At 28.1% G+C, this 115,114-nt stretch overlaps 15 protein-coding genes across 15 annotated transcripts; 10 read left to right on the top strand and 5 right to left on the bottom strand.

Annotated features, from left to right (window-relative positions):
• Positions 1 to 17,965: 17,965 nt before the first annotated feature.
• On the top strand, positions 17,966 to 18,976 carry OCT59_018911 (uncharacterized protein; the record flags this gene model as incomplete). Its single annotated transcript, XM_025327076.1, has 2 exons — positions 17,966 to 18,467; positions 18,558 to 18,976. 2 exons carry the CDS (start codon positions 17,966 to 17,968, stop codon positions 18,974 to 18,976), a joined length of 921 nt encoding a protein of 306 aa, XP_025173039.1.
• Positions 18,977 to 24,712: 5,736 nt separating this feature from the next.
• OCT59_018910 (uncharacterized protein) lies at positions 24,713 to 25,802 on the bottom strand (the record flags this gene model as incomplete). Its single annotated transcript, XM_066135685.1, has 2 exons — positions 24,713 to 25,677; positions 25,745 to 25,802. 2 exons carry the CDS (start codon positions 25,800 to 25,802, stop codon positions 24,713 to 24,715), a joined length of 1,023 nt encoding a protein of 340 aa, XP_066004951.1.
• A 5,038-nt stretch (positions 25,803 to 30,840) lies between these two features.
• OCT59_018909 (uncharacterized protein) lies at positions 30,841 to 31,870 on the top strand (the record flags this gene model as incomplete). Its single annotated transcript, XM_025311308.2, has 2 exons — positions 30,841 to 31,393; positions 31,479 to 31,870. The coding sequence occupies 2 exons, from the start codon at positions 30,841 to 30,843 to the stop codon at positions 31,868 to 31,870; spliced, it is 945 nt and encodes a 314-aa protein (XP_025173041.2).
• A 2,895-nt stretch (positions 31,871 to 34,765) lies between these two features.
• Positions 34,766 to 35,745, top strand: OCT59_018908 (uncharacterized protein; the record flags this gene model as incomplete). The annotated part of the gene is made up of 2 exons (XM_025327077.1): positions 34,766 to 35,312; positions 35,396 to 35,745. The coding sequence occupies 2 exons, from the start codon at positions 34,766 to 34,768 to the stop codon at positions 35,743 to 35,745; spliced, it is 897 nt and encodes a 298-aa protein (XP_025173042.1).
• A 4,683-nt stretch (positions 35,746 to 40,428) lies between these two features.
• OCT59_018907 (uncharacterized protein) lies at positions 40,429 to 45,330 on the top strand (the record flags this gene model as incomplete). The annotated part of the gene is made up of 11 exons (XM_066135684.1): positions 40,429 to 40,463; positions 40,539 to 41,890; positions 41,957 to 42,262; positions 42,611 to 42,751; positions 42,839 to 43,060; positions 43,208 to 43,266; positions 43,343 to 43,801; positions 43,866 to 44,110; positions 44,175 to 44,674; positions 44,751 to 44,871; positions 44,937 to 45,330. The coding sequence occupies 11 exons, from the start codon at positions 40,429 to 40,431 to the stop codon at positions 45,328 to 45,330; spliced, it is 3,834 nt and encodes a 1,277-aa protein (XP_066004950.1).
• Positions 45,331 to 48,017: 2,687 nt separating this feature from the next.
• Positions 48,018 to 49,589, top strand: OCT59_018906 (uncharacterized protein; the record flags this gene model as incomplete). Its single annotated transcript, XM_066135683.1, has 13 exons — positions 48,018 to 48,029; positions 48,133 to 48,140; positions 48,235 to 48,272; positions 48,369 to 48,404; positions 48,497 to 48,531; positions 48,620 to 48,652; positions 48,758 to 48,785; positions 48,885 to 48,916; positions 49,131 to 49,165; positions 49,256 to 49,291; positions 49,367 to 49,374; positions 49,456 to 49,482; positions 49,570 to 49,589. 13 exons carry the CDS (start codon positions 48,018 to 48,020, stop codon positions 49,587 to 49,589), a joined length of 348 nt encoding a protein of 115 aa, XP_066004949.1.
• Positions 49,590 to 52,488: 2,899 nt separating this feature from the next.
• On the top strand, positions 52,489 to 53,862 carry OCT59_018905 (uncharacterized protein; the record flags this gene model as incomplete). The annotated part of the gene is made up of 9 exons (XM_066135682.1): positions 52,489 to 52,491; positions 52,782 to 52,852; positions 52,955 to 52,989; positions 53,053 to 53,128; positions 53,219 to 53,233; positions 53,363 to 53,457; positions 53,554 to 53,594; positions 53,703 to 53,738; positions 53,830 to 53,862. The coding sequence occupies 9 exons, from the start codon at positions 52,489 to 52,491 to the stop codon at positions 53,860 to 53,862; spliced, it is 405 nt and encodes a 134-aa protein (XP_066004948.1).
• A 6,272-nt stretch (positions 53,863 to 60,134) lies between these two features.
• OCT59_018904 (uncharacterized protein) lies at positions 60,135 to 62,190 on the top strand (the record flags this gene model as incomplete). The annotated part of the gene is made up of 2 exons (XM_025308891.2): positions 60,135 to 61,869; positions 61,955 to 62,190. The coding sequence occupies 2 exons, from the start codon at positions 60,135 to 60,137 to the stop codon at positions 62,188 to 62,190; spliced, it is 1,971 nt and encodes a 656-aa protein (XP_025173044.2).
• Positions 62,191 to 63,201: 1,011 nt separating this feature from the next.
• OCT59_018903 (uncharacterized protein) lies at positions 63,202 to 64,184 on the top strand (the record flags this gene model as incomplete). The annotated part of the gene is made up of 2 exons (XM_025319723.2): positions 63,202 to 63,751; positions 63,841 to 64,184. The coding sequence occupies 2 exons, from the start codon at positions 63,202 to 63,204 to the stop codon at positions 64,182 to 64,184; spliced, it is 894 nt and encodes a 297-aa protein (XP_025173045.1).
• A 9,471-nt stretch (positions 64,185 to 73,655) lies between these two features.
• Positions 73,656 to 73,946, bottom strand: OCT59_018902 (uncharacterized protein; the record flags this gene model as incomplete). Its single annotated transcript, XM_025327078.2, has 1 exon — positions 73,656 to 73,946. The coding sequence occupies one exon, from the start codon at positions 73,944 to 73,946 to the stop codon at positions 73,656 to 73,658; it is 291 nt and encodes a 96-aa protein (XP_025173046.2).
• A 12,427-nt stretch (positions 73,947 to 86,373) lies between these two features.
• On the bottom strand, positions 86,374 to 86,658 carry OCT59_018901 (uncharacterized protein; the record flags this gene model as incomplete). Its single annotated transcript, XM_025311309.2, has 1 exon — positions 86,374 to 86,658. The coding sequence occupies one exon, from the start codon at positions 86,656 to 86,658 to the stop codon at positions 86,374 to 86,376; it is 285 nt and encodes a 94-aa protein (XP_025173048.2).
• An 8,581-nt stretch (positions 86,659 to 95,239) lies between these two features.
• Positions 95,240 to 96,662, bottom strand: OCT59_018900 (uncharacterized protein; the record flags this gene model as incomplete). The annotated part of the gene is made up of 3 exons (XM_066135681.1): positions 95,240 to 95,256; positions 95,351 to 96,206; positions 96,282 to 96,662. The coding sequence occupies 3 exons, from the start codon at positions 96,660 to 96,662 to the stop codon at positions 95,240 to 95,242; spliced, it is 1,254 nt and encodes a 417-aa protein (XP_066004947.1).
• Positions 96,663 to 100,793: 4,131 nt separating this feature from the next.
• Positions 100,794 to 103,133, bottom strand: OCT59_018899 (uncharacterized protein; the record flags this gene model as incomplete). Its single annotated transcript, XM_025319724.2, has 3 exons — positions 100,794 to 100,831; positions 100,930 to 102,367; positions 102,618 to 103,133. 3 exons carry the CDS (start codon positions 103,131 to 103,133, stop codon positions 100,794 to 100,796), a joined length of 1,992 nt encoding a protein of 663 aa, XP_025173050.2.
• Positions 103,134 to 105,272: 2,139 nt separating this feature from the next.
• On the top strand, positions 105,273 to 107,076 carry OCT59_018898 (uncharacterized protein; the record flags this gene model as incomplete). The annotated part of the gene is made up of 3 exons (XM_025327080.2): positions 105,273 to 105,607; positions 105,690 to 105,822; positions 105,894 to 107,076. The coding sequence occupies 3 exons, from the start codon at positions 105,273 to 105,275 to the stop codon at positions 106,860 to 106,862; spliced, it is 1,437 nt and encodes a 478-aa protein (XP_025173051.1). The 3' UTR covers positions 106,863 to 107,076.
• A 3,724-nt stretch (positions 107,077 to 110,800) lies between these two features.
• Positions 110,801 to 112,897, top strand: OCT59_018897 (uncharacterized protein; the record flags this gene model as incomplete). Its single annotated transcript, XM_025319725.2, has 6 exons — positions 110,801 to 111,029; positions 111,126 to 111,332; positions 111,443 to 111,463; positions 111,544 to 112,039; positions 112,124 to 112,309; positions 112,399 to 112,897. The coding sequence occupies 6 exons, from the start codon at positions 110,801 to 110,803 to the stop codon at positions 112,895 to 112,897; spliced, it is 1,638 nt and encodes a 545-aa protein (XP_025173052.1).
• Positions 112,898 to 115,114: the final 2,217 nt, after the last annotated feature.

Raw genomic sequence — 115,114 nt, 5'->3', positions numbered from 1 at the left:
CGGCTTGAGTGGGCTTATGAACATGAAAATTGGACGGAAAGAAAATGGAAAAGAGTCCTATTTTCAGATGAAAGCACCTTTACTCAATTTCAACAGGGTCGGCAGGGGATGGTATGGCGTGAACCTGGAGAGGAGTTAAATCCTGATTGTATTTCAGTTACTGTGAAACACAGTCCTAGCAAAATGTTTTGGGGGTGTTTTTCCTGGAGCGGCCTTGGGCCAATTGTTCCATTAAATGGTTCAGTTACTGGCCAAATGCATGCTCAAGTTATTAATGATTTTGTTGTACCTACCTTGCACACACATTTTCCACAGGGTAATGGAATTTTTCAGGAGGATAATGCTGCGCCACACCGTTCAAGAGTTGCAACGGCCGCACGTGAAAATGCTGAGATTGTGACTCTTGACTGGCCAGCTCAGTCACCAGATATTAATCCTATAGAAAATATTTGGGCTGAAATGAAGATGATGATTCGACGTCATTCACCACCACCATCTAGCATTAGTGTGCTTATGGAATATGTTACAGATGCATGGAACGACATTCCTCCTGAATATTATAGAAAACTGATCAAAAGTATGCCTCAGAGGGTTGATGCAGTTATTTCCGCAAATGGAAATAGAATCAATTATTAAATTTTTGTAAAATTCAATAAAGGAAGGCATAATAAATATGTTAAACTTAAATTTTTATTTTCATCATATTTAACATATATAAGTTTTTCAAATTTGAAAAGTGGCCGGATAATTTTGGGCACCATCTGTACTACAGGTTTTCCTCTAATTCTGCCACCCTGGCGGCCACCCATAGTTGTTCCACAAAAAATAATCTAACCTAAAATGTATAGATTAAAATAATTAGCCTATTTACAGGATTTTTGATTTTTTTTAAAATAAATTTACCTGATTATAGTTTTTTTTTTTTGATACTTGAAGTGGAAAAAAACTGCAATTCCAAATTTTTTTCCTTTAAATTTCATATAAATTCTGGAATGTGCTGGGAAAAAACATGCATATAAGGAGTGATGTCTTCTTTCCTATATAAACCTGGTATTTGTGATGATGAATTAATTTGTCCTTGACTTGGTCGACAAAATAATTTAATCCATTGTTTTACCTTATTTTCAAAATTATCAATTTCAGAATTTGTTAGATTAGGACTTCTTAAAACTAAGTATAGATCGTAAAAATCATGCCATAACTTCTGAATATTTTTACCGCGTTTTTCTGGAATAAAATTAATAATAGGAAAATATTGTAAAACTTTTTTCTTATCAGGTCCCATTAACGAAGTCCAATCCCACTTGCCACCACTTGATCTTGACTTAAAAAATTCAAAATGAATTTTAATTGATTTCATGGTTTGTTCAATTTGATTTTTAATTTCTCGTTCAAATTCCCTTTTTTTGAATAGATCATTGAAAAAACATTCCATTAATACATCTGAAATACGCAATAATAGATGTAACTCATCTGGAATGTAATTTTTTTCTTTAATAACAGGAAATAGTGATGGTTTTTTTTTGACCTGTTAAATTTTAAAATTAGCATAAAATTAATTCAATAAAAATTATTTTGATAAATTTACACTTACTCTTTGTATTTTTATTAATTGTCCAGTGTAAATCCATATTCCAACGATCACTTGCTTCACAATCACAATATAGACAAAAATATTTTGAATTTGGTGTATTCAATCCCATTATATTGTACATAAATTTCCAGTCACCAGAAAAAAATAACTCAATTGGCCAATGTACATCATTAATGGTAATTCCATTTTTTTGAAGATCTTGAAGTTGATACTTGAATAGATTTCCAACTTTGGCTAATGTTTCATATTTTTCTTTGCCTATGTAAAGACAAATACTAATTCTTATTATTTAATAAATGTTCTAAAAAAATTTATAAAATTAATACTACCTATATTGATGATCTGGTTTTAATACTTCATCTCTTTCGTTTAACAAACAAATAGTTATTATCACATGATTCTACTTACGACCTACATTCCTTCTATCACCACCAAGTTTCAAATAAACTGTATTTTCTGGCTGAAGAGTTGGCGGGTTTGATTTATTCCAAATAGGAATAAATATTTAAAGAAGATTCCTAATAGATTGATAAATACCATTACCAATTTCCTGTTCATCAACCATGATTCCATCAGGATTACCTTGATGTTCTTCACCATCATCAACTGAAGTATAGGTTGTTGATTTAATTCTTTATCAAGATTAATTGTCCCAATTGGTATTTGCACATTAATTAATTTTGTAATTTCTATTCTCCTTTGTGCAACTTGATATTCACGTATCAGCCGTGCTTCTACAGCAGCAAGCTTTCGATATCCATCATGACCTAATAAAGCTTCATCACAGGCACGTACATAGGCATCTAATTTTAGATGATCTGATGAAAAATCGTATTTTATATTAATAATATGGTCTTCATATTCCAATTCCATATTACGCAAATGAATTGGCTTTCCAGAATCTGAAACCATCCGATGTTGTAAAATAAGTTGTTTAATTTTCTTGTGAGCATCTCTTCCAAATGATGCATATTGTCTATTTTGCTGTGATACTGATACTACTTCACTAAGTGCACAGGTCGAAAAGTGAAAAATCAGGCATCAATCAGTCACCAATCAGGCAGTTTGCTAACTTTTGATCCAGTGATCAGAAAAAGATGAAATATAACTCATTGGAATCGTCTCAACATGACGAATCTAATGGTAGTAAAATCGCATTTCTAGGATTAATATTTGACGAGAAATTAAGTAAAATATAAAAATGAAAATGTATCATTTATATTTTATTTAATTTTTTATTAACTATTAATCCTAGAGATGCGATTTTACTACCATTAGATTCGTCTTGTTGAGACGATTCCAATGAGCTATATTTCATCTTTTTCTGATCACTGGATCAAAAGTTAGCAAACTGCCTGATTGGTAACGGTATTTGGCGAAAATGCCAATCAGGCACCAATCAGTCACCAATCAGTCACCAATCAGTCACCAATCAGCTACCTGATTGGTGACCGATTGGTGCCTGATTTTTCACTTTTCGACCTGTGGTGGTCTCTTTCTTTTATCAATAACAGTAGTTTTTGCCATAGGTGATTCTTCAATTTCTCCTATTCGTTGTAAACGGCCGAATATCAAGCATGAAAAGATGATAAAATTCAACCACCAAATGTAATTTCCAAATACTAAGAATGAACAAATTGATTGCGAATTGGCGTAGATGGATAAATAATTAGCCGAAAAGGATAAACATTTAGGAAGAGTAATGGGAATCCCATAATTTTTATGAACTCAAATTCTTAGTGATATATAAACTAAGTGATATCTACAATGTTGATAAACATTTAGGAAGAGTAATGATCTACATGACGTAATATTCATCAAATAATTGACAAAGAACCAATAGGATAATTAGAGTCGATCAATTGCGGCTTAGCAATCTTTAACAATAAGAACGATAAGAAAGAATAATTATAAGCCACAAAAGATAGATTATAAGCAAAACACATAAAGCGAATTAAAAGAACATATAAAATAATGTCAGAAAGATTAAAGAACACAAAATAATGTAAAAGATAATATAAAAAGATAGTATAAAGATGGAACGTAAAAGATAATATATTAAAAAGAACATATATAAAAAGATAGCATATTAAAAGATAGCATATTAAAAGATAGCGTATTTAAAATATAGATAGTATATTAGAAAGATAGTTCAAAGATAATATGTAAAAAGAACATAAAAGATAGTATATAGATAGAATAGAAAGTAGCATAAAAATTGTATATATAGAGAGCGGAATTCAAGGTAATTCCTTAGTTCTCATCCACAGAACTCAATAAAAATATAAGTTTCATTTAATTATTTGTTAGTAAAGTTTAATATTAATTGAAGGTAATAGGTTCGCCCTAAACTTTAATTAATGTTCGCTTAATTAATTTTAATTAAATAAATGAAAATTTTAAGATGAATTAAATATATGTTTTGAAAAGTAATAATTCGTAGCGAGAGCTATCGAAGTTTGAAATTAAAGGTAAAAGTGGATATAATTTGGGGAAAATTTAGAGAAGTTAAATTTTATTTTATATCGTTCGACGTTTTATATTACTAACGCTATTTATTTTGTGAACCAAGAATGTTGTTGTTATATGTTGTTGTATGTTGTTCGTTGATTATGTTGTTTGATTATGTTGTTGATTAATTGTTCGCTCGTTTAATTGTTCGTTCGTTCGTTTATTCGTTCGTTCGACCATGAGAATGCCCGTTCGATGTGGCAACTCTGTAAATTGATGACAGAGGGAATTGGGGGATCTCATATGGTGCATGCTCGCAAGAAAGGAAATGATCATCATCACATGATTATTATTATTATAATGAATATGAAAATTTAATTTCGTTAGTAAGTCACTGATAGGTATTATTAATCAATATTTTATTTTAGAATTTATTTTTAGATTTCAGGTTTTAACGAGTTCAAAAGGAACCAATAAATCAATGAGGATTTAACGAGTTAAAAACTTGAAAAGGCGAAAGATTGAAGTTTGAAGTTGTGCAAGTAATCACTTAATCGATAGAAAGCACAAGAATATTTCTTTCGGGAATAAAGTACCTGAGAAATTTCATAAGGAGATGTGGAAGCAAAAGATGGATTTTGAAATAAAGATTAATAATGGGAAAACACCAATGTATTATCTGGGGTTCATCTGTGTGGTATGGGTTACCTCTGAGTTTGAATTTTGGATAAATGCTCGAGATTGGAAAATTTTTATTCTTCGACATTAAAGATTATAACGTATGGGTTACGTCAAATCTGGATACCCAGCTCAATAACGCGCGAATTGCTTTGGGGACGGGGAATGAAAATTGTAAAGACACCCACTATCAAGAAACATTGAATGGATAAAATGGGACAAACCTGTAAACTATCATACTTTTACCCAATGGGAAAAAGATAGAGATAAGCCCAGTATAGGTCCACTAATTTGAGGAAAGATGAGTTGGTTTAGATGAGTTTTATGGATAGCTGATGACTTTTGAAACTGGATTTTGGAAGGTTAGATTCACCCGTTAAGAGACAAGTCGGCCAACGAAGAAGGAAAAATGGATACGTTGTATTGTTACAGGTCCTAGGCTACATTTCAGATGAAGGTTCCTGGTGTAGTGTCTTAGTTCACGCTCTCATTACAATGGTCCGTTAAAAGAAGATAAAATAGAAGGATATTTACACATTAACGAGCCGTATAATGAACATTACGTGCAGTATTTAATAATAGAGTAAAATCCGAAAAGAAGGACGTTTATTTAAAAGAAGAACATTTATTTGAAAAAGAATATTTATCTGAAAAAGAACATTTATTTGAAAAGAAGGACATTTAGCTGAAAAGAATGACATTTTGCGTATTATAGATTAATTTATATAATACAGAATATATAGTAAGAAGGATTTATGTGGACGATAAGAAAGATTGGAAATTCGCAAACTTTAAAAGTTATGAAAATTTTGGAGTTTGTGATATGTGAAATTATGAATATCGGTGATAAAAGATAAACTTTGTGGCGCAGCAAAAACCTCCGCAGACTGAGAAGATCGTGGACTTAGAATAATTTTTGAAATTTTGAGGCGCAGCAAAAATTAATAGTAAAATATGGCGTAGTAAATATATAGAACCGAAAGATGGAATTTAAAGATTGAAAGAAGCAATCTATTTAAAGATAAAAGAATGTTTAGAAGATTGAAAATAGAAACATAGAAGATTGAAAATAGAAACGATGAGAGTGAAATATATATATATAAAAGGAGGTGAGATTTTAGTTAAGATTCTGGATGAACGACTACAACGATGGAATGGTATAAAACTTGGAGGGTTGATTACGAGAACCACAAATTAAGACATGACGAAAATATCGGAAATGTAGATATAGACGAATTAAGAGGAGAAAATATAACATGTGAAATATGTTATCCAATAAGAGATACACCAGAAGTTTTCAAGAAATTTTGGAAAATATTGCAAAAATTTGAATATACGATAAAAGATTATAATGCAGAAACTATAAGAGCGTTATTAAATTTATTGAGTATAGATAGTGAAGAAAGAAATAATTATACAAAAGGAAGAACTAGAGATGCATTAGATGTAATGGTCGAATCGATAAGATACTTGAAACAACCAATATTAAGAGAAAAAGGATTAAAGATAATAATAATAGTGATCGTGAGAGATTGTATAGAAAATGATAAAGAAGATGAAACAATGGACAGATTGATAGGGAATGAAGAATTAATAAGATATGGTTATATTTTGGAAGATTGGGACGTGAATATAAGATTTGGGGAATTTTATGAATGGTATAAAGAAGCTATAACAGATTTTGTAGAATATAAAGATAGCACTATTAGAAGGTACAAAAATATATTATATGAAGAAGCTGAATTAAAAGAAGACAAGTCAACAGAAAAGATAGAAGCGTTCAAACAAAAGATTAGATTAATGTTGCACACAATGCACATAAAAGTTCGTGAACATGGTTGGGGAATTAGCAAAGAAATAACTGAAAAAGTTTATGATAAGATTAGGGGGTTTAAACAATTAAATATAGATGAAACAGATAGTGATGACACACCAAGAAGCTATACTATAACAGAAACAGATGATGGGGAAGAAGAAAATTTACCGATTAGTAAAAATGAAGAAATGTCGGATGAGGAATCTAATGAATCTAATAATGTTGAAGAAACAGAAACAACAAAGATATTCGAAGAAATAATTAGAATGGATTTGAAAAGAATGGGATATGATGTAGAAATAACGGAAATTGAAAGAATAAGAAAATTTGGAGTAACCGCAAAGATAATAACAACATATGAATTTATGAAGAAATATTTAACAATATGGAATCTTGAAGATGAAGAATTAGATGAACAAATATTACAATGGAGAGTTGAAAACACAAAAGAATGTGAAAGATGTGAAATTGAAAGATTAAAGAAAGAATTCAAAATTGGAAAAGAAACTTGCATAGAATGTGAAAAAGATATTGAAAAAGAAAATCCAATAGATGATGAAGATGGAGTGGAAGAGGATATAAAAGGACCCGAAATTGGCTCAAGTAAAAAATCAAAAAGCAAAAAGGAAAACAAAGAATTGAAGAAAACACCTATAATACCAATAATACCAGTACCACCAATAAAACCAAAGATAACAATGGCAGCATCAAGAGATGAACTCAGAGCAGATCTAAGAGCACTAATGAATACTATGTATAATCATGATATTGGGGCAGATTGGAACAATTTAGCATTACCACCAGTAACATTGACAGGATTACAAGGAGAAGTTCAAGCGAATACTAATGCAATAGGAAATTTAAACGCAAATAGGGGAGCTATTGTGGAAATACCAGTATTTTATGGTACCAGTGGAGAAGATCCAGAAGAATGGGCAGATAAATTTGAGGAGACATTTACAGCGAATGGTTTAGGGAATGATGACGCATAGAGATTTAGATTAGCAAAAGCGAAATTAATGGGAGGAGCAGCAGATTGGTTAAAGACTGAAGGAGTAAATATTGTCGATTGGAATGTTAATAGAGATCATAATTTAAGATTAAGAGTAAGAATAATTGGAAAGTATGCAAGTGATGAAATTAAAGATAGATGGCTAGAACAATTAGAAAAGATTAGACAGGGAGACGAGAATGTAACTCAATACCTTACGAGATTTAAATATATGTTAAAGAGAGCGGGAGGTGATGCAGCAGTAGCAGCAAATCAGCAAAAGAGAATTTTTATTAGAGGATTAAAACCGGACTTTACTAAAGATGTAGTAATGGGAAATCCAGCAGATCTAAATGCAACATTTCAGATAGCAAAAAACGTAGAAAGAGGTTTAGAAGCATTAACAGATAAAGTACAACCAAAAGGAATTAATGATGAACAAAGAAGACAAGAACCTATTGTTCAAGGGAATGTAAGGAATAATAAAGGGGTAAGTGTAGATGAATTAGCAGACAGTTTTGCGAAGTTACAAATTAAGATGTTAGAAGATGAGAATGAAAGATTAAGAAATTTAGCGAGTCAGAGCTATAGGCGATTGCCACAAAGAAACCAACCAATGCAAAGAAACCAACCAATGCAAAGAAGTCAACCAATTCAAAGAAATCAGTCATTCCAAAAAAGGGTACCGACATGCTATACATGTGGTAGAGTTGGTCATTATTCAGGAGAGTGTCCAGAGAAAAGAAGGAATGCGAGAATAAATGTGATGGACGAATATGATGATCAAGAAGAATATGATTATGATGGATATGAATATGGGGAACCACAATACGGTGAAATGTATTATATACAAGGTTATTACGATGATTATGAAGATAGGGAATTAAATTACCATAATGAATTATACGCAAAAGATAACGCAGTAAAAACAAGAAGACAAACAAGAAGGTCGAATCCAATAATGGGATATAAAAATAATGGTGAAGAAGGAAATTTACAAGAAGAATTAAGAGAAGCGGGAAATAGAATGGATGATAGAGAAATACCAAGTGGAACAACAACACCAAGATATACGCCTGAAAGGATAGAACAAAATAATGTATACAAAGATAGTCAAAATTGGGATAGTCCAATAGGACCAGAAGATTATAATTATGGTCGGCGACCCATGACAAAAGATGGAAGATTTTATAAACCAATGTTCACAAAGGAAGGCAAAGCATTTTACCCTGGAATGCGGCAAGATGAATTTGGAAATTGGGTTAGAACAAAGCCATCAGGGACAGGAAAGCCCAGAGAATATGGACCGAGATTAACTGATGGAATACCACCTTACGATATTGTGGAAGACGTGAAAAATTGTAGAGCGAATATAACAATTGGACAAATGATAAATGAGAATACTAAGTATCATAAACAATTGAGAGAAGGAACATATAGACCAAGAAGCATAAATGAGAAAAATTGACTACACTCGGTGGGAACTATGAAAAATGAAGAGAAAAGAACTACAGCAATGAGAACAGAATTAGAAGTTGAAGATCAATTAGTGAATGTAATAATAGATACTGGAGCAGCAGTAAGTGTGATAACAGACAAATTAAGGAGGAGATTGAATATACCTATATTTGGAAAAAGTAAATTTAGATGTACAATAGCAAATGGGCAAAAGATAGCAGCGTTAGGAAAGGCAAATATAACTTTGAGATACAAAGATGAATTGGAAATACTAAAAGAAGTTGAGGTAATCGATTCAGAAGAAGAGGATCTAATTTTGGGAAATGATATATGGAAGCTGTATAATGCAAAAATAAATTTTGAAGATCATACCTTAAGAATAGAAGAACAAGGAGAAATAATAACGATTCCAGTAGGATATGAAAGAGAAGCAATATGTGAAAGTGAGGAGAGCGAGGATGACGAAGAATATGAAAGCAACGATGAAGGAGAGGTATTCAAAATGCACCAGAATTTTAAATAGAAAGTCTTGGCTCTGAAGAGAGAGAGACGGAAAAGATGCTCGAACCAAGTGGAAAATTTATGCAAAAACTAAGTATAGGGAAAGTAGAAGAACCAATTTGGGAAAATATGGTAAAATTACTATTAGAATACCAAGATATTTTGGAATATGACGAAGAGATAGAAGGAAGAATGAAAGCGGCGCAACATGAGATAAAAATAAAAGAGGGGGTAGAACCAATAAAGCAAAGAAGATACAAAGAAACAGATGAAAAGGCAAAATTTATAAGCGAAGAAGTGGATAAATTGTTAAAACAAGGAAGGATAAGGAAATCAAAAAGTCCATGGAGTTCACCGGTTACGTTAGCAGGAAAGAAAACGGGAAAATATAGATTCTGTATTGATTACAGAAAGCTAAACAAGATAACTATAATGGATAGTTTTCCTTTACCAAGAATGGATGAATTGTTAGACAAATACAGAAAAGCAAAATGGTTTTCAAGTATAGATTTAGCGGCAGGATTTAATCAAGTAGAAATGAAAGAAGAAGACAAAGAAAAAACAGCATTTGTATGTTCAAAGGGATTATTTGAGTATAATGTAATGCCATTCGGTTTAACTAATGCACCAGCAACATTTCAAAGATTAATGGATGAAATATTAGAAGAATACATAAACGATTTTGTAGTAGTATATATTGACGATATTATGATATATTCAGAAAATTTAAAAGACCATATGGAACATGTGGAAAAAGTATTGAAGAAGTTACAGGAGAATAATTTAATAATAAAATTAAAGAAATGCAGATTTTTGGAAAGAAATATAGAATTTTTAGGACATATAGTAGGAAATGATGGATTAAGGCCAGACGATAAAAAGATAGAAAAGATAAAAGAAATGAAGGCACCAACAACAGTGAAAGAAGTAAGATCATTTTTGGGACTTTGTTCATATTACAGAAAATTTGTGAAGAATTTTTCAAAGATAGCAAGACCAATAAGTGATTTGAGAAAGAAGGGAATACCTTTCATTTGGGGAAGAGAACAACAAGAAGCGTTTGAAAAATTGAAAGAAAAGTTAATACAATATCCAATATTGCGACATCCAGATTGGAAGAAAGAATTTTTATTAATAACAGATGCATCAGGAAAAGGATTAGGTGCAGTATTAAGTCAAAAAGATGAAAAAGGAAAAGAAGTAGTAATAGCATATGCAAGTAGAAGTTTATTACCAGCAGAAGAAAATTATCCGATAACAGAATTGGAATGTTTAGGAATAGTTTGGGGAATTCAACATTTTCATAAATATTTAATCGATAGAAAATTTAAAGTAATAACAGATCACAGTGCATTAAAAGGATTAATGAATGCAAAGATACCAAAAGGAAAAAGAGCAAGATGGGTGATGGAATTACAGCAATATAATTTTGAAGTAATACATAGGTCGGGAAAAGAAAATACGAACGCCGACGCATTAAGTAGGTTATTAAAGATAGTAGAGGATCAACCAGAAATAGTAATAATCGATGGAGTAGACGGATTAGGAAAGACAAGTATAGTACAAAATTTAATTGAAGAATGGGAAAAGCAAGGATTAAAAGTAAGATTCAACACTTATAAGAGAAGAAGAAAAGATAAAGATGAATTTTATGAATCAAAGATGGAGACAGAATGGAAATTCAGAAAAGAAGTAGTGGAACAAATAAACAGAAGAATGCTAGAATATGACGAAGATACAGATATAATAATTTTAGACAAATCACCATATTGTGAATATTATTATCAAAAGACGAAAAGTTTTGACAGAGGATTAATTACTCCACATGGAAATCATGAGATGGAAAAAGAAATATTCAGACTGAAAGAAACAATAGACAAATCAATAGTGATATTTTTAGAAAAGGATAGTGATGTATGTTGGAAAAATTACATTGGAAGAGAAACAAAGAAAACGGAAAAATCGTCATATCCAACATTAAAGAAGGATGAATATTTGGACATGGTTAGAATGTTTGAAGAAAATCAGGGCGTGTACAAAGATACTAAAAGATACAGTCGAGTAAAAGTTAAAAATGACAATAGTAGTTGGAGAAAAGTATTTAAAGAGGTGGAGAAATGGAGAAGAGCACAGAACTAAAAATACAGAACACATAACGAAAATAACAAATTTAGAAGCGAAATCAATTAAAGAGGTATTATGGAAGAAAATAATTACAAGAAAATAATTGACAATATCGAAAAGGAGAATAAATATGAATTGAAAGAAGGAATTCTATATAGAGTAAAAGGATAAAACAAATTTAGAGTAATCAGGGATTATGAATACGAAGGATTGATGTACATGATGCATGATAACGAATTATCAGGACATTTTGGAGTAGAAGCGACATTAGATAGAATAAAAGAAAATTATTGGTGGAAAAATATGAAAGAAGATGTAGAAGAATATGTAAAAACGTGTTGGAATTGTCAAATGAGAGGAAAACCAAGAGGAAAGAACGAATTAATGCCAATAAAGATAAATGAACCATTCGAGATGATTGGAATAGATATAGTTGGACCATTAAAAGAGACAGAAAAGGGAAATAAGTATATTGTAGTAGCAATGGATTATTTTACAAAATGGCCCGAGGCCGCACCACTAAAAGAAGCTACAGCAAAAGAAGTGGTAGAATTTATTTGGAGAGACATAATTTGTAGACATGGATGTCCAAAGAAAATAATTAGCGATAGAGGGACTCACTTTAACAATAAAATGATGGAAGAATTAGTAGAAAGATGTGGGATAAATCATAGATTAAGTACACCATATAGGCCACAAACAAATGGTTTGGTCGAAAGATTCAATAAAACTTTATGCGAAGGATTAGCCAAATTAGGGGAAGAAAACTGGGATAAACATATACCATCCGTATTATTTGCATACAGAACAAAGAAGCAATCGTCAACAAGAATTAAACCTTTTTATGCAACGTACGGAAGGAGAGCGAAATTACCATTAGACAAAGATGAAAACAAGATAACATTAGCTGATAGAGTAAAAATACTAATTGAGGAGCTACTAGTAATAAGAAGAAAAATGAAAGAGAACGTGGAAGAAGCTCAAGAAAAACAAAAACAACAACATGACAAAAGAGGAATTAGGAAACCTAAATTTGAAATAGGAGAAAAAGTATTATTATACGAAGCGTGGAGAGAAAAACAATGGTCTGGAAAATTACAGAACAAATGGAAAGGACCATATTTAATTCACGAAGAATTTGGAAATGGGGCATATAAACTCAAAGAATTGGATGGAAGAATACTAAAGACTCCGCAAAATGGAGAATGGTTAAAGAAATTTTATGATCGAGGGAGATTTACACCAAAAATAGTAATTAAAGGAAAAGAGGTATTCGATAGGACCCGAGTTCGATTCGAGTAAAATATTATGGATAAGACACGAGTTCGATTCTATCAAAGTTATTTGTGAGGTCACAAATAGCGAAGAGGGGGATAATGTAAACGGCCGAATATCAAGCATGAAAAGATGATAAAATTCAACCACCAAATGTAATTTCCAAATACTAAGAATGAACAAATTGATTGCGAATTGGCGTAGATGGATAAATAATTAGCCGAAAAGGATAAACATTTAGGAAGAGTAATGGGAATCCCATAATTTTTATGAACTCAAATTCTTAGTGATATATAAACTAAGTGATATCTACAATGTTGATAAACATTTAGGAAGAGTAATGATCTACATGACGTAATATTCATCAAATAATTGACAAAGAACCAATAGGATAATTAGAGTCGATCAATTGCGGCTTAGCAATCTTTAACAATAAGAACGATAAGAAAGAATAATTATAAGCCACAAAAGATAGATTATAAGCAAAACACATAAAGCGAATTAAAAGAACATATAAAATAATGTCAGAAAGATTAAAGAACACAAAATAATGTAAAAGATAATATAAAAAGATAGTATAAAGATGGAACGTAAAAGATAATATATTAAAAAGAACATATATAAAAAGATAGCATATTAAAAGATAGCATATTAAAAGATAGCGTATTTAAAATATAGATAGTATATTAGAAAGATAGTTCAAAGATAATATGTAAAAAGAACATAAAAGATAGTATATAGATAGAATAGAAAGTAGCATAAAAATTGTATATATAGAGAGCGGAATTCAAGGTAATTCCTTAGTTCTCATCCACAGAACTCAATAAAAATATAAGTTTCATTTAATTATTTGTTAGTAAAGTTTAATATTAATTGAAGGTAATAGGTTCGCCCTAAACTTTAATTAATGTTCGCTTAATTAATTTTAATTAAATAAATGAAAATTTTAAGATGAATTAAATATATGTTTTGAAAAGTAATAATTCGTAGCGAGAGCTATCGAAGTTTGAAATTAAAGGTAAAAGTGGATATAATTTGGGGAAAATTTAGAGAAGTTAAATTTTATTTTATATCGTTCGACGTTTTATATTACTAACGCTATTTATTTTGTGAACCAAGAATGTTGTTGTTATATGTTGTTGTATGTTGTTCGTTGATTATGTTGTTTGATTATGTTGTTGATTAATTGTTCGCTCGTTTAATTGTTCGTTCGTTCGTTTATTCGTTCGTTCGACCATGAGAATGCCCGTTCGATGTGGCAACTCTGTAAATTGATGACAGAGGGAATTGGGGGATCTCATCGTATTTGATGTAATACTTCAATATCAAATCCAAAAACATGTATTCCAGAAATTTTGGACTTCTCACATTAGTTCTCTATATTCATGTGTAATAATTAATAAAAAACGTGTAAAAACGCGTATTTAGTTTTCTCGGTATTATAAATTAAATTTTAATATTAATTTAATTTTTTGCAAATAATTAATTATAATACCTTTAAAAATGCATTTACAGCACCACTAGCAGACCGCTCACTAGATACTATTCATTCTGCTTGTCCCTCCTTTCATGTAATAGTATATAAAACTTTATTTTCCAAAGTATACTTTGTTTCACAATATAGCATTTGATCTGCAACTTCTGTCTTTACGATGTATCCATTAGGAATTTGATATTGAACAGCACTTCGACCACTTTTTTGTATATACTTGACATTTTGTGGATAATGTCCAAGTGCTATTATCTTATATTTTGAGCAAAAAATCTTTCCTCCAGTAAAATACTAAGCATATATGTAAGGATTATTAGGATAATCATGGTAAAAAATTCTTGTAGTCTATTTGTAAATATTTAATAATTAAGTTATTAAACATATATATTATTTGCAAAGAAAGTAAAGTTGCTTACCATAGGATAATTAGAGCGTTATCTATATAATTTTTGTTTTTTTTTTATTAAAAATTTTCAACTTAAAAGTAAAAATAAAAAAGCAACAAATATTACAAAAACAACTTCTTCCAATATTTTCTTGATTTCGCAATTAACCTTTTCAAACTAATCTACAACTAATCTGAAACTTGCGATTTCAATAGTAAAAAAAAAAAAAAATTTTCTCGTTAATCGAGATGGTAATTGGATTTAAATTCGAGTTATCACGTATTTTGGTAGTACAGATCAGGTTATATCACAAAATGTACTTAATGAAATGCGCCCATATGTTACAAAAATGGAATTTTGTGGAATGGCTATCACCAAAAAAGGAAATGATTGGCATAGCCGAATAAAATCACGTGATTTAATTCGACTCGACTCGATTTGGTTTGACGGGCCAACTCGACTCAAATCAAGTCGAGTTTATATTTTTTATAATTTTAACTCGACTTGACTCGACTCAATTTAATTCGAGTCAAATCGAGTTTACATATAACTTGACTCGACTCGACTCGTTCGAAGCTCTAGGCTCATTGTGATCATTATATTGATTGTCTGTTCTTTTACAACTATCAGCTAATACTTTTATCATTTTAACATATTTTTTTGTATAGTTAACATATTTTTTCATATGGTTAACATACTTTTTCGTATAGCTAACATACTTTTTCGTATAATTAACATACTTTTTCAAACAATATATATATCTGTTGTAAAATCATTAGATACCAAAGGTTACCAAATTTTGCAAAAGTCTTCTAAGCCATATACAATAGAGAGCCACAGTACAGAAGTTAAAGGCCTTCTTTCTTGAGTGGAAAATAACTCAAGAGACTTTAAAAGAGATGTGTTTTTTTTATTTGCAAAGTGGGTAACTTCCTAAGCTAAAATTAGAACGGATAACTCATTGAGTCGGGGAGTTCACAAATTTTACTTAGGAGGGTACTGGATTTGTTTGCTTGGGTTGGGTAAAGGTGAGCAAAGTGGGTAACTCCTAGGAAAATCTAGAATGGATTACTCAATTGAGTCGGGGAGTTCACAAGGTTGACTTAGGAGAATTACTACCTGCTTTTTTTTATTTTATTTTTATTTTATTTTTATTATTTTATTCCTTTTTTTCTTTTATTTCTTTTTTTTATTTCTTTTTTCTTTTCTTTGTTCACTTAATAACCAACTCAAGCAGACAACATCCTACTTTGTTATTGGTAAAGTCTGCTAATTCTAAAGGAGGAATTGGCTATGTCTTCTTTACCATTAAATAAAAATTTAGCACACTATTAACAATTTCTTCTTTTTTATAATAGGTAAATGCAGAGATTTACAATCACTGGTAAAATGAAGAAATTTTGCTGAGTTTATTCAAAAAGTAACAGATTATACAAAACTGGAAACCAATATTCGAAATTGAAAATTAATGATGTATCTTGAAAAGATTTTTGTGAAAAGATAATATTTATGGAATCTATAATTTCGATCAAGAATGAGTTACAATAGCCCTGTTCATTTCTAGATCGTATCGGATTGACCGAAAAAATGTATAACCAATCAGATCATAGTTACAATTTTTGATTGATCGGATTGGTTTATATATCCATAATAGCTTATAGGGCAAAAACACGTAGTTGTTGTTTATTATGTTTATTATAAAATCGATCAGGGAAAAACACCAATTTTTGTAGATCGGCTTGACTGACCACTGACCGCATCAGTAACCAATTATTTTGGGGTACAAATTTTTTGTGATCAATCCAGTACGATCTAGAAATGAACAGGGCTAATCTATTCTAAAAGATCTGAACGTATTTGATTGCAGATTTTATTAACCGCAGTATACTGCGGACATCAAGAAGAATAACTTTTCCACGATTTGGAGGGATCATAACGAGAATACAATGTTCTTAGAGTAGCTTCTTTATTAATAAAGCCTATCTAGTAATAATAGTATCTAATATACATCAATAAAAATATGTGTGCATTAAACTTGGTGTATTTTATTAATTATTTTAAAGTTGAAAAATAAAAATACAAATTTTTATCACGTGACCATAACTTTTGGTCAAAAAACTGACGTCTAAACTTTTTTTTTTTTATTTATTTTTTCAATAGATCAAAAATGGAAGGTGATTTTTTAAATGAATTTTCCATTCTTACGGGTGGCTCATTCTAAGCAATAACCAAGACCCTTTCTATGTATAACTCGGTGTCCTGTTCCATTTTTCGTTTTGTAAAATGATTTAAAAAATTTAGCTTCATCCAAAAACAATATATCATTCAAATTGGGAAATTATGGTTAGATCGATTTCAAAAAAAACGCCCCAATTTTTCATTTCAATTCATGGATATCTCGGGATAATAGCAATAGCAATCGCAATACGCTCTTTAAAAACATATTCCTATATGCAATATTGCATTTTCTGACATAATTAGAATAAAATCGTAGTGGCTGTGTCACCCTTATTAATTACATCATTAGACCCACTTTGGTAATACCGATTTGATTTTTTTCATTTTAGTTAAAAACATATTTCGTTCTTATTTTTAAGTTTTTTAAGTTTAATTTTTTTTTATTTTAAAACTATTTCTATTTTTAAAAAACTTTTTTCTTAAAAAGTTTTTTATTGTTCACATAAGCCTCAGATCAAACAAATTGTTTAAACTTGAACGCCACTCAGAAACTATACCTTAATCGGTTGATTATGGGTTAAATTTAACCGGTTCCAAAAAAAATTTCTTGTCGATCACTGAAGGCGAAGGATGAACTTAATTAAATTAAGCTTAATTTTTTTTTCTAAAAAAAAAAATAATAATGTAGTAATAGAATTCAAATACGTTCAATGGGTTAATCCAAAAAAAAATTCCTGTGTATTAAACCGTTATTCGATTATTCAGTGGCATATAACTTGTGTATAAGATTCACGGAAATGTTTAAAATATACAAAGTATACGCATTTTTATACGCTAAAAGGAGTTCTATTAATATATAGAAAACCTGACATATTATGCTATATTATGGGATCACGCGTAAAGGTTTAATAAATAAGTATAAAAAGGACCCAATTCTTCCATATTCAACATCTTCGTCGAGATACTTCCTCTAAATAATAAAAAGATCGAAATAATATGTATCTATAATTCAATAGGCAAAATGAAACTTCTCCTCTTTGCATTATTTGTAATTTTTATAATTCAAGTTCATGCCAATGAAAATTTTAAATGTCACAAACGGCCAAATCGTAAATCTCCCAAATCCTGTCAAGATCTTTTCAATACCGATCAATGTAACAAATGTCAATCATTAGTGTGGGATCATCTTAATGGTTCCGATCAATGTGGTACCATTATCAATTTTAGTCAGAGAATGTCTAAGATCGTTAATGATGCAAATTTGAAGTTTTATGATTTTAAATTACTTAAAAGAGGTTTGGACGATTATTGTCAAAAAGATTTTCAATGTGATCATCAAAAAGTTGAAAAAATCTATGGCGAAATTCAAAACGAATGTGAACGTGAATTATCGGTTAAATTAGATTGGAGTGATAATCCTAAAAATTTTGATAAAAATTCTTATGCCGCTTATCTTACTTTAATCGCCTATTACGGTGGAATTCCTGAACATAAAGCACTTTGCGCTAAGAATGATCGTGGTGGTAAGCTATAATTCTAAAGTATACACCTTAATTATAAATGCCTTTAATATATAAAATATATTAACTTTTTTTTTATTATTATTATTATAGATTACTACAGTTACGAATTCATTGAAAAATTCGTTAAATGGATGATGGAGAAAACTCAATGCGATCCAGATGCCAAAGTAAGTTACGATGCCCATAACGTTTTCAAAAGAAATGGCGAAAAAATTCGTGTACCAGGTTCGTTCTTTTGCGATCCAAACTGGAGAAAGATGGCTCAATTCTACGCTGATTACATCAAAGAACATGGAATGAAGGATTCTATTGGAAAGAAAATTTGGGGAACTTATCATGATTTTGAAAATTTATATCTTCCGGCTTGTACTTATCATAAACGTGGTTCGGGTGAAATATTTAAAGAAAGAAATAAATTAGATAAGCGTGTAATTGGTCCTATCTTGGGCTTTATAGCTACAGAAGCTGCTGCTGTAATTGGTGGAAATCTTGCAGATGAGTTTCTTTAAAAAATTATAAATTTATTAAATTTTACACTTTTCAATATATGTTATTATATCCGATATTCCATAGGATCATGTATAGTAAAATTTTATAGTTATCCGATAGTATTTTATATGCAATATCGAATATGAAATTTATTTTATTATTAATTATACATGCAATAAAATATATCTATATACATTATCAATTATATAAGCTAATTAATGTGGAAAATCAAAAGTACAGTTATTAAATGTAAAATTACCCTCCTTGAAAACAATAGTTAAATATATAATATATTTGCCTTATTTAATGTAGATTTATTTTTATTAAGGAGTTGCTTTTTGACTTTCATTAAGAAAATAATTATAAGAAAAAAAAATGGTAACGAAAGAAAAGAAAAAAAGGTGATAAAAATTATACTTTGTTAGACTATTTAGGCTATTGATAAACATGATCATAGAGGCATAAAATTTATCCGATGGAAAATGATTTACTTATTACAGGTAAATGATTGGCTGAATAAGCCACGAAGTGGCTTATTTTCAGCCAATCATTTACCTGTAATAACTTTTCCATCGGATAACTATATAATAACCTATGATTGATATCTAATAAAAATTAAAGATTGTCTTTATTATATTATTTAAAAATACGCCAGTGTTGGTATTTAGCTGTGCCAAAATCAGCGGCCAAAATTATTGTTGTTTTCAAATGGTTTAAATAGGGTTTCATCCGGATTGTTTTTTAAGAACTAAATCCGGATTAGGTAGGAATAAATCTGGGTTCCTTTGGTTAGAATAAATTCGGTTTCTTTCTGTTAATCCAGATAATAATAAATCAGCCAGTTTCTTTGAAGTAATCCATCGGGAAAGATACATCAAATTATTTTATTTTATTTTATTTATTTTTTAAAAATCGATTTTCTAGTTCCCTGCGCTTAAAGAATTTAACCCATAACTTACTTATGTTAAAGTACTTATTAAATTAATCAAGATCACGATTATCATTGTATAGATGAAGAATGATATTATCACCACGAAATTCCATCGCCTGCATGATGATTTTGTGTTGAACTTAGAAGCCCTATGCAAATTTGTGTTGCATACTAAAATACAATATTATATTTTTTATAGGGATTAGGCATATTTAAAAATCTGAATATTTATTTTAAGCGTGAACTCAAATAATTGTTCAAAACCGAATAATGGATGGATTCTGTAAATAATTTAAAACTTCTATGGTAATTCTGACAATTTGACGTGGTCTATTAAAATTTGATCAGATAACTTCTCGAAAAATCCTAAAACCTACCTTTTCAACTCGAATCTTATGAACTGTTGAATGTTTTATAAAAACAGAAAATAATATAAAAAATCTAAAAACAGCGTCACACTCGTTTCAGCCAAAATTTCACTTCAAAGTTTCTCATATGTTAAAATTCTGCTCAAGACTTTGTAGTTGATTTTGTAATTTATTAATTAATAAAATAAAAATAGAAGTAAAATAAATAAATGAGCCAAATAAATATATATGGTTTAATATAAAAAATGATTGAAGAACAAAAGGGTAAAAGTCACAAATTAAATCAAACCAATTTGGTAACATGATTGAAAATATGAAGTATGCGAAGTATGCAAAGTATAACCGACGGAAAAAAATAATTCAAGCACGTGTGAAAAATAAATTGTAATAATATGACGAAATATTTTGAAAAATTAAATAAGGAAAATTCAAGTGTGATTTCACAAATATGATTTGTACAATAAAAAAAATTTTAAAAAATTAAATCTTTTGCAGTATAACAACTTTATTACTTCACTACAAATTATTTATTTTAATCACTGAGTTACACAGTTACATAAAGAATCACAAATTAACAATACTACTAAACTACTATCGCTAAATAATCTACTCAAACCAGTGGATACATCCAGGAAGAAGGCCTTGTTGTGAAGAATACGTGCAACAAAGCAAAACTCACGGCACAAAAACCATAAGAAGACCACTACTACTGAAACGCCAAGTCAAAGACCCAGGTGAAATATAGCCCGTACCTATAGATTAACCAAAACCGAAACCGCCAGCCGAACAAAATGATTCTTATGTATGAGATAAAAAAAAAAAAATTCGAAAAATTTCAAGTTGGAAAAAGATAGATTAGATGTAATGATTATTGACCAGTTTGCGCTTTGCACAGGATTGAGTGTATTTAAAGGCCAAAATTTCGAACTAACGTTGTATATAATTTAATTCAGTAAGGAGAAGATTCGAATTTGAAAAATTATTGATATTAATAATTTTTTAGTTTTTCGCTTACGAGTAACGAACCATAGTTTTTTTTTTTTGCTTGAATTTATAGGAATTTTTGTGTTTCCATTTACATAAATTTTGTCATACATACTTCAATGGTTTCATGCAGACGCACGACATTTCAACAAAGGATTCGACTATAGAATTCTTTGAATGAATTCTTCCAAATTCAGATTCTAGAATTTTTTGATATTCACTGAAGAAAATGTAACAAAGTTAACCTTTATATATAAGTTTCATTTATTCAAGATAAATTGGTTCTTTTTATTAAGTTTGTGATTATCTTCAGTTTTTTTTGGATAAATAAACTTTCTTATTAGATTATGAGTGGATTAGAGACGAAATAGTTAGGCTTACAATTTGTATTTTGATTATATCTATTTCGTGTTCTAATAGAAACAAATCACTAGATTTCGCGATGAAGAGGTTTTTTTTTTTTTGGAGGAGTCTTTTTATTAAATTTTAATTTTAACTCAGTACGGAAAAATTATTTTTAGATTTTTTTTAGTAAAAAAATTAATAATTTATTTTTTAATACAGACAATTCGTTCAAAAGTACTAGATAATATTTTAATATTATTTAAATTCAGCAACCAAAAGAAACATCTAAATTTTTTTTCTTAATAATATTTGGCTTTAAGTCTTTAACTACGCAAAGTTCAAAATTATCTTCAATAAATTGTTTTGGAGGAACATATTTCAATGGACCACATTGCTGGATGGAATTGCTTGGAAGTGATAGTAATACCACTTTGCACCTCGTTTCGATTTTTTTTTTCTTTAAACCATTACGATATTTCATATCACGAAGTTTATGAAATTAATTAAATACAGATGATAATATAAAGTTTAAGATTTAATTGAGTCGCAACTTTATTGTTTGAAGTTATGAACTTATTTCCAAAGAGAATTAAAGTTTTTATCCGTGAATTAAAAATTTTTATCATGTGATTTATCAGATTTCAAAAAATAATTATTTATGTTTACGCATGATTCAGGGATATAAATTTGTCATAACGTGACGCTGCACAGTTGAAGAGTATATCGAGATTTTATTTTGAGTGATTTATTTTTTTTACATCCTTGCAATGCAATGATAAATTAATGAAAGAAACCAAAATCGTCTGCGGCATAATAATTTTATCACTATGTCATAAATTTAAAATTCTACGAATGGGTTTTCTTTGATAATTATAAAATGGATTAATTTTATATTCACCAGTGGTTAATTTAAAATTAATTCACCAGGGGTGAATTTACCTCTGGTGAAATTCACCAGTAATATGATAATTTTAGTTTTATATTAATTTTGTTTGTATTACGTTTTACAATTTTATACACGTAAATAAAAATTTTTTTATGAATTTTTTTAAACTGTAACTTTTTTTTCCAAACATACTATTAAACCCATACAACTCAATTTCATAAATTAGAAATGAAATTTATAGAGAAATTTGTGTTTTTATAACACTACTAACTGTTTAACTCCTAAAGTTTTATATTTTTTATTTAATAACTTTAGAGTGTAATTTCACTACTTGAGTCAAATGAAATCAATTTTTTTTATTAATTAAAAGTTGTTCAACAGAGCCAAAACTACTTGTATATTATTTTTTATAAGTGTAGGTATAATACATATAAAGAAACCCATATTTTTCATAATGGTACTAACTTTCAAAATTGTTTTTTCATTTATTAACTTCAGAGCGTAATTTTACTACTTTAGCCAAATGAAACCGACTTTCTAAATTAATTCAGCAAGGTCGAAACTACGTGTATATTAATTTTCATGGGTGTAGGTATAATATATATGGAGAAACCAACATTTTTCATAATGGTAATAACTTTCAAATTTTTCTTTTTTCCGTTTACTAACTTTAGAGCGTAATTTCACCACTTTAGTCAAATGAAATCGACTTTCTAAATTAATTGAAAATTGTTCAGCAAGGTCGAAACTACTTTTATATTAATTTTCATGGGTGTAGGTATAATACATATGGAGAAATCTACATTTTTCATAACGGTACTAACTTTTGAAATTTTTTTCTGTTTATTAACTTCCGCGCGTAATTTCACCACTTTAATCAAATGAAATCGACTTACTAAATTAATTGAAAATTGTTCAGCAAGGTCGAAAGCACTTGTATATTAATTTTCATGGGTGTAGATATAATACATATGGAGAAATCTACATTTTTCATAACGGTACTAACTTTCGAATTTTTTTTTTTCTGTTTATTAACTTCAGCGCGTAATTTCACCACTTTAGTCAAATGAAATCGACTTTCTAACTTAATTGAAAATTGTTCAGCAAGGTCGAAACTACTTATATATTAATTATTATGGGTATAGATATAATACATATGGAGAAATCTACGTTTTTCATCATGGTACTAACTTTCGAATTTTTCTTTTTTCCATTTACTAACTTTAGAGTGTAATTTCACCACTTTAGTCAAATGAAATTTACTTCCTTTATTAATTGAAAGTTGTTTAGCAGTATAAAATCTACTTAATACTTATAGGATTTATCTATTTTTTATAATAATACTAAATTATAAATTATTGTATAATATATTATTATATTTAAACTATATATTTTATATAAATATTTTTATTAATAAAATTATTATTTTTTTCAAAACAAAACAATTTAAATTTTAATAATTATGTAATATAGGTGAACTTTACCTTGGGTGAATTTCACCACTGGTGAATTTACCCCTGGTGAATTTCACCACTGGTGAGCGTTAAAATGATCCTTATAAAATTGTGTTGCAAAAAAATCATTGTTAGAAAAGTTTCTTTTCAATAATTTATTCATGCCATCAAGAATTTTTCTCTATCGAAAATTCTATTGTTTTAATCCTTTTGGAGACATCACATAATTGTATTTGCCGCCCAATCACGTATCTTCTTTGAATTTATATAAAATTACGAAATTTTTGGAATTAAATGTTCGTTATGGTTGGCGCTCAAAAGTATATATTGATAAATATTTACGATCATAGATTTAAATCTAGCACATTGAAAAATAATTTGACTACTTGTTAATCGTTTTATTTCTTTTGCAAAAATTTATCAGTATGTGATTTTCTTTAGAGATAATCGAGCTAATCTCAACTGTACATGATAAATGGCACAGAAATTTTGACACGCAAAATAGACTAAAAATTAGCCTGGAATATCTAGTTTTATTAATTACAATATTATTTCACAAAAGAAGAATTAAAAAATCGTGTAACGTTGAAAGTTTTAGATAACTAGGTAAATATTCATTATCGAATAAGGGAAGGAAACTATTCAAAAAATTTAAAAAAATTTACAAATAAAAAAGAAACTATTCACATTTTTTTCAAATAAAATCGTTTTTTTACAAATAATTTAAAATTAAAATTCTGGAAAAGGAAACTAAATTAATATTATGCAAAACCTATTCAAAAAACATTTTAATAGGATTTCTTTTTGTCATCATCATATTTATCGTCTTTGCCGCCATAGTAATCATCGTCTTTGCCGCCATAGTAATCATCATCTTTGCCGCCATAGTATTCATCATCTTTGTCGCCCGGGGAGGCTAAGGCAGATCGTCTGTAGTAGGATTTCTTTTTGTCATCATCATATTTATCGTCTTTGCCGCCATAGTAATCATCGTCTTTGCCGCCATAGTATTCATCATCTTTGTCGCCCGGGGAGGCTAAGGCAGATCGTCTGTAGTAGGATTTCTTTTTGTCATCATCATATTTATCGTCTTTGCCGCCATAGTAATCATCATCTTTACCGCCATAGTATTCATCATCTTTGTCGCCCGGGGAGGCTAAGGCAGATCGTCTGTAGTAGGATTTCTTTTTGTCATCATCATATTTATCGTCTTTGCCGCCATAGTAATCATCATCTTTGCCGCCATAGTATTCATCATCTTTATCGCCCGGGGAGGCTAAGGCAGATCGTCTGTAGTAAGATTTCTTTTTGTCATCATCATATTTATCGTCTTTGCCGCCATAGTAATCATCATCTTTTCCGCCATAGTAATCATCATCTTTGTCACCCGGGGAGGCTAAGGCAGATCGTCTGTAGTAGGATTTCTTTTTGTCATCATCATATTTATCGTCTTTGCCGCCATAGTAATCATCATCTTTGCCGCCATAGTAGTCATCATCTTTTCCGCCATAGTAATCATCATCTTTGTCGCCCGGGGAGGCTAAGGCAGATCGTCTGTAGTAGGATTTCTTTTTGTCATCATCATATTTATCGTCTTTGCCGCCGTAGTAGTCATCATCTTTGCCGCCATAGTATTCATCATCTTTGCCACCATAATAATCATCTTTTTTGTCCTTCTCGTCTTTATAATCATATGAAGGTGTTGAATCGCGTTTATTATTTAATCCGATCTCGGCAATAGGAGCAGCATTGACTATACATATAATATAAATGGAATTAGAAAAAATTTTATTTTCTTTATATCAAGCTAATATAATCACCTTCATTCAAGGTCGAAATCCCCAAGATTGCCAAACAAGCAAGAGTCGTGAACTTCATAATTGAATTTTAGACTTCTTATCTTTATTTTTTATTTTATTTTTTATTTTGTTTCGACTTCTAGATCGAACTGAAGATTTTTTCAAAGGAAAAAACTAAGGATTTATATAATTTTTGAAATTCGAAATATTTTATTTGAAGTTGTATATTCTTCATCGTTTTGAATTATAAACTTTCCTTAAATGGACATTTTCATTGTTATTATGATCTATCGTTTAACTAAATTTGATAAAAATATTATATTTTTTCTTCTCATACTATGCTATTCGAGATCTTCAATCTGCTCTTTATCTTTTGATCTTTGATCTAAATCTTTCGGAAATAGATTTTATCATTATTTGAAAAAAAAATTTCTTTTTTTAAATTATATAAAAAAAGGAAAATTCATAGATAACTTAAAATTTTTTAATAGATTCTTGATTATTTTTAATTTCTCTTTTTTTTTCTTTTAACAGTATGATTAATAGTATGATTTTAATAAATCTCAATTTTACATTGTCATGAGATTTTTAAATATTAAATAATAATATCCCTCTTTCATTATATTTTTCCTAAGTCAGTTAAAATATTGTAATAAAATAGAGAAATTTTGAGGCTTTCATTTGATTTCATTGTCATCATTAAAAAAATTTCATATTATTTTATAAAAAAATGGTAATATCATAGAGTAATCTTATTTTTTTCTTTATTAAATATTTATCACGAAAACTTGAACATGAATGAAAATTGAAAAGAGGTTTTTTTTTTTTCAAAAAAAATTTTCAGCCTTCAGCGCCGTTACATAACGAAGTTGGTGTTACAGTAAATAACCAGACCTTAATGGAAGGCAAATTGTTTTTGCAGATTCTACGTTGATCTTATCTAAATAAGTTACTTCCGGAATCCGGAGGCGTGATCACAATGGAAAGATGTTTCGCAGACATATGAATGACTGAACTAAATCGATCTAAGTTTACTTTTTTTTTCTCTGTGTTTATTAAATTTTTACAATTAGTAAAAAAAAATATAGATTTTAAATAAATATTTTTTATATAAGGGATGTTTAGAATCCCATGACAAAAATTTAAAAGTAGCTTATGCAAGTAGTATGTTTAATAGAATGCTTGCATCTTAATTTAACAAGAGGTGTATACTATAGTTATATCAAATTAATAAAAAAAAATTTTTTTTTTTTAATAACTCATTATAAAGCGAATGACAAAAAATTCAAATTTTATAATTGGACCTAAGCGAATCACTGGACTGCATGGTGACCCGAATTCATGTGCCCGACCATTATAAAGATACTGAAGTCTTATTTGTTATCTAATCTCCAAAATATAATGTATATATAGAAGATAATTACTATTGTTGTAGTAATGAAGTATTTAACTGAACTTATATCAAATTAACATCAAAAATGTATATTATATGATTATTTCCTAATCCCTGTGTGACAAATATATTTTTGTCGTATTAATCTATACATGCTTGCAAAAACATCCTCTCACTTTGTACTTCATTACTTTTTCCAGATGTATTCCAAGGTTTTAAAAAATATAAAATAGTTTTTTATAAATGATCGAAAATAGCTCATTGTTTACGTAGGTTTCACGTATCCGGAATTTAAATTAGCCTTTATTGTCTCCGTCACAGGACGAACATGTAATATTGTAATGATGTGATCATACGAGTTACTTTATATTTTGCGAAAAAAAAATATTTTTTTTTTTAAACGTGAGTTTAAGAGGAAATTTAAATATTTTAATATTTTTTCATTACTTTTCCGGAAAAATTAGTCTTCTAAAAAATATAAAATTATGATTACGTCATAAGTACAGTAATTGATAAAAAAAATTGATTATTAATAAATAAAATAATGAATGTGAATATATATTTTTTGACGTTCAGTGGAATAAATATTTTTATCTAATGAAATTTTATTTGCAAATATTAAAATTTAAGTCACACATTACGATTTTAAAGAAAAAAATCACCGTATTTTTAATGAAGTGATACAAATAAAAGAAATAATAGCAAATTACAATGATAAAGAAGAAAGATGCCAATAAAAAAAATGAAATAACAATGAAGTAATGGAAAGTAATAGAAGATGAAAGGGAGTAAAAAAGAAAGTGAAAAGTGATAGGAAACAATAAGGAGAAATATGGCATGATGGTAGATGAAGAGGAGTGATGGGAGACGAAAGGAGTGATGAGAAGATAAAGAGGAGTAATGGAAAGACAAAAATGAGTGATGGGAAGATGAAGAGGAGTGATTGGAGACGAAAAGGAGTGATGAGAAGATGAAGAGGAGTGATGGGAGACGATAAGGAATGGGAGATGATGAGAAGATGATGAGGAGTGATGAGAGATGAAAAGAAGTGATGGGAAGATGAAGAGGAGTGATGGGAGGCGAAAGGGAACGATGAGAGACAAAAAGAAATGATAGGAAATAAACAGGAGAGAAAAGAGATAATGGAAAATGAAAAGATGAATAGAAAATAATGGGAGACGAAAAGTATAGTGATGGAATAATGAGAAGTAATAGGAGATGGCTAAAAGAATTGACTGATTTTGGACTTCAAAAATCTGTAATTTGAGTCATAAACAGATGAAAAAGATCAATATTTTTAATAAAAATTTTTAAGAAAAAAAATATAAATATGTACCAGTAATTCTTTTAAAACAAAATTTCAATTTTTGTTTGGTAATGAAAATCCCCCTTCAAATTTTCGGTAATTTATATTTATATTTTTACTATAAACTTTCACAAAATACATTTCTTCTAACAGGATTTCAAATAGCGGAAGAAATATTAGGATACCTTAATGTAGTAGATTTAATATCCGTAAGTTTAACTTACAAACCATTCATAAATTTATTACAAAATCAGAGAAATTATGGCAAGAATTGTACAAAAAATCTATAATAAAAAGAAGAGGAAGATGCGGACGGTGATGCAAATGGTAGTACGAATTTCATTGAAAAATGGCGACAAATGGAAAAACTTATATACAAGATATAACCTCAGAAAGAGATCATTTGAAGATTCCATGCTAAAATACGTTTGTACAACATCTATGGCATCACTTAATATAGCGTGCACTCGTTATAATTTATAGCGTGTACCCGCTAACGAGTACCCGCTGTAACTTACGACAGGTACCTGTTATCTTTTGCTGCAAGTACCAGTTAATTTATACAGCGGGTTCTTTCAAATATTAGAAAGCTTGACATTTATAACCAGATTTATAGACTAATAAAATTTTATTAGAAAGTTTCTAAAGATTGTCGTTAACAAAAAAAAAATTAATGTCACACCTTCTAATATATTGATTTTGTGGGCCATTTTATATACCCGTCGCTAGTTATAGCAGGTACCGTTAGTTTATACGGCAGGCTGCCCTTGTATCCTGTTAATTTCAGAGGTATTCCGCCATAAAAAACAACGACATAATTTAACGTGTACTTTGAATTTTGACTATAATATACTTGAAACCTTTTTTTATAAAATCTAAAAATAATAATTATAACAATTAAAAAATTCTGTACTGTAATAAGCCTTATCCTGTCAAGTATAAAGCGTATTTAACTCAAATTACGCAGTGAAGACATACCGGAACTCGATATAACGGATCATAAGTAAAATCTTGATATATCCGGAACGGACGTATAATTATTTTACCCTCGATATAACGAAACTCTTGATATAACAGATTTTTGACAAATTTTACTAATGGAGCGGATGGTTCCATTATATCGAATTTCACTGCGTATAAGCGAAAATTTTTAATTTGAGTAGATAAAAATTTCAATTTGAAGAGAAATTCACTTTTCCTATAAAAAAAAAGTCATTAATAACATATCTGAGTAAAAACTAAAAATATGATCACGGATTTATGAAGTGCCTCAAAATTTGTCCGTCATGTCAAATTAAATAAATATTTGACAGTCTTTTAGTCACCAAATTTCTACCAATTTTTTCAGTGTTAAAGGTGCGTCATCATTTGACATTTTTTAGGAAAAAAGCTTAATGTTTCTGAAGTAAGTCAATTTTAATTCCCGAGGACGCAGCAGGGGTTTTGCCAAATTTCATAAATCCGCCGCAATGAGTTAGCTAAGAGAATACTCTATTAGTCTTTGAATATATTACTAAATATATTAACAGTTAACAATTAATATAAATAAATATTCTTTATTCTTCTTTTCAACAAGGAATGAAACAGTGAATGAAGTACAAAATTACGAGATCCAATGTTTGTGTCCATTTTTCAAACAAAGGTATTTTGTTAGAATTAGTACAACATAAACAATGAACTTTAAAAGGCAATTTCATCCCATTATTACCATTATTATCAGATTATGATAAGTTTTTATTTAATATTATTATTGTATTATTGTATTAAAAAAAAGGTAAACCAATTACCCAGTTTTTCATATGCCTAACCAGGAATGCGCAACATATAAATTTATCTGTATTTTATTTATTAAGCAGAAATACTTCAAAAATACTACATTGGCCAATAATTTTACATGTTTATTTAAACTTTAAACCTTCACAGTTTTATTCTTTCTTATCAAAAACTTTATGCATGCAAGAATTAAGAATTCCGTTAAAAAATGTACTAAAATGAAATTTAATTATTTTTATTTTTTTTTCTTTCTTTGTACAAAATTGAATAATCGCATCATAAAATTTAATATAACAAAGTCATAAACTGAAAATAGATCATAATTAATTAATAAAAAAACGAAAAGAAGATATATTCTTTCATTATCATTTTCATTTTGTTAATTGTTCTATTTTGATTTATTTTTTTTATTTTTATTTTTTTTCCTTTTTTTTTTTGTTCATCCTTTTTTGGATTGAAAAGCAAAAATTAAATTAAATTGATAATGAATCAAATTACAACATATGAAACTATAAAAGGATCGAATTTTTAGTTCGTCAGAAATTTTAAAGAAATCATTTTACAAAACATCATATTTACATTCTAAATAAAAATATTCCTTACTGTATTGATTTTCTTATAGACAATAAATAATAAATAAAAACAATGAAATCTTTTAGTTTTTTCGTATTTTTAAACGTATTGATACTTTTCGCTTACGCTCAGAATCAAACAGTTCCAGAAGCAGCTACTTGTGAACAAACTTTCTTTTTAACAGGCACGACATGTACACCATGTCAACAAGCAATTTTTAAAAATAATGCAAATCCGAGTTTTCTTGATATAACTGTACCTTCTGACAAATGTTTAGCTGATAAAATTTTCTTTTATTATCTTTTTCTTACTCCTTCTACTACTCCCGCTACTCCCGGTACTCCTGATACTCCTGATGAAAGAATATCCCAATTTACAAAAAAAGCAATAGAAGATTTAGATAAAACTTGTGCTGAAACTGCAAATAATGCATGTAATGAATCGAATGCTAAAAATTCTTATACCGAAGTTTCTAAAGCTTGTGATGCAGAATTGAATCAATATCTTTCTTCTAATAATAGAACTGGAACTGATGGAAGTGTCGGAAGTATTACTATTTCAACTATGCTTGGATATTATATGGCTATACCTATTAGAGAAAATTTGTGTTTGAAAGTAAATGGCGGTAAGTTAATAAGTATTTAAGTATATAATATCATTTACATATTTTTTTTTTTTAACAAATTATTCTCTCTTCTATTATTTTTTAGAATATTGTAAGGCTAGAATGATTAAAAATAATGCAATTCTTTTACAAGCGAATCAAACTCAATCTCAGCAACCGAATACTTTTTCTTTTTTATCATGTGATGATGAATGTACAATACAATCTTATAATAATATCAAAAGTTTTCTATCATCTCATCCTCCTGATATTCCTAATTTACAAAAGATTATTAATAGTACAAGCAACCCATTAAAAATATTTGAAAATAGTTGTCCTAATATTACTAATAGTATTGTTAATAATAGTATTGCTAGTAACGAATCAGAAATTAAATCTGATGGTCAAAAACTCACTAATCAATTTTATAATTATTCTGGAATTATTTTAATTGGTTTATTTATACAACATTTATGTAATAAATATATTAATATATAAATAGTTGGAACATTTTATTACGTTTCTATATTTAATTTTATATATCAAAAAATTTTTTTTCTTAGACTATCATCAAATAATTAGAAATAAACAAAAAGACTAGTACCAATAAATAAAAAAAAATAAACATTATTAAAATCACAAATTGTCGGGTAAATTTTCCGTTTAAAGAAATAACCATAATATTGTCCGGAATTTATATTTAATCACGAACAAATAATTTTAGGTTAAATTTGTTTCTGTTCTAGCATCAACTTTTTGATCGACAACTTTCCTGATTTCGGTGCGTTGCGTTAGGGTAAGTCACCTTTTTAACGCGGTTTATGTACCATAGGTGCATTTCTTTATGCTAAAAATGTGTGTAAATGATCCCATAATGGACTCCCTTGTTTTCTCTACTGAACAATTTAAAGTGTAAAGGAGAGAGAAAATAAAATACTAATAAACATTTACTTACTAGAGTAAAAACGAAAATTTGCCGTAACATAGTACGTCAAAGATTTTATGAATAAATCAAGCAGAATCACATTCAAAACTAACAACGAAGGATATATTAAGGATATATATTTATATTATATATTAACAAATAATATTTAACATTAAAATATGGATTCAACATCATTAAAATTAGGTCTGGTACGAAATCCCGACAGGTACGAAACTAATGCTGGTCAAACACATCACGTGACTCGGAATAATTTTGCATAACGCGGGCCATTTGTCGGGATTTTGTACGGATCCTTAAAATTGGGTCATGAATCATAATATTTGGAAATAAGATAGTATTATTACAATAAAATAAATAAAGTATTAGAATAATTTATGTGAAAAAAGACGGAATATCAAATCAAATTGAGGAAAATTTCATTCGAAAAAAAAATCCTTAACGAACCCAAACATATGAAAAAGTATAAAATACAATTAAATTTAGAAATTAAAGAATTTTAAAGAAATTTTTAATGATATTAAAAGTGAAGAATATAATAATTTAATATCCGAAAAAAATTATATGCTGTTAGAAAAATTGAGGAATGCATTTAAAGAAATACCGAGAAAAGACAAATAATAAACATTAGAAGGAAGTATCGGAGTAGAAAATCTTTTATAATTTAAAAGTTAATAAAAGAAGTATTTTTAAAGAAATGAAAAACGGTTAAAGTTTTACATGAACGACATGAACAATCGAAGAATAGAGAATTTACAAAGAACCATTAAAATATCAATATCGACTGGAAATTGAAATTATTAAATCAAGAAATAACCAGTTAAGATAGCAACATGTGCACAGTAGGCGTCTCTTTTTCTTTAGTGTATGGAACTGGAACTACTTGGAGACAGTGTTAGTAATATACTGAGATAAATGATATTAGAAATGACGGCAGAAGAGTGTTTAGAGAGAATAAATTAAGAGAAAGAAATGAAGAGAAGAATATATCTTTACTTCTTTAGACGAAAATTAAATAAAAAGTACATTTAATCCAAATTTATAAAGTAAATACCGATCAAATATTCGTTACAGAAAATGAGAGAGGAAAATTAGTCACGCTTGTTAATTACGTTCTAGATTAAATCATTCCATTATAATAATAAATAAGATGTTTGTAATTTGACTTTCATTTAGTTGGCGTCTATTGCTTCGTAATAAATAAGGTCAATAGATTAAAGTCAACGTTTGTACATCTTCTACTCGCAATTCCAATATTGTTATATTCTTTACTTTTTATTAAATATTTAAAACATTTGTGCGATATAGCACTTTTTGAATTGTTGTTTTCTTCAAAAAAAAGTTACTAATCTATGATCGCTTTCTCCAAACCAATCATATCAAAATTTTTTTATTCCATGTTATTTCCGTAAATGTATCACATCCACGGAGTTTTCATGAAAATTATGGATTAAATTTTCTACAAGGACCTAATCAGTTAATTGTTCAAATATCCAATTTAGGTCTAATATTATTGTTTAGCTTTTAATATTATTCGATACAATGTATCTTTAATGTAGTACATACATATCTTTTAATAATAAATGTAAAAAGTATAAACTGCACGTATAAAATAATTTTCTTTCGCTCGTAACCTTAATTTAAGCTAATTAATACAAAAGTTTCAATTTGAAAAAAAAAGTATATTAATTCATTCTTTATTAGTCTATGATTCTCTATTAGTCTATGAATATATTACTAAATATATTAACAATTATCCTTTATTAGGTTTAAGTTTATACCCCTTATTCTTTCTATTGGTTGATCATATGTAATGAAACACAAAATTACTCTATTAATAACCGAAATCCAATGTTTGTGGGATACAAATCCATTTTTCAAACAAAGGTTTTTTGTACAACATATAATAATAATCATTTATTAACAATTTTCATTAATATTATTTCGTTTCAATTTTCAAAATTAAGTAATTGATTATCATACTCATAAAAAAAAGTAAACCTCTCAGTTTTTTTCATAGGTAAAAATTGCGTAACATACATTTTTATGTAACAATGTACTAAAATGAAACTTTATTATTGTCTTTTTCTTTCTTTTGTACAAAAAAAATTGAGACAAACTTTATCATAAACTGAAACTAGATCACAATTAGAAAGAAGGTACACATTCTTTTAAGTTCTTTATGTTTAATAATTTTCTTGTCTTACTTTCATTTTGTTAATTTTCCTTGTTTTATTTTTTTATTTTTATTAATTCCTTTTTTTTTCAACAATCGTAATAATAATAATTCGTGTTACGTTAATATTATAAAAAGATCGAATTTTTTAGTCCGTCAGAATTAAAAAAAAACTCATTTACTAAAACATTTACAAAAAACATTTACAAAAAACATTTACAAAAAACATTTACATTCTGAATAAAAAATCCTTATTGATATAACAATAGAAACAATGAAATCTTTTAGTTTTTTCGTATTATTAAACGTATTAATCCTCTTCGCTTACGCTCAGGATCAAACACCTCCAGCAGCAGCTACTTGTGAACTAACTTTCGCTATACAACAAGGCTCAACATGTACACCATGTCAACAAGCCCTTTTTAAACATAATACAACGGATTCATCATTTATCGAGACTAAAAAACCACCTTCTGACAAATGCTTGTTTACTAGTATTCTCATTTATTATTTAACTGTAAATAATCCTCCTGATGATGATAAAAAGTTACAAAACCTAGATTCACAAAAAATAACAGCAGCTTTAAATCAAGCTTGCGCTGATACCGCAAATAATGCATGTAGTGTATCAGATTCTAAAAATGCTTATACCGAAGTTTCTAAAGCTTGTGATGTAGAAGTGAATAAATATATTTCTACTAATGGAACTGGAAATGGTGGAACTAATATTAGTAGTGACGGAGGTAGAGCTATATCAACTATGATTGAATATTATGTGGCTATACCTACAAGAGATAATTTTTGTTTGAAAGTAAATGACCGTAAGTTATTAAGTATTTAAGTATATAATATCATTTACATATATATAAAATTTTTTTAACAAATTATTTCTTTTTTTTTTTAGAATATTGTACGGTTAAAAGTTTTGAACAATCGGAAGCGAATCAAAATACAACCACTACAGATAAGAATACTTTTAATGCTTTATCATGTGAAGATGAATGTAACAAACAATCTTATAAGAATCTTTTAAGTTATCAATCATCTCATCCTCCTGATACTCGTAATTTACAAAAGGTTTTTATTGGTAAAAACAACCCATTACAAGAATATGAAGAACGTTGTCCTAGTATGACTAGTAATATTGCTAATAACTTTAAATCTGCCGGTCAGAAACTTACTCATCAATTTTATAATTATTCTGGAGTTATTTTAATTAGTCTTGTAGGATTTATTTATACAACTTTTATGTAATAATATATTAATATATAAATAGTTAGAACATTTTATTACGTTTCTATATTTAATTTTATATACATAAAAATTTTTTTCTTAAAATAATTAGAAATAAACAAAAAGACTAGTACCAATAAATAAAAAAAATAAACATTATTAAAATCACAAATTGTTAATTACTAATTTCGGGAAAATTTGCCGTTTAAAGAAATAACCATAAATAACCATAATATTGTCCGGAATTTATATTTAATCACGAACAAATAATTTTAGGTTGAATTTGTCTCTGTTCTAGTATCAACTTTTGATAATTTATGTACTATAGGTGTATTTTTTTATGCTAAAAATGTGTGTAAATGATCCCATAATGGACTCCCTTTTTTCTCTAAGTACTGAATAATTTAAAGTGTAAAGGGGAGAGTAAATAAAAATACTAATAAATATTTACTTACTAGAGAAAAACGAAAATTTACCGTAACATAGTACGTCAAAGATGTTATGAATAAATAAATAAATAAAGCAGAATCACTTTAAAAACTAACAACAAAGGATATATATTAAGGATATATATATATATCAACAAATAATATTTAACACTAAAATATGGATTCAACATAGGTCTGGGACAACCGAACTCTAATGCTGGTCAAACACATCACGTGACTCTGAATAATTCTGCATAACGCGGGCCATTTGTCGGGATTTTGTACGGATCCCTTAAAATTGGATCATGAATCATAATATTTTGGAAGTAAGATAGTATTATTATAGTAAAATAAATAAAGTATTAGAATAATTTATGTGAAAAAGACGGAATATCAAATCAAATTGAGGAAAATTCATTCAAAAAAAAAAATCCTTAACAAACCCAAACATATTATGAAAAAGTATAAAGTACAATTAAATTTAGAAATTAAAGAATTTTATTATATAGAGTTGTTATTTGGATTATTTTAATACATTTAAAGAAATTTTTAATGATATTAAAAGTGAAGAATATAATAATTTAATGCATTTTAAAGAACTTTCAAGATTGTAGCAATGGCTTAATGCGCAGTAACTGCGTTATAAATACATAGTAACCACATTATGTAATCGTAAAGAAATTACATATATGCAGTTACTGCACATTAAGCCATCACTATGATCTTGCAGTTTCTGTAAATAAATACTGAGAAAAGACAAATAATAACATTAGAAGGAAGTATCAGAGTAGAAAATCTTCTATAATTGAAAAGTTAATAAAAGATGTATTTTTAAAGAAATGAAAAACAGTTAAAGTTTTACATGAACAATCAAAGAATAGAGAATTTACAAAGAACCATTACAGTAGGCAATCAAAAGTATACGGACATTTTTTAACATAAAAATTTCATATAAAAAAATATAATAAAAATAAAAATTATTAAGTAAATATATTAATCTGATTGTCCTTTATTAATTATATGTAAAAAAAAATTATATATTAATAATTAATATTATATTTATTTGCAGCAATAACTGCTTCAATTCTACACGGCATGCTGTCAATTAATTTTTTAAAATATTCTGGAGGAATATCATCCCATGCATCTTTAACATACTTCTCAAGCATTTGAATATTAGATGGTGGTAGGTCATGATGACACACCATTGCTTTCATTTCTGCCCACATATTCTTAATAGGGTTTAAGCTGCTGGCCATTGAAGCACAACAATTTTTGCATCTTCATGGGCAGCCATAGCGACTCTTGAATGATGTGGTGGAGCATTATCCTCTTGGAAAATTCCATTACTAGGGATTGGAACCGTCAAAAAAAAGCTTAACCGGTTAATAACCAGTTAATTAGAGCATCTAACCGGTTAATAGTCAGTTAATTAATCGGTTAATTAACCGGTTAATTTGTAATGAGGCTAACCGGTTAATAACTGGTTAATATATAAATTTTATATTTTAACGTGTGTTTAGAGGCCTATTTTTTGTATTTTAACGCACGTTTAAAGATAAATTTTTGTGTTTTTAACTTAATAGTATTATTTAAGAGTAATTTCTGGTAAATATTTACATTAAAATGTATACATTAGTAAAAAATTACATACAATATATTGTAATTACTTACTACCCAGTCATGCAGTGGTCACCGGTATCAGCACTAAGTTGAAAAGTTTTTTAATTATATTTTTAGTTCTATCCGAAATTCCATTCCAATTCTGATGGCCACTGTAGTATTCAAATTTTTGCATTTTTTCTTATTTAAAATACTATATCCGATCATATGCTGATTTCTGCATAAATCAAGGTTATAACTTTAGAATATTTTAACATAAATAATGTTAAATTATAAATATCATATGCAATATATTATATTAAAATATAAGATTGCAGGTTTATCATCGAATCTATTAGGGTGGGCAAAATTAAAGTTAATGCTAGTAAAGTTAAAGTTAGAAGTTGGCTAGGAATGACTAATTTAGGATGATCTGTATTTTAACCGGTTAAGTTAGCCGGTTAATTAGTCGGTTAATTTAACCGGTTAAATTAACCGGTTAATTAGTCGGTTAATTTAACCGGTTAAATTAACCGGTTAACCGTTTTTTGAGAGGTCTTAACCGGTTAACCGCCTTAACTGGTTAATTAACCGGTTAACCTTAACCGGTTCCAATCCCTATCCATTACTATGTAGAAAATACTCATCCAAAGTAGATACGACATAATCTTGAATAATTTTGGTATGGGTTTTACCTGTAACTGAACCTTTTAACAGAACAATTGGTCCAAGTCCATGCTAGGAGAAACAACCCCAAAACATTCTGCTAGGGCTGTATTTTATGGTAACTGCAATACAATCAGGATTCAATATTTCTCATGGTTTACACCAAACCTTTCTCTAATGATCTTGTTGAAACTGTGTAAAAGTGCTTTCATCTGAAAAAGTACACTTCTCCATTTTAATTTCTGTAAGCAAAAGCCCATTCAAGGTAAGATGTGTTTCTGTCATTGCAGATTTGCGACAGGAAATACAGGCACGAAGTCCAACCTTTCTAAGGTTATAGTGTATGGTAATTGCAGAAACAGGTTGCTTTTTACGAGCTGTCCAAACATACAGTTGCAATCTTTTTTGAATAGAATCGACAATTTTCACCATTTACTTGAACAAAAAGCTTTGAGTTCTTGTCATGTTGGTGAATTAAAAAGTAGCAGATAACCTGATTTTTTTGGGTGTAAAAAAGCCAGTTTCATGAAAATGTTTAAGTACATCATAAATGGCAGTTTTACCACACCCCAATTTTTTTGCAATTATATGATCCGATTGACCACAATTATAACCATAAATAATCGCATATCAGATTTTTGGGATAAGTAGCCTCATATTTGGTGTGTTGTTAACCGATTCAGTACGTTGAATAGATTAACTATGATTTGCAGTCAGCAAGATTAAGTACGTTTAACTATGACTGAAATCCAATCAAACAAGACATGCTTAAAATAGGGAGTTCGTTTATAGTGTAAAGGGTTATACTTTATTATAGAACTTTATAATTACAAGAATAATAACTAATAGGAACTAAAAGAACTAAGGTGAACTAATTCGAACAGGATCCTGGATATCTCCAAAACAGGTCATAAGTCACACTTTCGGCAGATTGGCCCATTTTTTAGGGCTCAAAAAATCGTTTTTTGTAAATATCTCGGCATCTAGTGGTCCAATTTTGATGAACATTTTTTTTAAATTGTAGAGCTAAATGAGGGCTACAAAATAAAAAAAAAGTTCATTAAAATTGAATCACTGGATGCTAAGATATTTACAAAAAATGATTTTTTGAGTTTTAGCAAAAAGGGTGTTTTTGGCCAAAAGTCCATTATGACCTTTATATTAGATATCTGGGTCCTATTCGAACTTAACTTATAACGAAGGAAAATACCAACATTATTTATATAAAAGTTACTACATATATAAAGATATAATAAATATAATAGATATAATAGATATAAGAAATATAACTAATATAATAAATATAACTAATATAATAAATATAACTAATATAATAAATATAATAAATATAATAAATATAATAAATATAATAAATATAATAAATAAATTAAATATAATAAATAAAATAATGAAATAATTTATTTATCGCACGTGCGATGCAAATTTTTATGTTTATCATTGCCATTTTAAGGGGGGTGGCGATGTATAAGCAGGTTGATCAACATAAATAATTTACAAAAAAGGAAAGTGGCGATGCATCGCACGTGCGATGAATAAATTTACTCTAAAATAATTATATCATTTATATTAAATATAATTAATATAATAAAAATAATAGGCTAAGTTGGCTGCGGCTAGGTCAGTTGGGCACAGTAGATCCTAATTTTCCACATGATCTTCTGGCGTAGTAAGTTGCAACTCTACACGTGACTAGGGGTAACAGTGTGTTTACTAAAAAAAAAATACTGTGGCAGTTTTCATTATGATTTTAAGGGTAGAGTATTCGTTATAATTAATTTTTATTATAATAAATGTCCATTTGTTTTTAGTTCCAAAAACCCAGATTTGTTTATCTCCTTAAACACGAGGTGCAGATAAAAATATCGGCTAAATAAGTTACCGCATCTTGTACTAAAAATAGCTGGCTATACAAAATTAGAAATACCGGCTATATTAATTAACCGTGTCTTGTAACTCTTTTCTTGCAAAATAAAGTTTTTTAGTCACAATGACAACGTCAACTAAGGGTAAAAAGCAAGAAAAGTAATATTTATTATTAAGAAATTGAGAAATTCTTTAATGTTTTTCTATAGTTTTTCAATTATTAAAACATTTTAGACTTCCTAACTGGGTACAACATATGCAAACTTATAATCCTGCACTGAAAATATTCAGAAGAGCAAACGGTGGATATATGTTTTGTGATACATCCAGAACACTAGAAGTTCTTTCTATCCATGCTGAACTACAAACAAGTAAAGAGTATTGCTCTAATCCATATTACCGTGCCATTACTAAAAAAGAAAATATACCAACTCCTCCATGGGTTCCTCTACTCCCTGGTTATTGTGTAATTGGAAAACTTTGTGGTCAATATATACGTTTAGAAATTCAAAGTAATAATGGAGAACACCTTATATATAGTTGGGAAATTTATGAAAATGTGGAAATGTCTGAACTTATATATTCGGGAGCAAATTCTGATTTTTTTGTAAGCATGAAAAAATACATAAAACTATCAGGAGAAATCTCTATTCCTGACGTTCTTGGTTTGCGTGATCCTAATATAATTTATGATTTACAATTAAAAGTAAACTCAATTTATCCACATCTTTTTAACATTACTGCAACTAAATCTCAAAATAAAATTGCTAAATTAACTACTACTATGCAAAAGAAAGGAGAAAAACTACTAAAAAAAGTATCAGTAATCTCCCAACCGCCAATAATTTGTCATGGAATTGAAATCAAAGAACCAGGAATGCAATTAACTCCAGAAGCAACTTTAGCACTTGCAGTTGAATATGAAGCTTTGAAAAAATTAGAAGACACATCACGTAAACGGATCAAGCGAGCTAAGACCAATAATGAATATATGAAAAACTTGAAATATAAGCTACATGAAGAAAAAGATCAAGAATTATTAAATAATTGGATACAAAAAACATTGGAGGAAACGAATATTGGATCTACTATATTCGTTAGTACAGATCAGTATCTTACCAGCATATATACACAACCTTGTTTAACGTGGCACAACCTTGATTTGTCTAAAAAAAAACTGGATGTTCATAGAATCGGTCATAATCTTCAAATTAAAATTAAGTGTAAGATCTGTCAAGGAATTACGGAATATAGTAATGAATCACCTAATGCACAATTCTCTTCTCTTGCAGTAGGTGCAGGACTTGTTGGTGGCGTTAATAGGCAACAACTTCAAACTATATTTTCTATAATAGGTATAACAGCACAATTATCAAAAGGTCATTATCATAATAAACAAAATGAATATTTGGAAAAAATAAATGATGAAGTGGAGATAAGTGCACAAATTGCATTAACTAAAGCTATTGCACATATTAAAGCAAAAGGGGAAAGAATATTACCCACTAGTTTTGATTGCTCTTGGTCTCACTGTCGGAATGCAAACCAGGCTAGTGGAGAACTAATATATCAAGGAAATCTTGATGGTAAAAGAAAAAAGACTTTGTCAATATTTAATAAAATAAAAACAAATTCAATTTTTTTTATAATAGGATATGATCACAAACCTGTTATTGCTTTTGCTACTGCTGAAAAACCACGTAAATTAAAAAAAAGAAATGGCCAAGAATATGAAGTTTTTCATGGCAATCATGAAAAGACGTCACGGCAAATGGAACATGCAATATTATTACGAATTATTGAAAAAATTGTTCCAGTATTAGAAGCAGCTGAAGTACTTTTAGATATTGGAGTAGATGGTGATCTAAATTCAAATAAGACTTTAAATAATATTCCATGTGTGAGCAAAGTATATGCGGATTTAAAACATATTGGCAAAAATATTAGAGCAAAGATTGGTAAGTTATTGAAGGTAATTTAAGTATTTTTACCAATAACATAATATTAACGTAACAGTTTAACGTAACAAACAATCTTAAGTACTAACAATTTTAGATTATCTTTTTGTCATTAGTATGCAGCTAGCTGATCATTTAAGCTTTATTTTATTATAATTTTTTTTTGATAGAAAATTATTTTTTTTTGCAAATATTTTTTACTCATAATTGTAAATATTTTACATTAGTTATGTAATAGAATAGAATGTAAAAAGTTGTAATTATTTTCATTTTAATTATAAATAATTAATAAACTGCTAAATGTTTTATTTATTCTGATTCTCAATTATTAATTATTCTATGTTGCAGCAAAAAGTTCCATGTGGAAAGAATATGAAAATACGATAATGACCTATTACAATTCATGTGTCTATGCAGCAAGTGGACGAAAACTTGATGAAAATAAAATTACTGTATCCGATGCTGAATTAGAAAAAGTACAAATTGATGGTCTTGTTGCTCACCTTTCAGATGATCATAGTCTTTGTTGAGATGAAGTATGTTGGAGAAAAGAAAATCCTGATATTCAATTAAAAGCACCACATTTAAAAGAATATACATCTAATCAAAAAGAGAAGTTTCGTCAATTTCTCAAAGAATGCTTTTATATACCAACAAAACAGAGCTTAATTACTCACATTAGAACATCATATAATGAAGCATTCAACCGAGTTAAATTATGCTTTCAAGATAAAAAAATTGATTATTGGAAAACCTATAGTACTCGACATGCTCTAGCTGTTCTTCAATATAACAATGGTTTGTTAAATATGCTGAAAATTGCCCGATCAGCATGTAATATTCCATATTTTTCTGAAACTGATGAGAAAAATATTAGTAAAATAGCTGAAAAATGAAAAAAACAAAACCAAAGAAATTCTAATGATATTGCTAAACGAAATGAAGAACGAGGCAAAAAAATCAAAGAACAAAAAACTAACTTGGAAACATTTGATTGGGATAAGGTACAGTGAGCATCATATGCTAATTCAAAATTGAATAAATAAAATAAATAAATAATATAAAAAATATTTTCTTTAGGATTTCGTACCTTATGGACGTAATGTTCAAGAAAAAATCAAAGCTAAAGAATTTGAACCTACATTTGCCAAACATATACTTGATTTTGAAAAAATTCAGAAATGTTTGGCTTGCAAAGCATTTCCAAAGTATTCTCCATTAGGCTTATGTCGATACCATGAATTTTGTTTCAAATATGGATGGTATCAGGAATTTCCAAATAAACAATATATACCACCACCACAAAATTTAATAGCTAATCCACCTACATCATATGATATACTTGTAAAAATGTTTGGATATCAAGAGTTTCAAGATATGCAGGAAATAGCAATATCATCATATGTAAATGGAAAATATACCTTTATCTCAATGCGTACAGGTGCAGGAAAAACAATGTGTTATTGGATTTCTGCAATTTTATGCGGAGGTTTGACTGTTGTAATAAGTCCATTAGTATCTTTAATTGATGATCAAGTGGTAAGTTAAACTGATTATTTACTACAATTAATGAAAGAAAGATTATAATTTAATATTTCTATAGATCGAAACAATTGCTGCTGGAATTGGATGTGCTAGCATCTATACCGAAAAGCATCAACCTTCACAATATTTTGAAAAAGTCTTTTCTGAGATCGCTATTGGGTTGATTAAAATCTTATATATAACTGCAGAAAGCTTTATCAACAATAGTTCATTTACCAGAATGCTTTTAAATTTCGCAAAATATGCACCTGTATCATTTGTAATAGATGAAGTGCATTGCATTATAGAATGCAAGCATTTTAGGTAAGATATAATTCAAATATTAATTTAAAAATTTCATTTGATATATTAAACTTAACTTATATAGAGAATCCTGGAGTAAATTAAGAAAAATTTCAACATTCTTTCCAAGTAGTCCAATTATGATGCTTACGGGAACTTGCAAGGAATCTGATGCTTATCTAATTTTGGAGAATCTCGGACTTGCTTCAAATGATGTGGCTTTTGTTCGAGGGTTATCTTTTTCACGTCCAGAACTTACAATGAAAATGCACTCTAAAAGTACTAAGGAAAAAACCATTGGAGAAATTATTACCCTATTAAAAGAATTAAATGAAGGGAAATGCATTATTTACTGTCCAACAGTACGAATATGTGATGATGTTTATGAGCAACTTCAGGAAAAATCTGGCCTTGGATTACCAATGGCTGTGTATTATAGTTCCTTAGACAGTGAAGAAAAAAAAAAATTGAAATCATGGAAAGAGAATACAATCCAACTTATGATTGCAACTAATGCTTTTGGTATGGATCTTAATGATAAAAAAGTTCGTTTGGTAATACATTATTCATTTCCATTGAGTATAGGTAAGACACTACTATTATATCAAAGAAATAAATATAATAGCATTATTAATAAAACTAATCTTACCCTTTAAAATAGGCAATTTTGTACAAGAAACCAGAAGAGCGGGAAGAGACCATAATCCCGCGAAGTGTATAATTTTTTATACCCGCCATGATATTTGCACTAATTATACAATTATAACACAAAGTAGAGAATCGTAAGTATTAATTATGTAAAGAAATATAATTAATATTATGATTTAATTAAAAATATATTTTGTAGTATAACTGAAGATATGAATGATAGTTTTGAGGCAAATAAAAGAAAAGAATACCTGGCCAAAGCATGTGAAAAAATATTTGAAGTTGTTCATTTTTGTGAAGAACAATATATCTGTAAAAAGCAAATGCTTGCCGAATATTTTGCATGGAATGGTGATAATTTAAGTCCTCCATGTGCACATTGTGACAACTGCTTACGCGTACAAGCTGAGCTAGTACATGAAGTTGATGTAAAAACTGATGCTATCAAAATGGTAGAGGTGGTTGAAGAAATAATAAATAAGCTGCGTGAAAGTGGAAAATTAATTTCACCAAAAGATATCATACAGGTTTATTGTCAACTCAAGTGTGATAATGAAGAGCTTACCTCATTGAATATTTATCGTGAAACATGAAAAAAAATTGTCCGTACAAAAGCAGACGCTCAGCACTTGCTAGACTGGCTTATAATACGTGGAATGGTAAAAATAATGATAAACTTGTACCGGCCAAATCCAAATGGAAATACGTTGCAAAAAAATATTCACATAGTTGGTGTTATTGAAGGTGTAACTGCAATAGTAATGGAAAAGAATTGGAAAATGTGGCTTCGCCATTCTCGAAGATAAATATATGTATATTTTATAAAATAATGTATAAAATAATGTAATAAAATTTGTTTCTAAAATTAGAAAAGACTTATATGACGCGTCAACTCAAAAATGAACCAAAAATGTGGAACCCAATAATTTTCTTTATTTCACATTCGCCAAAAACATATAGACATTCGTGATCATTTTAAAACTTCATACGAAAGTTTTTCAAAAAAGTTTTTAAACAAATATATCTTTTTAAGTTAAAAAATAGTAGTTCAGACCTGTAGCTTTCTAACCATGTAAATTTTATCCTTTTTTGTTAAGTATTACCAAAAGTTGGTATTGCAATGAAAATCGTATTACAGAATTTTTTTTTTTTGGACATTTTACTATAATAAAAATTAATTATAGCGATTTCTCTACCCTTAAGTGTTAAATGACGTATTGTTTATATTACATCATCATGTGATGATTGGCGTAATTTTGGCAAATCAAAATGTTTATATACTTTTGATCACCTACTGTAAAATATCAATATAGAAATTATTAAATTAAAAAATAACCAGTTAAGATAGCAATATGTGCACAGTGGGTGTCTCTTTTTCTTTAGTGTATAGAACTGGAACTACTTGGAGACAGTTTTAGTAATAAATAATATTAGAAATGATGGCAGACTTTTGTGATTTATTTATTGTTACTTTTGTTATCATAATAAATCTATTTAGTTTTATTACTGATATATTAAAATTGATTATGCTGTTGTTAGATTTTTTCTTGGATTTCTTTACCAGAGCCTTTAAAATCAGTATTTCCTTAGGGTATACATATTTAATCAAAAACTTTAACGAATTGCCATTCTATCGAACTTCTGAGAATTTTTTGATTTCACAATTCAAACTAGATGCGTTTGTAGACATCAATGACAAGGAAAAAGCATAAGAATGGTTTAAGGTATTCGAATCACCATATCCGCCAACTCATGGAATTAGCCAAAATAGATTTTCATAAAGATTTGCACATTTTAACAAGAATTATGTTTCAAAGCTTAAATTATATGTGTTACATAATTAGATGATCTAAATCTATCAAAAAATAAAAAAAAAATTTTTTAACGTTTATTCAAAAATAACAATGGCAACTACTTTCTTTTTCAATCACTTTTCAATTACTTTTCAATCAGATTTTTGTTAAGTGACTTAGAAAAGTTTATAGGCATATATAGCAGGTTTTTTTTAATCAGTAAGTAAGAAAACAAATATTAATAATTTATATTAATAAGAAAAATCTTTTTTCATTTATTTTTAACCTTAGTTCCTTCATCAGCAAGTTTGAAAAGTGTTGATTCACACCAGTATACGCGTTGATTAACACCCGCTAGTTGTTCAACACGATTTACAATATTAATCAATACCCATATACTGGAGTATACCAACGCATAATGTTAATATATGTGTTGTTCAACTCTAATGTGTAGTTCAACACATTATGCGTTGTTGTTCAACAACCGTATATTAACATATATTATATATATATTTTAATTATATATTTTAAATTAAATTAAATTATAATTATTTTTACTCACCTTAGGAACCGAACCAAACACCTCAACTTATACTATTAATTATCTCACGATCTAACCACTGTACTATTTAATTTAAATATATATATATATATATTAAAATTAATATTTAAAAAAAAATTATTTCGGCAAATACTGGCAATACTAAGCATTGCATAATGTACTCTATATCACGTGTATCACGTGATACCGGATTAATAATTATCGCTGCGTGGCTGCGGCTGTGGTATGGCAAAAAAAAAATTAAGCTTTTTTTGGCAAAGCTTAATTTTTTTTTTCACGTTTTTTCTTTTCTCTTTCTTTCACTTTCATTCTATTTCCTCTTTCACTTTCGTCCCATTTTTCCCCTTTCACTATCCCCTTTCACTTTCCTCCCGTCTTCCTCTTTTATTTACCCCTTTCACTTTCGTCCCATTTTCCCTTTCCGTTTTCTCTTTTCTCACTCGTTTCGTTCTTTCCTTTCTCTCTCGTTTCATTCTCCCCTTCACTTTTTGTTCCATTCTTCCTATTTCCTTTTCTTTTTCCTTTTTATTCCTCCTTTTCTCTTTCGTTCTGCCCTTCCCAAACGTTTTATCTGTTATTTCTGTAAAAACTCCCATAAAATGAGCCTTTCACGGATTCATTTATGGAAAATGTAGATAATTTGATAAATTCCGTAATATAAGGTTATTAATTCCGGAGATATAAGCCTTTTACAGACAAAAAATGGAATATAAAAACGGGTTACAGGGTATTCTTCCATTTCCCTTTTGTCCCCCTTCCCCCTTTTCTTTCGTTTCGTTCCATTTTTCCATTTCTCAAACAGTAAGTATTGAAGCTAGTATCGAAGCTTTCGCTTTGATACTTTTTTTTAAAAAATTTTATTTTTTTTTTATTAGAAAACATTACTAACATTTCCTTCGTAGGACTTTCTTTGAAAAAAGGGGAAATGACGGAAAGGGTAAGTTTCAAAGCGTTCTGTTTCGAAACTTTTAGAAAAAATTTTTTTTTTCATTTTCTTTATATAAGGAAACGTTTCTAACGTTTCCTTTCTTTTTTTTTAGGTCTTTCGGTATTTGGCTTTTTGCTTTGAAACTTTTTAAAATTTTTTTTTTTCATTTTTTTTTATAAGGAAACGTTTTAACGTTTCCTTTCTTTTTTTATAGGTCTTTCGGTATTTTGGCTTTAGAAAACGGGGGAGAGGGTAAGTTTCGAAGCATTTTGCTTCAAAACTTTTTAAAATTTTTTTTTTCATTTTTTTTATAAGGAAACGTTTTTAATGTTTCCTTTTTTTTTGTAGGTCTTTTGGTATTTGGCTTTAGAAAACGGGGACAGGGTAAGTTTCAAAGCATTTTGTTTTGAAACTTTTTAAAATTTTTTTTTTCATTTTTTTATAAGAAAACGTTTCTAACGTTTCCTTTTTTATAGGTCTTTTCGGTTATTCAACTTGGGAAAACGAAACGGTAAGTTTTGAGGCGTTCGTCTCAAAACTTTTTTTTCTAAATTCTTTTAGGAAACATTACTGATATTTCCTATATTTTTTTTTTGTAGATTTTGGCGTGTTCTACTTGGAATTCAGAAATGGTAAGTTTCAAAGCATTTGCTTCGAAACTTTTTAAAAATAATTTTTTTTTTAATTTCTTTTATAAGGAAACGTTTCTAACGTTTCCTATATTTTTTTTTGTGTAGAACCTTCAACTTCGGGATTTTGTATATGGTAAGTTTTGAAGTGAATCACTTTCACTTCGAAACTTAATTTTTTTAAATTTTTTTATTATGAAACGTTTTCTAAACGTTTCCTTTATCCTTTTTGTAGGTTCGGAAAGTTTGGAATGGAAGAACGATTGGGTAAGTTTCGTAATGTTTTATTTCATTATGAAACTTAATTTTTTTTTATTAGGAAACTCTTACTAATGTTTCCTTTATTCTTTTTTTAGGTTTCAGGAAACTTAATATTGGAAAAGGGTCTTTAAACGGTAAGTTTCATAAGAAACTTCTGTTTTTTTTTGTCTTTTTTTCTTTAAGAAATGTTCTAACTGAACGTTTCTCTTATTTTTTATAGGTTCAATTTCTGGGAATTTTGAAAGTTGAAAAACGGTAAGTTTTGTACGTTTCGTTACGAAACTTCTGTTTTCTTTTTGTTTTTTTTTTTAACATTCTAATTGAACATTTCTCTTTTTTTTGTAGGCCTAGATTTTCTTTTCGTCTCTGGATTTTTCTTTTGTAGGTCAGCTTGGATGGTTACTTCGACCCTCGGCTTGGATTTTCTTTTTTTCTTCGTTGGATTTTTCTTTATAGGGAAATGAGTAAGTTTCATAACATAAAACTTTTCTTTAGTTTTTTTTTTTAGGAAACGTTAATTAATGTTTCCTTTTTCTTTTCTGTAGGTTTTGTAATTTTAGTTTGGGTCAACGGTGAGTTTCATATATTTGTGAAACTTATTTTTGTATTTTCTTTTATTGAAAACATATTATTAACACCATATTTCTTTTATTTTGTAGGCTTTAGGATTCTGGGCTAAAGATTAGTGAGTTTCGTAACATTTTGTTATGAAACTTTCCTAATTTTTAAGTAAGTTTCGTAATTATGAAACTTTTAATTTTTGTTTTTTCTTATTTGAAACCCACCTTGTTATGGTTGTATCACCAGGGGCGCTATGTTAACGGAAATTTAGTACGTTGATCGCTTAAAAATCTGTGGCAATCCAATTATAACAAGAGGGATTAATTTTTATATATTTTATATTAGATATTTTATATTAGATAATGTATTTATTTGTATTATTGTACTGTATTTATTTATAAATAAATTAACAATTAATGAAATTTTAAATATATTAATAATATACAATAATATATATGTTAAATAACTAATACTTAACTATCATACGATAACTAAAAATTACCATTGCTATACGCGTTTTTAATATCGATATACGCATTTTTATACATTAAATACACGTTATTAAACTAGTATTGTTTTACTGTACATTGTTTTACACATAAACACTGTTGCACTATGCGTTTTTCAATATTTTTAAGTGGCGTTGATTGACAAAGGGTTCGTTTCCCTACATTTTTTGGCGTTGAGCAACACATGGCATTTTTCAACACTTTATACGCCTGTTTAAAACTTGCTGATGTTCTTTTTTTTAGTAAAAATATATACAAAATAAAAACTTTACAGAAACTTACCATTTTTAATCAATATAGAATCGATATCGTTAAGTTTATCTTAACGGTATCATTTCGATATCATTTCAATATCATTTCAATATCGATTTAATATTGATATGATATCGAAATAAAGTATTATCACCTCGATATCATTACGATATTAAATCGATATTAAAATGATATCGAAATGATAATTAAAATGATATCGAAATGATATCTTTAAATTAAACTTAAAGATGTTGTTTTGATATCATTTCTATTATCATTTTGATATCATTTCAATATTGATTTAATATCGAAATAATATCGATGTGATAATATTTTATTTCAATATCGTATCGATATTAAATCGATATTGAAATGATATTGAAATGATATTGAAATGATATCACTTGAAAACTTAAAGTTTCTGTAAAGAATGTGAATTATGATTTAGAGTTTTTGAGATGTTTTTTTTTGTTTTTTACTATACTGATTTTATTCTACTTGTTAATTACTTTTTAAAATTAATTTTATTAATTTATTCAATTTAAAACAGAAATAGCAAATAAAACCTTGTTAAGTAAAGTAAAAAGAGCTCAATAATACCTGTAAAGATCATTATTTGGTAAGAATTATAATTATAAAAATTTTTGTGTCAGAGTTTTATTCAATTAACAAAATCGTTAATATCTTGGCATACATGCATGCTAAACATATATATTTATATTCATATGAAAGCCCAGAACCTACTCTACCTGGACAAAAAAAGATCATTCATATCGAATTACTAGATGTGAAGATATTAACGATCAAAGTTAAAAGTTAAAAATAAATATATTGAACGTAATTATTCAGCAACTTGTGATTCAATTCATGTGATATTTGGTTTGTGAATAGCTCTTGATTACCTCTTTCTAATAATGAATATATATTTATTCATCTAGCACACATACACGTTAAGTTATTCAATATTTTGTCATGACAATTATATTTAAATTTTTAATTTTAATGATATTATTAAAAAAAAACAAAAAATAATATAATTAAATCAATTTTATTTATGTCAGCTGGTGTAAATCTATCATTTTCATGTAACTTGTATTTGCATTTGCTTAATAAAGTTAGTTTTTTGAATATAAAAACTTAATTCCATAAATCAGCCTATATGCATACAAAAATAATGATGCCATAATCTAAAGGTTATGAAGTAAAGGAAAATCAGGTACTTTTTAGAGAAAAATGCCATTGCATCATCAGCAAGTTTTAAAAGTGTTGCTTTACATAATTATAGTGTTAATTAACATTAAGGAGTTGTTTAATATGATATATCCTATTGTTTAATACTGTATACTGTAATGATTAACACTGAATGCTGTTATATACGTATAATTATACAAGTTTTTTTATGTTGTTTGATGTTAAGTATAGTTTAATATGATATGCAATATAGTTTAATGCCATTAATTAATGTAAATAAACACAAAATGTTGCAATATTAAAATTTAATATAAAAATACACTAGTTGTTATTGCCATTTATTAACAGTATACATATTTTTCAACACAGAATTTAGTTTAACATATTGTTAAATGGTATTAAGCAGTACATATAAATACAAAGTTTGTTATACTGCAATTTAGTAAAGAAAAACACTCATTTTTATTAGTATTTTTTAACATTATACATATTTTTTAATACTAGGTGTAGTTTATTGTGTTGTTCAATATTAATAATTAATGTGTATAAATACACATCAAACCTTACTACTGAAGACTCCCTCTTTTTATCACTATAAAACAGGCGGAGGGAGCAGCAATAGCTCTCCCCCTATAGGTACTTTATGACCTCTACCTATTTATAGAGAAGGGGCTTTTCGTAAAGTATTAAAGTTAATAGATATATATATATGTATATATAAGCACATATATACATCTATTAAAAATTATAAAAGAAAAGTTTCAAAGTTCGGGGAAAGCCCTATTTATATAAATTTACGTATCACGTGTATCACGTGATTTAAATTAGTAATTACCGCTGCGCCTGCTGTGGTGCTGCGGTATAGCGAAAAAAAAAAAATTAAGCTTTTTTTAGCAAAGCTTAATTTTTTTTTTTCGCCTTTTCCTTTTCGTTCTCCCCTTCCCCTTTTCGTTCTCCCTTCTCCTTCTCTTTCGTTATCCCCTTCCCCTTTTCGTTTTCGTTCTCCCCTTCTCCTCTTTCATTATCCCTTTTTCCCCTTCCCCTTTTCGTTCTCCCATTTCCAAAATGGTAAGTTTCGAAGCTTTTGCTTCGAAACTTTTTTTTTAAAGTTATTTTTTTCTTAATTTTATGAGGGAACGTTCCTTTGGTTTTACTTCGGGCTAAATGGTAAGTTTCGAGGCGTTCGCCTCGAAACTTTTTTTAAATTTTTTTTTTTTTAATTTCTATTAGGAAACGTTACTAATGTTTCCTATAATATTTTTGTAGAACCTTCGGCATATTCGATTTTGGGAAAACGAAATGGTAAGTTTCGAAGCGTTCGCTTCGAAACTTTTAATATTTTTTTTTTTATTTTTTAGGAACCGTTTTTAACGCTTCCTATACTTCTTTTTTTAGGACTTTTAGCGTATTTGACTGTGGAAAAGAAAGGGTAAGTTTCGAGGCGTTCACCTCGAAACATCTTTAAAGAAATTTATTTTTTAATTTCTTTTTAGGAAACATTACTAACGTTTCCTATATTTTTCTTTTGTAGGACCTTTGACGCGCTTGACTTGGAATTTGGAAACGGTAAGTTTCGAAGCATTCGCTTCGAAACTTTTTTAAATTATTTTTTTTTTTCATTTCTATTAGGAAACGTTACTAATGTTTCCATAATTTTTTTTTTTGTAGTACTTTCGACATATTCGATTTTGGAGGAAACGGAATGGTAAGTTTCGAGCTGTTCATCTCAAAACTTTTTTTAAAAAATTTTTTATTAGGAAACGTTCTAACTGAACGTCTCCTTTATTTTTTGTAGGTTCAAGAATATCCGGTATTGGATACGGGTCCTGTAATGGTAAGTTTCGTACATTTCGTTATGAAACTTCCGTTGTTTTTTTGTTTTTTTTTATAAATTAGGAAATATTTATTAACATTTCCTTTTTCTTTTTCTTTTATTTAGGTATACAATAGAATCCGTTCCAAATTCCAATTTTGAAACCAGGATCCTAGAAATTGTTGGAAACCGGCAAAATAATTGGATCGATCAATCAATGAGTGTGTTCAATAATACATCAATTGCATGAAGGGGAATTGTAAAAACGCAAAGAAGCGATTTGTATAGTATTGTTACATGAGATCGATTGATAATAGTTAAGCAAAGAAGCTTTAGCGCTGTCGGTGATACTGGTAAAGTACGGGAATTCTGGCAACGATCGATACATCAGAATCCCAGGCCAGTTTTTGAAACGTCTCATTAATTAGAAATGGTGAACTAATGTATCTCTTGTTTTTTTTTGTAGGTTTCAGATCGGGAATATGCTGGAAACGCTTATAATGTGAGTTTCACAACGTCCCATTGTGAAATAATCACTTTTTCATTTTAATTAGAAACGTTAGCTAACGTTTCTATTTTATTTTCTTTTGTAGGTTTCGAATCCGGAATGCGTTGGGAATTCTTGAACTATAAGTTTCGCAACATTCAGTTGCGAAATGAATTATTTTATTATTTTTTTTTAATTAGTTCCACCTTCAATTGGATGGTAAGTTTCGAATTTTGAAACGAAACTTATTTTATTTTATTATTATTATTATTAATGTTTTTTTTCTTTTTTTTTGTAGGGTTTCAAATAGAATTTTTATGATTCCGAAGCAAAATATTAAATATCAGAGATGATGAATTGTGATATTAGACTTCTTTGATTAGTGCGATTTATTCCAACAATCTACAAAAATCAGTGAAAACGATTATCCAGCAAAAGGGCTTTAAATCGGGTACCTGGATATTGGTACTTCCGAAAACTTAATTTTTTTATTTTATTATATATAGATTTACATTAGATATTTACATTAGTTAAATAATTAGATAATTTAATATAAATAATGCTAAATAAATACACTTTTAAATGCATTTTTCAACTAAAATATACATGTAAATAAATGTATTTTTTAATACTATATGTTTATTGTACAATATAAATAAACTAACATATGATACGCGTTGGTTAACATTAATTTGCCATTTTTTTACGCATATTTTGATAGTGTCGGTTATTATAGGGTTAGTTTTTCTACGTTTTTAAGGCATTAAACAACACTAGTGTCAATTGGCATTAATTAACACTAGTATACACCACCCAAAATCTTACTGATGATCCATAGCAAAAAGGTAAAGAAAAAGCAAGGTAACTGTGAGACAAAACTTCCACAATCGTCTCGAGTACAAAACACAGATTGCACTGCAGAAATTCATCTTTGTTTAGAGAGATGAAGACTTGAAACTAACTATCCATTCAAAATTAATATCTGATTCACGCATAATCATGTGATAAATTCAGTCTCTTAGTTTTTGACATATTAATGGTGAAATGTGTGAAAAGATTTTAGAATTATTTAAGGATGGGTATTCTCCAGCTTCAGCGAAATATTTATATGAATATGAGCTCCATCTATTTGCAGAAAATACAGAAAATAATTAAGAACTAGTGGAACTGCTTGCAGATTGAAGCAACAACCTGGATTATGGTTATGTTGTTAGACTTTTTCAAGAGTACTGCAAAAATACACTTGGTAGTCCCAATGGAAAAAAAATGTTCAAATATTTAGGAGAAGTAGTTGAAAATTACAACATATCAGGTAATGGTAAAGCAGTATTACAAGAGTTTGATGCGGAAGTCAGAAAATCTTTCATCCTATGTATTGTAACTGGTCTGATGTACTGCATACATGAAACTGTTCTACAGGCCAGTAAAATTTGTTACATGGATGCATCCACATTGTTTGAGCCTCTAAATACCTTAATAACACTATTGTACACAAGTTGTACCACTGGTACGCTTTTCCTTGAGCTGTTCATTCATTACATTAGATGAGCTTGAAATCACTTTAAAAAAGGCAATAAGTTGGTAGTAATAATTATACTTATTTGCAATTGTAAGTTTCTAATAAACAAAATTTATCAGTTGAATTTGTAAAGACCATTCTTCCTCCATGTGCTTTTTATGGATGTAGAGCGCAAATAGGACCAGTGATCTTTTTCACTGATGATTTAATGCTGAATGAAACACATTAGAGCTCTATTGGCCACAAGGAATTTGCCTTTTGTGTACTTTTTATATTCTGCAAGCCTTCTGGTAGTGGATACACAATTCCAAGCATCAGATTAACAAGGAGAATCGGATGTCAATTATGGGAAAAATGAAAAAATTCTATATGTGCGATCAGATTTGGAAATAAATCTGAATTATGGCAAATTCAAACAGGTCTTCTATAATCAATATCCATTACTGCAAAATCATTTTGAATTGTTGTAGGAGCGGCATCACTTTTGGGCTTTATCCTTATGTTCAATACTATCCATATGTGGTAACAATATGAATAATTACGTTGTTTATTAAATTTTATAATTTGACTAATTTTAAAAAGTTGTTGATAGTAAAAGTATTTCAATAATCATCCAATTTTAATAAAATTTAATGTACAATCATTTCAAAAGGTTATAAAATAGTATGTAAAATTTGAGGATATGTTATTTATAGAATCGTTGAATAAATTTACTGTTACACAAAAATGCAGATCATTTAGTTAATATGTAAAATACTGATTAATATTTTGAAATATTTTATATAATAATATATACTAAAATTTTATATACTGTTTTATAACCTTTAAAAGTAATCATATATTAAATTTTATTAAAATTGGATGATTATTGAAATACTTTTACTATTAACAACTTTTTAAAATTAGTCTAATCATAAAATTTAATAAATATCATAAATATATAAAATATTATTTTACTATAATATGTAATTTGCAATTAAAATTGTATTTACACAAAAAAATTGGTAATTATTTATGTAAACTTTATAAGTTTAATATTGGTTAATTTTTGCAAAAATCATAAATTTTGAATTGACTGTTGCTAACTTTCTCTCTGGATGAAGATCACCTAGAGTGATTTCACCTAGGTGATTTTACTTACAATTAATTTATTAAATTTATTAAATTTGATTGGTGTAAATTTTAATATTTCTCACTTCGTAATTTGCATATAAATCCTCTGCAAATTTTTTGAAATTTTTTGATTGGCTAAATTTTTAAATATATAATAAACAATGCTTAAAATATTTTCGCACTAAAAGTTTATAGCAATTTATTAATTTTTAATAGATTACATAAATCATTGATTGAAAAAACAAACTCATACTATTCAAAATACTAGATTTTTGATAGAAATAACAAAAAAAATGAGTCACAATGATAAAGAAAAGAGAATATGTGAATAAAAAAAGGAAAAAAAATGAAGGTGAATGGAAATGAAAGAAACGAAGGGGATTGAAGGAGGAACGAAATGGAGCAAAGGGGAGTGAAAAAAATGAAAGGGCGAAAAAAATCAAGTGGGAATGAAAAAAAATGAAAAAAATGAAGGAAAGATGAAATGGAGCAAAGGGGGAATAAAAAGAATAAAGGTAGTGTAATTTGTAAAGGAATAAAAAAGATGAAGCGGGAATGGAATAAAACAAAAGGAATGAAGGGTAGTATAAAGAAATGAAAGAGACGAAGTGGAACAAAAAAAAATGAAAGGAACGCAGAGAAAATAAAAAACAACAAAAAAAACAAAGGAAGGGAAGAATAAAAAAGCAAAAAAATGAAAAGACAAAAAAGAACAAAAAATGGAGAAGGAACGAAAATGAGATACAAAGTAAAAACCAAACCCATAAAATAAAAGAAGAAATAAAGTTAGTAGGAAACAGAAATTACATGTAATAAATAAACGGAAATAAAAAAATAAAAACATACCTTAGTAGTTGCAGAGAAGAACTGAAAGATCTAAAAAGAGTGAAATACAAAATGTAAGAAACGAAATATAAGAATGAAATAAAAAATAAGAAACGGCTTAGTGCTGGACATATATACCTTAATTGCAAAGCTGAAAGAGCTAAAGGACCTAAAAAAATGAAATAAAGTTAGTAGAAAACAAAATGCAAGAAGCAAATAAAAAAAAAAGAAAGAAAACGTACCTTGAGTGCCATGCAAAAGAGCGAAAGACTTAAAGAAAAAAAAGATTATTCGAATACGTTTAAAAAAAAAACAAACATAAGAAATGATCAGCACATTAATCTATATCTATATCTATATCTATATCTATATCTATATATATAATATAATAAAAAAATACATGTTGATCTTCTAACGTTTAGATTAAGTCTGTATAAATAATCTTGAATTGTGTAGCATGATTCAGTGCCTGATTTAAACTTAAAAGTTAAGGCCATTTATTTGATCGGCAAACGTATAGATTTTTTTAACTTAGCTAATTTTTGATCGGTTAAACTTAAAATTTTATTGCAAAGATATTTTTTAAAAATTTTTTTGCAAACATATTTGTTCAAAATAATCTTATTAAATGAAATTTTTAAAATTTAAGTCCCACATTTTCGATTTTAAAGAAAAAAATCACTGTATTTATTTTTAATAAAGTGATACAAATAAAAAAAACAATAACAATAAATAAAAAAGATAAGTAAATGACAATGATTAAGGAGAAAGATGCTAATAAAAAAAATGAAATAACAATGGAGTAATAGAAAGTAATAGAAGAAGAAAGGGAGTAAAAAAGAGTAATGAGAAGTGATAGGAAACAAAAAGGAAAAAATAGGACATGATGGATGATGAAAAAGAGTGATGGGAGACGAAGAGGAGTAATGGGAAGATGAAGAGGAGTGATGGGTGACGAAAAGGAGTGATGGGAAGATGAAGAGGAGTGATGGGAGACTAAAAGGAGTGATTGTAGACGAAGAGAAGTGAAAAGGAGTGATGGGTGACGAAGAGGAGTGATGGGAGACAAAAGGAGTGATGGAGACGAAAAGAAGTGATAGGAAGATGGAGTGATGGGAGACAAAAAAAGTGATGGGAGACAAAGAGGAGTGATGGGAGATAAAAAGGAGTGATGGGATGAAGAGACGAAAAGGAGTAATGGAGACGAAAAGAAGTGACGGGAGATGGAAAGGAATAATGGGAGACGAAAAGAAGTGGGAAGACAAAAAGAAGTGATGGGAGATGAAAAGGAGTGATAGGAGACGAAGAGGAGTAATGTGGAAGATAAAAAGGAGTGATGGAGACAAAAAGAAATGATGGGAATGAAAAGAAGTGATGAGAGACAAAAGAAATGATGGGAAGTAAATAGGAGAGAAAATGAAATAATAGAAAATGAAAAGATGTAATAGAAAATAATGGAAGACAAATAATGAGAGGTGAAAAATGATGAGAGACAAAAAAATAAAAAATGATCATGAGGAAACCAAGTAAAAAACAAACCATAAAGTAAAAAAAGAAGTTAGTAAGTAGTGAAATATAAGATAAAAACAAAATAAATAAAATAAATAAATAAAATAAAAAAACATACCCTTATTAATTAACCGAAAGAACTACAATAATTAAAAAAAAAATGAAATAAATTAGTGAAAACCGAAATATGAAACAGAAACAAAATAAAAAAAAATAAAAAAAATAAGTAAGAAATGAAACCATGAAATAGAGTTAAATATGTAAATTATATAAATTTATTAGATTATTTTCTTCTAACCTTATCATACTGTAAATATTATTATTAAAATACTAAGCCTATTCTAAAATATATCATATCATTGTTACTTTTCTTGACTTAATGGGCAACTTTTATCCCCGGCGTAGCGTGACGGGTTTGTTCTAATTAGCCAATAAAATTTAAATGAGGTGTGATATCACCGGGTAAATTATATAAAAATATATAAAATTATCAGGTTAAATCACCCTAGGTAAAAAATTGCTAAATCACCCCGGGTGAAAATTAGTTATAATCTTAAAAATAATACTTATCTTTACTAATGAGTTGTATATGGAGGTTGAAATTATAAAAGTTAGCTTAATTTAAATTTTTTATATAAGTATTGATTAATAAAAAAGGTATTTAAATAAGTAAAATAGACCCAAAGAACAAAAATATATAAAGTTTTTATAATATACAACTTAAAAAAAATTATGTTATATAAATTATAAAAAATCATTATTTATTAATAATTACAAGAGAAATGAAATTTCCACTGGTTGCTAAATTAACTAAATTAGATTAATTTACGTAAAACATCTATAATTTCCACTAAGACCTTTGATCATGATGCTTTACGGGACTTGTCTTTTTTATGCTTTTTTGGCTTTTCAGACTTAGCCTCTTCTGGTTTCTTCTTTGAATTCTTTGAATTCTGTCAATTTTTATGTAACCTTAATTTAAGCTAATTAATACAAAAGTTTCAATTTGAAAAAAAAGTATATTAATTCAATCTCTATTAGTCTATGATTCTCTATTAGTCTATGAATATATTACTAAATATATTAACAATTATCCTTTATTAGGCTTAAGTTTATACCCCTTATTCTTTCTATTGGTTGATCATATGTAATGAAACACAAAATTACTCTACAGTGCATACAACTTAGTCCCAACAAATAAATTTTTAAGCGGCCAAATTTTAGATTTTGATGTGTTATCACGTGACACTTATAACTTGCAATTTTATTAGTCCGTATATATACACGTGATTTAATGAATACGAACTACGGTATAAATAATTACATCATATACGAACAATGAAAAAGTCTCGCAATTATGTTATGTTTCTTTTTTTCCCACATGAATTTTTTGCTTTATTATTAAGAACTTGGATTGTTATTAAAAATAAACACAATTTACCAACATGCCACGTCTAACAAAACATCAGAAACGATCAAGAAAGGCTTATGAAGCAAAGTCTACACGCAAGAATAATTCTGATAATGACTCTGATAATATGTCTATCAATGATGACTCTGATAATGTTGATGATACTGATAATTTTTCCGTTAATGATGAACCAGTGGAAAATGATAATGCAGTAAGTATTGTAAGAAAACTTAAAGAAGCAGCAAAAAAATATCATCAAGAACGTGCTTCTCATGAAATACGTAGACTTCGTTATATAGGAAACTCTGTTCGCACTAGAAGAAGGAAAAATCAGCAACTGCTTGAGGCAGCAAAGGGAACCCTTGCATTGTGCACATTTTGGGATACCAAGAAATCTACTGACGAAGTTGACAAGACAATAGCTGATGTGGATGATGATGTGAGTGATGATACGAATGATAATAATGATAAACAGTCAGATAATGAGATTGAGGATTGCAACTGGAATAATAAAATCCAGGCAGCTCTTGAAAATCTGGAAATAGATATTAAAAAAGAAAATAAAAAAAATGAGGTTTGGGTGCGTTTAAATGGTATCCGTCTTTATCTTCAACTTGTGAAATGCAACTATTCAAAAATGAATGCAAGTGAGATTGTTTCTAACACTGCAGGAAAAGGAGTATACCATGCCAGATGCATTCGTTCTTGGGCACATGAATATGTAATGAGCCGTCAAATTCCTTACTCCCGCCGGGAACATCATGCTAAAATATGGAGCTTTCTCTGGGATGAAGATATTCTTCTTCAAGTAAAATCATATATTCGGGAACATAAGTGGGATATTTCTCCACAGATGTTAATGATACAGATGAATGAAATTATTTTACCAGGACTTGGATTTGCACCATCTCCAACTATTCATATCAATACTGCAAGAAACTATTTGAAAGAACTTGGATATACATATGCAAAGGTAAAGAAGGGAATATATATTGATGGTCATGAAAGGGAAGGTGTGGTGGTATACAGAAAAATATTTTTAGAACAAATGAGTAAATTTGAACATAGGATGCCTATTTTCTCAGGAGATAATTTGGACGAAATTACCTGGCCGGACAGTAATATACAGCCACTTATTCTTGTAACACATGATGAGTGTATTTTTTCAGCTTATGATGGAAGTCGGAGTCTTTGGATTCCTGATGGAGAGCAACCCTTACGAAAAAAAGGTAATGGTCGTTCAATTCATGTTAGTGAATTTTTAACTGATGTTTGTGGTCGTCTTGCGCTTCCTGATGAAATGCAAGTATCGGATGACTTTCCTAGGGAAGCTTGTGTAATTATGCATCCGGGAAAAAATAATGATGGATGGTGGAAGGCTGATGATTTAATAAGTCAAGTAATTGAACGTGCCATTCCCATATTTGAAGCTCGTTTTCCAGGATGCCAGGCCTTATTTGCATTTGATAATGCATCAAGTCATGCTACTTTTTCGCCAGATGCACTTATTGCTAAAAATATGAACCTCAATCCTGGTGGAAAACAGCCAAAGATGCGCAGAACATATTTTGGTGATGAAAATATCCAACAAGACATGATCTTTCCATCGGACTATTGTATTTCTAACCTGCGCGGACAGCCAAAAGGATTAAAGCAAGTTCTTATGGAGAGGGGATTATGGCCAAATGAGGGGCTGAAATTAGAAGAAGCACGAAAAATAATGAGTCAGCAACCAGATTTCTTTAGCGCAAAAGGGACGGGTAGAAGAGGTTATTGTTGCAGCTGGACATAAAGTTATATTTTACCCTAAATTTCATTGTGAGCTCAACTACATTGAAAATTTTTGGGGTGCAGCTAAGAAATTTAGTCGCTCAAATTGTGATTATTTATGGACAGGTTTGCAAAGAACTGTTTCATTAGCACTTGCTTCTGTTCCTCTTACAACTATTCGCCGGTATGCAAGAAAAGCATTTCGTTATATGGATGTTTATCGAAAGGGTTTAACAGGAAAGGCAGCAGAATTTGCTGTTAAAAAATACCGTTCACACCGCCGGGTTCCTGATTCAGTTTTACAATCAGTTGGCATTTAGTAAATAAATTAGAATAACCACACTTTAAAATAAACTCAAATACTTGTGTTGTTTAGACGTTAAAAGCTTGTTTTTCGTTTTTTTTTCAGTTTTTACTTTTCGTGATAGATGTTTTATTTTCAATTTAGTCATGTAACCTGATATTCAAATGAAAAACAACCAATCAACGATAAGAATTTTGATCACGTGAATTACGTGTAATGCGGCCAAAATTCTCATCTTAATAATAAAATTACCCGACTTTGGATCGCTACTACTTCGTTAAAAATTGTCTTACAGGAAATTTAAAAACGTGGGCTAATTAAGCTTGACTTGCTCTATCATTCTGCGGTTTTATTTTTCTTTTATTGTTCTTTTTAAGTGAAGAGTAGCAATTTGAAATTTATCTAATTTAGTAGTCGGGACTAAGTTGTATGCACTGTATTAATAGCCGAAATCCAATGTTTGTGGGATACAAATCCATTTTTAAACAAAGGTTTTTGTACAACATATAATATTAACAATTTTCTTTAATATTATTATCGTCATTATCGTTTCAATTTTCAAAATTAAGTAATTGGTTATAATTATAAAAAGTAAACCTCCCAGTTTTTTTCATAGGTAAAAAATTGCTTAACATACATTTTTATGTAACAATACTAATAAATGAAACTTTATTATTGTTTTTTTTTCTTTTTCTTCTTTTGTACAAAAAAATTGAGACAAACTTTATCATAAACTGAAACTAGATCACAATTAGAAAGAAGGTACCTTTTATATTTAATAATTTTCTTGTCTTACTTTCATTTTGTTAATTTTCCTTGTTTTATTTTTTTATTTTTATTAATTCCATTTTTTTTTAAACAATCGTAATAATAATAATTCGTGTTACGTTAATATTATAAAAAGATCGAATTTTTTAGTCCGTCAGAATTAAAAAAAACCCATTTACAAAAAACATTTATAAAAAACATTTACATTCTGAATAAAAAATCCTTATTGTACTATAATACTGATATAACAAATAGAACAATGAAATCTTTTAGTTTTTTCGTATTATTAAACGTATTAATCCTCTTCGCTTATGCTCAGGATCAAACACTTCCAGCAGCAGCTACTTGTGAACTAACTTTCGCTTTACAACAAGGCTCGACATGTACACCATGTCAGCAAGCACTTTTTAAACATAATCCATTGGATTCATCATTCCTCGAGACTAAAAAACAACCTTCTGACAAATGCTTGTTTACTAGTTTTCTCTTTTATCATATATCTGTAAATGATCCTTCTTCTAATGGTACTATTAACCTAGACTCACCAGACATACCAAAATTAACATTAGCTTTTGATCAAGCTTGCGCTGATACCGCAAATAATGCATGTAGTGAATCAGATTCTAAAAATGCTTATACCGAAGTCGCTAATGCTTGTGATGTAGAAGTGAATGAATATATTTCTGTTAATGGAACTGGAACTGGTGAAACTAATATTAGTAGTGTCGGAGGTAGAGCTATATCAACTATGATTAATTATTATATTGCTATACCTACAAGAGATAATTTTTGTTTGAAAATAAATAACCGTAAGTTATTAAGTATTTAAGTATATAATATCATTTACATATATATAAAATACTGTTTTTTTTAACAAATTATTTCTTTTTTTTTTTAGAATATTGTTCGGTTAAAAGTTTTGAACAATCGAGTCAAAATACATCGACTTCAAATACGAATACTATAAATGGTTTATCATGTGAAGATGAATGTAACAAACAATCTTATAAGAATCTCTTAAGTTATCAATCATCTCATCCCCCTGATGCTCGTAATTTACAAAAGGTTTTTATTGGTAAAAACAACCAATTAGCAAGTTATGAAGCACGTTGTCCTAATATGACTAGTAATATTGCTAATAACTTTAAATCTGACGGTCAGAAACTTACTCATCAATTTTATAATTTTTCTGGAATTATTTTAATTAGTCTTGTAGGATTTATTTATACAACTTTTATGTAATAATATATTATATATATAATAGTTGGAAACTTATTACATTTCCTATTCAATTTTGTATTTTTACTAAAACTATCAATAAATAAAATAAACAAAAAAATTTTATTATTTATTTAACACCCAAGTAGGATTTTAAGGCGATTTTTTACTTTAAAAGGCAAAAATTTTGGTTGATCATTTCATTTCAGTCAGATTTTCACCAAAATTTTCTATTCCGTTTTTGAAAATCATCCACATGCATAGTTGCCATGGATACAAAAAAAATTGCCTTTTTCGTAAAAAACTCTCAGTTTAATCTTAAATATTAGTACAGTACTGTACATGTACATGTACAAGTACAAGAGCAAGAACATGAACATGTACATGTACATGTACAGAGAAAGTGAACATTCACTATGGAAACTTTTTGCGCTGAGTTTAACTGTGCTGCTCAAAAAGAATGTTAACTTGACAGATCATGAAATAGTATGTTGATCATTTTTTATTAAAATGTGAAAATTTTTTTTTTTTAATTAAAAATGTCAAAAACTTGATTAAAAAACAAAAAAAAATTAAATTTTTTAATTAAAAAAGTCAGACTTGACGTTTTTTGTTATTAAAAATCAAAAAAAAAATGATTTTATTAATCAAAAATGTCAGACTTGACGTTTTTTGTTATTAAAATCAAAAAAAATGATTTTTTTTTAATTAAAAACGTCAGACTTGACGTTTTTTGTTATTAAAAATCAAAAAAATATATATTTTTTAATTAAAAACGTCAGACTTGACGTTTTTTGTTATTAAAAATCAAAAAAAATATTTTTTTTAATTATAAACGTCAGACTTGACGTTTTTTGTTATTAAAAATCAAAAAAATATTTTTTTTAATTATAAACGTCAGACTTGACGTTTTTTGTTATTAAAAATCAAAAAAAATATATTTTTTAATTAAAAACGTCAGACTTGACGTTTTTTGTTATTAAAAATCAAAAAAAATATATTTTTTAATTAAAAACGTCAGACTTGACGTTTTTTGTTATTAAAAATCAAAAAAAATATTTTTTTTAATTAAAAACGTCAGACTTGACGTTTTTTGTTATTAAAAATCAAAAAAAAGTGATTTTTTTAATTAAAAACGTCAGACTTGACGTTTTTTGTTATTAAAAATCAAAAAAAGTGATTTTTTTAATTAAAAACGTCAGACTTGACGTTTTTTGTTATTAAAAATCAAAAAAAAAGTGATTTTTTTAATTAAAAACGTCAGACTTGACGTTTTTTGTTATTAAAAATCAAAAAAAATATTTTTTTTAATTAAAAACGTCAGACTTGACGTTTTTTGTTATTAAAAATCAAAAAAAAACATTTTTTTTAATTAAAAACGTCAGACTTGACGTTTTTTGTTATTAAAAATCAAAAAAAAACATTTTTTTTAATTAAAAACGTCAGACTTGACGTTTTTTGTTATTAAAAATCAAAAAAAAAGTGATTTTTTTAATTAAAAACGTCAGACTTGACGTTTTTTGTTATTAAAAATCAAAAAAAAATATTTTTTTAATTAAAAACGTCAGACTTGACGTTTTTGTTATTAAAAATTAAAAAAAAAATGATTTTTTTTTAATTATATTAGTGTACTTTTGGATATAATGGGTGAGTTTATTTTAAAAGCATACTAATACTATTAATAAATTAATAAAAGATTTTTTTATAACAATAGATTGTGTTTAGTGAGATTTATGAAAAAATTTTATGAAATTTTTTTTAATAAGAATAGCTTTGTATAAAAAATTTTCTAGAATTTTTTTTTAATAACGATATATCAGCATAGTAGTAATAGTACAATAGGGTTAACTATACAATAAATAGATGTAATAAATTTTTTGGAATTTTTTTTTAATAACAGTAAATTGGTATCATATAATAGATGATATAATAAATTTTTTTTGGAATTCTTCCTTAATAACAATATATTGGTATAGCACAATAGATAGATATAATAAAAATTTTCTGTGATTTATTTTTTAATTACAATAGATTGGTAACTTATTAACGGAAGTTAATAATTTTTTTACAGTTTACAGTAACACTAATATTACTTTTTTTTTTAATCGCAGCGCATTTGCAGTTTTATTAAAGTAGAAAAATAAAAGAATATGTATACATAGTATGATTCTAAAAGCTACTCTAATATAATTAAACTACAAACCACTCGTCATACGTATAGTACCCCACGTGTGCACTGTCGAGTGATCGTTAGACTCAGTAGGTAGACAACATTTTTAATGCGTTATCTTAGCCAGACGGCCCTATCTTCAACATAGTAACACTAATATTACTAATAAGTAATGGTAATAAAAGATTTTAATTACATTTAATAAGGTTAATAAAAAAATTTTTTGAGATATAATAGAATGGTATAGTACAATAGATAGATATAATAAAATTTTCTGGGATCTATTTTAATAATAACAGATTGGTATAATACAATGTATAGATATAAAAAAATATTTCTGAATTCTTTTTTTTAATAATAGATTGATATGAATATATTTTCTGGGATTTTTTTTTAGCAATAAGTCATTATATCAGTATAAAATTTTCTGGATTTTTTTTAATAACAATAGATCAGTATGGTATAATGGATAGAAATAAAAAATTTTAAGGATTTTTTTTTAATAATAATACTAGATTGGTATAGTACAATAGTTACTAGATATAAAATTTTCTGGGATTATTTTAATAACAATAGATAGGTATAGTACAATGGACTAATTTAATAAATTTTTTTGTGATTTTTTTTAATAACAATAGATTGGTAATAGACAACTGATTATTAATTTGTTCAATTAATAATTGTTTTTTAGTAAGATTTTTTCCAGTAATACTACTACTAATAGGTATTAATAGTTAGTTTAATGAGTTAATAAAAGATTTTTTATAAATAGATTATATTTAATGACATATAAAAAAAATTTTGGGAGATTTTTTTTAATAACAATAGATCAATACAAAAAATTTACTGAGACTTTTTTTAATAACAATAGATTGGTATAGTACAATGAATAGATATAAAAAAATTTTAACTTTTTTTTTAATAATAGATTGATATAAATATATTTTCTGAATTTTTTTTTAACAATAGAGTCAATAAATCAATATAAAAAATTTTTTTGATAACAACAGATCAGTACTATATTATAATGGAGAGATATAAAAAATTTTTTAGATTTTTTATTAATATAATAGATCAGTTTCTGGAATTTTTTTATGACAAATTAGTATAGTACAATATATAAAATTTTCTGGGATTTATTTAAATAACAATAGATATGATAAAATTTTTGGTGATTTTTTTTTTAGTAGCAATAGATTGGTAATAGACAATTATTACTGTGACCAAAACTGATCTGATTTACCAATTCATTATCAGTTCAGTTTTTAATGTTTTCACAACATTTTTTATTGTCTATTACCAAACTATTGTTACTAAAAAAAATAATCACCAAAAATTTATCATACCTATTGTTATTAAAATAAATCTCAGAAAATTTTTTTATTAACCTTATTAAATGTAATCTATTGTTATAAAAATCTTTCATTTATATTACTTACTAGTAATATTAGTGTTACTGTGAACTATAAAAAAATCTTACTAAAAAACAATTATTAACAAGTTAATTGTCTACTATCAACATATTGTTATTAAAAAAAAATCCCAGAAATTTTTTTTATACCAAACTATTACTAAAAAGAAATCTCATTAAATTTTTTATAAATCTCACTAAACACAATCTATTGTTATAAAAAAATCTTTTATTAATTTATTAGTAGTATTAGTATAAAACTCACTCACTATATCCAAAAGTACACTAGTTTAACATTTATATTAAAATGATATTACTGTATATCACAAATTATTTATCTGCATGATATGGATTAATATATGGAATTTCATACATTCCCTTATATCCTACGACTCCTACGTGGATCCACAGAAAATACCAGGAAAATTTCCTGATGAATTTGTGGTAACCCATGCAATTTCCCTTCATCCCTGCTTATTCCTTTTAACTTGTGATTTATATAAGAAATTGGAATATAAAATTTTTGCGTGTTATTTTTAATTTTTGCTTCATGAATAAAATTAAAAGATTAACGTTAATTGGTCTAATGTTAATTATACAAATTATAATTATTTTTATTTTAATTAGTTAAAATTAAATATTGCAAATTACGTCAAGTGGTCGTTTACTAACGGTCGCTTTATCCATACCATGACTCGTGATGAAAAATCGAGGGCTATTAAACTAGGCTGAAGAAACTGAAAATGTGATAATAATAATTATACACAAAATCAATTTCTGCAATTTCTTGCTTAATTTGTCAGAATAATAATACATTAGAAACTATCAACTCTAAAATTAACATTATAAAATAACAATTTTAAATTCTTTTCAAGCGTAATTATTTTTGATAAAAATTATTGTACTTGTTTTTAACTTCAAATGCGTTATAAATCTCTCACTTTCATCGCTTTGTTGAAAATTTTGGCATTTTAATAACTTTTTTCATCCTCTTTCTTTTTTTTTCTCATTTAAATATTCAGCATATAACTCAAAAATAATGTACACCCATTATAACTATAAATAAAACAAAATATTTAAAACCCTGTAATCATTGAAAAGATCCTAATAATTATTACTGTATTAGTATTATTAGTATTAACCTCTTAACAAAAATCATGATCACCATAAGACTCACTCACAGGTCAAAAATAAATCTTGATTATTTTGATATCATGTAATAAAAGAAAGCTTAATGATCAAAAAAATTTTATTAATAAATTAAAATTTGAATAAATATATTATGTATATATAGTAATTTACCTTTATAAGTTTCTACGGATATTTTCTATGATGACGACGAAAAGTGACAATAGTGAAGATCAAGATGACAATTCCGAAAAAAATCATTCAATTGGTTTAATATACAATCAAACTAGATCAATATTTATACGTTCGTTGAGAACATCGATACTTAATTCATCAGAAACCTTAATCAAGATACAAAGTACAAATATCAGAAGCTTTATTTTTTTTTTCAAATCTAAGATTGCTTCATAGGTTATAAATACGAAGTAATTTTTTTTTAAAAAATAAAAATAAAAATAAAAACATGATAACGTTAGATACACCAATCATCAACCTATCCACTCACATTACCTTTAAAAAAAGCATCCACGTGTTAGAATGGTTTTATTATTCTTCCCTTTTTACTGAAAATATTGCATTAAATACGAAGTCATTATAACGATCATGTTGGACACACTCGCCAACCAATACCAACATCACCCACACCATCTCACCTTTAAAAAATGCATCAAGGCATCTATGAAACATTAGATGGATCTTTTTTGCCAAAATCCTTACAAAAATTACGAAGTTATTCTAAAAAAGTAAAAATAAACCACGATAATATTTACACCACCACATCTAAGAAGTGTTAGAGAGGACGAGAGATTGGTTTTTATTACATGTAAAAGTATCTAATAAATATGCAAATATTGGTTGTTATTAAAGTAACAGTGGGTGTAAATATGGAATAAGTAGTTATTTAACACAACACGTTGATGATTAAATATCCTAAGGTTTCATGATAATCCTCACTTAATTTTATTTTCTGAGATATGAATATATCGATGTGAGCGCTTTCTTTTTAATATATTGTATAAATAGTTCATTCTATTTATATAACAACGAAAATATTATTAAACGACTCTTAGACTATCCCTTGTGAACGAACTACTAGTATAATTATTCCCTATAATTTTAGAATAAGACAAATTATTAGTTTGATTTACCCTTCGGCTTCTGGGTTCTCTAAATGTTTTTTCCCGCTGTATGGCTGTGTAGTGATGATTGTTTCCCGATCATAATTTTTCATTAAGAATCTATATCAAAGCTGCTTTAGTTTTTGAAATCATCATCTTTAAACTTTGGTCATCTCTAATGAACAATTATTTGTTTTCTTTTTACAAGGAAATCCTTAACAGTTTTTTCCATTAATTACATTTTTCTCAACCTTCCTAAAAATATATCTGCAAGTTTAGCCAAATTACCATTGAGTACCACAATATCCCCATTCTTCCAACTGGCCAGTTGTCAAATTCGAAAGCCGCTCACATCAGATGCGATATTATCAAGATAGTCGTAGTCATGTGCTTTTTTCTTGAAGTTTTTAAAGAATCCTTTGCCATCGATGTAAGTCTGTAAGTCGATATTAAATAAATTTTCAAGTACATGAGAAAACCCTCCAGTATCTAACACTCATATTATATATTATTGTTAGTAGTTCGTGTTTCAAATTTGATGCAAAATGATCCATAATTTAAATTATAGATGTTAATGTTCACTAACGGACATTCAACAAATAAGAATTAAATATATGAGCAGCTTTTTCTTATCTAAGACAGCCTGGTGCTGTTTCTAAGAGAAATGGCTGGATAGAGTAGTTGAACGGGGCTTATCATATATGTTGAAATATCATGGATCATATGATAGAAGACTTTTTTCATTGTATCTTCGTTATTCAAAATTCACCACGAAAGGAAAGGTATATATAATTGCTGTTGTTGTGCCCCAAGTTGACGATGTGCCCCAAATCAACGATCGGCCTAAATTATCGGTCCACCTTATAATGCCTTAAGAATAAAAGCGTGTATTCTAAGAGCTTGTAATGAACGTCATATAATCACTTTTGCGTTTAGGTCGTAATCATATGAATATAGTGCGAACCCTCTTCCAAAATCCATGTAGAGGCGGTATTCAAAAGTGAACATTATTCCAAGTTTGAGAATTGTCAAATTTTGTTTGATGTGATAAAAAAAGGTTCTGGCCAAATCGATCGAGCAATGGATATAAATTATTTAGAAAAAGTGCAAAGAAACAATACTTACTCCAGATGAAAAGAGGGTAAATTCATTAACGTCGGATAGTTGGATATAGTTTAAGTATAATGATGCAAGACAATAATGACTGTGTGCACGCTTACTAGTTTTTGAAGGGTCTGTCTGATTTGAAGAAAAAAATTACGGCAATCATATCAACAATGTAATTTAATTTTTGCTTAAGAGTAAAATATTAAAAGACGCTTACCGTAATGGTTGTATGATGATAGAAAAATTATTCATAGGTTCTTTGTGATTTTAATAAAAATATTCATTAATTCATTAATACATTCCATCATTGCACAATGTTTTTCAACATCATTTGCATTGAAAGTATAATTAATGTTGGATTCGATTTTTTATATATTCATTTGGGTTATTTCGTTAACTTCTCTTCTTCTTCTTCTTCTAAAGAGTACTAATATTAGAAATATTACCAACGCGCAATTGAAATATTATTAGAATCTTGCCCTAGAATCAAACTGAATAATTTAGCGATACTGCCATTTCGCTTTCATAAATTTTCGAGACTTTATAATCTTGATTTCCTAGACTTTTTTGGTAAGTAGAGTTTCTTTGATATTTTTTTTTTGAGGAATGATATTAGTTTTTGTGAATAGTACATCATAACTAATAAGTAATAATAATAAGAAAGACTCTTTAGTAAACTTTGATGTCAAAAATATAGAGAATGATAAAGATATTTCGAAAAAATTAAACAGATAATTAACCTATGCGAAAAAGGATTATGATTTTGAATAAATTACTTTACAGACCATAAGACCGTATTTAACTGTGGAAAAATGTATAAAATAACACAATGAAAGCGCATCTTATTACCACATCATAAATCAAATGTGAAATGAAATCACATTATTATTATTGCTCATGCAAAAAGAAGTTACAATTACTCATACTCCTAAGCTACTAACATTAAAGGTATACTACATAATTTAAATATATATTTACCTGTATCGTATCTACAAATTGCAGTCCCGAACAGAAGAGTTGTATATTTTAGTTGCTTCTGTGAGATCATCTGTGCTATGCCATTTAACTCGTATATATGATTGATGACCTATTTGGAAGCCTTTAAAGTGATTAAAAAGTTTCTTTAATTATTAATAAATAAGGATTACTGGTCTTAGTTGGTTATGCACTTCTTATCAAAAGTATGTAAAATTATGGTAATAATTATCCTGTTAATGCAAAGATATAATAATGAATTTTCAAAAAGATTATAATGAACTAGATCTAACTGGAGAAACCTTGAACTAGATCTTTAAAATATTTTTGGCTTTAAAATATTTTTGGTGGAAATGAAGTAAAGAAGGAGGAACGACATACAAAATGAGTTACAATATTGTCAAATGGTTCAGAAGGTACAAAAATAGATGTTAACAAAACAAATAGCTACTCTTTTACGTGAAAAAATACGAAAGCATTAAAGACTTACTTTATATTATTAATTAAAATAAAGATATAAGTTATGAAAATTAAAATGAAGGAGAATTACCTATTCCTGAAAAGATAATAGGTGTGTTAGTTGTCCAATCATGGTGCTACAACTGAATAGTGCTCTATCTCTTTTTTTCAACAACTTGATCAAAAAGAATATGAGATGTACCAGTTATGGAAATCATTTTTAATATTTAGCGTAATAACTAACAATATAATTAATTAATAGCATTAATAAGTACGTGCAAAGTTAAATTGAAACATGCATTGATGTAAGAGGTCATATCAAACATTACCAGTAATTTTTTTTTTTTTGGCGGTTTTCATACCTGTAATTTTCTAATGACATTTTCATGTTTGTTTTTTTGGTAATATTTTTTATACTTTTCCACGTCTTCAGGTAAGAGTTATTCAACGTACCAGTTGTACCATAAAATCATTGATATTATAAAATTACCATTACATACATTACATATGTGTTTTTTGCTAATCTTCTAGAAAATAAAAAGAATTTCAATTTCATTATAAAAATCATGAAAAAAAAACTGATAATATTATTGCACTTTAACTGTTAATTTCAGCCGTAACTCGTGCTTAATTTCGGTCAAATTTTTAACATCGTCCTGAATAAAATTTAAGTCATTTAATATTTTAAAATGTATTCCCCTTTATCATGTTTTGTGAAATAATTTGATATTGTTAACAGCCAGTTTTTATCGTCATATGCTTACTTAGTCGCGTAAATTAAAAACTACTAATTTCTTTATGCCTGAATTAATCAATTATGATTCGCAAATTTTTGATATGCGGGATAATAAAATAAAAACTCGTACAGCAAGTATTTTCAAATTCATAATAAAATTAGAGGCAGTGGATTTGTCAAAATAATTATATGCACATACTGCATAAATTAGCTTAAGAATTTATTTTCATAATTATCTTAATTACATATCAGTTATAATAACATATAGCAATTCAGCATTCAATCGAAAAAAAAAACCGAAATGAAAACGAAAAAAAAATATATATATTTATATATAAAATAAACGAGAAAATTACGACATAATTATATGATATTGTAAAGCTTAAATGCACTAAGGCGTATATGATTCCGGATTTATAAGTTCATCAAACATTTTATCATCCGGATGACAACAATCTTTATAATCGAAGACGGTAGTTAATGGTGTATATGGGGGTGGGAGTGGTGATAGGGGTTGTGGTGTTGGCCGGCCATAATGTCGTAAGGAGCTATCATTCATAGCATACATTGTAAAAGAATTTCTTAGTGTTTGCGGTAATTTCTTCCAACTTCTACCAGCTTCCTTCATAATTTCCTGAGGGCTATAATTTGGAAATTTTTCTTTTAGTTTACTTCTATCCATTTTGAAATAAAGAGCGAATCCATTAGGGGACTTTCTTTTTCTACTAATGCATACTACTTTTGAAGATTGATTTGCGCAGATCTCTCTTCTTATGTTAGACATCTCAACACACCGAAAAAGGTGAGCTAAATTTTTGTCATTTTATACTTTTTTTCATAATTAATTTTTTGCTGAAGTCAATGAACAGTTTTTCTCTCCGATTAAAAAGAAAATGTAAATATTCTTTTCGAAATTCGGAAATAGATGAAAGGTAACTTCATTCAAGGGTAAACACATTGCGTCAGAGAGCATAAAAAAATACTACGTGCGTTCATTATTTCGATACGCCAAATCGAAATGATGATAATAGAAATAGATTGATAAGAGTTTAAATTACTAAATGTTAAAAAGGACCTATTGTCAAAATATTATTGGTAAACAAAAGTTGAATGTAAGGAATGAGAAATAAAAAAAAAATTAAGATTAATGATTTTATTGCAATCTATCTAATTTTAGAATATGAAAACCGTATTTGTAAACTATAGAGATGTTTTTTTAATGATCCAAACAATAATAATGGAAATACATGATGTCATTTATTTAATTATAGTATATAGGAGAAAAATACGATCGTAGATCGGCATTATCTTGTGTAAATGTCACAAATTTCCAAAATAGGATACTGAGAATTTTTAATTTTATAGACGCGTTAAAGAGAAATTTATGGTGCGATCTGCTACTTGTGGTAACAAATTTAGTAATTTTATCAAAGCATTATAATGTTACAACGTTTATGAATTAACTGAATATATTTGAAAAAGATTTCATTCGAAAATATTAGCCGTAATGAAATTCTTCATTAAGAAGAAAAAAAAAATTCTTTTTCGTACGCCGCAAACATTCTTTTTTTTATCCCCATTTTTCCAAATATTTCCAAATATTTCTTTCATTTTTCTATTATAAATTATTAGACACTTTATTAATGAAGTGACAATATAATCATTATTTCATAATTCTCTTTCATTATGCGTAATCTTTCTTTGCTTGTGACAATATGTTACATTTCAAAATCGGAGTTTTTGTGTGATTATTAACCTTTCTTATAAATAATAATAAAGATGATAAAGTTTAAGCAAGTGTTTAACCGTTTTAGTAACGTTGTACCTTTCACAACAAGGAGCCATCAAATTATTAAACCATATTCGTATGGTATCCTGAATAATTATTGAGTGACCCGATCAATAGGAGTGTCCAATAAAATTTGGTTCGCTTAATAATATCAAATCAAATTAAGGGCAATTTTTTTTTGAGCTCTACATTTATTAGTAAAGGCGTCATTATTATGAAATATATTTGTTACAAATTGGGGCGAGTTCTAGAAAAGGGAATAAATCGTTGAAAAAATTTTTAGATAGTATTGTTGTATATCGAATGTTCAAATTGTTATTGATTGTTCACAATGCAAAAAAATTATTTTTCATCAATTTGGTCCCTTTTTATATACTCACCCCATATTAGCGTTGGTTACCTTCATTAGAAGTTTTTCCGATGATAATCGGTCCCTTAAATCATAAGAAAATTTTTGACTTAATTCTTTCAAATATTACATTCTAATAAGCTTTTAAGTTGCGTTATGAAGTTTGGAATTTACATAATATGGATTAATTAATAAAAGTTGAAACATCAAAAGTTTGCATCTAGAAAACCGGTACCTGTATATTTCATGATTTCTCAGAATGAGCTTGTTGTATATTCAAGTCATCTCAGTCTTTTTCTTTCGCAATATCATTTTTTTTTTTTGAAATTAGGAAAAATAGAACATATGCACTCACACCTAAAACAATATAGCAATTTACAACAACGAATAAATATACCACTTATCAGGATTTCCCACGAATCAAATTTACGTGAATAGGGATATAATTGCCAAATCTTAATAAAGTCGAATAAATTTTTAACATTTATCAAAGTCATGGTTAAGTTTCTCTATGGAAGTAGAGGAAACCAGATAGCGAAGAACGAAAAATAGTTCATTAAAAGTTAAGTTTAATGTATTGACTAACTTTATTACAATTTTACTGGTAGTAGTAGGTAGTTTATCATAATTTTGGACTGAACTTTAAGCCATATATAATGTGGTCGCTAGGAACAAGATCTTTGAATTTCCGTGACACGAGTTTTTTATGTGCCGATACCAGTAATGTTACTATTTTGTTAAGACATCAAAATATATTATTGTAATAATATTACTATTGATACCTAACATAATAATTAAATGAAAAAATTTTCATTCACAGAAAACAGCATTACAATGGAAGATCGGACAGACGGACAATATTTATTACTAGAAATTTCTCAAAAAACATGTACTGTACATACTAAGAAAGGGGATTTTATTTCTTATTTAAGGTAAGACTGATAAAATATTGTTAAATTTCTTAATTTTAAAAAATAATAATTAATGTCGCTAAATTTTTATTAACTCTTTAGTAGGCTCTAAGGTCAAAATATGGAGAATAATAAGGATATTTCGAAAAAAATCAAACAGATAATTATGATTTCGCATAAATTGCTTTACATCATAAGACCGTATTTAATTGTAGAAAAATGTATAAAATAACAAAGTGAAAGCCCATATCATAAATCAAATGTGAAATGATGTTAGCGTTTATTCACTAAAAATCACATTATTATCACTCATGCAAATAGAAGAGTTGTATATTTTATTAGATACACAAAATGTACGATAAATGTCCATTTTGAAAATATGTACGTAGAATGTAATTATATAGAATGTATTTATTAATTAATATATACATTAATTGTACAATTTTTGATATGGAATAAACTAATGAAAAAGTATTATATGAAATTCATTCCATAAGTTAAAATGTTCAATGTTTTCAAATTTTGAAGTATAGTTTAGTAAGTTATTTTTAATTCTTTTTTATAAAGGAAATTAAAGAAATTAAAGATTCTTAGTATATCTTTTAACTCAAATGAAACATTATTTACTTTTTTATAATTAGACTATATCTTATAAAAAATTATTATTATTGAATATTGTTACGCAGTAAAATGTCGCGCAGCAATCACATGATATAACCGGACCCGTGATGTTGATCAATGTCGTAAATGTCGAATATGTTCGACATGTTCGATATATCGAATATATAGCATTTATCGAATTTATAGCATTTATCGAATATATAACATTTATCAAATATATAGCATTTATCGGATTTGTTCGATATATTAGATATTTTTTTTTATAAAAATTTGTTATAAAAAGACGGTGTAAATGCGCTTTAGAAAAAATAACTACAATTAGAATTTAATAAAGTTAGTTTTAGAACAGTCCTTTATAAAAATCATTAATAAAATTGATTATTAAAACTCATATACACTTTATTTTTCGTGTTATTTCTTATACACTTTATTTTTTTTATTCATTGTTCATATTTGGTTAGTTTAATCCTTTACTTGCGTCTGATCGTATAGGCTATTTGGAGAGCTATACCATATTCGCATTTGATCGGATTTTTACGTTGGATTTACATTGAATTAATAAAATTAGTATAAGATTTACGCTGATCCTGTTAATTTCCGACCCTATTAATCCTTCTGCTTACATTTAATTTAACGCTTATTTTTAAGCACATAAAGAACTGACATATAACATTTGGTGCCTTCTGCCAGAAATCTTTATCTTACCCGACCTATTGTATGTTTGTAACCCATTTCCAAAAGAATATAAATCACGACAGGTTACATCAGGAATTGAACAGTCCGAATATTACTTATCGACATCGTGATAGATCTTGCGCATACTGTTACCCACCTGAGTTATTACCATCGGAAAATTTTGGTAACTTTTGGAACTGGTACAGCGTCGAGTACCCTGCTAGATCCTATACACATTATACACAACAATACTTAGAAGAATTATCCTACGTTGAAGGGGAAGATATTTGGACTGCTATAATTGATCTAATATTTAGTATTCGATACGCATATACACCTAATATTAATTCCGAAACTTTACAGCAAGATATTTGGAACGCATATAGCATTACACAGGGATTTCACTTAGATATATTTATAATTGCCTATAATTATAGTGAAATCAGTTTTATAACTCCACCTGAATCAGACTCGGACGAATCCCTACCAAGAATAGCTGAGCTAGAACTCGACCAAAATCCGGACTTGGAACCCTTACTTCAGAATCAACCGAATAATAATATGGCTCAACCGAATCAGCAAGATTTTCAACAATTGCGAGCTGCTATCGCCGCGTTAACCCAAGCACTTCCAAACGTCAACAACGCATTGGCGGGAAACATACAAGCAATCAACAATCCACCACGCCGAGAAGGAAGAGTTGCCGATCTACCTCAATTTTACGGCGGAAATCAAGATCCAGTAGCATGGTTGGAAGACTTTACCCGAGCATGCAATGCAAATGGTATACAGGACGCCCGGAAATTGGAGGTTGTGCCAGCATACTTAAGAGGAGCCGCGTCCACATGGTGGAATTCTAACCAAGCGTTGAATAATGGTAATCCTGGACGAATTATTGCGTGGACCGGTAATAATAATAACACCGATTTTATTTTAAACTTTCCGAACGCCTTCCGAACGCAAACCTTAGTCGAAATTTGGACAACTGAATTGGAGCAACGCCGACAACAACCGGGAGAAGACGTAAATACTTACGCCGCTGCTTTGCAAGAATTATACCGAAGAGTGGAGACGAATGCATTTGCCTATCCAGAAGCAATTAAGGCTCGAAAATTCGTCAATGGCCTGTTGCCTGATCTTTATGTCACAGTTAAACCCCACAACGATCAAACATGGAACGGTGCCGTTGACAGAGCAAAGGCCTATGAATTAACACATCAAGACCAGAGCGCGGTTAGTGCTTATATAACCAAGTTCGCGCCTATTGGTACTAGCGCCAATGCTCAATCCGATGAACTGTGTAAGGCGATTCAGGAATTGACTAAGCACGTACAACAGCTAGGTACTGGCGGTAGAAGACCTCGATATGATAATAGAAACCCTCGGAATGTTGCACAGGTTGGAGGTCAATCACAACAACCAAATAATGGTCAAAGTCGGGTTGTATGTTATTCCTGTGGACAACCAGGACATATTGTACGAACTTGCCCAAATCGAAATACTGGTATAACACTCCCTAATAATAGTGATAATGCTAATAACAATAATCGATCAACGAATCAGACAACTGGCTCTACTGGCGAACAGCTTGCTCAAATTCATCAGTTGTTGGCACAGCTGGTGCCGAATGGAGCCGATGAACAACATTTAAACTAAATGGCGTACCTCATGAGGGTGAGTGTACAAGCCAAAGTCAAATTCCCTCGAATATTACCCTACTGGAAGCCTATCCTGCTGAACGAGTAACGAGAAGCCAGTCTAGATTGAATCCTTTACAAGGTACCGCTAAAGAAAAACCAACTGAAGAAGAAACTGTGACTCGCTCAATAAAACAAAAACAAAAAGAGACCGATAAAAGGAAAATCAAGAAAACCGTCAAGACTATCACCAAAAGAAAGATACCGGTGTTAGCCCCTGTAGAAAAAATGGTTGAACCATATACTCCCCAACAACTTTTCGACCAACCCGCAGATATATCTGTTGGACAATTGCTCGCTATGAATCCCAAGCTTCGAATGGCCACCAATAAGTTGTTGAGGAAGCCTATAATGAGAAAAAAGGACGAAGTCCAAGAAAACAAAAAGGAAAAAATGGACGTGGTTGAAGATTTGTTAGCTGCAAATTTGTCACGACCAAATGATAATAAGACATCTGCCTTATATTGTGAAGCGTCGATAAAGCACATCCGATTTCCCTTGATAGTAGATTCCGGATCAGCCGGAAGTATTATTTCTTTATCCCTGTTAAAAGATTTAGAGATGGAAATCACGCGTGCGTCAAAAACCGTGATGATTAACGTCAATGGAGAACGCCGAAGACCGCTTGGAGCAGTATCCGATATACCACTAAAGATACATGATTGTATTATACCAATGGATGCTATTGTCACGGACGCCAATTCGTATTCTGCTATAGTTGGTAACGATTGGCTACGGAAAACTAAAGCTGTGATAGATTATGATAACAATCTCATGACGATTAAATGGAAAGGTAATACTCTTGAGGTTATTACCGAATGTCAAGAGATGCCACATCACATTGTTAGTATCGAAGCTCCCGAAGTCGAAGAAGAAGAAGAGGAAGGTGTTGAGGAAGAAAGTGAAGAAGATGCCGAAGAGGAAAACGAGGAAGATGTTGCAGATGAAACAGAGGAAGAATATGAAAGTGAGAGTAACGAAAATACGCAAGAGCAAATGTTCTGCAATACCCAGTTCGTTACTCAAGAGGAAGCGCAAGAAATTGAAGAGAGTTTAAGGGAAGGGTCTATGGTCGAAAATAATTATTTCTACCAGTATAAAGAAATAGAGAAGGGTACCTTCCATATTGGAAATTTAAATGATAAACAGCGTCAGATGTTTGAAGATTTAATGAGCAAACATCAGAATTTGTTTGCTTGGGAGTCTGATGATTTTGGACGAACTTCAGCAATCACACATAGTATTGATACCGGAAGTGCAGCTCCTATCAAACAACGGTTTTACCGAACGTCTTATCAAAATCAGCTGTTTATAAAAGAAGAAATCCAGCGACTTCTAAAGGCCGGATTAATAGTACCGTCCAGTAGTCAATGGACTTCGCCTGTGGTTGTAGTAGAAAAGAAAAACGGAAAGAAGCGTCTTTGTGTTGATTATCGGAAGCTGAATAACGTCACAAAAAAAGACAGTTATCCTTTGCCTAGAATAGACGATATGTTGGAAACCTTGTCCGGAACGCAATGGTTTTCCTCCCTTGATTTAGCGAGCGGATTCTGGCAAGTCGAATTGGAGCAAAAGGACCGGGAGAAGTCCACCTTTATTACCAGATTCGGCACTTACGAATTTACTGTAATGCCGTTTGGATTATGTAACGCCCCGGCAACTTTTCAGCGACTTATGGACACCGTACTACGAGACATTCTTTGGCAGTTTGTCGTCGTGTATATAGACGATATTAATATAGGATCAAAGACGTTCGAAGAACATCTGGTACATCTAGAACAGGTCTTTTCGCGTTTAGAGGAAGCCGGATTGAAATTAAGCCCCGAAAAGTGTTTTTTCTTCAAGGATGAAATACCATTCTTAGGCCATGTGGTGAGTCGGACCGGGATTCATACTGACCCTGAAAAATTAAAAGTAATAAAAGAGTTCCCTGTGCCAAGAGACCTGACGCAACTAAGGGGATTCATCGCCTTGGCCTCGTATTATCGAAAGTTCGTAAAGAACTTCTCGTCAGTAGTTGAACCGTTGAATCGACTACTAAAGAAAAATACTCCCTATGTTTGGGGAAAGGATCAACATGATGCTTTTGAACGTCTAAAGACGTGTTTGACAACACCACCTATTTTGGCTTATCCGAATTTCGAAAAGCCATTTATATTGTATACGGACGCTTCTACTTTTGCGTTAGGAGCAATATTATCCCAGAAAGATGAGTTCAAAAGGGAAAGGGTTATTGCTTATGCGAGCAGGACTTTGCATAAACATGAACGTAATTATGGAGTCACCGAACTGGAATGTCTAGCGGTAGTTTGGGCCGTTCGATATTTCCACCATTATTTACATGGACAAATATTCACGGTCATAACGGACCATGCCGCGTTAAAATATCTCTTAAAAATGACGAATCCAATTGGCAAACTTGGACGATGGTTAATGACATTGAACGGCTACGACTTGGAAATCATAGATCGCCCCGGAAAACAACACTCTAACGTAGATACACTTAGTCGGATTAAACACTAAAAAAAGTATTTACGTTTGAATATTTTTTTATTACATCGGACACGCATTTTTGACACCACTTTACGGACTACCCATATTGATTTGACGGAATGGATTTATCCACATATTTTTCGCTCATACAATTTTTAACGGACTATTCTATGCCAATACATTTAACTAAAGAGCAGCGGGCTGCCATCAAACGAAAGTCGAGATATTTTATCATATTGAATGATCAACTGTACAAGAAAAATAAGGACAACCCCAGCAGACCTATAAAAGTTGTCAAAGAAAGTGAAGTTGAAAGTATATTATACCATTTACATTCGGACCCTTTATCCGGACACTTTTCAATAGACGAAACGTACCGGAGAGTTAAGATTCGGTATTACTGGCCTCAAATGTTTACCGATGTTCGACATTATGTACGAACCTGTGACGAATGTCAACGCAGAGGAAAAAATCGCCGCGTCGAACCGTTACATCCAATAAAAGTTGGACAACCATTCGATAGACTTGGAATGGATATTGTTGGACCACTTCCAAAGACGAAAAGGGGGAATACGCACATAGTCGTTGCAACCGAATACCTTACTAAATGGCCGGAAGCTAGAGCCATCCCGAATGCTAAGGCTTCGTCTGTTGTGTCTTTTTTCTATGAAGACATTATATGCCGACATGGATGCCCTAAAGTACTATTGACTGATCGTGGAACACATTTCGTAAACGAAATGTTAGACTCTTTGTGTATAGAATTGGGGGTTAAGCACAAATTGTCAACGGCATACCATCCACAGACAAACGGGCTTGTAGAACGCTTCAATAGAACACTGTGCGAAGCATTGGCCAAGTATGCTAATGAGAATAAGGACGACTGGGATATTTATTTAACGTCAGTACTATTTGCGTATAGGACAAAGAGACATAACACCACTCGTCACGAACCCTTTTATTTGATGTACGGAAGGGAAGCTATATTGCCGATCGAGTTTGCTAATCGAACTCCCCAAGTTGAATTATCTGAAAGCGATTTTCAACAAGACCTTTTTAATCGGATTCATACACTTACCGGAAAAGTTATAGGAGATCGACTTGCAACCCAAGACGTAATTCATCAGTCACAGCAAAAACAAAAGCAACGACATGATAAGAATCTTTGTGATGTACAGTTTAAAATCGGCGACCTGGTTCTATTATTCCGAAGTCAGCTCCGAGGTAAACAGAAGTTACAGGAACGCTGGAAAGGTCCCTATTATGTTCACGAATCATTGGACAACGGAGCCTTTAAATTACGAACCATGGATGGGAAAGTCTTAAAGGACCCCGTAAATTCTGACCGATTGAAATCGTATTGTCAACGTCGGACGGTAACACCATAGATATTCACATCGGATGATAAAATTGTTGGGGAATGTGCATATGATGATCATCTCTTATTTTAGATGATCAATAGGTGATTAATGTATCGATTGATATAGATTTATGAAAATCTTAATTTTTTTTTTTTATCTATTATTTTCTATATATATATATTGGAAATTTTTGAAGGATTGTTGAAGGACTGCTGAATTTGATAGAGAAGAATGACCCCATATCAGCGCATATTGGAAGATTTACGAAAAGCTCATCAATCAGAATACGCTGTTCCATACCCAAAACCATATGAGGATAATATGAATTTTGAAGAAAAATTCCGATTAACTAATGAAGCCGTAGAAAGATCCAAGCGAATTGGTGACCGAATCTTGTGGCTAGTTAATTTATTCTATTTAGGACAATTATTGGAACGTCAATCTAAGGATAATAAGCAGCGAAGCTATTATCGGCAACAATTAACTGAACATTTCCGAATTATTGTTACCCGAATGTTCTTTTTATTCGAGTATCTAGGAGTCGAGCAAATTATGCGCACAACCCAAATCACGCCCACAATGCTCCGAGAGATTAGTCAAACCGAATACCAAAGATTGGTAACCAAAGCTCTTGAGATTTTCAACGGAGTTGAAAACTGGGAGGGGAGTGATGTTACGCAGTAAAATGTCGCGCAGCAATCACATGATATAACCGGACCCGTGATGTTGATCAATGTCGTAAATGTCGAATATGTTCGACATGTTCGATATATCGAATATATAGCATTTATCGAATTTATAGCATTTATCGAATATATAACATTTATCAAATATATAGCATTTATCGGATTTGTTCGATATATTAGATATTTTTTTTTATAAAAATTTGTTATAAAAAGACGGTGTAAATGCGCTTTAGAAAAAATAACTACAATTAGAATTTAATAAAGTTAGTTTTAGAACAGTCCTTTATAAAAATCATTAATAAAATTGATTATTAAAACTCATATACACTTTATTTTTCGTGTTATTTCTTATACACTTTATTTTTTTTATTCATTGTTCATATTTGGTTAGTTTAATCCTTTACTTGCGTCTGATCGTATAGGCTATTTGGAGAGCTATACCATATTCGCATTTGATCGGATTTTTACGTTGGATTTACATTGAATTAATAAAATTAGTATAAGATTTACGCTGATCCTGTTAATTTCCGACCCTATTAATCCTTCTGCTTACATTTAATTTAACGCTTATTTTTAAGCACATAAAGAACTGACATATAACAATATCGGACGCGTGTGACACGTGATAGCGAAAAGATCGGCTAAGTTTTTTTCAACGAAATGTATGAAATATTAGGCAAAATGTTTCATTTTTTTTCTTTAATTACTATAACAAATGGTAACTTATAGTTCGTATTTTCTATTTTCTTTAGACGATTCCTACGGGTCTTCAGAGTTTGAACTTGGGATTTATTTTGGTAAGTAAAAATGTCTTTAATGTTTTATTTTAACAATCTTTATTAGCAATTCATTTCTTTCTCTTTTTTTGAGGTAACTCTCTTGGATCTCTGGAATTTGGACTTGAGATTTTGGTAAGCAAGAATTTTTTAAACTTACACCGGCGTTATCATTAAATGTTAATTAATGATACTGTACGAGGCAGCCATATATATTTCATTTAAACCCTCTTTAGTTATTACAATTATCACGTTGCTAATATGGTGTATAATGATTTTAATTGGAACTTTTATTGGTTTCACACCCACATAAATTTCTGATGCTTCTCCCCTCTTATGAAAATTTAATCAACAAATTAACTACTATCTATTTACTGAAAAAAAAGGATATCAGATATGTATATATTTTTATTTGAACTTTTTTAAAAAATATTTAATTTAATAAAACAGCCACTAATGTTGTCAGACACGTGGGATTTGATTGATTGGTTGCTTCTTTTATTATTTTACTTTTTAACAAACTTTTTTATTAACCTTATTCTTCTGTGGGTAATTCTTCAGGTCTCTAGGACGAGTATATTTTGGTAAAGAGAACTGGAAATGAAAATGGCAAATTTATAATGAGAAACAGGCAACAATCAAGCCAGCCGCCGCCTCGGTTTCGATGATCTTAAGAAAATAATTCTCGGAATTCAAAATGATACATCGCTTGTGATCATCAAATTGATAGGTTTGTTCATTAAACAAAAAATATGATTATATGTACTGTCATGTTTATTGAATAATGATTATATCATCTATGGTGAATATTTGTTTATTTTAATATCTTAAGTTATTTTTACGGTATATTACTATACATATTTTTGATTATGAATTAGTAACAATTATTAAGTGATTATTTTATGTATATTCAGTGAACGTTCCTTTTTTATAGGGCTATTTGGTGGCTAGTTATATTGCAAAGAAAGACATGGTCCTGTCATATAACATAGTTATAGAAATAATTTTTAATATTTTAGTGTAATAACTAATAGTATAGTTAATAGCATTAATGAGTGCGTGCAAAGTCAAATTGAACATGCATTGATATAGGAGGTCATATCAAACATTACCAGTAATTTTTTTTTTTTCTGATGACCTGTAATTTTCTAATGTATTTTCATCATGGTTTTTTTTGGTAATATTTTTATACTTTTCCACTTTTTCCTATCGGCTCCAGGTAAGAGTTATTCGACGTACCAGTTGTACCATAAAATCATTGATACCTATAATTCCTATAAAATTACCATGTCAAAATTTTAACACCGCCCTGAATAAAATTTAATTGGTCATTTAAATTTTTAAAAATGTATTCTGTTTTGTGAAAATTGTGATATTGTTCAGCCAGTTTTATCGAAGTCGCGTGAATTATAAAACTATTAATCTCTTTATGCCTTAATTAGTAATCAATTTATGATTCGCAAATTTTTAATATGCAGGAATAATAAAATAAAAACTCGTACAGCAAGTATTTTCAAATTCATAATAAAATGGGAGACAGAGAATTTGTCAATGTAATTATATGCACATACTGTACATATATATGTATCATAAAGCTTAATTTTAATTATAAAAATTATTCATAACAGCACTCATCGAAACGAAAAAAAAAACGAAGGAAATAAAAAAAAAATATTATATATATATATATATATAAACGAATATACGAATCGAAAATCCAAACATTTATACTATGTTGCTTAAAGAATGCACTAAGGCATATTTATAAATTTACGAAATAATTCATCGTCATCCGGTTGATGACAATCTTTCTCTACTTCTTTCACTTCTTTTTTATTCGAGTCAAATATATTGGTCGACGATCGGGGTGGCACCGTCGACCGGGCATAATGATGAATCCAACCTTCATCAACGGCATAAATCAGGAATGAATTCTTTAAATCTTGCGGAGTATTATTCCATTGATGTGCGGCTTCTTTCATAATTTCGTTAGATGAATAATTAGGGAATTGTTGTTTTATATATGGTGTGTACATTTTGAGGAAAATGGAAAACCCGTTGGGGGGTTTCTTTTTTTTTGTAATTGTCGCTGAGGAGGAGGGATTCATACGTATTTTCTTATACTTTGTCATATCCACCCTACCGAAAAAGGTGGGCTAAATGTTCGTCATTTTATACGTTTTTTTTTCATAATTAATTTCTTGCTTCTGAAAGCAATGGACAGTTTTTCTCTCCGATTAAAAGAAAATGTAAACATTCTTTCGAAATTCGGAAATAGATGAAAGGGCAATTTCATTCAAGGCAAACTCATTGCGTCAGAGAGCATAGAAAAAACTATTATTTCGATACGCCAAATCAAAATGTTAAATATAAAAAAAAAAATTGAAGTATATTATACAGTATCGTATTTTCATTATTGCAATCTAATTTTAGAATAAGTAAACCGTATTTGTAAACTATAGAAACATTTTTTAATGATCTATATGATGTCATTTTTTTTTTAATATTAGACTGATTATTTAGTATAGTTTATAAGAGAAAAATACGATCGCACAAAAGAAAGATCGACATTATCGTGTAGATGTCACAAATTTCCGAAATAGGATACTGAGACTTTTCAATTTTATTGGCACAAGAACGCGTAAAGAGAAATTTATGGTGCGATCTACCATGATCAATAATAACAAATTTAGTAATTTTATCAAAGTATCATAATGTTACAACGTTTGTGAATTAACTGAAGATTTCATTCGTAATGAAATTCTTCATTAAGAAGAAAAAAAAATTCTTTTTCGTACGCCGCAAACATTCTTTTTTTACCCCCATTTTTCCAAATATTTCCAAATATTTCTATTATTAAGCACTTTATTATTATTAGTTAGCGCTGTGGTATGACAATATAATCATTAATTTATTAGTTTCATAATAATTCTCTTTCATTAAATCTTTCTTTGCTTGTGATGTTACATTTCGAAATTGGTAATTTCTCGGAGTTTTTGTGTGATTATTAACCTTCCTTGTAATTATCAATATAATAATAAAGATGATAAAGTTTAAGCGAGTGTTTAACCGTTTTAGTAACTCACAACAAGGAGCCAGCAGTTTATTAAACCATATTCGTATGGTATCTTGAATAGTTACTGAGTGCCCCGATCAATAGGAGTGTCCAATAAAATTTGGTTCGCTTAATAATATCAAGTTAAATTAAGGGCAAACTTTTTTGAACTCTATATTTATTAGTAAAGGCGTCATTATTATGGTTACAAAATTGGGGTGAGTTCTAGAAAAAGGGAACAAAATCGCTGAAAAAATTTTTAGATAGTATTGTTCTATATCAAATGTTCAAATTGTTATTGATTGTTCACAATGCAAAAAAAAAAATATTTTTCATCAATTTGGTCCCTTTTTATATACTCACCCCATATTAGCGTTGGTAACCTTCATTAGAAGTTTTCCGATTGAAACATTTACGACTTAATTCTCTCAAATAATTAATAGAAGCGGAAGCATCAAAAGTCTGCATCTAGAAAACCGGTACCTATATATTTCATTATTTCTCAGAGTGAACTTGTTGTATATTCAAGTCATCTCAGTCTTTTTTTTCCGCAATAACATTTTTTTTTTAAAAAAATTAGGAAAAATAAAACATATGTGCTCACACCTGAGACCTGAAACAATACAATATTTTACAACAACGAACAAATATATCATTTATTAGGATTCCTCATGAATCAAATTTACGTGAATAGGGAATGTAGTTGCCAAATCTTAATATAGTCGAATAAATTTTGAGCGAATCTTAACATTTATCAAGGTCATGATCGAGTTTCTCCATGGAAGTACATGGAAGTACTAGAGGAAACAGGTAGCGAAGAACGAAAAATAGTTTATTAAAAGTTAATGTATTGACTAACTTTATTGCAATTTTACTGGTAGTTAACATAAATTTATTTTTTTTTTTTGGACTGAACTTTAGGCCATATATAATGTGGCCATTAGGAACAAGATCTTTGAATTTTCATGCCACGAGTTTTTATGTGCCGATACCGACAAGGCCGATTATTCTTGTCTAGCGGTTTGATAGGATTATGTTGACCAAATAATATTTCGGGACCAAGACACCAAAATGTATAAGTTGTAACAATATTATTATTGATAAAATAAAAAAATTTTCATTCACATTCAATTCGAAAATGTGGTATATTATCAGTTATGAGCACTTTCTTTATCAAGATTATTGTTCAATGACAGTATCGACTCATACAGCGAGCGGGCAGACTTTTATGTCACCATGTTTAAACAATACAGTAGTGAAATACATTTAAACATATTATTTGATTATACTGAAAACAAAAGCTCAGAATATTAACATACACTGGCCGGTGAGAAAATATTTTGATTTAATATACATACTTTTAGGAAAAGTCCCCGGGTGGTACATAATTTTTGCCATCCCCTCTAACAATGTTTAACCTTTGTTTAGACGTGATTTCAGTTCGGTAGGTTTATTTGGTATTTATAGTGTTTCTTTTTGTTAATTACTTTATTTGTCTGTTTTAGAAATTTTTAATTTTATTTAATATAGAAAACCGGAGTTATTTTTTTTAAAAAATTGCTTAAATTGCGGAGTAAACAGACTAGTACATGGAAAAGTTATTCAATAAATATATTATAATTTCATCTTACGGAATGACTCATTTAATTATTTTGCTGCGTATATTTATACAGTCATTATATATAGACACAAAAACTTTCATTTTGGCGTTTTCATGTGGCTATCGACTATCTGAGTTTATTTGGACTGTGGGACCAAATTAAATATACTATAGTATTATTATTTAATAACTAATGTTTATTTTAATATTTAATAGACGCGAAACTGATTATTTTTCGCGTTTTTGTGTGTACCCGTGGGAAAATCTGAAAAATATTTATTTCCCATTACAAAAGTTTGTACGACAAAAAAAGGTATAAAAAGACCTTATTTCCCCTACTTTTCCCTATTAATTTTTTTATCCTTCTTACCAATATATCCTTATCATAATATCCTTCTTACCATATTGAATCTTTTGCACTTGTTGAAGAAGAAATTATTTCTATCAACAAAGATATATATGTATCGTATTTCATGCATCTATTAAGTCTATTAAGGTAAGCACGCTAAGCAGGCTAAGCAGGGTAATTTCGATAAACAAGCTTATTAGACAAAAAAAGACTGAAAAGAGAAGGGGTGGAACTGGTTTTCCTGAAGGAGGGATTAACCTACCTTCACTTTTCTTGGAGGTTTCTTTTTTTTATGTTAGTGTGGTCCTCTGGTACCAACCATACTAACGATTTTTTTTTTAATTAATTTTTTTAGCATTACTCTTGTTTCCTCTACTCCCACCCTACAAAAAATACAAGTGTAAAGTTTAAACTATCAAGGAAACTTTGGTACAGTTCTTTCATTATCTGCTCAACTGAACAAATATTGATAAAATATGATCTTCGACATGATTTTCGTGTAGATTCCTGGTACATAATTTCTTTTCAATCATTGGTTCTTGTTGAAATTTGTGTTAATTAATTCACGTTCACCTTGATTTTTTTTGTAATTTTTATATTTTTAAAACATTTTTAATTTCTTCAGAAGTGTTCGTACTAAGACCTCTGCAGTGTTTAATCAACTTTTACCATTATCGTTATTTTATGACTTTTTAGTGTTACCTCTTTCTTGTACACTTTACAATGAATTCTATCAGGGAACCTGCAACTTTAAACAATGATGGATAAGAAATCGATAATTATTCTCATATTTCTTGCCTTATTTCAGTCAGAAAATTTGCTTATTTATATATTATTATTATTCCGGGCATGTGTATCTTCCCTCACATCCAATAATTTCCCGCGAAGAGGGAAAGAAAAATCAGAAATTACCAAATGTACGTCTTTTTTTGTTGGGTTTCATTCGGTATGCTCAGCCAATTGAGATTTCTGAGTGCATCTATAATTCAAAATAATATATTAGCAGTTAAATATTTAATTGATTAAATAATACATCTTTGAATTTGTTAAGACACCTTCCGAATCTCAATCTTTGTGTTTCATCTAGTTGCTTTACAGTTGAGTTTGAAAGTTTCATCGAACCTATTGTCATCGTCCCTGCCTCGAGTCCTCTTCTTTCTCCATTTCTAAGATGACTTAAAAATGACTTATCTTGATTTTTATTCGTTATATTTGACGTATTACCACATTCTAGTATTTACCGGCCCGGTTAAATAAATGACTATTATTTTGAATGGAGATAATCATAAAATGTAAATAAAACTGTGTAACAACTGTTTAGCGTTAATTAACTTTATGCATCAAAATTTGCATGATCGCCTCTTAAAATTGTTAAGTCATAGGTTTATGTATTTTATTCTTTAATTAACCATTTCTTCTTAGTTTTTGTAGATTTTCATTTATTTTTTTCCATTCTATTTTTGGGCTTTGGTTTCATTTTCGGCCTTTGGTCTCATTTTTCCTCTCATTTTTTTTTTGGCTTTGATTTCATTTTTAATTTTGTTTTCATTACCCTTAGGCTTTGATTTTGTTTTTCAGTCTCATTTCATTATCTTTGGTTTTGATGTTGGTAGTTCTTACATTTTCATTTATTTGGTTATTTCTCTGTTTTTTGTTGATTCCAATCTTTCACAAAAAATAAGTATCTAATAAAGAAACACGTACTTTTTTTTTTAATTTATCTCTTTTAGCAAACTTTAATTAATGTTTATTTTTATTTTGTAGACTCTTAAATGGCTTTTTGGATGGAAAGTTTCATTTTTTTTTATCTTTTATTATATCTATAATTAAAAAAAATCCATCTTATTTACCTTTAACAAATAATACAATATATCGCAATATTAAATTTGTAGCCAATCAAACTTTATTTTAAAATCACGTGATGACAGCAAATTACAACAAAAAATAATTTACCGACCTTGAATTAGATGGTATTACCTAGATATTTTATATTTTCGATTACTGCTTTTAAATTTTTGGTGTACAATAACTGTCATTACCATTTTTTGATGAATTTAATTAGGCTGAAAAAAAAGTAAATAGGTTAGTGTCAACTAAGTGAACATAACATAGAAGCTTCACTGCAGTTACAGCGGCACCTAGTCTCATGATTCATCAAGTGATCCGACAAAGACACAGCAATAGGTCATTGCTTCGCACCACCAACTTCTCTCCTAGACATCGTTAAAATAGACGTGAGGCAGTATCCATTACAGACCTGCCAGCTCAATAGGGTCGCCATAACTCCCCTTATCATTGCATCCACTTGTTCTTTTTAACGACCAGGTCCATTGGTTGACTTCACTTGAGTAGGTTAGTCTAATCTAATGTTCTCACCTTATCTCTATGTTGGTATATTAGGAGTAATCCTCATTTTGATTTTTTTTTTACATTTTTTAAAAAAAAATGTTTTTTTACTTGTTCAACATTTGTTATCTTGACCTTGGAATAAATGGTATACCCTAGATATTTATTTGTGTAAAAAAAAATATTATTTGCATGAAATAAAAATAAAATATTAATTTACGCACAAAAAAAATAATAATATTTATTAAGGAGAGAAGAATAAGAGGATGTGTGGAATAAGAAGATGTGCAATAAAAAAAAAGAAAAAGGACTCTAAATATTTTTTTTTTGTTGCACAACTATTACTTTTTAAAGCAAAATAAAAAAAAATAGTCTATCGCTACTGTTTTTTGATTAATAAAAAAATACTTTATAAATATATATTATTATCCTTGTAAAAAAAGTCTATCCGTTTTTTATATTTCGTCTTTTTTCCGTAAAAGGCTCATATTTCCGGAATTAATAACCTTATATCACGGATTATTTACATTTTCCGTGAATGGATCCGTAAAAGGCTCATTTTTACGGAGTTTTTACAGAAATAACGGATAAAATTTTTTATAGGGTATGATATACTGCGCATCAATAAAATCCGTTATAGGTTGTTAAAAACAGTATAAGTGCATGTTTATTACCACATGACAATTAAGGAGAAACCTATGTTGGCCATATAAGATACCCCGGAACATCGTATTTTTATTTGTATAAATTAACTTCATGTAAAACGAAAACATATGAAAATTATCACTTTATCTCCCAAAAAGGAAGAGTAGATAAATTATCCACTTTAAACTCGTAGAGGCTAAAAACAGAAAATCATAAGTTCTTTTTAGCCAATTTGATGATTAACAGAGATTTACTAGCGAATATAATAAAAAGAAAATTAGATTGTCAATATTTAATGAGCAAGAATTAACCGCTCGATAAAAATTATGATCTAATTATCATTCAGTCGATACTTCCACCCGCACCAGTCAAAGAACTTTAGAAATTGCTAGTAAACATAGTAAACAGGCTAACTTAATAATCTAATTCATTGAAACAGCCGAGATGTTTTATTAAAAAGTTTAATGGATCAGTAAAGGCAAAAAATAAGCAAAAAAAAATAATTATTTTCCTTAACAACATTGAGCCAAGAAATCGCTCAGCTGATTATACAAGTGCTGCTCGTTATAACGACACTCTTCGGGTCATTAGTAAACTTTTTCTAATTGTCATTATAATGAGATTTATTATGTTTTATATAACGACATCAAAGGAATCCAAAAAATGGTATGTCGTATATGTCGTTATAATATTATCATTATAATACTTTTGAAGATTTTATTTCAATATAAGGATCATTATTACTAAAGAAGTCGCGTGTCTTCAAGTTTTTTTTGTCACTCTCCTCTCGCTCATAGCACTTTTCATTTATATACACGCTTAATTAACTATATAAAGAAATATTGTGGAATTTGGAATTTCAAAAAAAAAAAAAGTTTTTTATTACTGAATAATAAAGTAAATGTTTCTTCGACTTTTCGACATATGAAATAATATGGTTAGATCATATGAACTCTAATGAACTCAAATAAAAAATTCTTTGAATGATATGTGTATCTGTGGTAGTCCATAGTACAGTATTTCTTATTAATATAAGGTATAATTAAACATTAAATTTTGAAAGTCACTCTCAGCTTACTTGTAAATAAAAAAAAAGTGATTATTGTGCGATATGACGCATGGCAACAGATCTTTAATTCAGGCCAGCATTATAAATTTGGCCAGCATTATTTTAATTTTTGTTTTTAAGCAGCTAGAATTATAAAGTCACGTGGTTTTGATATGAGATGATATAATATAGCTGTGCTTAGCCGCTCTCCTCAGTGCGTTTATTTTCGTTTTCTCTTCTTTATCGGCAAGTTCGATTGCAATTTGTGATTATAGCCTAGTCTTTATTTAATTTAGGAATTAGCTCAGTAGCTTGGCTCTTTTCTTATTGTATATTACTAGTTATTTGTACTTGTCGACAGACGCTGTCGTTATCTTAAAAATAAAAATAAAATAAAAAATATGGCCATATGACAAAAGTCATATTTCGAAACTATATGACTTTGTCATATGCCAACACTGTAATTTATTTACTCGCGTGGCTAGCGTCGGTTATCAACTAACGCAAATCGACACCTGAGGTACCTGAGGCACAACATATATTAAGTAAATCCGGTAAATCTCCAAATAAACTCTAACTTGTTCTATGGCTATACAGTCTGCTCGCGTTATCGATATAACGAATTATTTAGTATAACGGATTTTCACTGTGGTACGGATTTTGACATAAAAATAATCTTACTATACCGAATTTTACTAATTAAATGCTGTATACCGTTTAACGAAGTAAAGTGTATAAACAGTATATACAAAATGACTCACATTGTAACGAATTTAATATTATAACGACACACTATTTTATAAAAATTTCATAAATTAAACGAGTTTTAAATGGTTACTACTTATGGCAATAGAATATAGGTAAATTTAGGAACTATTTAAGTTATATTTCAGCGTATGTAATTTTCACCGTATGACATAAAATCATTCACATTATATAAATTTCAATTGGTAATGCGATATACCGCGATATACAAAATTTTCCCGTATTATACCAGGTTTTCCTATAATAATAACATAATAATAACGAATTTTCTTATAACGAAAGTCAGATCGGCCCGGACACCAAATTCGTTATAACGCGAGCTGACTGTATACAGTACAGTATAAACCAATTTATTATTGGTGGAACCATGGAGGAAGGACAAAAATATACAATAATATATTTATACCCTTAAAAAAAAACAAACCATATTAAATAAATTTATTTATGAATTCTTACAAAACATTCCCAAATTTACTACCGAAGGTACAATTGTAAACTAGTAATCTGAATGCTAATTTTATTTGTCAAGAGACACATTGGTATTAAAAATAAATTACAAAGATGTATATATATAAATAAATAAATAAATAAAGTAAAAAAAAAAACTATAGACAAAGAATAAATATAATTATTAAACAAGTTCGCCAATAAATTAATATATAAATACTAATTTACCTAAAAACATCTATAAATTTAAATAAATTTATAACAAATAATATAAAATGTACTACTTTAAAACATATATAACAACAATAAACTAAGTTAAATATATTATAATTGTATATGACCTAAGTGGCTAAGTCAACTAACTAGCTGACATGACAATCTATTAAAAAAAAATAAAGATAAAAAAAAAATTAGTAATTTTATAAAATTATTTTTTTAAAAAAAAAATAATAAAAATTTTAAAATAATAATACTTTGATAATTTTCTTCATCATTAAGATATGAGGCAATAACAGATAAATTAACAGGTTTTGGTAAATTGCTAAATTTAAATGTTCTACTAGTATATACCGCATCAGGATCCTTCTTATGTGAGGTTGAAATGTCCGGTATTCCTTTATCAGCTTCTTCAAATATAGCTTTAATTTCTTTCCTTTTATAACCAAAATTTTTACAATTAATAGAATCTTTCCAAATCTCCAGTATCTCATATAATTGAGTTGCTATTGGTCTTTGATTTGAATTAGCATTCATGCATCTATAAGCTAATTTCTTATAAATTTCCGGAGTTTCTTTTCCAAATTCTGGTCTAAGACCATTACATATTTCTAATGATAAATTAGCATTATGTTTTCTATCATGAAAGGGTGGTTTTCCGGATGATAATTCAGCCATAATTACACCAAAACTATAAATATCAGATGATGATGTATATGGTTCCCCATTTAAAACTTCAGGAGCAATATAAGGTAATACTCCATATATTACATTATCTTTTTGTTCTTTTACTGGTCCAGTTAATCCAAAATCTAAAATATATGATTTCTTATAATAATGATCGTAAAATAAGATGTTTCCACTATGAATATTTTTATGATAATATTCCAATTCATGTAAATTTTTAAGGTTTAATGCTAAATAACATAATAATTCAATTTTATCTTTCCATAAAATCTTGTTAAAGTTATTTGAAAGAATATTTCTTAAATTTCCTTGTCCTGCATATTTTTCAATAATCATAAATTCCTTAGTCTCTGGGTCCTTAGTTATTCCATAAAATGGTAATAATGATTCTTTTAACTTGATGTATAAATTCCAACATACTTTAAGCTATGATTTATTGAAAAAAAAATTAGTGAATGAATTACATATAATCATATTATTATATTTGGATATAAAATTTACCTCATTTAAATATTCAGGAGACATATTCTGCGATCCATTCAACCTCTTTAAAGTAACTTTCATAGGTTTAGGAATTGATTTTTTCCAACTTCCACTATTCAATTTATAATATGATGATTTACCATCTAACCATGTTGCGGAATATACTTTGGAAAATCCTCCTACACCAATTTGTTTGATATTTGTAAATCTATCGTACGGTACCCATTCGAGAAAGTGAGAATAATAATTATCAGAATGTTTAGCATCATACATTGTATCTTTTATAAATTTATCAATATCTAAATTCCCGCTGGTCCATCCTTTAATTGCTGGTTTGGAATCTTTTTCAAATATGTTTAATTTATTAATCAATGACTTTAATTTTATTTTCATTTTCATTTTTTTTTTATTTTATTTTTTTTTCTTTTTTTATTTTTTTTTTATTAAAAAAAAACAAATTTATTCTTTCGTATTCAGAAAATTTCTGTCGTTCAAAAAATTGGCGCTACTTTATACTAAAATTGGTTCGGAAAATCTTTTCCGTGTTGTTTATGTGCCACCTTCTAACTTCGTTACCTGTAATAACTTGTATTTTCTTGTTCAGTTTTGATGAACATAAATAAAGAAATAAACATCACGTGATATTCAGCCAGTATTACTACAAGGAAATATCATACTCGGCTGAAGTTATGCGGAGTTATGCACTTACACGTGATTAAGTGATCACACGTGAAATGACCCTACTTATATGTCGAACCATATAAAATTAATTTTAAGTAATTAATTAGATATAAACAGTTAATTATTACTAAATTCATTCAAAAAATTCGATTTTTATTTAGCCTTAACTATTTTTTTTTTTCGCCCTTTGTATTGATAATTACAAAATTATTACGGAATTCCCAAAAATAATTTTTTTACGTTTTATTAAAATTAAAAACATATTAATTGCTGCATTTGTGTGACAACTACGGCAACTAGGCTGGTTAATTTCCGAGGAGTATTTATTAGTATATTAATTATAGAAATTTACACTTAATTATTTCTTTTTATAGAATGACTAAGCCACTTCACAGGGATTGAAGGGTTTCATTTGTAGATATTTTTTTTTTAATGATTTTTTTTTAAAAAAAATTTTTTTAAAGAAAAAAATTTCTTAAAAATAGATATAATTTCCTTATTATCTAAATACGTTCTCGAAGATTTTCAAAAGTTTCTTGTGAGAAAATTTTAGAGAATTCTTTATTCTTTTTTAAAAAAAACAATGAAACCAATGAAACCGTAAATGAAATTTCAATAAATTATCGATCACCGAACCAATAATTTTTTTTAATGGTAGGGTTTACGAATATAAACAATGATTTTATATAAATTAACAATAATAGGAAATTTTTATGTGGCTTAAATAACTTCCAAATATGCATATCCTTATGATGAACATGTCATGCCATTTCAAATCTGGCCAGTCAGTATTAATTTACCGGAATTGTCTATAAGATCTACATAGCCATCATTTATTTTTATTCATGCATGCCTAATCTGTGGCTTCATTAATTGTATTTCCTTTTTCGGTTCAACGTAAAATAATTTTGGTATTTTTTTTTTTGGTTAATATCTTTGACCATAGAGTTCACTAACAAATTAATGCTATTAGTAATAACTAATAAATGACAAAAATCCTCGATTAATAATAGGATTTATTAATTTACTACGAAATCTCGACAACCAGAATCCCGAAAACCCAACGTTCCACAATCCTGACAGACAAAATCCAGAAATTTCAGATCCTGACACTTATTGTCTTCCTGACGAATGACGATTATATTATAATGAAATGAATACAAAAAAAAATTAAAAAAAAATTAAAAAAATTTAAAAAAAAATGATTTTAAATAATATATTAAAAAGCAATTCAAAAAAAATAACAATTTTATTTAATATAAAGCAAAATTTTTTTTTTAAAAAGAAAAAGTTTTATTTTTTTCTATTTAATATTTTATTCTTTTTTTTTTATAAATCACAAAATAAAATTACTTTTTATAAATTCACAAAATAAAATTTATTTTTTTCAGATTAATAAATTCAGAATAATAACTTTTAATCATTAATAATAAATTCATTAATTTTTGCGAAGTATATATAATAAGTGTCGGGATTCGGGATTTTGAATTTCGGGATTTTGAATTTCAGGATTTTGAATTTCGAGATTTTGAATTTCGGGATTTGAATTTTCGGGATTTTGGATGGTTTTCCTTTATAGGTTTAAAATATTAAAAACCTCAATGGTTTATTCATATCAAAATATTATGACGTGATTCTGATCGTCGGTATCCTTTTAGGTTCAAAACATTAAAACCTCAATGACTTATTCATGTCAAAATATTATGACGAAATTCTGATCGTGAATGGTAATCCGTTTAGGTTCAAAACATTAAAACCTCAATGGCTTATTTAGCATTATTCATGTGTCAAAATTATTACACAAATCCAGAATTTGGAAGTTATTAGATCAAAAGAATTTTCATCGTCATAACTGGTAGGGTCACAGTATGCACATGACTGCGATCAACCACGATTACTTTGAGTTACAGTTACATAAATGTATTTAATTGAAAAAAGGATAGTGGTGACTTTTGTGAAAGGATGCTTTAACAGGGTATAAACTGTTCCGGACGATAAAAATCAATATATTTTCGATAGAGATGTCACCAGTCCGATTTTTTAAATTTTATAAGATTAATATTAAATTAAATAATTAATTACACATATTATGATATTAAACAGTTATACTGTATGTAAAATTTACAAGAGATCTGTCTAAGGTCAAAAAGGCTGTTTTTCAGATAATTTTTTGAAAAAAACACGAAATTTTAATTTTTTCACTTTATTAAAATTTTTTGGTAATTCCTTTTAAGGTTGGTTTCCGTAGTAACGATTATTATATATCAGATTACAACCTTTAGCGGTTGTAATCTTATAAACGTTAGCTGTAAATTGGCTGTAAATACTACACTATTGTGGTTAGCTAAAAGATGGTAATTCTGATTTACAACCGGTATATTTACTTGACTTTTTGGACTTACAACATTTACGGAGACTAACACTAATTCTTTTACAATTGAGACTAATTGCCTAGCTGAGTTTAGTATAGATCAGTATAGCGTGATCTTGGTTTGATTCCGCAAAATTATGACTGCAAAACTCAGTATTTTTTTGCTGAGTATACATATCAATTTTCGAATACGCAGATAAATATCACATCATACTATACGCATAATAAATATTAAAATATCCAAGAATATATCCGAAAATACTATTCTTGAAATACTTGAAAATTTTTTTACAGATTTAAACAAATATTTTCGTGTAACACACATCAGCACGATGTTAGTGGTCAAAAATTTCAGATGATTTAAATTCAATTATGATGAAGTAAACTCTGCGCAAATCATAAAATAATAAAATAGGGGTTTGTTTTTTATCGCACCTGCGTTATGTCGCACCCCTATAATATGTTACATATAAAAGTCAAAAATGACATTCTAAATCCTTTTTGATATATTAAGAAAACTTGTAGAGCGATCAAAAACACGCATAGTATAAGGTTTCTTATAGTACATAGTAAGTGAATAAGGTCTCACACTAGGATTTTTTAAAAAATGGGAAATCTTAACGAATTCATGTGATCAAAATGATTAATTAATATATAAAAATTTACCAAAAAAGGGAGATGCGACATATCGCAGGCGCGAAAAAAACATATTCCATTAACGTTAAAATATTATATTTTGTTACTATACTATAGAGTTTTGTAGTATTGCATAAAATTAGCATAATTATATAGTATTAACGTTAACCAGTAAATTATACTTTGCATCCTCTGTAGACTCAAATTGTGAAAATATATATTCAAATTTTTTTTGATAAAAATTTTTAAAATTTTGTCATAGTTAACATATTTATCAACATATTTATTATTTAAAAATCAGTATTTTATAACTCTGGTCAAAATTATAAATCGGCATTTTAAACTCTAGCCAAATTGTAATTTTTGACCGGAATTAAGCGGCAATCACCAATCATCACTGCTGCGATTGGATAGACCACATGGTAAATCAGTATCCAACAAGTATGTAATCCAATGCTGGTCAAAATAATCACGTGACTTTACATAATTCAGCATAACGCGGGCCATTTGTCAGGATTTTGTAAAAAACTCTTCTTTATAATTCAGCTTTTTTTTTGCATTAGTTGCTGCTACAGTTGTTACAGTTGTTAAAAAGCGATTTACAATAATTTAACCTCAACAGAATGAACGAATAATTAATTTTATTTATATTAAAGATGAAAATATACAGCTATCAAAATTAAACAATATTCTAATATGTAATACTATCCCATTAAATAAAAAAAAATCAAAAAATTATTAACAATAAAAAAATAAAATATCAAATAAGTATAAAATAATAAATAATTAAAGTATTAATTACACCAATTCACCACAATTCATCACAAACGCCTCACTATACTTTAAAAATATATATTATGAAAAGGAGATATTATCGTGCCTTTTGAAAAAATAAAAAAAAATAAAAAAAGTTCAAATTAATAAATCATTTAAAAATTAATTGTTTTAAAAAAAAAAAATTTATTAAATTATCATTACCTTCTTCATTATCTTTAAGATAAGAAATACGAGAAAAACTATTAGTTTTAGTTTTTGAAAAATCATTATATGTAGACGGATATGTAGACGGTAGATTATTAATATATGTAGAATCAGAATTACTTTCATCGATCTCATCAATAGAATGAATAGATTTTATTGTAGGTGTTCGATTAATAAGCGAACTTTCATATGAGATTTCATCCTTATTAGCAGATAGTCGATTAATATATAAAGAATCGATATTTCTTACATATGAGACTTCTTCGTCGTTAGCAGATATAGATTGTCGATTAATATACATAGAAATTATGTTTCTATCATATGTAGTTTCATCAGACTCTATAGATGGTCGGTTACTATCATATGAAATTACAGATTCATCTTCGTTAATAGAATCTATAGATGGACGACTAATATACATAGAAATTGGTTTTTTCTCGTATAAAGCTTCACTTGACTTAGATCGACGACTAATATACAAAGGATTTGGTTTTCTCTCAAATGAAACTTCATTCGACATAGATCGACTAATACACATAGATTTTGATTTTTTTAATTCATTTGATAATCGATTATTATATTTCTCACTAGATAATCGATATGAAATAATAGATCTTCCGATAGGTTTTAATAAATTAGTAAAATCAAATGCACGACTAATATATATTGCATAAGGATTTTTCCTATATGAAGTCGAAATAACCGGTATTTCTTCGTCAGAATCTTTAAACATAGCTTTAATTTCATTTCCTTTATAACCAAATAATTCTCTTTCTTTATAACATTGATCACTTAAAATAGATCTATACCAAAATTTCAATACATTATCTAATTCTTCAACTGTTGGTCTTTTAGCTGGATTAGAACTCATACATTTAAGAGCCAATTTCCTATAAGCTTTAGGAGTTGCAAAACCAAATTTTGGTCTAAGACCTTTACAAATAGCAGATACTAAACCCAAATCATGACATTTATCATAAAAAGGAGGTTTTCCGGATGATAATTCAGTCATAATTACACCAAAACTATAAATATCGGATGATGTAGTATAAGGGTCCCCAATTAAAACTTCCGGAGCAATAAAAGGTAATACACCATATACTTTATTATCCTGATCATTTATTGAACCAGATAAAGCAAAATCTGAAATATGAGCACAACCATCAATCATTAAGATATTACCACTATGAAGATTTTTATGAAAATAACCTGATTTATGTAAATGACTAAGATTTAATAATAAATCTGATAATAATTCAAGTTTATCTTTCCATAAAAAACTGTTAAATTTAGTTGAAAGAAAATCTCTTAAATTTCCTTGGTCTGCAAATTCTGTAATTATCATAAATTCATCTGCAATTGGATCTTTGGTCATCCCATAAAATTTTAAATTATTATTAATATCTTTTAAATTAATATTCCAATGTAATTTAAGCTAAAAAAAAAAAATAATAATAATATTAATAATAATAATAATAATTATAATAATATTAATAATAATAATAATAATTATAATAATATTAATAATAATAATAATAATTATAATAATAATTATAATAATAATAATAATAAAAGGGTTTTGTTTTTTATCGCACCTACGATACATCCCTAGGCAAAATTACGTAATGCCAGGCAAAATTAACAGGTGCGATAAATTATAAAATCCATATAATATTATTACATACCTTATTTAAAAATAAATCTGGCATACCATTATGTGATACTTTTAACTTTTTCAAAACAACTTTCATAAGAGGTTTAAGATTTGATACTCTTCGAAATGATTTATCTATCGGTTTATTTATACAGGTTGATTTACCATCTACCCATACAGCGGAATATACTTTAAAATAACCACCTTCACCAATTTGTTCTACATTTGCTAACCTCTCAAATGGAACCCATTCAAGAAAGTGATTAAAATAACTATCATTATTTCTTGCATCATACATTGTGTCTTTTATAAATTTATCAACCTTAATATCTTCACTCGTCCAACCTTCAATTATATTACGTGGATCACATTCTTCACACCATAATCGTTTATCAAATGGTTTTTTACAATAAGAACAAATGTTATTAGAGTTTACTGGGTTGAGGCTAAATATAAAACTTAATATGGAACTGGCCCTCTTTGGCTTTTTCCTATTTTTTAATGTATATTTTTTATAAAATTCTTTAAATTCTTTATATTTTTTCATTTTTAAAAATCCATGAATTTTTTTTTTCTTTTTTTTTTTTATGGTTTTATATATAATTCTGATGGTCTAAATCATATGGTTAATAATAAGATAAGCATAAAAATGTCAATCATTTTGCCACTCTTTCATATAAAAATTTTAAAATTTGAAAATCATCATTTAAAATGTTCTATTACAGAAATTCAGAATATAAGGGGAAAATCATATTTATTATAATAATACATATAGTGTATATATATTTTATCATTATATAAATTTACATGTGATTTTATCGGAATTTGGTGATATTAGAACGTAAAATAAACATATTGGTTATTATTTATTTTTTTTAAATGGTTGGGATGATTACTTATGTCAAGGGAGATTTTTCGAATATTACCATATTAATATCATTTACAGTTTGTTGTCATGGTATAATCTTTTATAAAGAGAGATTTAAGTGGTAAGAAGTGCGCGATTTAGCGGTGTGTAACATATAAAAGGTTTAAATGATCATTATTTATAATATTATAATTTTTTGCTTATTTTTATCATCTGATTTCACCACTCCACTCAAAACTTGTTAATTGTACATCCGCTCCTTTTTCACTATATCTTTCCTTGAAATAATAATAAAGGTTCAACTTTTTATACAGTTTCAAGTTAAGAATATCATAAATCATAAGTTATAAATTATAATAATAAAAAGTGAAACAAATGATACACTTATCTTTTCATTGCGTCACTTTTGTCACTTTTGCGTATAATCATTGAGACTCCTTAATCCTTAGTTCTGACATCATATATATTGTTCCTTTTAATATTTTTTAAAACCCTAAAAAAAAAAATCCTCTTGTTTCAAAAACTTCTCCACAAAATAAAAAATTATTATACAATAAATATCCTTAAACAACAATATTAAAAAATAACAATAATCCTTTTTCGTTTGATCGACAAATAAGTAAACAAAATTTTGTTGTATGGCATAATGACTTTAATTTGCTGTCCTAAAATATATTTACATCCTTGTGTAGCTAATTTAGGGAGTTTCCCGTGATTTGATTTGTAGCTCATTGAGGATAATATGCATAATGCATGAATATATAAATATTTATTTTTATTTTTGTCATTCAAAATATTTTTAATATTTTTTTTCTTTTTTCTAAACATTATACCCTAATTTATGAAATCCTATTGTCTATCAAAATATTTTTTTAAGGCTTTTTTATTATGTTACCCGAATAAATGATTTTTATGGATAAACTTAATAAAAAATTTGTATCGTACAAAAAAAACTTGTTAGAAATATTGTAACATGATTATCATAATTTTATCTATTATTAGTTAAAATGATTTTTTTTATTGTTCAAAAAAAAAATATCGTTGATCTTTACTATTGTCTTCATATAAAATAAAAATTTTCGCAGTTTTAAACAAAAAATTGTTATAAAAAAAAAAATTTTCGTCTCATTATTTAAAAAAAAAAATTTTTATTATATATAAATCAGGATTCAAAACTTTAAAGTTTTTTTTTTATTTTTTTTGTTTTTTGTTTTTTAACTAAAAAAAATAAAAAAAGAAATCAATAAATGTTTCTCTTGATTTTCTTTGATTTCAAATATTTCTTTTTTTAAAAAATCGTAATTTGATTTCTTTAAATGTAAGATATATTATTATTTTTATGTACTTTCTAACGTTAAAATGATTGGATCTTCCCAATATATATATATATACACATAATATATATAATATACATAATATATATATTTACATAATATATATTATATATACATAATACATATAAAGTATATTGTATATATAAACACGTATATTATAAACACGTATATGTATATGTATACATATATATTTATGCCCTTGTAAAAAAAAGGTCCATTGTGACAATTTTTAGTAAAAAAAAAAAAAAATTAAATTAAAATTAACTGGATTTGATTAAAATTTTATTTATCTTTTTAAATTAGATTATAAATTAAATTAATAAATAATTTAAAATTAACAATACTCTTATATATATATATTTACATTATATTAAAAAATATATGTATATTTTTTTTTTTTTCTCGACATATATATATAAATACCATTAGGAATTTCGATCGAGTTCCACTTGTAGACTAAAAAAAAATTATTTTACTCGAAAAGATGGGAACCTCATTGTCATCAATTAATAATTCACGTCACATAAACATTCCGATCCCACAAAACCTTCCAGGTTCTTCCTCTAATCAACCTTCGTTTCCTTGTAAACATATTCAAAGATATCTGGATATCGATGGATGGTGTAAAAAATGTACTATGAAAAGTGTTAACACTGGACTTCGGGATCTTGATAAATTGATTCGTCGCACTCAATCAAAATCTACTTCTTGGACTGACCCTTTCTTAGAATGGATTCCTTTTGATAATTTTCGTGATATACACAAAATCGGTGAAGGTGGTTTCGGTGTTGTCTATCGAGCTACTTGGATTCAAGGAAGGTAATAAAAAAAATTTTTATTTTTTTTTATTTTTTTATATATTATTATTACGAAATGTAATATTAAATATTATTATAATTAGGAGAAAAAATAAACTTGAAGGTAAAAAAGGAAGAAATAATAAAATGCAGGAACATATGCGCACAAGTCCGATTAAAGTTACTTTAAAATGTATAAAGAATTCTCAAGAAATATCTGATGAATACTTAAAACGGGTAAGATATATTAGATATTATGTTGTTATTATGTATAAACTATTATTAATTTCCCTCGATTTTTTATTCAGTTAAAGATTTATTATAAATCGAGTCTAATTCAATCACGCAAAAGAATGCAACAACTTCTTAAATTTTATGGAATATCATTAGATCCATCTACCGGTGAATATATATTAGTAACTGAATACGCTGAACATGGTTCATTACATTTATTATTACACCGTCATTTTTCTTCATTTCGTTGGACTGAAAAAATCTGGTGGCTTTGTGATATTATATCAAATTTGCTTACATTACATAAAGCGGGAATTGTACATGGGAATATACATTCAGGAAATGTTTTGCAAATTGGTGATTTAGCAAGAGAGACCACTTCAGCTTTATCAGATACTGGATTAAATTATCCTGCAAGTTCATCATTTCATGATGCTGAAAATTTTATAACAAATGTTTATGGAGTTTTACCTTATTTAGCTCCTGAAGTAATTTTAGGAAAAGGAGCATCAAAGAGATCAGATATTTATAGTATTGGAATATTAATGTTCGAAATATTAACCGGAATACCACCTTTCTCACATCGTCCACATGATGATAAATTAGCTTTAGAAATTTGTCAAGGATTACGACCGGAATTAGCTGAAGGAACTCCAAAAGTTTATGGTGAATTAGCAAAACATTGTTGTTGTGCTGATCCTTCTATGCGTCCTACTGCCAAACAATTATTATATATTTTCAATCATTGGTGGTCCCTTATGAACATGGATGATTCTGAAGTCTATCAAATTAGAAATTCATTTTTAAGTGCTGATAAGCTTATTGATGTAATTGAGGAAAAGAGAATTATGGCCGTTAAAAGTGAAGAAGCAATTTATACTAGTAGATTATTACAATTTCAAAATGTATTAGATAGAAGGAATATAAGTAATTATTCAACAAATGGTTCTACAACAAATTATGAAAGTATTAATGAATCAATTAATAGTTCCCAATTTTTATTATTAGATTTAAATTTACCTGATATCACTATTGATCTTTGATTGATTTGATTGATTTGATTGATTTGATTGATTTGATTGACTTGATTGATCATAAAAAAAAAACACTAAAATTTAAAATTCTTCTTTTTGTAATATAATTAATTTTTTTTTTCATTTTATTCTTTATTTACTTATTATTTTTATTTATTTTATATTTTTTGTAAATTATTTATTCATTATATCTATATTAAAATAAAATAAAATCATGCATACAATAATATTATAATATGTTACAATTCATAAATTATTATAATGTAAAAGATGTTATATTATGAGAGCGTCAAAAAAGATGTATTTTATCCGTAAAAAGTACTGTAAACAAAACTTTTGTACTCTCATGATTTTCAAATTTTGAAAGAAAAATAATAAATTATTGTAAGACAAAAAAAAAAAAAAAATATTTATTTCATGTAAAATTGAACGCAAAGTAAATACATGCATGTAATAATGTAATACAAGAAATAACAAGAAAAGATTGACAGATTTAAGCGGTTTTATATTTCCCGATATGTAATAACAATAACTAAAAATAGGAATTTATACTCTTTTTTTTTTTCTTTAATTACTTTTGGAATTTCAATATCACCAATCTGAATCTATATGTACAGCAGCAGTACGATAAATAATTAATATATAACATATTGACAAAATATTTTCCAAAAAAAAATTTTTTTATACAAAGTTTTCCAAAAAAAAAATTTTTTTTATAAAGCAAAGGAATAAAGGCAAAGGAATAAAGTTTTATTAAATATAGTATATTATTTGTCCATTGTTTATTGAAACAATTTATTCATAATAAAAATCAATTTGTCCCGACAAAAAATTTTTCAAATTACAATTTGTAACACTTTATTATTATTTTTATTATTTGATACAATAAAGAAAAAATAAATGAATAATAAATTGGTTGAACGAATCAATTCCCAAAAAAAATTAAAAAACCAATCTTTGTCAATATTCATGAAATATTATCCGAAAGTAACCCGGGTTTTGGCCCATGACTGTCCGTGAAACCGGTTCTAAATGCGAGTTTTTCTTTGAAATCCAAAAATTGGTTCATATATGCATGTAATAAATTAGTGATGTGCATTTATGTTTCCAATAATATAAAAATTTGGTTTGAACTTGAAAGTTTCCAATCCAAATGGTTTTATTAGAAAATTATGTTTCCAATCCTTTCAAAGGTGCTTCCAATAGTGCTTCCAATTTTATCACTGTAATAAAGTGGTTTATATTAAATATTCATTTAAAGCTATATTGTACGTAATAACGTGAAGCGATCCATTAATATTATTAAATTTAGTTATGATATAAAATAACGCACTTACAGTAAATGGAAAAGTACAGACATAAAAAAAAAAAAAGTTTACTATATAAATATTAAATATGCAATCAGCTCTAAAGTAGGTATCCATGCCGATCAGGTCTTCATTACTGTAAGAACATCATAATGAATTATAGGAAAGGTCATTTCATTCTTTATAATACAATTTATTTGCAAATCTTTCATTATACTAAAAAAAAAAAAATTTTCGTCATAAATAAAATTAATTATAGTCATTAAACGGTTTACGGTAAAGTTCAAAAATCGGGACTGAGTGAAGATCCGTTATATTGTGAAAATTTTATCGAAATCCCCGACGAATGTCAAAATCCTGAATGGTACGAAAATCCCTAACCGGCCAGCATTATGCTTAATGCTGGCCAATTTTTCGGGATTTCTCGGATTTTGACATTCGATTTTGTACGGACCCTAATTTTATTATATCTACAGTACATTAGTTTTCCATTATACGTAAGAAAGGACTGCGACTTTATATGAAATATATCAACCTTAATCTAATAAATTTGAATGTCATTAATTTGTATTCACATTTCAAATAATATATTAATTGAAAGGATTAACCAAAATTTCTTTATTGTTAAAATGTAGACACGATTGGAGATTAAAACCGTCTAAAAAAAACCTCAACCGGTTAATTAACCTGTTAAGTCAAATTTATTTTATTTTATTTTTTTTGACTGTAAATTGTTATCTACTCACATATTATTGTAGAAAGATTAAGAAATTAAACCTTCGAGCTCGTGAAACGTGCCCGCAATTGCATATCCCTAGCTTTTTTGCCCGCACTATATAATTCCCGACCAGAATTATATCCACCACCGTCTTGACCGGTTGTTCCAACTTTTGGTTATTTTTATTATAATCGATCCCTTTCAACTTTTTCCACTATTATATAAATCCGAAAAAGCTTTTTTTAAGAAAAATTTCGTTTTTTAAAAGTAAAAGTTTCTTAGTTCAAGGAATGTTCTCTACCAACTATTCTTACAAAAGTTACAGTAATTAATCCTATTACATGTTTCAGAATCTTTGGCGAATGTTACGTTAAATCTAATGAAACAATAACGCTTATTAAGAAAAAATCAAAAACGGAAAAATACTTTTGAATAGAAGGCTAGTTTAAGGAGATAGATAAGATAAAATTACTTCTTTTCATTAAGGGTTTTAGTTTTTCCGCTGAGAAAATTAATAATTTTTATAGTTTCTTAAGTTGATAGTCTATTTTGGGATCACAAATATTTTATGATTATGGAAATTGTAACAATGGGAATAAGACAATGTACACCTTAATGATGAATGACTTCGAGAAGTTGATGGCCAATTACCGAAGACGTTTTTTAATTTTGTGAGTGAGAATATTTTCTCATAATTAATCAAACTTTAACGCAAAGATACGAAGCTGATCATCCACTTATTAGTTTCGGCTGTTCATACCTTCTTATCATCTTTAATAGGTATTGATAGTAGATCTTGGCCACTTTGAGGATTATTTCCCGAGGATAAACTATTCCAACAGGCATCATAACGCGATATGCAACGAACATTTTCACCAAAAGTGTATCAAAAGACTCAATTTTTTTTTCTTGGACATCTATGATTCAATCCTGCAGGTTTCGGGTTTAAGGTTATGTAAATCTCTATAAAGAGGTAGCATGATATTTGTAGCCAAAGTTTGCCTAAAAATTGGTAGCCAATTTCTAAAGACGTATATATTTAAGGGCAAATAAAGAATGAATGCAGAGATACGAAGCTGATCATCAATTTACCGTCGGCCGTTATTTTCTCATCTAGGTATTGATTAACTTTGATAGATAGAAGATCTTGGCTAACTTGAGAATCAAATCCCGAAAATAGACTATTCCGGTTGGACTCAAAAATTTCATTGCATCAATCGGCCTACACAATATACACAATGTGATTTACAACGAATATCTTCAATCGAAGGTGTAAAGGTGTTATCATAAGACGCGATATGCATTCTTAGTGTTACTATAAGCGATATAAACTATACTACATTCAAAATTGGCATCTGTTGATCTTAGGTGCTCAGGTGACATACAATTTATTCAGATTAATATAATTTTCGCATGGTTTAAATGGCATTCGGTAATCATCGACTGTCGATACAACTGATCATTCTAATAATTTAACATATCTTTTTAATTGATTTTATTAAAATATATTTAAGAAATTTGGTTAATACGTGATAATCTTGTATTTATTTTCTCTATTTATAATATTATTTAATTAATAATTAAAATAAAAAATAAAAATAAAATGATATCTCAAACCCAGCTTCGACTAGACTAATCATCGAAAACTATTTTACAAAAAAAGAATATTTTGTTGATCATGGAAGCCCCGATAAGGGAATTTCCTAATTATTCTTAAGAGTTCTAAAAAAAGGTAAGAAACTTATTACCCCTGAGAATCGTTGATAATCAGTAATTGCAGTAATTGATAAGCTCACATTTTCATATTTCTCATATTTCGTTATAAATAAATCAATTTCCTTTTTTTTTTTCTTCTTCATGATTCCTTCATGATAAAAATTTATTTTTTCTAAAAGCCTTCAAATAAAATTAAATCTTTGAAAATGTCCTCAAGTGCATTAAGTGGATATGCATTTTATACTTCTGGTTCTCCAAGACAAGATGGAGAGTCAAAATGGAAATATTTTATCAGAAAATTATTTACAACAAAATCTCTGAGTAGTCTTGAAGAAGATCAAGAAGCTTCGAAATTAAAAAGGTCTCTTAATTGGCTGGATTTTATTATGCTTGGAATAGGAAATGTTATTGGTTCGGGTATATTTGTACTTACAGGTAATTAGTGAAATTATTCGATTATTTTATTTTATTTTATTTTATTTTTTTTGGATAATTTATTAATAAATCGATAAATTTGATAAATAATATTAGGTCAAGCTGCAGCAACAAAATCAGGACCGGCCATCGTAATTTCTTTCATCATTTCTGGAATAGCATCAAGTTTTGCAGCTTTGTCATATTCCGAACTTTCTACCATGATCCCAGTTGCCGGATCTGCATATACATATTCTTACGCAACAATGGGTGAGCTCATGGGTTGGATTATAGGATGGGATCTTATATTAGAATATTTAGTCGGTGAGTAAAACTTCTAAGAATAACATTCTTTAAAACCGTTTTTTTTTTAATTTAATTTATTTTAATTATATTTTTTTTTTTTTTTTTTTTTTGTATTTGAATATAAATAGCTGCGGCAGCCGTAGCAGTGGGTAAGTTGCAATTTGCTCTTGTTACAAAATTATTTGTGCCACATTTAAATATTCATTCATGTCCTTTTGAATAATTCTAGGCTGGTCGGCATATTTTGTTCATTTCTTTAATGACACGTTCGGTATCGAACTTTCAAGTTCATGGACAAATGCTCCGTTTACGTTTGATGAAACAACTGGATCCTTCTCAACTGTACCTGGCGCATATTTTAATTTACCAGCATTTCTAATAATATTACTTTTAACCGTTATACTCATTATCGGTGTAAAAGAATCTGCTACAGTAAATACAGTAATCGTGGGCATTAAAATTTTTGTCATAGTAATATTTGTTATAGCTGCTGGTACAAAGATAAATCCGGAAAATTATAAACCCTTTGTGCCACCAAATGAAGGAACCTTTTCAGCATTTGGTGTAACAGGAATTTTTGCGGGAGCTAGTGAAGTATTTTTCGCTTACATTGGGTTTGATGCAGTCTCCACTACCGCTCAAGAAGCTAAAAATCCTCAAAGAGATTTACCTATTGGAATTATTGGAAGTCTAGGAATTTGCACCATTTTATATATTGCAGTTTGGTAAATATTTTATAATTTCTTTGATGATATTGAAATGTAAATTTTTTTTTATTAATTTTTTTTTTATTTTTTTGTTGTATTAAGTGTTGTTTTAACAGGAATAGTTCCTTATCGTCAGTTAAACAGTGCAGCTCCAATAGCAGTTGCAGTTCAATCGATTAATATGAAATGGCTCGAAATTATTGTAAACCTCGGAGCTATTGCTGGATTAACGTCTGTAATGCTTGTATCTCTTATGGGACAACCACGTATTTTTTATTCAATGGCACAGTAAGTTTACAGTCGATTTATGTTAATATTATTTAACTCAATATTTCTCAAAAAAAAAATAATCAATTTATTTTTATTTTTTTTTTCAGAGACGGATTGTTCCTTCCGAAAACAGCTTCTAAAGTTCATCCCAAATTTAAAACACCCTACGTAACAACGGCTATCACTGGCGTGATTTGCGCAGTAGCATCAGCAGTACTTCCCATAGACGTCTTGGCAAACTTAACATCAGTTGGTACATTATTAGCATTCTTTTTAGTAAATATAAGTGTAATGATATTGCGGTTAACAGCGCCAGACGCTCCAAGAAAGTTCAAAGTACCAGGAGGACCTTTCATTGTGCCTATTTTAGGAGCAGCATTATCTTTATTATTATTAGCCACAGCAACTGTATCTAGTATTGAAAGATTGTTTGTTTGGATGGCTATTGGATTAGTGATTTATTTTTCATATGGAAGAACACATTCTAAAGCTAATAATATGAAACGGTTAGAAGAAAAAGAAGGTATTAAGGAAATTGTAGAATTGGAAAAGTCAGTAAAAAAGGAAGGAGAAATTGATGAAGTGGAAGTTACTGAAATACCATAGAATAGATAAGTTTGAAGAAATTTCATGAAATTTATTTATTTATTTATTTATATTTTGAATAGAAGATGAATAAGTTGAAGAATTTTTTTTTTTTATATAAAAATTATTTATTATCTTTAATGGAATAGATAAAATTAATAAAAATAATATAAATAATTTCAACACGTGAAAACCTGTGATCTTGTGTATTGGCTATAACAATGGTGTTATTGTTGTAATTGTAATATCAGATAATAGATCTAAAAAAAATTGTTCTATATTACGCAATATTGATTTTCTTTTGATACGTAAGATTCACTGAGTCATTTTTACAAGTTATTAATACTTTATTTGCATATCTATTGTATCTGCATATATATTCTTCAATTTCGATTATTTTTTTATTTTTTTTTTCGTCTATTCTTTTCTACTCTTCTTATAAATAAAATTAATAAAATATATAATAAATCCTATAAATAATATCCTGATACATAATAATAACGATAATAATGATAATATTTTTCATAATAATATTTTCTTTTTTTTATAAATAAAAAGACATTAACAATAATAATATATATCTTGAAAAAAAAATCATATATTCAATCAAAAAAAAAAGAATAAAAAATTTTTTTTAAAAAAAATCTCTCCTCTTATAATATATATATATTAACCATTAAACTTTATTATAAAAGAAAATTTGAAGATAAAAATTTTACATGAATTATTGAATTATTTCTTCATAATTTATTATATATATATATTATTTATTTTATAAAAAAAAAATCGGAAAAAAAAAGAAAATCATTCAACCACCTTTTTACTTTAAAAAAAAAATCATTCAACCACCTTTAAAACTTTAAAAAAAAAAATTATTTCACTTTTTTAAAAAAAAAGCTATTTTTCTTTCCCTATATATCCTATATATTCAACAATAAAAAAAAAATTCTTATTCAAAACTTTTTCTTTTTTTAAAATAATTAAGTAAATAGAGATCAAGATAGAAATTATGAAAATTTACATATTTGACGAATTTTTTACATATTTAACATAATTTACATATTAACATATTTAAACATATTTAACATATTTTACATATTTTTTACATATTTAATATATTTTTACATATTTTCATATTTTACGTACTATCTGATACATATTTCTTACGATTCTCTCCCTGGAAATTCCACGTGACTAAATGGGTTAATATTAAAAATAAAAAGTGAAGGATTCACTTTTTAAATTATTTCTGAGGAAGAAAGAGCTATCGTACAAAATCAAGTTACAATTCTTCGCCCGCCCTATATTTAACAAAACCATACAATATACAATACTTCCACGAAAGTTCTACGATATGGAATAGCATTCATTATCAAAAACACTTCCCTTTCATACGACCGATTGGTCATAAAAATTTATACACATTAATATACTCAATATACATTTATTTATTATATATATAATATTTTTTTTTTTTATTAAGGATATATAATACCTTAAACATATACATTTTCAAAATTTATACATTTTATTACACTGCCAAAATTATAATGCTTACCTTACAATTATTAACAAACAATCCTTAGATATATTTATTATACATTTCTGTCTTCTGTAAACCATCAAATTACTTCTAATTTCTTCACTCACACTGCTTAGGAAATGATTATATCACTCCATTATCCACTACTACAAAGCTAAATTAAAGAAAAAAAAAAATTATTTCCATAACTGATTATAAATTATAAATTATATACAGTATATAAAATTACAAAATATTACAAATAATTATTTTAAATTACCCTTACTTGTTTCCAGAAGCATTCACCACCTCCACAATATAATTATTTTATTTTTAAATTATTATTTCGCATTTTTAACAATGAATTATATTTAAATAACATGATAAAGTTTAGATCATAAGACTGCCAAGTTAGATGACGACATAAAATCATGTAATATAGAATTATGGACAAATGGGTTTATGATATGAGTAAAGATAGTATTATACCGATACATAATTTATTTGAGTGACAGACCTATACTGAAGGGGTTTCAAACTATACGGGCAGACATATGAAAATCACATACTGATTTAATAATATTAAATATAGATTTTATTTTTATATACACATAAATATATACATATAACATATACATATATACATATATATTAAAGAAAGGGAAATTAATATATTTAATTTTAATATTAAAAATTAAAAAAGGAGGTGGTTGAAT

This window comes from Rhizophagus irregularis, chromosome 28 (genome assembly GCF_026210795.1).
Source record: "Rhizophagus irregularis chromosome 28, complete sequence".
NCBI lineage: Eukaryota > Fungi > Glomeromycota > Glomeromycetes > Glomerales > Glomeraceae > Rhizophagus > Rhizophagus irregularis.
Note: the sequence above shows the minus strand (reverse complement) of the source record. Positions and strands in the feature narration are given on the sequence as shown.